The sequence below is a fragment of the Etheostoma spectabile genome, chromosome 11 (assembly GCF_008692095.1).
Source record: "Etheostoma spectabile isolate EspeVRDwgs_2016 chromosome 11, UIUC_Espe_1.0, whole genome shotgun sequence".
In the NCBI taxonomy this organism is placed as follows: domain Eukaryota; kingdom Metazoa; phylum Chordata; class Actinopteri; order Perciformes; family Percidae; genus Etheostoma; species Etheostoma spectabile.
The window spans coordinates 383953-527500 of record NC_045743.1 but is presented as its reverse complement, the minus strand read 5'-3'; the positions used below and the strand labels follow the sequence as shown (position 1 = coordinate 527500).

General features: G+C 40.7%; 4 protein-coding genes and 1 long non-coding RNA gene across 12 annotated transcripts; 3 read left to right on the top strand and 2 right to left on the bottom strand.

The window, feature by feature from the left end:
* Nucleotides 1–30884: 30884 nt before the first annotated feature.
* On the bottom strand, nt 30885–40003 carry LOC116697898 (uncharacterized). Its single transcript, XR_004334074.1, has 5 exons — nt 39797–40003; nt 38629–38668; nt 37576–37686; nt 36127–36157; nt 30885–32102 (listed from the first exon to the last, which is right to left on the bottom strand). It is a non-coding gene; the product is annotated as an uncharacterized LOC116697898 (long non-coding RNA).
* On the top strand, nt 39394–70938 carry rnf17 (ring finger protein 17). The gene is made up of 38 exons (XM_032529461.1): nt 39394–39598; nt 40132–40244; nt 45280–45377; nt 45539–45620; nt 46541–46630; nt 46760–46863; nt 47013–47172; nt 47650–47726; nt 47870–47944; nt 48332–48609; nt 48751–48840; nt 49251–49409; nt 50287–50458; nt 51041–51182; nt 51861–52048; nt 52208–52337; nt 53942–54104; nt 55276–55391; nt 56244–56361; nt 56535–56652; nt 56767–57021; nt 58594–58738; nt 60595–60707; nt 61236–61326; nt 61950–62071; nt 62493–62685; nt 63176–63287; nt 63747–63910; nt 64787–64906; nt 65034–65114; nt 65247–65366; nt 65459–65515; nt 66196–66303; nt 66745–66868; nt 67225–67360; nt 67585–67771; nt 69791–69900; nt 70717–70938. Exons 1-37 carry the CDS (start codon nt 39529–39531, stop codon nt 69884–69886), a joined length of 4767 nt encoding a protein of 1588 aa, XP_032385352.1. The 5' UTR covers nt 39394–39528; the 3' UTR covers nt 69887–69900; nt 70717–70938.
* Nucleotides 70939–71067: 129 nt separating this feature from the next.
* On the bottom strand, nt 71068–88305 carry cpap (centrosome assembly and centriole elongation protein). 3 transcript variants are annotated; one of them, XM_032529010.1, is made up of 19 exons: nt 88141–88305; nt 87212–87599; nt 86095–86221; nt 84850–85056; nt 84577–84715; nt 84312–84417; nt 83309–84091; nt 81735–82542; nt 80077–80209; nt 79744–79909; nt 78637–78768; nt 77820–77957; nt 76878–76968; nt 76290–76456; nt 75966–76055; nt 74560–74700; nt 73601–73685; nt 73118–73238; nt 71068–71769 (listed from the first exon to the last, which is right to left on the bottom strand). In XM_032529010.1, exons 2-19 carry the CDS (start codon nt 87566–87568, stop codon nt 71577–71579), a joined length of 3984 nt encoding a protein of 1327 aa, XP_032384901.1. In that variant the 5' UTR covers nt 87569–87599; nt 88141–88305; the 3' UTR covers nt 71068–71576. The 3 variants fall into 3 exon arrangements, with proteins under 3 accessions (XP_032384901.1, XP_032384903.1, XP_032384904.1); XM_032529012.1 differs by having other exon boundaries at nt 76290–76438; XM_032529013.1 differs by having other exon boundaries at nt 76290–76435.
* A 219-nt stretch (nt 88306–88524) lies between these two features.
* ttf2 (transcription termination factor, RNA polymerase II) lies at nt 88525–103611 on the top strand. Its single transcript, XM_032529014.1, is given in 24 exon segments — nt 88525–88792; nt 89052–89157; nt 89532–89618; nt 89805–89874; nt 90280–91134; nt 91699–91819; nt 92124–92297; nt 92556–92716; nt 92931–92994; nt 92997–93011; nt 93618–93743; nt 93913–94063; nt 94726–94831; nt 95015–95199; nt 96416–96569; nt 96774–96865; nt 97281–97366; nt 97841–97983; nt 98118–98297; nt 99085–99143; nt 99630–99783; nt 100684–100766; nt 101058–101132; nt 102434–103611. Coding segments are annotated over 24 exon segments (3420 nt in total). The 5' UTR covers nt 88525–88764; the 3' UTR covers nt 102579–103611.
* An 808-nt stretch (nt 103612–104419) lies between these two features.
* mphosph8 (M-phase phosphoprotein 8) lies at nt 104420–133738 on the top strand. Of its 6 annotated transcripts, XM_032529009.1 has the most exons (15): nt 104435–104694; nt 108477–108644; nt 109911–110939; nt 111448–111544; nt 111888–112148; nt 112564–112686; nt 112960–113048; nt 126446–126586; nt 126682–126768; nt 127075–127229; nt 127471–127622; nt 127770–127894; nt 129165–129248; nt 131099–131163; nt 131332–133738. In XM_032529009.1, the coding sequence occupies exons 1-14, from the start codon at nt 104590–104592 to the stop codon at nt 131138–131140; spliced, it is 2658 nt and encodes an 885-aa protein (XP_032384900.1). In that variant the 5' UTR covers nt 104435–104589; the 3' UTR covers nt 131141–131163; nt 131332–133738. The 6 variants fall into 6 exon arrangements, with proteins under 6 accessions (XP_032384895.1, XP_032384896.1, XP_032384900.1 ...); XM_032529008.1 differs by having other exon boundaries at nt 131099–133738; XM_032529004.1 differs by lacking the exons at nt 126446–126586; nt 126682–126768; nt 127075–127229; ... (3 more) ...; nt 131099–131163; nt 131332–133738 and adding exons at nt 117738–119910; nt 120362–125413 and having other exon boundaries at nt 104420–104694.
* The last annotated feature ends 9810 nt before the right edge of the window (nt 133739–143548 follow it).

Below are 143548 nucleotides of genomic sequence, written 5' to 3'. Positions count from 1 at the left end.
AGAGTCTCAATTTACTATGGCCATCATCACCCTGCAACTTAACTCTGGTTCTGACTGTGTGAGCATTAGCTAAATCTCTGGTTCACCATTTTCTGCACTGACAGACAGGGTAAATATTGTCTTTCCCAACACTGAGTGCTAACAGCCAAATGCTTAGGGTGCAAAGCTACTGAAAATCAGACATAGAAGAGGAACAGAAGCTGGTTTGTGTATCAAAATTGAGGCAAGCGTTTGATCCAAGCAAGCAAGGTTGGAACTGAAAAGTCAACAGTTTATACGCTTAATGAGTACTCGATTAATTGGAAAGACAATCAGCAGACTAGTCTTTAGTATAAATTTGTATGTTTGACCAGTCATGTTCATAATATTATTAATAATTAGTGTTATTGGGTAGATCTTCACCCCCAGTTTATTATTTTTATGATATTGTGACTGTTATTTTTATCTGTGTTTGCTGCCTTCATGTACAGCACTTTGTTCAGCTACTGCTGATGTGAAAGCGCTTTATAAATAAAGTGATGATGATTATGATGATAATGAGGTGTTATTTTTTCCATTATTTGTATAATTTTTGTAATGTAACTTTATTCTGCAAATTAGGAATTTGAAAATTGTGTTGAGCAGTTGAGCAGTGTTTGTTGAACCATACTGGCCCGCTGTTAGGTGGTGAGACAGACAGCACGCTGTTAGGTTTGAGACAGACAGCACGCTGTTAGGTGTGAGGAGACAGCACGCTGTTAGGGGGTGAAGGACAGCACCCCTGTTTAGGTGGTGAGACGGACAGCACGCTGTTAGTGGTGAGACAAACAGCACGCTGTTAGTGGTGAGACAGACAGCAGGGCGTTAGGTGGTGAGCACGCTGATAGGTGGTGAGACAGACAGCCCGTGTTAGGTTTGGTGAGACAGACAGCACGCGTTATGGTTTGAGACAGACGCACGCTGGTAGGTGGTGAGACAGAGCACGCGGTAGGTGTGAGACGGGACAGCACGCTGTTAGGTGGAGACAGACAGCACGGTTAGGTGAGACAGACAGCACGCTTTAGGTGGTGAGAACAGACGCACGCTGTTAGGTGGTAGACAGACAGCCCCTGTTAGGTGTGAGACAGACAGCACGCTGTTAGGTGAGACAGACCGCCGTGTTAGGGGGTGAGACGCAGCACGCTGTTAGGGTGGGGACAGACAGCACGCGGGTTAGGTGGTGAGACGACAGCACGCGGGTTTAGGTGGTGAGACGACAGCCTGGTAGGGTGAGACAGACAGCCGCTGGTGGGTTTGGAGCAGACGCCGCTGTTAGGTGAGACAGACAGCACGCTGTTAGGTGGTGGGACAGACAGCACGCTGTTAGGTTGGTGAGACAGACAGCGCTGGTTAGGTGGGGGACAGACAGCAGCTGTTAGGTGGTGAGACAGACAGCACGCTGGTAGGTGGTGAGACAGACAGCACGCTGTTAGGTGGTGAGACAGACAGCACGCTGGTAGGTGGTGAGACAGACAGCACGCTGTTAGGTGGGAGACAGACAGCACGCTGTTAGTGGTGAGACAGACAGCCGCTGTTAGGTGGTGGACAGACAGCACGCTGTTAGGTGGTGAGACAGACAGCACGTTTTTTGGGTGGTGAGACAGACAGCACGCTGGTAGGGGGTGAACAGACGCAGCGGGTTGGGTGGTGAGAAGACAGCACGTGTTAGGTTGGTGAGACAGACGCACGCTGTTAGTTGGTGAGGACAGACAGCACCTGATAGGTGTAGACAGACAGCCCGCTGTTAGGTGGTTGAGCCCAGACAGCCACGCTGGAGGTGGTGAGACAGACAGCACGCTGGTGGTGGTGAGACGACAGCACGCTGGTAGGTTGAGACAGACAGCACGTGGTAGGGGTGGGGACAGACAGCACGTGGTTGGTGAGACAGACAGCACGCTGTTAGGTGGTGAGACAGACAGCACGCTGGTATGGGGGTGAGACAGACAGCACGCTGTAGGTGAGACAGACAGCACGCTTTTTAGGTGGGAGACAGACAGCACGCTGTTAGGTGGTGAGACGACAGCACGCTTTTAGGTGGTGAGAACAGAAAAGCACGCTGTTAGGGTGAGGACAGACAGCACCGCTGTTAGGTGTGAGAAGACAGCACGCGGGTTAGGTGGTGAGACAGACAGCACGCTGTAGGTGGGAGACAGACAGCACGCTGGAGGTGTGAGACAGACAGCGTTTGGTAGGTGAGACAGACAGCACGCTTTTAGGGGGTGAGACAAAACAGCACCTTTTAGTGGTGAGACGACAGCACGCTGTTGGGGGTGAGACAGACAGCCACGCTGTTAGGGGGTGAGCAGCACCCACGCGTGGGTGTGAGCAGACAGACGCTGTTAGGTTGTGAGACAGCGCACGCTGGTAGTGTGAGACAGACAGCCCTGGTAGTTGGCAGACAGCTCGCTGTTGGTGAGACAGACAGCACGCTGGTAGGTGTGGCAGACAGCACGCTGGTAGTGGTGAGACAGACAGTACACTGGTAGGTGTGAGACAGACAGCACGCTGTTTGTGTGAGACAGACAGCACGCTGTTAGGTGGTGGACAGACAGCACGCTGTTAGGGTGAGACGGGACAGCACGCTGTTAGGTTTTTAGACAGACAGAACGTGGTAGGTTGGTGAGACAGCCGCCGGGGTAGGTTTGTTGAGACAGACACTCGCTGTTAGGTGGGAGACAGACAGAAACGCTGGTAGGTGGTGAGACAGACAGCACGCTGGTGGGTTTGTGAGACAGACAGCTCGCTGTTAGGTTGAGACAGACAGCACGCTGGTAGGTGTGAGACAGACAGCACGCGGGTAAGGTGGTGAGACAGACAGTACAACTGGTAGGTGTGAGCCCAGACAGCACGCTGTTAGGTTTGAGACAGACAGAAACGCTGTTAGGTGGTGAGACAGACAGCACGCTGGTAGATGGTGAGACAGACAGCACGCTGGTAGGTGTGAGACAGACAGCTCGCTTTAGGTGGTGAGCCCAGACAGCCGCTGTTAGGTGGTGAGACAGGACAGCACGCTGGTAGGTGGTGAGACAGACAGCACGCTGGTAGGTGTGAGACAGACAGCACGCTGGTAGGTGTGAGACAGACAGCACGCTGTTAGGTGAGACAGACAGCACGCTGTTAGGTGGTGAGACAGACAGCACGCTGTTAGGTGGTGAGACAGACAGCCCGCTGTTAGGTGGTGAGACAGACAGCACGCTGGTAGGTGTGAGACAGACAGCACGCTGTTAGGTGAGACAGACAGCACGCTGTTAGGTGGTGAGACAGACAGCACGCTTTAGGTGGTGAGACAGACAGCCCGCTGTTAGGTGGTGAGGACAACAGCACGCTGGTGGGGTGTGAGACGACAGCACGCGTAGGTGAGACAGACAGCACGCTGTTAGGTGGTGAGACAGACAGCACGCTGTTAGGTGGTGAGACAGACAGCACGCTGTTAGGTGGTGAGACGGACAGCACGCTGTTAGGTGGTGAGACAGACAGCACGCTGTTAGGTGGTGAGACAGACAGCACGCTGTTAGGTGGTGAGACAGACAGCACGCTGTTAGGTGGTGAGACAGACAGCATCGGCAGCTTTTATCAGGTATTTCTAGGAAAGTATTCCATTGCTTTAACCTTAACCCTGAGCTGAAGACAAGGAGCAAGACTAAATTAAAACAAAACAATGAAAAAACAAAGTATGTAAAAGATAACAAAATATTTCAGAGTAAATCTCTGTTTAGCAGCTGGGAGGATCCGCAGTTGTTTTTGGCAGCACCGCGATAATCCGCCCGCGTCGGCCATTGATAACCGGCGGGTTTACCATTGAGCCTTGTTGAGTAAAGTGTTGAAGCAAACAAGTCAGAAAATGTTTTTCACTCCATTTCTTATTATTCTGGGTGAATAGGTTTATTAAACCTCTCTGTTGTGATTTTTGATGTCACCTAATCCTGATTCATAAACGAAAATGCAAATGTAAAAATCCACAAGTTAAAAGAAAGAATGATAAATGTCATTTTTTATTTGATCATTCCGCACTCTTGGTGTTGAAAAATGACTGGAAAATAATTATTCTGTGTTGAATTGTATTTTTGAATTTCAAAATAATTTTGATATGCATCGTTTTCCTATAATTAAATGTCTGCTTTGTTGTTAGAATTGTACATTGATCAAGATAAGAAACCATATTTAATGTGGCTCCATCAAGTCAGGCTGATACTCAGCCCTGATACCAATCTAGTGTAGTAGACGGAGCATCTCTAGATAATAAAGAGTAGAACTGGAAATATTTGTCTAATAGTATTGTTACATTTTAGTAAATGTGCTGGCTTCAGCAAAGCACACTCATATTCTCCAAATTACAAGTTCTGGGCATTACTTTGTCTTCTAATTTATCCCACATACAAGACACCTCTTTGAAATGTGTGCTTCTATTCGTGTTTTTCATATTTGCTATATAAGATGTCAACATTTGTTTTTTTAATCTATTCTTTTGTCTAATGCATGTCAAAATAGCAAATGCCACTATTCACCCCCTCCGTCAAATTTTTACATTTCTTTACCTTACATGTTTTTTCTGAATGTGGGCTTTCTCACACACACATATTGGATTCGGTTAATTAGACGGGAAACTAAAACCTTGTGTAAAGCAGTTATCCTGAATCCCACTCAAGCTAAAATGCATGTTTGTTAATAAAAGAAATACCCTGACCATTGCTCTTTACTAAGCTGGAGCTAGTTGATTTTTAGGTGATATGCATTTAAACTTAAGCAAGCACATTTGAATTCTCCTGCAGAAACTTTTGCCTATCTGGTCTCATACATTTTGTCTTCCAGGTCTTCAGAAACACAGAGTACCCTTGGTTTTCCAATTGATGCATTTTTAACAGCGACAGGTGTCCACGCTCTTTATAGTTACTGTAACAGTGATTGTAAGAGTCAACCTGAAGTTGTTGATTAAATGCTGAGTTCATGCTGAGGAGTTGGAATCTGATCTATGTACTGACCTCACACTCCCACACCTGGATCTGAGTTCCTCAGCAAAATGCAGGTTTGTGTGAGTACACACACCACGATACACACAGTTGCAGTGAGACGTGAAGTCGATGACTCAAGTCTGCTGAAACACTGACTGTCAGTGACTATCCTCTTTTCCTTCTTCACCTCCTCCCTTCCCTTCCCTGTGTGTGTGTGTGTGTGTGTGTGTGTGTGTGTGTGTGTGTGTGTGTGTGTGTGTGTGTGTGTGTGTGTGTGTGTGTGTGTGTGTCTCTATTGCGTGTGTGTGTGTGTCTATGCGTTGTGTGTGTGTGTGTGTGTGTGTGTGTGTGTGTCTTGCGGTGTGTGTGTGTGTGTGTGTGTGTGTGGTTATGCGTGTGTGTGTGTGGTATTGTGTGTCGCGTATGTGTGTGAGTGCCACCCTCCTATTCAATAGTATCAATGCACATGAAATCCAGAAAAGTGGCCGTTTTATTGCATTCACTCGCCAATTCACCACAACCTTTCCGCTGCACAATGACTACTTATGTCAGGATAACGCGCTCAGTGTGTGGAACCAGCATCAGAAGATGTGCGTCGAATAAAGTGACAATATTGACATGTAATTCTGTGAAGATGCGCATGCACCAAATATCTCTGTTGACCTACTCTGTAAAGGGTATTATGGGTGATAGGTCAAAGATGCTTGCAGAGTTGCTGATGTGCACAACTCCTAAATCATGACACAATATGCAACCCTGCGAGTCAAACAATATTCAGCTTCCTGTCGGTAGGTTGGTTTGAAACAGTAGGTGGAGAAGCGTGTTTGAGCAGTAGCATCAACCTTTTATAATGTTAACTAAAATGTAAGATATAGACTGTTGCTTATATGTAGGCCATTGCGTTCTATGTCCTCACACATTGAAACCATTTATGTTGCTTTTAAATCTTGCTGACAGCCCACAGCAAATAACACACCCGGTGAAATATGGAAGAAAAATATTTCACCATTAAAGTGATACTTCCCTGAGATTTTATCTTATTAAGTGGCTGATTTAGAACCAATACTGGTGAAAACAGGTGAATTTGCATTGAGTGCAGCATGTGTGGAGGGAGGCCCACACTTGCACAGGGATGAAACTTAACAGATCGAGGTATTAGCTGTTGGACGCCCAACCCAAAAAATGAACATGGGAACTTTTCCACTTCAGAAGAGAAATGATGCAGAGAGCTCCATGGTGTATCGAGTGATGTACTGCATTCTGAAACAGTCATATCCAAAATCAACTTGCCTCAACAATGTACAATATGCTGGGACTGTAGCCTGTAATTAATTTACATTGCGTTCTGTGAAGGAATCCCATGACTCAGACACGCTGAGATGAAACTAATTAGGTATAATTAAAAAAAAAACTTTAAAAAAAACTGTGAAACTTTTGAATGACTGATGAAATGTTTCCAAATGTATCTCCAACCCCAACATGTCAAGCCAAAGCAACATTTGTTTTAGTTTATAATCCGCTTGTAAAATAAATGTAACTCAGTCCACATTTTCCTCAAAAAACATCTGTAAAGAGATGATGCAGCAGGAAGAAATAAGTGGTATGGTTGCAAAGTCGGAGCTGAACATTTCTTGTAGATTTGATTAGAAAAGAAAAATGTCTATAAATACATGCATTTACCCTGCTGAAGTGCTTTTGAGCAAAAACTTTAAATTCCTGCCAGGCGCAGAGTCATTGCTGCTGCTGGTGCTGCTCTGGCTGACCTCTGAATCCTCCAGAGAAGCAGCGGATTTCTCTTCAGGAATCAATACTGTAAGTACAACATTTACATTTGTCCCACATTCCTGACATGCGTTAGCTTTGGTGATCATAAAATGTGGTGTAAAAACTGATAAACACACTGCATTCCTGTGGGGAACTCAGTGGGAGAGCTGTCGAATAACTCCTCACACTAGTGACGAAGACAATGCAGCTGTGGCCAGAGTACTTCATCTGTTTTATTGAAGGAAGAGAAGGAGTTGTGCTAAACCAAATACGGTTATAAACAAATCACCTTGCTCATCTTTCATTATACTGACAGCTTATATGTGTGTCTGTGTTATTTATCCTTATTCTGTACCTTATGACCTGTATAAAAAATGTTCCTTTTTTTAAATACTCCTAAAAGGCTTTTATATAGTACAGAATAATACTGTGTACAGTATCTCGTAAATACATGGACATAGACGGCAGTTTTTACACATCCCCATATACACATGTAAACACATTGACTTGTGCATGCACATCCAGATGCAGTGCTTCAAACAAATGCTTGAAACATAACTGCACACGTACACACTGACTCACACACTCCAGATTAGAGTGGTATTGCTTTACTGTGGCATCCAGAGGCCAAAACTCACACACAGGCAATGAAAAGCAGAAGTCTCAGATGTGGATGGAATTCGGAGGAACGAAGGGCAGTGCTCGCTGGCAGCAGCAGAACCACAGACAATCCTATTGGGCACACAGCTGAGACCCCTCTGTGACTGACTCAAAGCTCCGGTGGCATTGAGCCATCTGCACGTCTACTTTAATGAAACTATCCAAACACAAGTGCTTTATTATCAATCATGCTCGTTGTATCTCATAAAAGTTTTTATATCACTTGATGTTTGCAGTTGCAGTGAATGCCTGTCAACCGAACAACTGAGCCTTACAATTAGAGAGAAATGAAGTAAACCCTCTCATTCCACATATTTTCTATTTTTTATTTAGGAAATATATGGGAAAAGTAAAACATAAAGGACACCAATTTGGAAATGCCAAATTTTGTCCACACATTTGAGATGAGAAACAACACTTACACATTTAGCTGTTAGGAGCTTTGTGAGTTTCGAGGATTAGCACGTCAAATCAGCTTTGCACGTTCCAAAGTGTTCTGACACTTATCTGGCCAGGCTCTGTAGATGCTTTATAGACTTTGTAAATCTAATAGCAGAATCCGCGCCAGTGAGATGTACACCAGATGTGTTTTGTTTAATTTTTTGACCTTTGGATCACTAATACGTTGCATTTTGCGTTGAAATCAGACCATTAATAAAATTGTAAAGTAGAAAATGTACGTAAAAATATATTGTTTTGAGTACTATATTAAATTTGTTTCCACTATTAAAGTTTAATTATATTATACAAACAATTTTAATGTTGATTATGATGAAACATACCAACCCATTCCCTACCAAATGTATCATTTAGGGGGTGTTGCCACTCATCAGCACATGAATACTTGACGTTCGTCATTGTTGGACCAAGCCTAGCATTTTGGTCAAGATAACTGTCTGCTGTTGGGTCATAGAGGAAGAGATACTTTAAAACAGCAAGGAGCAGGCTTTCTTCTGTGTCAATGGTTCAAGTAAAGAACTTCAATGTGTTGTTCCGACGGAGATTGTGTCTAAAAAATGTCTTAAATGGTTGTGCACCCTTAATCACAATCTCAGCAGCCCTGTACGATACCACAATATAATAATGAGCACTGTCTTTTACAGACAAAATGAAGAACAGAATAGGAAAGGCAAAATTTAAATTTTTGTCTTTTGATGGCAACAGAAAGTAGGCAGGAAATACCACAAATCCTCATAAAGTCCTATGTGGTGCATTATCAGTGTAGTTCAGGGAAGAGGAACTAACAGGGACTTTGTCCATGACTCGATTTACACTGAGCTGTAAAGGTGTGTAGGCGCTGTGCTTTACAAGAGACATGTCAGGTTAATATGACATTTATGAGCGATGCGTCCAGTGATGCAGCGCTCCCAGAGAAGTGACTCAGAGGGGAAACATGTGAGCCAGCTGCATCAGGTTTGACCTCTTTCTTAACCCACTCCACTGTAGGTAAACATCATCACATGAGGTCCTGTGCAAATATTAATCCCAATCCTGTCACACTGATTTTATCTTGTGCATGCTGCACAGTTTCAAAACCTCAGGGAGGACTGTTTTTCACCGCGAGCCAGAAAGTCAGAAATCAATTCAACCGTACACAGTTTCCTACCCTGTTAGCATGGAAAAAACACGTGAATCATGAGGGAGTTCTGCAGTTCTCTGTCCAGGAAAAAGAGAAGATGGACTCAAACTAAATGGAGGGGAGGGGCCCCAATTAAAGAAACAATGAATGATCACATAAGTAGCTGGATGGGGATTGCAGACACTGTAAATGAAAGCTGTACTAGTCAAATCCAATTTATATTTTGTAAAATTTTCACTCAATTGCCAGTTCATACAGGTATACCTAACTCAAATGAATGCAACAGTCCTGCAACAGATTCTACCTTTATTAAGATCAAAATGTTCAGTTTTTGTTGAAACTGTTTTAGAAAAGTGTCCAATGGATTGGACTGTGTCATACAGATAGGTGTTACTTTATTATTATTAATTAACATCTGTCAACATGATGCATCAGTTTCAACAAAAACAGAAAATTATGATCATTACAAAGGGAAGATATTCTGCAGGACTGTTGTTAGACTGCATTAGTTTTAGCTAGGTGTATCTAATAAACTGGCAACTAAGTGTACATCCAAAAGTCACAAAGAGCTGTAAACGAGTAGTGCATCAGGCAGAATAGATTCATGTTATTTTCTCACAATGGAATCGAATATCAAAGCTTAATTATATAATTTGCTTGGAAAACAAATAACAAAAAAAAAAGAATAACAAAATATATCACCTCGTCACGAATTCTACTGCAGGTCGTTTTTGCATTCATGTGTTTTTGCAGCGGGGGGGGGGGAGGTTAGGCTTTTATTTATATTGGGCAGCTAAAAGACATGGAGGGGGGGGGGATGACACACAGCAAAGGGCCGCAGGCCGGAGTCAAATCTGCAGCCGCTGCATTGAGGATTAGACCTATATCATGGGCGCCTGCTCTACTGGATGAGCTAACCAGGCACCCAGCGATTGTTACTTTAAACACTCAACTTTGCCAAAATTATCCGAAATTCCATCCATCCATCTTCATCCGCTTATCCGGTATCGGGTTGCGGGGGCAGCAGCTCCAGTAGGGGACCCCAAACTTCCCTTTCCCGAGCCACATCAACTAGCCCCGACTGGGGGATCCCGAGGCGTTCCCAGGCCAGGTTGGAGATATAATCTCTCCACCTAGTCCTGGGTCTTCCCCGAGGTCTCCTCCCAGTTGGACGTGCCTGGAATACCTCCCTAGGGAGGCGCCCAGGAGGCATCCTTACCAGATGCCCGAACCACCTCAACTGGCTCTTTTCAACGCGAAGGAGCAGCGGCTCTACTCCGAGCTCCTCTCGGATGACTGAGCTTCTCACCCTATCTCTAAGGGAGACGCCAGCCACCCTCCTGAGGAAACCCATTTCGGCCGCTTGTACCCTGGAAATTGCAAAGTTATATTTGTTGTTTGTTTGTCATATGTGAATGAACTTTTATCTTACATAAACCAAGAGACAATAATATATGTTCATCCACAACTTTTTCTCTCTTCTCTCTCTGTCTTCCAAAAGCAGTTTCTTCATGGGCCACTAATGAAGCTTTTTTCAGAATTTGAAAAGTGAACACCAGCACCCCTAGAGGATAAAAGATCTTTACAGGTTGACGCTGTAGAGGAACAAATCTCGTACGGTATCATTCAAGCACACAATGGAGTCACTTCTACTTTCAGTTCCCTGTGGATTAAATGGTTTGCAGAAACATATGTGGTGTGTTGGGGACTCTCTCTCTCTCTCTCTCTCTCTCTCTCGCTCTCACGCTGTCTCGCTCTCTGTCTTTCGGTTTTTCTATCTCTGTCTCCCTCTCTACCTCCGCAGCACCACTTTTCCAGAGTGGTCTGTATTTTGGGTGTGTTTCCGAAGTATATATATATAACTGCATACGTCTCCAAGCCACTAATCAACATGACCGCAGTCCCAGACTTCTCCAGGAAGCCCAGCATGTGGTAGCTACACAGAGAGATTGCTGATTGGCTAAAAGAGCATAAAAACAACCCTCAGATTGGTAGAAAACTTTTTCAGTGAGAAAAAGCACCTATCTCATGAGTAACATTATGGGTTCAATTTGGGATTGAGAAACAATTTGAGAAGAATCCAAAGGTTTTAGCCGAGCGGTGGCAGGAAATATAACCCACAGAAGTGTTTCCGTCCTCATATGTAAACCAGAGAACGTGGCGGTTGCGGTTTCATGTTGCGACTTGTTTGTTTTGTATATTGTTAATGAGGAAAAAATGTTTATCAAAAGCATCATCCCACAACAAATCCTTCTGCCACAGTGACAGAGATGGGACCACAGGGGGAGTTAATGAACACTGTAAGATGATTTAAGTGTGACTCATTTGGTATGAATCACTGTTGTCTTGGAGCCTCAGAGATGAGGTCAGCAGCTGCATCATTCAGACAAAACAAGAGAGGATTTGACTTTTGAAGGGGTCTGTATAGGGGGAAGGTTAAGGTTGGGCTTCTCTCTGAGTTCAACTGTGCTATGAGGCTATGCTTGGAACATACTCCCCCATCATTAATTAGCAGCAGATGGGGGAATGGCCTCTCAATAACCCCTCAAAAGCAACACATTCAGAATGTATGCATGCACTCAAGTAACCCTGTTGCATTTCTGCATTAACCTTCTTAAACATGTTACATGTTTTTTTGATTGCTAAACAACAGAGGGCACAACTGAAGCTACATGTGCAAAACTCTAACTACAGTCTGCACTGACAACAGTTCACAGAAAAGAAGAAAAGAGTGTCATTCTTTCACATGATTTATTTTAATTTTAAAACATGACAATTCTTTGAGGTGAATTAAAATGAGCAGTTTTCTTCAATAAATACAGTATATATATTTATTTTGTCTGTAGTAATTTATGGAATTACAGTAATGAGAACCACGGTTCACGACATGGTCTATAAGTGTGGCCCTTTTAATGGGCAGAATTTGAATTGCCCTGTACTTTCACTAACAAATGAGGCCATGATAATGAATTTGTTTCACTGGAGACCAGAGTAGTGGTGTGTGTGTGTGTGTGTGTGTGTGTGTGTGTGTGTGTGTGTGTGTGTGTGTGTGTGTGTGTGTGTGTGTGTGTGTGTGTGTGTGTGTGTGTGAAAAGTCTAAAACAAGACACCTGCTTAGGCTTTCAGCTAAAATTGCAAGTATTTTGCAAGAGTTTGATAGGCTTCAGACTAAGATCTAGTGTGATCTATTGTGTTATCATTTATATATATTGTTACTTTAAAGAACTGATATAGATTTAATGTAATATACCAATTTTCATGTAAGGTAAACAAACAGCAGTTTGCTTCAATATAGTATTTTGTCTTTAGTAATTTATGGAATTACTGGAAAGAAATGTGACATAGAATAGTGTGACTAATCCTGCCTCTCTCCAGCATCATGCAGCAAATATTCTTCATCACATTGGATATCTGCATCATCAGGCCTGGGCAACCGCGTACCCAGATCCTCTCAATAGGAAGGCCAGAGCGGCCAGATATCACCAAGAACTGATAAAGCCTGGATACCATACCACAGGATTTTGGCTGCATCAGGATAGGATGGATGGGCAGAGCCCTCAGCCAGGAAACCATATGCCTCAAGTGCTGATCTTAATTGAAGATAAAAGAAAGAAAAAAAGAGGAATGTGGTAGATTGAATGCGTTGTATAAGTCAGAAAAGGGTGACAAGCCAACCTCGCCAAAAATGTCTTTAGGACAATGAACACCGCTCTGTTTCAGCGTGTGTGTGTTTGTGTGTATGGAGGGCCAACAGAAAGGAATGGATGGCAAACAGCAGGAGCTGTGCTGTTTCCTTTTGTTTAAACTCCAAAGAATTTCAGTCTGTACTGAAGTACATTGCTTCAATCATTTGCAAGTTGGCGTTGCTGCTTTTTTCACAGCTGAGAGTTCCTTTGAACAGTAGATGGATTGTGAGAAACAACAAGACTTTACGTCAGCCCTACAAAGAGATAGACCAATCTTCTCACTAAACTCTGAAACACAGCTTTAAGGAAGCTAGTAGTTCTTCACATGAATGAAATACCTCTAAGGGAACATTTTACACTTACCTCTGACATGATGGCTTCTGCAAGGAGCCAGGACCCTAGCCTGGTCCTACCAGACTCTCGTGCATTTCATTTGTACAGAGAGTCTGGCCACTCTCCATTAACTACCTTGAAGACAGGTACCTGTTGAAGTTTAAATCTACTGGATTGGCCCAGGGCCACTCTGGATCTGCCATAACCAATCCCTAATGTTTGGTTGTGATGTAGGCTTAGCATCGCTAGTGTTCACCTTAGTCAACTCCTTCACCACTAACAGAGCGAACTGGAAAATCAAACTTTTCCTAAACCCCGTGGGCAGGAGTGCCACAACATCATGGCCACCAACAAAACTCAGCAAAGATTGTTCTTGCTCAGCTTTTAACTTTTGGATATTTGGCAGCGTTGCCACAACAGACCAAATGGCTTCGCTTGCATCTTTCTCCAGAACTACAACTCAAACTAGTGCCTCAATGTAATCATTCTCAGCAACTCCCTCTGTTTCCTGATTGGCGGAAGTACATAAGAGGGTGGAGCCAGGCTACCAGGACCCTACCAGTGCATTTACATATTTGAGCCCATTCATTACAAATCAAGTATACCGGGCTTTTGTCACAGCCAAACAAGCAAGCAATCAATGTTACCATGCTTTAGAAATGTGAATGTACCTGAATGCACATTCTTGTAACGTTTCTCGTATTCACTGGTTTTCATCCATACCTGTATGAAATGTATTAGCAGACACTTGAAACTTGTTTTACCCATATATTCCATTATAGTGACGGGTCACAACCAGTCCAATCACAAATTAAACACTGCTGTGCAGAATGTTGGACGGGGACCAGCAGATGTTCCCCATGTATCTCAATGTCCTCTGTCTGTCGCTGTCTCTGCCAGGACTCTCAGCATCCAGCTAAAGATAGACACAGATGGCAGGGTACAGTATCTTCCCATGCCCTCTTTCACGTCCCAGTTACACAAAGCCCGTACCCTCCAAGAAACCCTACCATAGTTGGCTCAACGGTGATCGCCCTCAGACGGACATCCTGCAATTACACAACCGTCCAGCTTGGCAGGGGCAGCCGAGAGAAGCCCTTGGCCAGGCTGAGACATGTCAAGATACTCTTCCTTTCTTCCCTAAATGAAATCTGAAGGCCGGGGCTCAGCAGCTGAGGCTAAGCACCCGGGGGAGAAGAGTCCGTTGAGCTTTCAAACCTCCTCTCATTCCGCATCTCACAGCATCCCCTCAACACCAAAGACTAGACAGACGTCATTACGTGATGTTATCAGATCCCCTTGTATGCATTTATAAGCTTGTGTGGCTAATTTGCTATCAAAAGCTATGACAAAACTATTCACTGAAGACACAAAGTTGGAGGAATCTCAACAACTGAGGAAAGATGAGATCAGGATTACCCGGTTATAGTAAGAGATTTTTAATAACTTTCTGCACCTTAATACAAGTTTATTAAAACTAAAACTTAATCACTGCCACAGGTAATCCTAAAATCAATGTTGTAGGTATTATTTGGTTTAGATATTATTAAAAACTGTATTGAAACCTATAATCACTTTTATATTGACCTTGCTAAGTTAACCCTGTTTGTTGACATTAGTTATTTTTGTAAACACAAAGTTAAGACACAAAAACTTTTTTTTAAACTTTATGTCATATAATTTATACAATTTAAATACAATTTAAAACAGGGCCTTTTCCCCAAAAATGTCCCTTTCTTCATTCAGGATACTTTTCTAAAGACATCTGATTGTTGTGTAATTCAGCACACTGCTTCGTGCTAGTCATTGGTACGTAACTAGAACTAAAATTGAAAATAAATCAGTTGCCGGTAAAGGGACTATTGTTGAAGCCTGTTTTCACAACAGATGAGACATTCTGGATCAAACATGGGATTTCAGGTTCAGCCCAGTGGCTCTAATGTGTTTGTGTTAAAGTTATTTTGAGTGTAGATTGTTGAGTCAGTTGTTGCAATAACATCACCAGTGTTAAGTTTGATTCCCACCAGAGGCGCCCGTATTTAAAAAAGATGTATCCATTCACAGTACTGTAAGGCTCCTTGGATAAAAGGTGCCACAAAATGGCATGTGTTTCCCATGATGTGAAAGGTTATTATAAAAGGCTTGTGGACGGCAAACAAAAGGCATTCTTTGGGTTTACGAAACGAGGGTTTACGAAACCCTGGGGGTGAACTCAAGAGTGGGGTGATTGGTGTTAGACCTACCACAGGTACCGTTCCTGTGATATTGACCTGCTTCATACTTCATTGATTTTCTATGAATGGATGCAGGATAAAGCCTTTTTTATGTATGTCTTTGAGACATAGACAGTAAGTGAACTGGAACCACAAGATCAGAACATTTGGAAAAGGTATAGGTTTAGAGGAACGTTACAATTACTGAAGAGTCAATGTGTTATGATTGGGCTTTCCCAAGGATGCAATGAAATGAGCACAAAGTCTTTGTTTTAGATATCAACCCAAGGGTCAGGGCTCTTCCAAGGGACGGTCAATTAAGGAAGTGTGGACGATGTGAACAAATTAGAAAGTGAAATGCCAACCATGGTCAACCATGGTACGGGTGCCCCTGTAAGAATGTAAGAAAGTACATTTACTCAAGTACTTCTAGTTTGCTTGATTATTTCCATTTTATGCAGCTTTATACTTTTAATCCAAAACATTTCAGAGGCAAATTTTGTACTTTTGACAGCTTTAGTTACTTTTCAGATGAGTTTTAAAGTCCCCTCCTGTCCAGTGAAAACCACACATCTCCAAATGTGTTTGTGATAAACTGAAGGACGAAGTGTTCTTTATGTGCTGAGAAAATTCTCCTACGTCTTAAGCTAACTAAAGTCTGTACATTGACACAACAAAAATAGGATGAACTCATTATGAGACATTGCTGTAGATGAAACTACCCAACATTAAATAGAGGAGTTAAAATTAGCACAACCTTAAACATCTACAGCAATAAAATTATACTTTAAGTAAATATGGCTGATAATACTTACTTTCTTTTACTTACGTTTTACTTGTAGTGGAGTATTTTCACAGTGTGGTAGTACAGTACTTGTGCTTTATAAGTAAGAAAAGTAAAGTATTGGAATATTTCTTCCACCTCTGCAAGCCACAAATGTTGGTTCACTTAGAAAGAGATACTTTTATTAAAATATGTGGGATGGTGAGGCACACATATATTCAAGTCATTCAGGTCAAGAAGAGGCTCAAGCAACACAGACAAGTGTCTCACACTAACCTGCATGAGGCGTGCACAGAAAGAAACAAAAAGTTATTTACAAAGCTTCACCGCCACCAGAGCATGAAGGGTAGTGTGAGATAGTGTTAATTCCTCAGGTGCGACTGAGCGCTGCAGGTTATCTTGACTTGACCTTAAAACATGATGAATGAATGCACAGCCAAATAAGCTCCTAAAATAAACCTTAGGGCAAATGGGACAAACCTAAAATATTGGACTTACAGCAAGGTAGCCATCAGGACAAAGACTCATGGTTGCTACAGTATGTGTATTAGTTGCCATGCCAACGCAATCATAACCAGGTAGTTACTGTTTTAGGCAGTTTGTCTTCTTTTATTCTGTTTTAACGTATTTATTTTTCAATGAGATCTGATGCATCTATGGGACTGTGTTGTAGCTCGCGCTCCCATCAGTGACATGTTGTCCTTCAACCGATCTAAAAAACAAGATAACAGTCTTCACATTGAGGATATTTCCATTGTATTATTTGCTTTTTCATTTTGATGTCTGGCTACCAGCTGTACATGGGAGGCATCATGGAAGAATCCTGAACAGATGCCACCTCAAACTGGCCCCTTCTGGCTGGAAGGGGCAGTGGAACGTTTTACATCATGAATATCAACAATGGCTATTTTTTGCATCAAATCTCGTTGGCTTCTCTGAACTGAAATGAGGATATATTTTTTTAATTGTACTTATAACCAAAAACAATTAACAGATATTTATGGATCCTTTAGCAGACATTTTGACTTGTCGAAGCAGAAAAAGGTGTAATTAATAACAGCTAGCTGCATTTGATTAAGGAGAGCCAGTTGCAGGGCTCCGGTATTATGCATGCTCACTCACTGACATGGCTTACAGGGACACTTAATGGAATGGAGCCATCATGTCATTATTTCCACCTGTGCTTTTCATATTTTGACAAGTCAAAATGTCTGCTGTGAAACTGTTTTACAAAAAAAGTTTGCAAGAAAGATGTGGCAGCAAAGCTCTTTTCTTTGAGCCCAAACACGTGAGTGAACCGATTCACTGGTTGTCCAGTACAGTATGTGTAGTTGAAAGTCTCTTTTTCCGTCTCTCTTCTTTATTCTTTCTGCTGCATCATGGTCAATAAAAAGTTGAGACCGACAGAAAAAGAACTGCAGTTTCCAGTGTGAAAGTTGTACGATTCGTATGCCAATGGACGGGAGTTTAAAATAATCTTGTTGCGCAACAGTTTTTACATTTTAACCAAGGAGATGTTATCACATTAATTGCCTGTTCTCTCTTTATTCTCTTGCTCTCTCACACACACAATCACATCAAAACATTAAAACCTTGTCATCCGTTGCAGTTATACTAATCCATGTTACTACCAATTTTCCATCGCCACACACATAAAAACTAATGTAAATCATCTCATATTTGCACTTACAGTTAGAAAATTGCAGAATGATATACTGAGAGCTGAAAAAGAGGGACGGTCAGAGAGGCAAGTTAGTGTGACCGTTTCTTGCTGCTAGTGTTTGTTAGGTCTTTGACCAGATGGTGGATGTGGCATCTATTTGGGTCAATGATGTTTTGCATTTCCTAAATGCCCTACAGAGGGAAAGTAAAGCCACTACTTTGAGCTCAAAGAAATCAGAAAAATAAACCTGCATATACAGTATGGATGCAAACTCATCCAGTGAATCACTCTGCAAAGTATTATCATTTGCAAAATTAGATGAAGAAATGAGACAGACATCATTCACAGAACTGGTACTGGTGTTTTAATGTGCTAACAAGACATTTTAAGGCTCAGCACAACATGTTAAAAGTTGAAACAATCAACAACAGAAGGATGGTCTTTTGTGTCTTTCCAAAGCATGATGCTGCCACCAGACTGCACTACAGGGCATCATGTCCCTCTGCCATTCAAAGTGCAAAGTTAATGTGTAGTACCACAATAGTTTGTTTCTTTTAAAGCCACTGCGTTTACAAGTGCAATCTATGATTTAAAAGTAAAGAAAGCAATATCTTCCAAAGTCTGTGGGGAAAGCGAAAGAGCAGCACTTGTCCCCCCCTCATTACCACCACTGAGGTGCCCTTGAGCAAGGCCGTTAACCTCAAAACCGCTCCAGTGGAGCTGCTCAGTGGCCAGCAGAACAGACATGAATTTGTGCAAATGTGTGATTGTGATCAGGGCATTCCTGCAAAAGAGAGGCTACCTCTCAGTGAACCTTCCCTGAATAAATAAAGGTTAAACAAAAAAACAAAAAAAACAAAATGACAATAATTGTAACAATACAGTTAAACAGTTCAAAAATTAAGCCCAACTTTAACCCTAACTACTGCAACCACATGCCATAAATGTTGTAGGTTGTGTTCTGTTAGGCAACTTCAGTAACCCGAGTAGCATTCTACTTCAATAAGAGTAAATGGAGATACAATTTAATTGGCCCAGTTCCCATAAACTGTATACTGCATGTTCCGAGTTAACAAGCAGTGAGTTTGACGTATACAGTCTGGGATGTGTTATGTGGAGCTAATCCTAGAAGACATACAGACATGCTGTTGTTTCCCACTTTGTTGTGTTGTTTCTGTTTGTGCTGACCGGTCATCCAGATCCAATGTAGCCTATGACACATACTGTACCCACACAGTGAAACTATAGAAAGAGACCAGCAATTATTGAACAATTAATTGGATGCAAAACGGCGTGTTCTTATTTAGCTCTTTTCTAGTCTTAACGACTACTCAAAGCACTTTTAAATAGAACAGGAATCATCACCGTTCACACACTGGGGCCGTGGCTGCCGTAAAGGTGCCACCTGCTCATCAGATAAACACACACACACATTTACACATCAATGGCGCAGCATCAGGGGCAACTTGGGGTTCAGTGTCTTGCCCAAGGACACTTCAACATGGGACTGCAGGGCCAGGGATTGAACCACCTCGTGATACTGTAGGAAGCCAGAGCCCTCCCGTTCCACCACGAGGCCAGGTTTCCTTATTTAACTAACTTGGCATTCGCCTCAAGACACACCGGAGGAGATAGGGGTCAGGTAAGTCTTGTCCCAAAACAAACAAGCTCTCCTGACACCTCGGACCTCTCATCTCAAACAGTCATGAGATGCTCAGACACCTGCGATGCACTCCCATGACTCTTGCATAACGGCTGTATCATAGATCAACATCAATTTTGTAACAGCCCATCTTTGACTCACGAAGCTGTTATCAACCCTGGAAATGGGGAAGAGGGGGGAAAAGGCAACTTGGTTTCATTAATCAATCAATCAATCAATCAACATTTATTTATAAAGCACTTTACAGCACCAACAGGTGTCCAAAGTGCTTCACATCAACAAGAATAAAACAAACACAACATTCAAAAAACAGACAAAGCATGGAAGCATAGAAAACAGTAAAACAGATAAAGTTACCTACAATCATCTGAAAAAGAGTTGTTGCACCACTGTATTAAAAGCCATTCAAAATAAATAAGTTTTAAGTTTTGATTTAAAATGAACAACATCCGTTATAGTGCGAATGTTTGGTGGGAGCTTGTTCCAGAGTTTTGGGCCCGATCGCCCCACTGCTTGTACCTCGACCTCGGGACTTCTAAAGTCCGTAGATCGGAAGACCGCAACAGACGATTTTGCCCACCCAAAGTTAAAAGCTCGGCCAAATACTCTGGGCCAAGGCCATTTAGGGCTTTAAAAACAAACAATGCAATTTTAAAATCAATTCTAAAACGCACCGGAAGCCAGTGTAGAGTAAAAAGAACGGGAGTAATGTGTGCACTCCAAGAAGTATTAAACTCAGAATTATATGAATATGAAGATTTGTATATATATATATATATATATATATATATATGTATATATATAAATATATATTTTTTTTCAACTCTAAGGAGATTCAATTATGCATCCAGGTAATTGTAGTTTCAACAAAACCTTTGTTTAAAAACACTGAATTAAAAATATTAAATACAAGATCTTTCAGTGAAAACCATTCCCAGGCACTTTCCAGATACACCATCCAGCTCCACCTCTTAAGCAGGGGGAGGGGCAACACAAAAGGACTACATGTTAGCAGTCATGTGACTTTATGCCATGATATCATGTGACTGCCTTGCGTATTAAGACCAGAGTTACTTCCTGTGTACAATAAACAACTGATGAAGGTGTTTGGATGAACACTGACACGTCTTGTATTTTATATTTTTAATCCAGCGTTTTTAAATTTAATTAAGCTTTGTTGAAATATTTGTACTCATTTGCATTAAGCTCTTTCAAAGAGTTCTAAAATTCCTCAACTATTACAATTATGATGTTTACAGTAATTGTTTTGCCCTGCAGAGTGGGCTGTAATGACCTGCAAACATTTTCCAGCAGATTATACTACATAGTATTCACCCTCTTTGCCTCCCTTTCTTTGATTCATTTTTTTCTTCTCACTCTCGTCTGTTTGGCTTGATTAGTTCACAGTAAACAACATCTACACAACCTGATACTTTCCCCTCGAGCCAGAATCTTTTTGTCTCTGACTTTACAGTCACGCCCAACTTCATTGACACGTTTGTCTTTCTTTTGGAAGATGCAGTATGTCAGGTCTGATCAAATTAATAGAGCTTTGTTGTCAGACATCCACATATACTTAAACAGAAACACAAACAGGGCTGCTCTACTGAAAGTGAGATTTACGTGCCTCCACTCACCCCCAGTTTGGTTAGATTTTACACTGGTGGGCGGGAGGTAAAGCCTTTTTGCCTTCATTTAACCAATACATTTGAAGTTAATTACAGGGATATGTTTCATAGTTTGACCTCAATTCTACGGTAAACTGTAAGGCTACATTTCATGTTTTAGCCGAACTTTTGCAGGTAATTATAGGTGTACATTTCACAGTTTAACCCAAATACTGCAGTTACAGTAATAACAGGGATACATTTCATAATTTGCTTTAACAAGAAGAATATCTACTCAGCGGTCCGCAAATGGGCATGCAAGTTACAACCATTACAAGAGAGACAAAATGACACAACTGTTTTACTGTAGAGCCCTGGAGGCAAGCCTTAGCTATACTGGAAGTTAAAGGCTTGACACGTGAGAAAAATGTCAAGGGCTAAAGGAATATTACAACCCTGACAGATTGACAGTGCCTTGTGTCTCAAATTCTAGTCACAACAAATTACTTTTCTACCTCACACAGACTACAATTATTATTGATTGTCAATTTTTCTTGAAACCAGTGCAGTGGTCTCCCTTGTCCAAATAGTGATTGATACAAGATAAGATATTACTTTTGAATTTCCCTTTTTTGCAGAAGTAAAAGTGTGTAACTTCTTTGCAGAATACGTGATGCTTTCTCTAGCTCAGTCAGCATGTGTGACATGTATTATTTTTTTAACAAGAAGTCTTGGACTGTGTGCAGCTGAGCAGCTACTTCCTAACTGTTCCCAATTTACTTTCACTGCATTGATTTCCCCAGCTAGTCAGGGGATTTGAATTGCTCAGAAGGCCGTTTCAGTGACCTCTTGGACTACTATTTCCAAACTAGGACTCACAGGGGCCCCTGAGAGCTTTTCATGGAGGAGAATGATTTCAATTTAACTAATTCATGCAGGAAATTGTCAAACAGTGGCTGTTTTAAGAGGTCTCATTTCTACAGAGACTATCACATTATTCTTTACATTCCCTACATTTTCTCAGATAAGGATTTTAGGGGATCCACCTGACCGACATTTTGACAACAAACGTGTGAATGTGTGCTAATCACATTACTATTTAAGAGTGAAAATGCATGGCAGTTGGAAACCCAGTGGCCCGGTGGCTCAGTGCTCTAGTCACAGATGGACTTCAGTGTGTTAACTGCTCAGCCAGGAGAGCTTTTTGGCTATTATCTCCAATACACTACTGTTGTGTGCTGGCAACCAGGAACCACTGTTGTCCACTAAACAAAACAGAAAATTCAAGCCACCATCTTTGTAAATGTGTCGGAGACATCCCTGTGTTTTTACAACAATCAGTAGAAGGAGACTACACTCTTTAAGAATAAAACACTGTTGCACTCTGGCTTCATTTCCAAGAAGAACTGTGTAAAAAATTCCATCAAATTCAAAAACACCAGAACTTGGTATTAAAGACACATTCACTTTGAATACGATGAATTAACAACTACTCAAAGCACTTTTTACATCTACAGGAAACATTCACCATTCACACACATTCATACACTGTGGCCGAGGCTGCCGTAAAAGGTGCCACCTGCTCATCAGATAAACACTCACACACATTCACACTCCGATGCACAGCACCGGGGGCAACTTGGGGTTCAGTGTCTTGCCCAAGGACACTTCGACATGGGACTGCAGGGCCAGGGATTGAACCTCCAACCTTTCGACTGGCAGGCAACCGCTCTACCACTGAGACACAGCCGCCCACTGTAAGTGTAAGTTTAAATTGATTTTGATACAAGGCCCCTTTACAAAACAGGGCCATCACGCTAGTAATATTGAACTTTATTGCTGCAAATTGTCAAACAGATTGAAATTCAGTCAGATTACAAAAACCTATTGACAGGCAGTGAGCACAGGACATTAAGTGTGTGGTTTGTATTGTCAACAAGTATTTCCAGTCATCCCTCATTTTATTACAAAACCAATTAGAGTGGACTAAAAGCATGCACCAGGATTCTGCTGCATGGACGAACATCCAGCTTGCTTTGTTCAGGAGCACCAGGGTGCAACCCCCCAAGTCTCTGTCCAGGCAAGAAGATGAAAGACGATGTGGAGCTGTGGCACATCCTTTTCCAATGAGCTCATCCAAACACAGACACAACTCATTCAGTAGAGGGGCTTGGAGGACAGAGGGAGAGCGTGCAACAGGAGGAGGAGTATTAAGAGAAAGGGTGTTTTTGGATAACAAGGTTGGAGCGTCCAATGGCAGCAGGGCTTGGACATTCAGCACCTGGTTTTCGTGGCCATGCCGATGTCCAGTGGTGAGCGGTGATTTTTGGTTGTGTAAATGGAATCATGAGACACAGCCAACCACAGCAATGATTAGTCATGAAGAGAAATTACAACCATAATACATTTTAATGGGACATCTTTTAATACATCAATATTTATTAGCTTATTCATATTTTGTAAAACATCTGGATCTGGATTTGGAAAGTAACTAATGTTGTCAAATAAATGTAGGGGAGTAAAAAATGTAATTTTAGCTTCCAAAATGTAGTGAAGTAGAAGTATTAAGTAACATAAAATGGACATTCTCTGGTAAATTACCTCAAAAAGTACAGTATGAATTAATGTCCTTAGTTACATTCTAACACTGGTTCTCAATGTGTTGATAAAAGGATGCCACTAATTATTCAGTACATTCCTAAAACAGCAATGCCAATACATCAGCCATTTCTTAATGAGGAGGGTGCATGAAATCTACTACTACTACTACTACTTTGCTTTTGTATATTTTCAAGAACTGTGCTATCTTGCTCAGAGGCTGATTCAATAGATTTCTTTCTCTGATCTGTTCTTTCCTGCCACAGAGAATGTGTTTTCTTATAAAGGAGGAGCATTTTAGCTGCTGGGTTTGGCCACTTGACTGGGTCAGCAAACTCAGTCCGACAGTCAAGCAGCAAAAAACTGTTTTCTTGATAAAATATTGACTGAAGTTAATTGAACATGTGTTAACATAATTATGTTCAAGTTTTACGTTCAACACACACACACACATAGCTTTGAGCCGGCTGCGATGTAATTACAGAAAGCATTACTCTGTTTCTGGAAAAATAAATATGATCACAGCACGTGTTACACTTTACTCCCATCACTGATAAGAACATAAACGCGTTGTAGAGACATTTTAGAATCTCACACAGAAAGATTATGAGGCAAATTGAATTGAACCGACAACCTTTTTGCTTTGAGGCAACAGTACTAATCACGGAGCTTCTGGCCACCTGGGAAGGAAGACGTGAGTTACTTTCCTTTTTAATCATTTTTACTATGATGTGAAAACAATCCACAACAATCCATCTTCCCTCGAGAGAAATGGAGGCCAAGCTCTGCCAAGGGAAACACATTTTTTTAAGAGTAACAGTTTTGTCGGCCAACTGACTACACCAGGCAGACACCCCCCCCCCCCCCCCCCCCCATTTTTGGCTGTGTTTTTTGTGTACTGATCAGCTACTCTGGCGTTTACTTCTCTTTTTTTACTTTTTTATCAATTCAGCAAAAAATGTCAACTATAAAAATGGGAAGTAATGCATCGGAAAGGGAAGAGAAATTTGGATTTCATACTGTACCGCTGTTTATTTACATATTTTTTGATGTACTGTTTGTTTCAGCCTCGTTATTGAACCTCTATTTTCTCATGATTCTTGACTTTTGAAGTGCTTGTTTTTTACTTTTCTAGTATCATGTTTACTGTTATACCTCTAACTACATAATGTCAAACAATATAGACAATGTCTCACCACATTATTAGGCTTTTAAATCAAAACAGCCATAACAATTCATGTAAAAACACTTAATGTGTCATGTGTAGGGTGGGTACCATGTGAAGTCATTGAAAATAAGCTATTGTTATGTTCTTCACAGAAAATAAGCCAAGTCCAATGAGTTTGATTTAAAAGAAATAATAAATAGCATCATTTTTCTTTTAGCAAACATTGAAAACGGGTCCCGCAGACCTGAACAATAACACACACAAGGGTTAAACAATTATCAACTAGTGTGCCCGCTCCGCTCTATGGGCCTTAGATAAGTATTATATAACGTTGGCTGCTGCAGAGTTAGATAACCATTTAAAAGATTGTGCGAGTGTGTTGGCAGCACACACAGGCCTTCACTGTGTTTATCAGACAAGTAACTCCCCCTTAAAAGGACGTCTGGTCATTGGAGAGTCTACACATTACCTAACTGCAGATGTTTTCAAAAACATTTCCTTGAAACTTTTAAGCTAAATCATTAAAAAACACTACCTTGAATTCATCATTCACGTTTCAAAAGATGTCCTCAAACTTTCTAATGCAGTACATTGATTCATGTGCCCGTACTTACGTTGCCATGGTACCGTAATTATACTGCCTCAGATGAATGATGCAAGGTCCCCTTATGTGTTCTCACATTACAGACAATTTTGGATTTACAGAAAACCTTTTATTTAGGACAAATCATCAGATCAGACTAAAAACCACCTATTATGGTAACATGTTCCAGTTGGAAAATTTCTAAAAGAAATTAATTTGTAAGACAATCATCAGAAAAAGTCTAATACGGTCTGTTGCTCTACTTTTTAATACACGTACATTTAAATGTTAATCTGCATTTAAATGTAACTTTTTAGCCTAGCTTTTGCTTTAAATGTTCAGTGGATAATGATATCTGTCTTTAAAAAAGAACTACAAACAAGTAAAGTGAGGCCATTAAATGTGAAAAATGATGCTGTCAGTTTACTAGTCAAACTTAAATCCACAAAATGACAAAATCACCTTTTTAAACTATGATATTCCAATTTCAGGTAATTTCAATCCGGAGAAACATGTTTGCAGATATGCAAATAAGGTTCATTGTACAGCTCAATAAGATGTTCAAAGTCTTTGGCGATTAGACTCCATGGCTATACGAATATTTTGGATATGTGTATAGGGGTAGAAAACCATCAGACGAAGGAGCCAGAAGACCAGACCGCAGGAGGTTTCAGACCGGTCAGCTGGAGTAGATGATAACTGGAGGTGGAGGGTTGCACACTTTGCCTGCAACGACAGCTGGTAGCAAAGGGAGAAACAGATTTTTAAAGCATTTCAGGTTGAGAGCATTGATTAAGAGTTAGGTCTTCCTGAAAGGATTTACGCTGAGCTACATTTCAATCAGGAGAGACTAGTTGCAGCCATGCGACAGATGTACACAGCTTGATAAAATATGCATTTATTTGGATGACAGCTGAATTGATTTAGGAGTGCATCGATTAAAAGTTAGGTCTTCCTGAAAGAATTTACGCTGAGCTGCATTTGTTGGATCTGCTGTCGCTGTCTTACAGTCTTATGTAAAGCTCTTTGACTTACCCTGCATGAAATGTGCTATACAAATAAAGCTGTCATGCCTTGTTGCACGCTGGGCTTACACACTCAAAGGCTTTTTGAAGTGGATGATGCCAGCAGTCGGAGCAGATGATGCGAGGGTAAGAGAACAGGGACACACTGTGAACTGTCAGGTTTGGTTTAAAATCGGAAGTCATGCACAGCAGCAGTGGCTTGTTTTTCATTGAGTGGGGGATCCGTCTTTTTCTAAGGAAGAGAGAAAGAGGGGCCTGAATATAGGAAAAGAAAAAAGGAGTAGGTGGTAGAAAAGGAACAAAGGAGAAAGGAAAAGTGAAAGATGACACAAGGAAGTCAAGGAAGAAGAGGGGAGGAAGGAAGGTAGTAGAAAACAGGAAAGGAGCAAGCCTGGAAAGAAAAGAGTTGGTTTAATGGCAGGGTTCAAGGGATGGTAGAGGGGGGAGAAAGAGGAACACTTGAAGGAAAAAGGAAGTCCGGTTTTGTTCTGGACGAGACCCGGTGTGATCTCAGGTCGGTTCCAGCCTGCAACAGTCACCCCTGGTTAATCATCATCCGTCTGGACGCCGGCATTCATAAATCTGTGCAAGTCCACTGAGCCGTCCACCCACAACTCCCCATCTTCTCCCCCCTGCCCCTCCCCCCCCCCATAGTCTGGTCAGCAATACCAGCCAAGCCTTCAGGATGTCAGAAATCTTTTTCCACCTCGTCTTGAACTCTACATCCGTCTTACCGTCAACTCAACTCAACATCACAAGGCTCTACTCCTGCTCCGACACGGTGCCATGACACGTGCCATGACCCGGCAGATTCCCCTTTCACACCAATCTATATCTCTCTATAACAGAAGAGTTAAGCATTAAACGCACGCGATGGTCAACTCAGGAATGCCTACTATCTTTCTGTTGATCAGGTGTGTTGTGTCAGACCCAATTCTTGACATTTGTTATCAACAGACCTCATAGTCAAAGTCAACTCCTTTTGTTTGTTAAATTCCTCACTGTGCACCATGCACTAGTCTTGACATCCCATCATTACTGTACAAATTTCTTCCACAATGAAGGGTGAAAGACATAGTCACATACAATATCCTCGTTATTTGAACAGGCATGTAAAATATGCCAGGCATGCATGGGTGAATTACAGTTTGTGGTTTTATTGTCATCTTGAGGTGGAAATAGGGGATTACAGAAACGTGAGGCATCGAGGAATATGGCCAGGCCTGTACCGATGGGGGGCAAAGAGTTTATAGTACACTATGTGAAACTGGTTCTGCTCCTTGCCTGACCTAAATTTAGCGAGACGGTACGTAAAATCGGATGTCATATTATACAGGCAGAATCCTCATGTGGCCCCTCGTTCCACACAGTAAAGCAAAGTAAAGACAAAAACCCACACTTTGCTCAAATATTTACAGTCTCATTCAAACACCCTTAACAGAGTGCTGGGGAGATTTTAATGAAAGCTACCACGCAGTTTTTTTTCCAAAGCTTCCCTTTTTTTGGCTGTCTTTGCTGGGTAAATACACTGCGGTAGTCCAGTGATGTTGTAATGTTCATTCGACAAGAACAAGCCTTAATACGCAACAATACCTCAAGCTCGTTAGGTCCATTTTCCTGGAACGTGCAAGATGATCTCTGCAACCTCTCACGTTTTGACACAAGCTTTTAACAAAAGCACAGTAATAGCAATCAGGCCTACATTTAGGCTGGCCAAGACAAATACAATAACTCTATTTCTAGGTCACGTGCATGTGTGGACACTGATGTCATCCGTTTACTGTGTTTCTCCAAAGCTGTACTTGGCCCATGCGTTACACTTTCTTTTCAGCGATTGGCCACTTATAATCAACTCCTGCTCCTGGTTAAGTCGTGTATGTCTCCCCAACACTACCTGTTGCCTTAGTAACAGTTTGTTTTACAGGATGATGCTGGTGGAGCAATTCAGCAAGCTGTCTTGATGTTTTGGGCATGTAGAATTTATTCCATGTGTGGATGGCTGTGGCGGTGCTGTAGCGAGGGACAAGTCATTAGTGTCAGTGTAAACAGGGAAGGTGTGTGCACAATCTGTCTGGCTCATGCTTATCCTCAGCCTAATAGATAGTGAAGGCTCTGAAAGCAAATAGAGAATTCATAATGGATTAACTAATGCAAGAATCCCATCTGATTCTGCACGCTGGACTCCACAAATCCAAAAGCGCTACTAGCGAGGTTCCCATTGTGTCCAAATTCAACAACTCTATTCATCAAGAAACAAGTGGTATTGAGTAAACAGTGTTTGGTCAAACTATATGACAAACCATGGTGCTCAATGACGGAACAATACAGTCTCTTTTTAAATGTTTATATGGTTTATATATGTGGCATTAGACCCGTGTAATGTGACAGGAATCATTCTGCTGCAACAGAGGTTTTTACACTTCACTGTTTCATTTTTTTTTTACACCATGGTCTTAACTCAATAAAAAAATCCGAAATCTGAAATGCATTAACAGTCTAGTAAACATGAAGGGCTTTTCTTAGAAATAAAAAAGTCTAACAATGCTGTCCTTAATTTAATCCCAGGTAAAATAGGAGCTCAAATGGAATACACCACCAAAAATCAAACTTGTGCATGTGAATGGAATGTACCATTTGTCACTTTCATAGCAAAAACTCTAGCAAAAAGTGTACAAACCAGCAGTAAACTCCCCCTTTGTGCTGGACACAAATATCATGGTATATTATGGATATTTTGATGCAGGTGTTTGATTCTCAAAATATAGAATTTTGGCGGAGTGTCCCATTAAGTGTCACACGTTTTTCCACCTCTTTTCATCTAGCAACATCCTGTTAAGCGACACTATCTAAGCGTGATGTTAATGAGTTAGGAATGCATGTGACCTGACATGAATATTATTAAACAGACATGTCTGTTTCCTTTGCCGAGTGTCCTGGTGTAGATCTTTTCATTATACTGACATCCATCCCTCTGAGTCAAATATACAAGTACACACACGCTTGACTATGTGTGTCTAAATGTATGCATGTGTGCGTCAGTGCTTGTGTTGTGGTCACACAGCAAAGCAATGTGCCTTCTTGTCTGTGTGCTTTAGCATTAATGTAGCAAATGTCAACACAGGAAACAAGTGTAGAGCCTGCAGCTGGCAACCCAAGAATTGCACACTGAAATTAACATGAGGGGATGTCGAGTAGAGTCATGTTAACCATGTTGGCGATTACGCCGTGCCAGTGGGTGAAGAAGGCCCATTTATGGGAACATATGAAATGTGACTGGCAGAGAGCAGCAGCTCTAGGAGAGACAGACAGAGGGGGCATCAAGATCAACTCAGAGCCTGGAGCAATCAGAGGCAAAGGAAAAATATAAAAAAGCAAAGAAAGGAGTCATGTAAAACTAGGAAACAAGAGACAAACTTCCATGAATTCTCTTGCACTTCCATTTAACAATTAAGTCACGTTAAAATTGGGGAGAGAACAGAAAAAGAAGGACAAGCTGTCGTGTGTAGGCTACGTAACTCTGATGAATGATTCAAGCTTGTGGCATCTATACTATTACATATACAGTACACACTGATGCTTTTCATTCCATTGTAACTACTGGGAGCAGATTCTCTGGTGTTACGATACACTGAAAAGTTGATAAATGTTGTGGTAATGTTCATTTTAGCTGCTTTACAACTCTGAGATAAATGGAGATTTGGAGAAAACAAATTGCACAAATGCAAATTGGTTGAGCTTCAAATAAGAAGTGTTACACATAATCATTGTGCAATTCCAACCACAGTATATTGTTGAAGGCTTTTTGAACTAATTCCAAAACCACTGTTTAAGAAACTTTATTGCCCAAAACTATCTGCCCAGACTGTAGCTGCTGTCTTACACAGTCTGGCCCTGGGAGAGGATACAACACCATTTATGATCTAACATTTTAGGAAGACATTCTGTCAACCATTTCCTCCAGCTTCAGATTACAGGGCCGTGAGTGCGCACGCGGCGCCATGACACACTTCACTACCACATTAGCCTTTCTTCACCTCCGAGACATTCACCCAGGTGTTTCTCCGCGGCCACTGTCACGGTTTACTGTGGCTCTGACTGACAAGAGGGCGGACAGGCTCTCTGTAAGGGGTGTAATTATGGCTGTTGGTTTAGCAGAATAAGAGAGAGAGAGACAGAGCGAAAGACGGAGGACAATAACAGACTCACTGCTTGCCAACGTGATAAAGGGAGAGGAGGAAAAACAAAAGGATGTTTGAGATGACAGCGGAGAACCACAGAATTCCAGTCAGGTATTGGAGCAGTGTGTGTGTGCGTGTGTGTGTGTGCGTGTGTGTGTGTGTGTGTGCGTGTGTATGTTTGTGTGTGTTTGTGTGTGTGTGCCAACACTTTTGATTGATTGATTGATATCTTTATTTCGAACATGCAAGAGAAAGTGTATAAAAATAAAAATAATAAAAAGAAATAATAAAACAAAAAAATTGGAGAGAAACATAACAAACAAAGTATCCTTCTTTAACATCCCTCTATTACATGTGCGAAAAGGAGTAGGAAGAAGTAAAACTTAAATCTCTTGATCTCACTTTGTCTTTACTCAATAACACTAAAAACCCAAAATATTCACACTATGCCTCTTATCTCCCCAGAGTCAATGTAAAGTCACATACAAACTTAAAGGTAATTTCTAATTACAGGAACATTTTATTTAATGTGAGGATATTTTAAAAACGTTCTTTTCTTGCATGACCTTTTCAATGTTTCTTCTCTCACAGGTAGCTGTGTTGCTGAAGGCTGTCAGACAAGTAGTTGCTGAGCAGGGACCCTTAGTCACAGTTTCAGAGTCACTGCATTCACCTTCCAGGATACAAGACATCTGCTTTCCCTCTTTACTTTCAAGGGCACTTTATGTCTTTATTTAATAGTCAACAGTGGAAAGATGTCAGGGAATTAGGGGATAGATTTGCCATTAGGGCTATGTCAAACTAAAAGATAAAACAATTTTAAAAGATAGTGTTATTATATCATATAATATATATTATATACTATATCTTGACTTGAAATTTGATAAGATGAGAATTGAATTGGACTGTGCCAAAAAAGACAAAAAAAGTTTTTTTTATGTTATTGATTCCCAATTTAAAAAAAAGGTTTAATCTGCTATCAATGCTGTTAAATGTTGTGGATAAAGGTCTGTGTCACCATGAAGCTACAGAGAATACGTTGTAACGTTATTGTGAAAAAACAATTTTTTAATCTAAGAGTATGAAGGATCCAGAAGCACTTTCACAATTCCCCCTGCACACAATATTTCTCATGCTGCCTGCATGGAAGCCAGAGAAGACATAGCTTTAATATCCCTCTTGAGCCTTTGGACTTGCTGCTCAAATACATCGCCAACTTTCCTTTCATTTGTCTCCTTAGTCCTGGCTGAAACTATCATACTCCTGCTTCTCTGGACCAGGTGTGTGTGTGTCACTGTAAAGTAAGTGTGAGTGTTTACCGTAAATCCCAGGCTAACAGTTGGATGATTAACAAGATATCTGTGCTTGTAGTTCACAGCAAAGCAGATCTTAAGAGACAAATTGTGGTTCTAACTGCCTCTAGTGAAGCTGTCAAGGTTTTGACATTTCCCAGCAGTGCTTTGAAGCAGCTCACCACTTTACAGGGCAAGAAATAGTAACTTCTGATTCCTGCCAACAAGCCCAGGTGTGTGTCTTCTGCTCCAGTTTCCAAGAAAGGCAGGTGATTCAGGATTATGATGCGTGGGTGTTCAGGTGTTGTTTTTTTGGTTCCGGTCCCCATATTTGGATTCCTGTTAACAAAGGCAAACAGTTCAACAAATTGGATGGGGTTGAGCTGCTTCTTCATTTGCTATCTAGCTGTCTCTTAAATTAAATCCAATTGTCACTTCCTTAAATATTTGAAAGAATGTTTGGAGAATTAGTTGAGAGCCACGCTTGAAAATCAGTCTAAAATTTGCAGACTAAACCCAGTCAGTATCTGGTGTTAGTAGTTGATACTAACACCACATACTGACTGGGTTTTGGACCAATATTTGAGAGAAAGCCTTTTGTGTACATAGAAAAAGTCTTAGATCTTTGAGATAAGCTTATGAAAAATGAGGGCAAAAACAATTTTGTTCAGTGTAAAACCAAGTCATGTTTAGACTAAACAACACTGATGCTTAAGCATACTGTATGGTGCACCTGACCCTCATTTTTTCGTTTGCCAAAGTTTTTCTGTTTTAAATTCCAGTTGAGTCACCCGAGCATCTGTTCCTCCATCTGACTCATGCATTAATAATGAAGGTGGAAGAGAGCAGTTCATCAGTGTATGCCAAAGATCGGATGGTGAAATGCGTCCAATGCGCAAATCATGTCTACTGACAGATCCCACCTCTTGACAAACAGAAATCTGTCAGCAGTACGTTTAACCGTCAGTCCTATGACATACAGTAGATAGACATTCAACAGAGATGAGAGGGGAGATTTTTTTCTTTTGTGTCTCAAAGTGAACAATATCATTCCTGCTGCATCCATCGGGAACTTTTTGGCGCTGCTGGTATTACTTGTTGTGTTCTTTTTAAATAATAACATTTGATGTAGTTAACACATTAGTTTTGTATTGCTGGCAGGAAAAGTGCATGTGTTTTGTCATGAGTGCTGCTTTGCAATTGGTATCTTAATACTATCATTAAAACAAAAGCCATGACCAGCAGCTCCAAAAAGTATCTTTTCCCAATGGCAAATGATAGCTTGGTGGATTTAGAGGCTAAACTTTGTCTACACTATGTCATTGCAGACCAGAGGATCCCATGAAATATTTCTGTTGCTCATACTTAAAAGGTCAGTTCACCCAAAATCCTTCCCAAAACATTTTTTCACTCACTTGTGGTAATATATATATATATATATATACTATGCAGTTTGGGTTTTCATGGTCCAAATTTTGTGACATCTAAAATCAAAACCAAAACTATCTGCATGGCTAGACACCACTATGTTTTGGCAAGAATGGAAAAGTTCTTACAGTATGAATGTGTATTTTGTCCTACTTTTAAAAGAATGGATTTGTACTTGTGACAAAGTAAATCAGCCAATATTAACTTTGCCTTCTTTCCAACCTCTTCACCCGTCCTATTGCCCACCCAGGAAGGCCAAGGCTCTCATTGCCTCAGTCCCACCACAGGGCAGCTGACAGGTTAAAAACACACACACAGTCACGCATGTTGTTTCTCACACACGGTGAAAAATATCTCCCTTTTCCACACACTCTCCCACATAGATCCAAACCCTCTGTGCCGACCCCCACCTCGCCCTGAGAAATGTGCCATATCGATGCTGAGAAGCAGGTCAAGCATTCTGCAAGTGCAGCAAAGTGAGATAATTCCAACAGAGACTGCTCTCGGCTTACTATTAAAAGACCCCCAACCCCCCTCGTCGCCCCAAAAGCATCCAGTCTCCGCCCCCCTTTAGACGCAACCCTTCTCAACTCACACAACATACAAAGCAACCTGCTCTTCCAGTGGCACTCTTTACACTCTCTGGTGTTAAAGGCCGGGTGGCAGTGGTGGTGAGCTAATTGTTTTTAGACTGGACAGGTCATTAAATGCTACACGATAAAGTGATAAGTGAGCCTCTAAGAAGCTGCCTGATTGGTCTGATCCCTCGTTCTCTCCCACCCTTTCCCAATCCTTCCCCTTGATGTGGATCCATGGGATGTTCAACGGGTATTAGGTCACGGAGCTGGTCTTAAAAAAATGCAGTGGCTCTGCCACCTCCACCCTCTAACTCAGTGGTTCTTAACCTGGGTTTGATCGAACCCCAGGGGTTCGGTGAGTCAGTCTCAGGGGTTCGGCGGAGGTCAAGACACACACCCGACTCATATGATTCGTGATGACACGCCCCGCTTGGCCATCATCAAAAGGGTTCGGTGAACGCGTATATGAAACTGGTGGGGGTCAGTACCTCCAACAAGGTTAAGAACCACTGCTCTAACTATTCCTTTGAGGGGATAAGGAGTTGAGGGTGCAAGGAAGTGTGACCAAGTGTATGTGTGAATGACTGCACACGACCATGCACACGAGCGTGTATGTGTAGGTATGTGTGGATGTGAAAAAGGAGGGGAGGGAGGAAGGGTGACTAAGGACACAACAGGTTTACAGGCAATATGCCTAACTTTGGGTTGTTTTTAACGAGATTTTGTTGGAGCTCCTATGGCCTGGTGCCCTCTTTTAAGGTGTTATGTATGCCACTGGCACCAGAAAACTTTAATTCAATTTCATTAACTTTAATTTACAAATGATCTCTACTAGAGGGGTGAACGTAACTCTTCCAACAGATATTCCCTCATTTGGACCGCAGAGCCCACACGACACAACGAATGGAGGCATTCATTATGTGTCTCCGCTCATTTACACAGGTTTTTCTTTTAATTTCACCCATCTGGTGATGCAGGGATAAAGTTTGCACCAACCACATCAGAGACCTGGGATTTGATTCCAGTTTGCAGATTCTCTAAACTGGTTTTGTATTCCAATGAACACAACTGGTCATGTTTGTTGATGGGAAGCCAGCGAGGGACCATACTTTTTGCTGCACTAGCAAAACCTACTGGTTGGTCCAAGTGAAGTTTATTACAGATAAAATGATACTGGTGACACCACGTTATGAAAGTTGCGCATATCTCTCAACGCTGTGCAAAGGTTCATTTATGACTGTGTATTAGGGGTCACAGCACACATGTAGTTATGGAGCCTCTACGCACACAATAGTTTCAAATTCAATGAAGAAACAAGGCAGAGCATCCCACTGTCAATCATTTCACAAAATAAATAATACAATTATTAAAATACATTAAAACCTACTGTATCTGTGGTTAGATTCCAGTTAACCCTTTTCATCCACCCTAAATCTGGCTTTAGCAAGGACAAGGACTGCTGTACATGGGTAACTGAGCTATTCAAACTAGGACAAAGAAGAGGAAATAGGTTGGTAGGTAGTATTTATAGCAAGAGTATTGTACTGCATTGCATTACGGCATACAAATCTGCCTATTTTTCTGGTCAATTTGAGGTTCCAGAGCATGAATGGTGGAGACGAATTATATTTTAAAATAAAATGTATTTCTATCTAGAAAAAGAAAGGCAGGAAAAACATAATGTGATGGGGCAGGCTACATGGGGTAAGACAGACCAAGACCAAAACTGCTGCTAATGAAAAGGCCTCGAGCCTGAAGAATCCCTCAAGGCTGTCAATTGGCAATCTGCAACCTATGGCTATAATGGGGCCATTTTGAGTGTATTGTGTACAGTATGAGACATCCCCCATCCCCACTATCAACATCATTGTGCATCATGTGTGTTAAAGTGTTCACTTCATAAAAAGAGCAGTTCTGTGTGTGGTTGTGTTAGCTGACCTGGATCTAATCATAAGCACTATTCTCTGCCAGATATCCGCCAATCAGAAACACAGGTTGACTCCAGAGAGGTAAAACAAAAACGAAAATGTACAAACATGAGAAACAATGTGTGTGAAATTGAATAAATTTGATTGACTTGCCTTACATCTATATGTTACACAGTTTTTTGGGGCTGAAAGCAATTCATTCACTCTTGGAGTATGATTGTTCTTTGTGTAATAGTGAGACTTTCTTTGATCAGACAAAGGGATTGGGGAAGGTACAAAGCGACTGTCATTTGCCATCATCCCTGTTCTCTTAAAGCTGTGTCCTGCAAGGGTGGGGGTTGGGGTGTGTGTGTGTGTGTGTGTGGGGGGGGGGGGGGCAACCACTTAAAGCCAATCCATGAGCCTCCTGGGCTTTGCATTTCTACTGACCTTTTTATTCTTCCAATTGTCAGGACCCAACCTGAAAAGACAGAAGAGGTTATTACCACACTAGGGGTCAGTGGGGCTTGTTTGGAAATTCAAAGGAAGCTAAAAGGTTTCACAAATGAAAAAAAACAAAACATGATGTTTCTATATGTTAGAAATGTTCTGAAGAAACATCAAGGTTTATAAACTCCTTTCCAATGGTCTTGTTAACGTACCATGTGGTTCATCTGAAGGTTCCCAGACTACATTTGACTATTTGCAAGTTGTCATTCGACTTCATTTAATATTATCATAATACTTTGTGACCTTCAGGAGGGAAACAAAGAGGTAGGAGGGTAGTTGTTGTTTTTAATAAGACATTTGAGGTACACACAAATAGACGGCTTCCTAAAGACATCATCCCCTGTCACAAGTGATGACCCACAATAAGTGATTCATGAATAAGCTGGACTGTAACAGTGAAGCGGATGGATGGTTGTACAAGGCCTATGTGAGACATCAGGAGGAAGCTAACGAGACCACACACTTAATTAAAAGCATCATTAATGAGAAAGTGACTTTATAGGGGTGTGCAGCAGGGTTATTGTTTCTACGGAAGCATGAGGGAAATCACCCGAGGATGGGAAGTGACCCACATTTGGGAAGATGGGGGCGACCCCCATTCCCCCAACTGGCACCCCCACATCCCGCCCTGGGCAAGCAGCTGATTGGTTGATTACCCATGGTAAACATGTCTACTATCCCCAACCCTGGTACACACACACGCACACACACACACACACACACACACACACACACACACACACACACACACACACACACACACACACCCTGCCCCCCTTCCAGTTAATCATTCTGACCTGGTAAAGACCAATGGCCAGATTCCTTCAGTGTCCAAATTACATTCAAATGTAACTCCACACTCTCTCCATCTGCTGGAGATTTTTTTCAGACTGGAGGATGGAGAAAATATTCTTTTGTTTGAAAGAAAGAGAAATTATATGAGAGTTATTGGTAACAATAGTCATTTTCTGTGTTGTATATACTTGTGTATTTGTTATTTCCCCAATTAAAAAGAAGGTATCCCAGATACGTTTGAAGTGTCAAACGTCCTTGGGCCATAAGTTAACTGATCTGAGATGTTTTCCTGCCTCCCATTAGCAGACAGGTGTATTTTATACCTGCAGGCATTTTGACACCCCACACAAGGTTGGTCTACTTTCTCTTCCGATTAAAGCCAGGAGCTGTATTCATTTGGACACGTATGCAGAGGTGGGGGTTGTACTGTTAAAACACATGTATTTCAAGTTGTTCTTCGGGGCTGTATCCTGCCAGCTCCAAATGGAAAGACCCCCCTTTGATGCGCTGCACTTTCATTCCTCCCTCCAGGGATTTGGGTGAACGCTCTCTGAAGGTTACAGTTTTGGCTGTGTTGCATACTAGATGATTTACCTTTACCATCTGATACATGCGCCTCTCTCCTCTCCATTAGCTGTCACTTCCAGTTACTTGTGCTTCGCTGGGTGGCTGACCATTGTCCTCAGGCGTCGGTGCTGCTGGCGGCTGTGCTCAGATGGAAAAGAGGAACGACATGCTGGCGTTAGATCTGCAGCCTTGCAATTGGTTCAAAAGGAAACAAAAGAATATTTCACACAATGCAACATACAAGATGAATGTGCATTGTGATACATACAAGAAATGAAAGATAATAAAAAGTAAAGAACATATACAAAAAGTTACAAAAAAAACGGTTAAAACACGGTCAACATGGTGCAAGCTAATACTGTTTAAGCCTATAGCTACTCAGACAGATCAAAAACTAATGAGCTTTTCCTTGCCTTGCATATGTAAGCATCTTTCAAAAAAGAAATCCATTACCACCTGTAACCATAGATCCAAAGACAAAAGGATGTCAAACTGGATATTTCCAACAAGTGGAAATGTTCAGTGGGGTGAAATGTCATGCCGGAGATGCATGGAGAGTGTCTCACAGTATCTATCAAGGATTGAAGTAAATATTTGCACATTTGAAGAGCTTTAAGGTTCAATTTTCCATCTGGCCTTTGTGAACCCATCATCTCACAGACCACTTGTGTCTGCCTTAGTCTTCAGCACCCCCAAGTGCCCACAAAAAAGAATACATAGGCAGGACTCTCAAATTAAATTATGTCGTTGTCCTACATATTATTCATGTAGCCTATAAATTAAAGCTGAACTTTGTACAAACCTCAATTCAATAAATAGAATTCCATCACTGATTAGTACAACGCAGGCTGATCATGGCTGGGCAAAATGAGGGTCAGGTAGGTTATGTTTGTCTACAGATATTTATTTTACAACAATGAACACATTCAATCATGCATACCTTGTTTTTTAGTCATCAATCATATGACAATTTCTGCAGGACTACAAAAGATCTGAGTACACTGCACAATGCATGTCCCTATGGCCCATACTTGTGAAGACATCACTAGCATTTTAATAAAGCTACAAGAGAAATATTACCTGGTACATGGCAAAGCACATCAAGGCCCAAATGACTGAGCTATGAAAGACAGAAAGCCAATGTAATTAGTGTGATAATCAAAACACATTTATTCATCATTACTTACTTACATTAGTTAGTTGGCCAAGGCCCGGGACCCCAATTGACAGACCACTCTACCCACAGTCACTTGTTTTTTGAGTGTGTGTTTTTTTTTTAGATTATTTTTTGGGCATTTTAGGCCTTTAATGACAGGACAGCTCAATAAGTGCAGGGGAAGAGAGGGGGAATGGCATGCAGCAAAGGGCCGCAGGTCGGAGTCGAATCCGGGCTCACTGAGTCGATGAGTAGGCCTAAACCTCTACATATGGGCGCCCGCTCTACCAACTGGGCTATCCGGTCACTTTCATCAGTTGGTATTGCCCACTGCAAACAACCCCTGTACACCCCCTGATTAATACACACAAAAACGTGCAACGTTCTTTTCTTTTCTAAAACAGTCATTGTAGCCTACATATTTTTACAGTTTTTTTTTTTTTTTTTTTTTTACATATTTGTATTGCAATATTTCTAATTATTTGTGTCCTTTACTGTGCCGTTTTCCCCTTTTCGTATGTAAATGCCCCAAAAGACAAGGCCCATGCAAGTGAAAACTTACTTTGGCAATACCTATGATTCTGATTAGTGATTACTTAGTCCACAGACCAATAGACGGCCCCGGAGTTCATGCATTGGCTTTCTTTTCTACCCTGTCTCTCTCTTTAACTGTCTATGGTCTCTCTATCCAAGGGCCCTGAACGCACCTACGTAGTGACGTAGCGACTGCACCACGTTCTAATTGACGTTTGACCTGTTTGAGCGACACCTTTGCATAGACTAGCTACCCTGCTTTATGGGCGTTAGACGCGAATTAAGACGAAATGATGGACAGAGTCGACAACCCCAGCGCTGTAACTTGCACGTTGTGTGGCGAGGCATACACTCTGCCTGGTAGGATACTTACATCCCCTTTCTTACAGTTAAACGCTCCGTTGTGTCGTGTTTTTGATACCTGAAGTTTGCTAAAAGACGTCATTTCGTCTAGCACCTAGCAAGCCGTTGGTAGAAGCTAACAAAAGCTAATGTTGCTAACAGGCAGGTGTTTTGGCAGAGCCTTGGAAGTTTTAAAGTGAACATTAGCTAGCTAACCTCAGTTTTCTTTGGAGCTCTTCAGGTCGTTTTAAGGTAACACCGGTGCGCGGTAACTTGCCGCTTCTCAGTCATTTCAATGGGGAATAAGCGGCATCGGGAAAGCGGTTTTGATCACGGCGGTAAGGGCATGTGAAGGGGTTGCCACGTGAATGCGCACAGACTTTGCTCTGCCACCCAGAGTTCACCATGCTGCATGGATGGAGGTTACCGCCGGAATGCCGAACTTCCGGCGGTAACTTCCGGGTGGCAGGAACCGCTTTAAAATACTGTAAACATGTCACACATGGAATATACTAAAGATAAAAATGTTTTCTTGCTGTTTTCTTTTTCAGAGGAAGATGTTGATGGCAACCTCCCTCGTGTGCTTTTATGTGCCCACATCTACTGCACATCTTGCCTGCTGTCCATTCAGTGTGACGGTGTCATTAGATGTCCAGAGTGTGAGGTAAAACTACCAGCATTTGTACTGTTGAAACTACAGAGTGACAAAACCCAAGTATTGACTTAAGCAAATTTAACAGCTTCCCAACATTAGTTGGTTTAGGGTATTTCCCTGTTTCGCACAACTACAACAGTGCCTGTTCAAAATATGCCTGTTTGGAACGAGCCGATGGCTTGGCCTGATGTATTGCTGCTTGAAGCTTTTTCCAGAACATCGTACCCTAAAATTGCTTACAGAAGGACCCCGAAGCACTTAAAGGTGCTCTAAGCAATGTTGATGTTCAAAGTATTTTCAAACAAAATAGGCTCGTTCGAGATGAGCCAGGTCTGCGCAGAATCGATCACCGGCGATCGGCGCCCGTTGCATGCCGGTTAGATTTGTGTCCGACTTGATCCCGACTTGCTCTGACGTCATGCACACGTGGGCAACGGAAATCTCACGAGAGCAAGGGGGCTGCAGGTCTGAGACCAGGGGCGCAGGTCTGAGACCAGGCGGCGCAGTTGCTTTTCACCGACTGCAAGAGCCAGGCGGACCCAGAGCATGCTGGGAAACGCCGGCTTCTCCGCTGATTTAAAATCTGATTTGGTTTACAACATAATGACGCTTTATATAAACTTTTTTATCGTTTTTGAATTGGAGGGGTTTTAATTGCTTTTCTATGTCTGATTTAAAGATTTATTCTGTACAGAATACATGTTGTGTGGCTAATAGTTACGTTTAGAAGTCCGAGAGACTAAATCTGATCAGATCACGGATCATCTACAGTGTGTTGTTAATTAAAATCAGCAACACATCGCATGTAGAACATCATGACAGCTACGCTGTCATAATTAGAACAACTGGAGACTGTGTACCAGCTGATATGTGGGTCTGATTATATTTTATTAAATCGGAATCGCACCACAGTGTTTTTGTCACTTTCCTGTCCAGTCTGAAGGCGGCTGGAATCGGCTGGAAACTGTCCGACTTTCTGTCCCCGCCCCCGCTGCTGCCGCCTGCTCTCGTCCACTTTACAGGCGAGGCGCAGTTCATCTCCATCCATCCATCCATCTTCATCAGCTTTATCTGGTATCGGGTCTCGGGGGCAGCAGCTCCAGCAGGGGACCCCAAACTACCCTTTCCCGAGCCACATAAACCAGCTCCGACTGGGGAATCCCGAGGCGTTCCCAGACCAGGTTGGAGATATAATCCCTCCACCTAGTCCTGGGTCTTCCCCGAGGCCTCCTCCCAGCTGGACGTGCCTGGACCACCTCCCTAGGGAGGCGCCCAGGAGGCATCCTTACCAGATGCCCGAACCACCTCAACTGGCTCCTTTCGACGCGAAGGAGCAGCGGCTCTACTCCGAGCTCCTCTCGGATGACTGAGCTTCTCACCCGATCTCTAAGGGAGACGCCAGCCCCCCTCCGGAGGAAACCCATTTTGGCCGCTTGTACCCTGTTCATCTCGAACGAGCCTATTGAGACTAGCTTGCCCCTCCTTAATTTCGTCCCCTCCCTTCTGTGCTTCCGTGCACTAATCTCCCACCCCCAAATCCTTCTAGATGGTCATCGGCTGGAACTCTGGAACACTCTTTGTGTATAGTTCGTGGTGCAGGTGGGCACAGTTTATTTATTTTGTTGTTGTTTGTAGACTCTGGGTTATAGCCTATAACACGTGTGACATTGCTTAGAGCAGGGGTTCCCAAAACTTTCAGCCCACGATCCCCAAAGTAACGGCGCAAGTGACTTGCGACCCCCCCCCCCCCCCCACACACACACACACACACACACACACACACACACTATAAACGTGTATAAACATTGCGCGCAACCGCGCATGCACTATAGGCGTGAAAATCAAAAGAGCTGTTCCCTTTTTATTTATTTGCTTGGTTTTATTTTAAATTTAGCCACTAGTTTTATCTTGTGTTAAAATCATGGCTAACGTATGCTATTTTCTAATCATTTTTACATTTTTACTTCTATTTCTGGAAATCAACTTGCGACCCCCCCCTCTCTGGCTATCAACCCCCCTGGGGGTCCCAACCCCCACTTTGGGAATCACTGGCTTAGAGCACCTTTAATATGCAACCCCACTGTATAACCTTCTAACTTGTATACAACATAAACAGAGTTTGACATTCGAGTTAGAGGGGGGAGCAAAAAAAAAAAAGTCCATAACAAGCACATATGGACACAACAAACATGCCAAATAAACACGTTTATTTTTAAAGAAGTTTTAAATTACATTGTAACAATTTATGTTACAATTTGCCCTTATGAAATCTATTGAGATGCCTCTCCAAACTTAGAAACAAAGCGCAATCGCACCATAAAACGTTAAGCCACGTTAGGAAAACAGATCGTTTAAACTAAGTGAAATAAAACGTGTACAAGTCCAACTCTACACAAAATGCGCCATCAATTAGTGAGAGGAGATTTATATAGATGGTATTTAGGGAACCTTTATTGCAACGTTGGCATGGCAAGATGTCCACACTAGTGCAACAGTAACTTTTTGATTTTTTTGCATCTTGCACATGTGTCGACAATGGTCTTAAGGGAGAGCTACTTGTCAAAAAATATTTTTTTTACCAAAGCAGTATACAATAAACTGTAAGATGTGTTACCTACCACCATTTAGTTGTTTTCTATTATTTAAAATATTCATAAAATATCTGGTCATGCCAGATGTAATTATTTCACTAATTTTTGAAACCATGCAACTACCCGTTTTTGTATTGTTTTCAAAACAAACTCCGCATGTCGTAGACAGATTGAAACATGTTGGACTACTACATTCACCTGAATGAAAATGTTGCATATTCAAAATTTACTCACAAAATATCACAATTAAATGTCTTGAGCACAGACATTTGCGTCATGGACTGATGGTGGAGTGCCATATGTCTCCCATGTGGCTCGTTATGACAGCAATCAGCAGATATCTGCATTAATGGACCACCAGAACCGCACCGAGTAGAGAGACGGACTCACAAGGACCACGTAGTCAGCCAGCGTGCGTGCGTGCGTGCGTGTGTGTGGCAATGAAAATAAAGAGTTTGTTTAACTACATTTTAGTGTTTTCTTTTTTGTCAACGATATAGCATGTTGATTTTGCCACTGTCAGCGTTTAATGGGGCGGGGCTGTGTCGTTGTATTTGGTTAACAAATTTAACACTTCAGATGAGTTGTTAATTTCCAAACAGGCTTAGTGACTTGATGGTTAACGTTAAAGTATGGATTTGATTCGCGGGGGTAATTCCCAATGGTAATGTTCTTAGTGTTATAACTAAGCAGCACACTTAAACCTCAGGACCCGGGGTGAGCATTGAGGGTGGTATAGTGAAATCTGAGTAAGAAGGAAGAAGCGGTGAATTTACAGCTCACAGCAATGTAATACGATAGTGTCTGTTAGATCCTGACTGATATATTAGGCATTTCCCGATCTATCGGTATCGGCATTTGTAATTGACGATTTACAAAAACAAAAACAAAAAAAAATCATTCATCAGAATCATTTATAATGACAAATTAGTCTGATAAATGAGTATTTAAAAAATAAAATAACTACAAATAACTAATGTTAGGGAAATCTGTTTGTTTTGTAACACGATTCTGGATTTTTTAAAAATATATATCGGCATATCGGATTTTTAATTAACCAAATATTTGTATTGGTATCAGCCTTAAAAATCTGAATTGGTCGGGCGCTAGTGTCTATACGATCTTGTGTCGGCAAAACTCCATTTATTAAGTTTTCTCTAAGCAAAATTAGAGATGTACCAATATTGTCTAAAACGCTGGTATCGGGAAGTTTATGCACCGATCCAATACCACATAATAAAGCCCTAAAGAAAATCTACATTAAAGTAGTTTATGTTCTTTTTCCATTATCAAAGTGGATGATAAAAGAGAGTTCTATGACGTTCATTGTTTTTGTTCATGTTTCACAAAGAGTTAAACCTGAGCCAGACCAACGACAAAGATACAAATCATATCAAATCCATACAGGGATTGTAGTATACAGTTGTTAAAACATAAAAAAATGACACACTGGTATCAAATATGTACTCAGTATCGGCCAATACGCAAGTTTAGGTATTGGAATCTGTATCGGGGAGCAAAAAAATGGTATCAGACCATCTCTAAGCAAAATGCAGAGAGAGTGAATTTAAGCTGACTCCTCTGAGTCCGATCTCCCACGTGCTGCACTCGGTTTCACTGAGCCTACTAAACCTGACAAAATAAATGGCATTACATCAGCGAGTTCAAACTGCTTATTGTGCGTAATTTGGACTGACACTGATGCACGTTGTTCTGTATCTGGTGCGGCGCTGCCACTATTGGCTTGTTTTTCCACTTCCACATTAGACTTTTTTTTTTTTTTTTATTATTATTTCTGCCATGGTTCAGTGCAATCACTGCATCATTTGCCACTCTGGGCATTTCCCTTTACTGCTTATCTGAGATGGCAAACCTCCAGACAAAACCTTTTTTTCTCGCCTCCACCTCAGCGATCAGCACCTCCAACGTCACAAGAAGTGTTTTTTTTTGTTTGTTTTTTTCGTTTGGTGCGGGATAACCCGTAGTGATTGGACAAAGAGTGACGTCGTGGGCGCATTTAAAGTCATTTCCATATGAATATATGGGAGGAGGCAAGGCAGGGTCGGTGGCTCGTTCACGTTGATTGTGATGTATAAAAGAAAGGTGTTCAGGACCTGGCATTCGCCTAGTTGTATACATGTGAATATTTCTATTTGTAGGTACTTTACAAGATTTGGCTGTACACCATCTTTTCGTATGAAATCTGCGCAATCTTTTATGTGAGGCCCCAGATTCATTGGGTACCCAGGAAACCAAGTGTGAAGTAGATTGTATGAACGGTTCGTGCAAAATTTCAAGGAGACACGCACATATACAGAGGTTCATCTGTTTATTAGAGAAACTCAATTATTGGATTGGCTGTTGAATTTGTGATTTGCAATGCATCAAGTTTAAGGCTGCAAATATTCATGTGGTTGGATGACATTAAAAAAAACAAAGCTCACTCTCTACAGGTTGAGTCAAACCTTCCTGAAGGTGGGGTGTTTGGCCTGCAGGAAGATAGCAGAATCATTGGCCTCATCTACACTTCTAAAATGAACAAGATGAAAAGGTAAAATGCCCTTTTCACTGTTAAGATGAGCCACACTACTGACACTTGTAGTTTAACAAATGTTTGGCCTCATTATTGTTCTCATCAGATTGTATAATGGATCTTCAAAAGGATACGTGTCTTAACTTTGATAATTGCTTTGGTGTTGTAATCTCTTGAAGGTGTGAGAGATTTAAGAATCGCAAAAGGAACAAATTATCACCGTCCACAGACAATAACGCCGATACCAAGCAAGTGGAGCAGGTATGTTTGGGTGAACACAGGAGTTGCTGTTGGGGAATAAATGTTGTCATGTCAGCCATCAACATTAATGGTTAAACTGCCTGTTGGCACATTTTAAACTTCACAGCACTGTGCCATTACTCCTATTCCTTAAGACATGGATTTTTTTCAGTCATGTGAGATGGCATTAAGTCTCACGAGTTTGGGATAAAAACAGTGCTTGCAAGTCTGAGAGGAAAATGGTAAATTGTCCTCAGTGGGTTGGGAGTGAGGTACTGGACAATATACAGTACAAACACAGCCCAAGAGGGAGATGACCAAAATTGATTGGCACAGGGACTACACCAATCAATTTTGCCAGACTGTTTTGATTAATTTACTAGTAGATGTATGTGCAACTTCTCACTTATTGTCAAATGCTTTTAGTTCTGACAGAATAATTACAGATAATGTGGCTAATCATGCCTGGATATAACTTGAGAAAGTCTAATAGAATATTAGATGTTGCCCACTCAGGTGCGTAGAGATTTCTCTTGAGGGACTATCTTTTTAGATATTCTGAATATATCCCTCTGGGTGAGGCACCCATGGGGCAGATCTGATACGCACTGAAATATTATATAACCTGGGAATACCTTGGGTAGCTCGAGAAAAGGTTGCCTGGGATACTCTGTGAATAGATACTGACTGAGGTATATGTGTTACAAAATGCTTCAGATCAGATCTCAAGTTGTTACTTAATCTCATATTATACTTTGAGCATTGGCATTATTATTATTATAATTGACATAAATTTGTCATCTGCCCTTACGTTAAGCTCAGTGAATCGGTCAGGAGGATGCAGTTGTGGTAAAATAAATTATTCAGATATAACATGGTTATTTATGTATGTTCTGTTATATCAGGTTATGTTATGTCATGTTTTGTTATGTTTAATTCAGCCAGCTGATATTAAGGACATTGAGAAGGCGGTGGATGAGGCGTTGGTCCAAGCTGCAGAAAATTATGCCCTTCTGGACCACATCCATGAGGTGAAAGCTGCACTAGATAAAAAAACATCTTGAAGAACTTGATTTTAGACTCTTGTTGTTTTTTTTGTTTCTCTTTTACATTTTCTGTGTGTTGCTGGAGTGTTCCATGCCTGTGTTTCATCTCTGCAGTCTTTGATGACTGGCCTGGCAGAAAAGTTGAAGAGAGAGAGAACGGGGTTGGAGATTGAGATCAAGCAAGCTGCAGACAAGGCTTTACATGCTATTCAAAAGTGGTATGGATATAAACTGTGCTCGACAAGAAGTCTTTAGATTTTTCAATTGTATTGAAAACACAGGATAGTTTCAGGCTAGTTCCAAGGTTTTCTGAAGAAAGTCTGTAAAGCCACATTTGTCTTGATGAATGTCTTTTCTTTGCCAACAGGGGAAATGAGCAGCTGCAAAAACTGGAGGAACAATTCTCCACCAGCCAAGCACAGGTGTGCTGTGTCCAGGAGAGGATGAAGGCCCTGGATATTGCCATGAAAATGGCCAGAGAAGTACGCCGTGTCCCCTTCCTGGAGCAGTACTGTTCTCTGGATAAGGTATGAAATGTTACGTTCATTTACATCCCAACAGATACTTTCAAATAAGCACACAACGCATAATCAGGTACTATAAAACTCTGGCTGTAGCTGTTTATCAGAATCAGAATCGGCTTTATTCGCCAGGTATAACATACAAGTACACATACGAGGAATTTGACTTAGGTTGGAGCAAGCCACCGGGCGGCAGCTATGGAACAGCGCCACCACACGCTTATCTCGACAAGAAAACAATGCAGACAGCAACATGGTACAATACAACATCACAACATAATGCACAAGACAACACACAGTTCATGTGGACACACGAAGGAATTTTTTGAGGTGGCATTGAGAGGGAGCGAGAAACACGAAATCGAGGCAGACAGACGGATATTTTCCAACAATTTCCCCATATAAAACAATAAGTAGGCAAGCAAAATGAATAAAATATAGTGTGTTTGTATTTTTATTATGCTGCTTGTGTGTGGGTTACAGGTTCTGGAGACGTTGCATTCACCTGTGGATAACCAGTCGTTTGATATGAAACGCATTACTATGGATTTTGGAATGAGGTTTGTCATTTTTAGCCTGTTTAGTTGTTTGCAGTATTTTATCTTAGACCTTATGTGTTATTTCACCTCTAGAACAGTATATTCATGACACAAATAAACATCAATAAAAAAGCATGTGTGTTTTTGTGCGTTTCGTGTTCCAGCTGTGTTTTCTTGTCAGAATGTGAGAACCAGAGTCTGTCGTTGTCTCTGAAGATGGAAGTTAGCAACCCAAAGAAGTGAGTCCATGAATATTGAATATTGTTTGGTGTATTAGTTTTTAATGTAAATAAAGTTTTGACAACATCTTAGATCAACTGAGATAATGTTCTGTGGCATCACAATTTTGAAGTACAAGTCACAAGTTTCAAATGTCTTTTGTAATGTATGCAGCTTTTTGTGTTGGGGGATGCTCTTGGGTTTGTGCCCAATCTCTATTATTTAACAATAAAAGTGGTGCCCTCTCCTGTAATTGCCTCAGCTCTTTCAGTTTAGCATCTGCAGCTATAAGCTGTTGAGTTCATTTGCATCATATTTTTAAATTACGTTCTTATTTTGTTATGTGACTCATAACTCATTTGACATCTGCGTTTGTAAACCAAGTCCTCTTGCTGTTCCCTATTTAGCTTGTCAGAGTCTCCACCCATAGATGTCCGGGATGGCTTCAACAGAAAGTCCCCCAGGCAACGGGCAAAGGGCAGCAACAAAAACTGTATCTTACCCAGTTGCAACAAGTTCCCCACCCCACAAACCCAGGACCAGAAGAGCCCGGGAGCTAACACTGTGTCCTCTCCAAGTCCTACACCTCGTTACAGGCCCAACCTTTCTAGCCACAACTCGTCCTCAGATCATGAAACTCCCGATGTTATTGTTGAGGAGCTTGTAATCCACGAACAAGAGAACGGTGTGTATGACTTTGTCATGTGTTCCTGTTTGACTTTGATTTAAATAATGTCAGATTCAATCAGAACATTAAATCGCTTATGATGGAAGCAGAAGAGAAGCCTTAATAATTTTTTATTAAATGCTTTGTTTCTTTCTGTAGCTCTCCCACCCACTAGCCCTGAGCTGGCTAATGACAAATGGAGAGGCCCCAAGAGAATAAAAAACCTGATGTTGAGCAATAAGAGGAATGGTAGGGAGAGTCAACTGAGTTATAATATAGTTATTTATGATATTGATGTTGTACCTCTTTGAATCAATACAATATTTGCCTGAGATGACTCACATTTAAAGACAGCCTCTTCCTTTTGTTTTTGCAGAAAGATTTTTTGATGATGAACCTCTTTGTTCATCCCCTCTCAAGTCCCTTCTCCTGCTTCCATCCTTTCTTTTTTCTTTCTTATTCCTTTGCATCTTCCGTGCATCCTGCTTCTCTCCCTTTTAACTGATGTTCACAAAAAAATGTTGAAGGTACAATTGTAGTAAAATGTAATCCCATCCTCTAAGTTTTTGTATTTCAAAATTCCTTATCTCCTGTCCTCTCCCTATTCCCTTGATAATACATTTCCTCCCCTACTGATTCTCCTTGGTCCTCTCTTCTAGGCACCCAGTGGGTGGTTGTTACCCACATTGTGAATCCAAATCACTTCTACGTCCGCTACTTGGCCGAGAAGAAGGACAGCGAGATCCTATCTAAGAAGATCCAATCCTTATGCAACGAACGCAGTTCTTACTTCACTTCTAGTCACACGGTGGAGACTGGTGCGTGTGTGAATGCGCGTGTTGTTATTATGATGAATTAGTTAGTTGGCCGATGTGCATTAAATTTAAAAATCTGTAGTTAAGTGAATTGGATGGTTTGATTTATAACAACAACAACATTCTCTCCATGATAATGGATGAAGAGATACCACTATTCAACTCATATGAGTTCATTATGTTAGACTTTCCCATCAAATAATATTGAGATTGCAGGGTTGGGTACGGAAAGGCGGTGCCAATAGGGCATCCGTGCCGACGTAAACCTTAGTAATGAGGCTGAATAAGAATGGAAATTTACATTACACTACGACTTTACACTCTACAGCTGGTAACGTTAGCCTACCTTTAGCTAGCAGCTGGATTAAACACGGTTAAAATGCTGACAGCTAACGTTAAACTGTGTAAAGTGTGACTGTATTTAACTTTAGAGGATCCAGCAACAGTCTGCTCTGCAGCAGCTGCCGTTGTCGGAAATAAACAACACAGACGGTGTGTTCACTTAAAACAGGTAGCCTCGTGGTGCATTCAGGGTCATTGTGAAACACCCTTTTCCCATCTGGTGGTTATTTTTGTCGTTTAACAGCAATTTACTGGTGAAATAAGTTATAGTTATTACATTATTATTAAATCTTACCACATGGCCTTAGCCATAAACAAGCCGTATTTTAATGTTGCAGACTGTTTAGTACCCTTCTTTTTTCTTTTTTGCTCATCTTTTTCAACTTTTATTATAAAAGTATTGCTTTGGCATCAGTAGGGGGGAAAAAAAACAAACGATACCCAACCCTATACACCACTCAGTCTCTCAGAGTGGAGTGAAACTTCCTGGGTGCATGATTCAGCCTTTGTTGCTCTGCTCTGCTCTTCTCCTCTCCAGGCTCCATGATCTTTGCAAAGTGTAAAGAGGAACGCTGGTGCCGGGCCAGTGTGGCTGAAGTTTTGAGGAAAGGATGTGTGGAGGCTGTGAAAGCCTGCCCAGCCACCCAGCTGGCCAGTATCCGAGTCTTCTTCCTTGACTATGGATACTGCAAAATCATCACCATACTGAGGTACACAAACAAAATTGACTTCCTATTCATGTTTTCAACAGGTTGAAAATGGAAGCTTGCGGCTCAGGCAGGGACTTAAGCCATTTTCTAGTAAAATGTTCAATATAGTGTTCAAACACAATTGACCCTAATCCTCTTCTGGAGCATCAGATGGTCCACAGAAAGGAAAAAAATCAACCTTCATCCTGTCAGCTATCCACTGCTTCCTTACGTTTCTCCAGAGTTTCCAGCTAAATCAATGACAGCTTTCTAAAGTGTCTCCTTTTTTGTTATTCTCGCACAGCATAGTTTTGTCTGATTAAGACCTACTAAAGAAGTAAAATAAGTGATGCCTGTATTGCAAGTTTAGCAGTTCTTTTGTTACCGTGCAAAAAAGAAAAAAAGAAGATATTTAGACCTTAATAAAAAATGTACATAAAATCTACATAATGTGCATTTTTCCCATATCTGAAAGGTGCACACTGTAGTACACACAGCATAAATGCTTAACTGACATTTTAAATGTCTTGATTGTGAAGCATTTTTATTAGTCACCCAGTAGGTATTCAAGTACATTCTCCAATCCTCTGTCATATTTTCCAGTGAGGAGGGAAACACAGAGTCTACACTGAAGGCTGTGAATAACTGCCTGAGGAAGGTGCATGAATGGGTGAATGTAGAGCTGCAACACTTTGTTCCGCAAGCAATCAGATGTTCACTCAAGGACCTGATCCCCTATGACCTGGTAAGACCACTGAGATTTAAATAAATACACTTTCTGTTTTTGACAAAATAATCACATTTTCCCTTTCTAATAAAGGAAGATAAATAACATATGGGGGCTCTCAAGTTTCAAACTTAGTTTTAAAAAATACAACACCAAACGCAACAACACATGTACAGCTTGTACATGATGTATTTATAAGAGGAAAAATCATTAACAACAACACAACAGAAAATACATAACCACAGACTGAACAGAACCTGGAACCTGGGCCCAAGTTCAAGTTACTGTTTACTGTAAAAGTTTGGTAATAGGCAGAGTGCCTAGCCTTCCCCTGCTGATCCAAGAGGTGGCTTGTTTTTGTGCACAGAAAGGAAAACATGTTAGCCAATTTCCACCTTCCTCTACCTTTAGTATCTGTGGGTGTATAAACAATCAAATGTAACTGTGAGAAAGACAGAAGGTACCTTTACTGGTTTGTGAAGTGTTTTCTCTTATCTTAATTTTGATGTATTTTTTGTTGCAGTGCTGTCTTTTGATTAGGTGTGTGTGTGTGTGTGTGTGTGTGTGTGTGTGTGTGTGTGTGTGTGTGGTGTGTGTGTGTGGTGTGTGTGTGTGTGTGTGTGTGTGTGTGTGTGTGTGTGTGTGTGTGTGTGTGTGTGTGTGTGTGTGTGTGTGTGTGTGTGTGTGTGTGTTCAGACTAAGGGCTGGAGTAATGAGGCGCAGGTTGAATTTCAAAGTGTGGTTGGCTCTGCAGCAGTGGAGATGCGGCCTTTGGGTCAGGACAGAGACTCTTTATTAGTGGACCTGAGGAAGGTCTCCATGGACCAATCAAGTGCTCTGCCCATTTCTGTCAGAGAGTTCCTTGTTTTCATCGAAGTGGCCAGGTACCCATGTGCACATTACCAGGGAAATTGTGATCATCAAATTAGTTTGTATTTGATGTAATTGAATATTTATATATAAATACTTTCTAAATATATTGAGACCCATTACTGAAGTGGCCTAATTTTGCCTGTGCTCTTCCAAAACTACCAATACTGCAGGTTCTATTCTCCAGTGAAGTTGGGCAGGAGGCCGCTGCTGTACTATCCTCGTGACTATCCCAAATTCAACACAGAGCTCAATGCTGTGGTGTCCCACATCAACAACCCTTCTGACTTCTACATCCAGCTGGTACTAAAGACACACACACACATATAATGCTTAAACAAGGCTTAGATACCAGAGATACAGGGCCTTGAGAAAGTATTCGGCCCCCTTGCGTTAATACTTTGTAGAGCCACCTTTTGCTGCAGTTACAGCTGTAAGTCGCTTGGGGTATGTCTCTTTGCACATCGAGAGACTGAAATTTTGCCCATTCCTCCTCACAAAACAGCTGGAGCTCAGTGAGGTTGGATGGAGAGCGTTTGTGAACAGCAGTTTTCATTTCTTTCCACAGATTCTAGACTGGATACAGGTCTGGACTTTGACTTGGCCAGTCTAACACCTGGATATTTTTATTTGTGAACCGGTCCATTGTAGATTTTGCTGTATGTTTGGGATCATTGTCTTGTTGGAAGACAAATCTCAGTCTCAGGTCTTTTGCAGACTCCATCAGGTTTTCATCCAGAATGGTCCTGTATTTGGCTGCATCCATCTTCCCCTCAATTTGAACCATCTTTCCTGTCCCTGCTGAAGAAAAGCAGGCCCAAACCATGATGCTGCCACCACCATGTTTGACAGTGGGGATGGTGTGTTCAGGGTGATGAGCTGTGTTGCTTCTACGCCAAACATAACGTTTTGCATTGTTGCCAAAGTTTGGTTTCATCTGACCAGAGACCTTCTTCCACATGTTTGGTGTGTCTCCCAGGTGGCTTGTGGCAAACTTTAAACAAGACTTTTTATGGATATCTTTTAAGAAATGGCTTTCTTCTTGCCACTCTTCCATGAAGACCAGATTTGTGCAGTGTCCGACTGATTGTTGTCCTATGGACAGACTCTCCCACCTCAGCTGTAGTTCTCTGCAATTCATCCAGAGTGATCAGGCTGCATCTCTGATCAGTCTTCTCCTTGTCTGAGCTGAAAGCTTAGACGGACGGCCGGGTCTTCGTAGATTTGCAGTGGTCTGATACTCCTCCATTTCAACAACATCGCTTGTACAGTGCTCCTTGGGATGTTTAAAGCTTGGGAAATCTTTTTGTGTCCAAATCCAACTTCTCCACAACAGTATCTCTGACCTGCCTGCTGTGTTCCTTGGTCTTCATGAGGCTCTCTGCGCTTTAAACGGACCTCTGAGACTATCACAGAGCAGGTGCATTTATCCAGAGATTTGATTACACACAGGTGGATTCTATTTATCATCATTAGTCATTTAGGACAACATTGGATCATTCAGAGATCCTCGCTGAACTTCTAGAGAGTTTGCTGCACTGAAAGTAAAGGGGCCGAATAATTTTGCCCACCCAATTTTTCAGTTTTTTATTTGTTTTAAATATCAAAGTTCGTTCCACTTCACAATTGTGTCCCACTTGTTGTTGATTCTTCATAAAAAAATACAGTTTTATATCTTTGTTTGAAGCCTGAAATGTGGCAAAAGGTCTAAGTTTAAGGGGCCAAATACTTTCGCAAGGCACTGTATAATTTAGATGAGCTAGAAAGGAAAATATGTGCTTAGAAGAAAAAGATTTGTTTTAACGTTTCAATGTTTTTTACAAATAGAAATGTTTTCCTTTTTATTGTTACTGAAAACAAATCTCTTTTTTCATTCTCCCATCTTTTCACTTTGCCGGTCCTACCAGGTTGATAACATGGAGTCTTTGTTGCTCTCCACCAAGCTCCAAGAGTGTTACAATGCGACAAGAGTGGCTGGAGAAGATGACCTCAACATCTACTGCCCTGTGATCAAACAGGCCTGTGTTGCCCGCTATGGCGACAAGTTGTGGTACAGAGCTCAGGTCATAGGTGAGGGTTTGTGTGTCACAGGTATAAATAGGTCTGTTTTACCAGTGGGTATTGCTTTCTAGTGTAAGGCAAAAGTGACTCAACCTATATCCAGTTCATTACAGTTTCATCAGAATACGGGGCATGGCTAAACCTACTAACTAAAGTCTTTTTTTTTGCCCCAAACAGCTCGTATATTGGCTGGTAGCTTACCAGCAGCAGAAGCACCAAAGTTCTTCAAACTTCTTTTTCTGTTGTTTCATTCTGTACATATTCCACAAAGTCTGGAGTTTACTGATGCCAAAATATCCCTTAGGAAAGTTCCATTAAAAGTTACTTCTTGCTGGGGCGGCAGTTAAAAATCCAACTCGTAGTTGCAACAGATCAGATGAGCTATAGATACAGAATACAGTTATTCTCAGAAGATTTTCACAAGACAACTTGCAAATGCTCTTATTCCAGCCAACACCCTTTTCAATATATTTAGTGTAGACGGCATCATATTTTTCTTTTAAATATACTTCTAAGTACCATACTATGACAATGTTTTAATACCCCCTTTGATGACTAAAGCACAAGGCAAATTATTAAATAGGGTTGTGTGAGCTTGTATTGAGCTGAGTCTGTGACTAAACTCACTCACCAGAAACACAGGTTCTTTCTGTAATTTTGCTCCAATCTCCTTATTCATTTTATCTTTTTATGTTTACGAAGCAGATTAATAAAGCTCAGAGGAATGCACAAATATTTTGCAAGTTGAAATATTAAAATATTTTTTTTTAAGTTGAAATATTTTCAACTTGCACAGTGATACGTCTTTGCGTCAGCCTGGGGGAATTTGAGTCTAATCAAAGATTCAAAATTTGCTCTACATTTTATCTGAACACACAGTAAAAGGCCGATCTTGCCGATCTTTGGTAGGGTCCAGGTTAAACAAGAAAACTATTTAGGTGCAATTGATATTATGTGCAGCTGCATATGTTGTCAGAAAAGTTGTAGGTTTGCAAATCATTTTTTTCACATCTTGAACTGTCTTTTCAGCATCTTTTTTTGAATTTTTTTTTTTTATCAGAATTCATAGCAGTTTCAGAATCCCTATCAGAGATGTGTGTCTGTGTGTGTGTCTGTGTGTGTCTGTGTGTGTCTCTGTGTGTCTGTGTGTGTGTGTGTGTGTGTGTGTGTGTCTGTGTAGGTCATCCAGGGGGCAGAAAAGTGGAGGTGCAGTATGTTGACTTTGGCAATAAAGATATCCTGTCAGTCAGTGACTTAAGGAAGATCAAGGATGAGTTCTTTGCCCTTCCCTCCATGGTGAGAACACGTTTGACATTTTATGTTTATGCCTGTGTGCCGGCGACAGCTGTGTCCGAAGCGTTATGTTTTCAAGATGCCTGTCCCAAAATTTTAAACACAATATCTCAGGAACTCCACGGAGGTGATGCATAATACCAGGTACTATCCGAAATGTTTGTTAAATGAAACTACAAAAAACAAGTCAAGCCGTATGATGTAGTGGAAAAGTCATTTAACGTCTTGGATAAAAATTCAAGGAGAAATCTTTTTTTATAACATCTAGATACGGTATGCTGCAATCGGACTGTTTATTTCATTAAACTTGGCCAAGATTAAATGTAAATGTAAATGTGCTGTATTTATATAGCGCTTTTCCAGTGTTAACAACTGCTCAAAGCGCTTTTACATCTACAGGAAACATTCACCATTCACACACATTCATACACTGTGGCCGGGGCTGCTGTACAAGGTGCCACCTGCTCATCAGATAAACATTCACACACATTCACACTCCGATGCGCAGCACCGGGGGCAACTAGGGGTTCAGTGTCTTGCCCAAGGACACTTCGACAATGACTGCAGAGGTGGGGGATCAAACCACCAACCTTCCAATTGGCAGGCAACCGCTCTACCACTGAGCCACAGCCGCCCACGATTAGTTGTTCCTCTACTAGTTTTTCAATACAATTTTTACTAATTTTACATTTATACACATGCACACTTTGGACATACGCTTTTAAACATTCAAAAGATTCCAAAAGCCCATTATCATTACATTATTTAATTTGATTTAATTAATTACACACGTTAAAATTAACACTCCTGAAGAGTGTGGGGTAAGGTCATGCAAGTATCTCTTCTTTCATCCAGGCAATCCACTGCTCTTTGTCAGATGTGATTCCTTTGGATGGCAAGACATGGAGTGATGCCTGCTGCAACAGATTTGTCAGCCTGGCTCACCAGAAACCGGTCACTGTAGTGGCTATAGGTAATGTGTGTGTGTGTGTGTGAATTAGATTTTTTTGCCTTTTATAAAAAATAAAATACACAGGGTGTGGGTGGGTGGCTAAGCTTGTAATTTTTATATTGCACTCGTCACTAACCCCCATTGTGTCTGTGAGATATAGCACCATTTTTATTTTCTTTGCTGTACCCCTCCAGGAAGAGCCCCCAAGACTGAGCCTCTGCCAGTCAAATTGTTTGAAAGTGGCCTAAATGGGCCGCTAGCCAACATAGCTGGGCTGCTGGTCACAGAGGAGCTGGCTTCCTTCAAAGAAGGGTAAGACAACAACTTGTATATACAAATAATTTGTTGTACAGGATCTCCATTTCACCTCTCTTTCTAATCTCACTGCCCCCAATATCTCCTCCACTTGGTTCTTCCTTCCTGCAGACTTGAGTCCAAGGATAACAGGCTCCCTGGGGATGAGTCTGCCATATGGGACCCTCCACTTGAGCTTGGCAACACATGTGGCGTTGATGACCCGGACCAAAAACAAACTGAAAAGCTGTGTGAGGAACCGCTGGAGGTTCAGTGTTACCTGAAGCTCTCTGATCAACTCAAAGACCTAAAGGTCACAGTCAGCCACGTCAACTCGCCGAGCAGCTTCTACGTCCAGCTAAGCCAGTACAACTCTCAACTCAAAAGGTCAACAGTTAAAGCGCAAAACCACGATTTAAAAATCTTTTGAATAAACCTAATTAACAAATTAAATTGGACTGTTGATTAACTAATTTGAGAAGTTTATCATGCAAAAATGGTGACTTTAGCTGGTTCCAGTTTCTTACATGTGAGTATTTGCTGATACTTTTATTTTTTTTAAATAGTATTGGAAGGGAGGGAGAAGCACTTTTACACACATTTTTTTTTCCTATTCCTGTGGGCTAACGGTTAAGATAAGAACGATCAGACATACATTTACATGCCCTCTGTAAATAGACAGTATTACATGGCTATGCTGCCGTTTGCTGGTAGGGCAGTAAATTACAAGTTGACAATTTGCGTAACAGTACAGTAGAGTGTAGAGTTTCGTTGTAGCGCTTGATGGTTTTTGTGACTGCGCCTGGGGACACATTCGAAGTTTTTGCAATTTTCCGTAATAACTGACCTTCATTTCTTAAAGTAATGATGGACACTCATTTCTCTTTACTTAGCTGATCGGTTCTTGCCATAATATGAATTCTAACAGTTGTACAGTAGTGCTGTCGGCTGTGCATCAACCTGACTTCTGCACAACACAACTAATGGTCCCAACTCATTAATATGGCAAGAAATTCCATTACTTAACCCTGACAAGGGCCACCTGTGAAGTGAAAACTATTTCAGGTGACTACCTCATGAAGCTCACTGAGAGAACACCAAGGGTTTGCAGCACTATCAAAAAAGCAAAGGGGGGTTACTTTGAAGAAACTAGAATATAAGACATGTTTTCAGTTAGTTCACACTTTTTTGTTAAGTACATAATTCCATATGTGTATACTCATAGTTTTGATGCCTTCAGTGATAGTCTACAATGTAAATAGTCATGAAAATAAAGAAAACGCATTGAATGAGAAGGTGTGTCCAAACATTTGGCCTGTACATCCAACATAACATTGTTTCGTACCCACGGGACATCAGATTTACACAGCACGCACACAGTAGTATCCACCAACTGGTGAGGGGAGAAAGTAAAGTGTGATAAGCGGTCCACGTTAACGCCTTTTCTCTCTCACTCGAGACCACTGTGTCCAAACCAGGGCGCAGAGCTTACCGCATGCTGATATGTTAGTCTATGTACGATCCTAGTCCAGTCCAAGTAGAAAGAGCTAGTACTGACAAGGAGCGAGAGAGACTGTAAAGGGGGTGAGCTTCCACTAAAGGAACCCTATCTTGCATCCTGCGCACAAGCGTGTTCGCAGTTGTCAATTTCACATCTAGCACCCTAGGATTAACGTGTGTCTGACAGGGTGGGGGGCGTGCCATCACGATGATGGCTCTCCATCGTGACATCGTCCATTGACACAACCCTATGAGCAAGCACAGATATCTTTGTCTGAAAAATGTGTGAATGCAGTATTGTATCTGCAACACAATGCACAACAATTGGACAGTGGCTTCTTTATGCCACTGGAAGGGGATATTTGTCTACTGTAGTTTTTCTTATAAAATATTCCAATTTTTGCAGACGTAGTTGCAAGCATATAATGTTAGTTCTATGACTATTACAATGTTTTTCAGGATGTGTGAGCTGGTGAAGGAGAGTGCACAAATGGAGCCCCAAGATGTGGTGTGGAAAGCAGACATGTCCTGTGCTGCTCACATTAACGGGGTTTGGGAGAGAGGACGGATCTGCGCTGATGTCACATCCAGCAACATTGTAGAGGTATAAAGAGCAGCACCCCTTGCAAAAACAAACACATTTCCAGTAATTGAGAATGCATCCGACATAGGGTTGGGTACCAAAACAACGTACAGCAACGCAGATTTTGGTGCCACTGAAATGTCCGCTGCCCTCTGATGCTCTGAAACGGGCGTTATAGGCAACAGAAGCATCGCTGCAGGTCTCGACATTAAGCAAATAGAATTTTTTTTTGTAGGGCAAGTGGAAGAGAAATTTACTTGCACCTCTGGACAAGTTCAAACTAAATAAAATGCTATGTTACTTCACGTTACGTGAAGAACACGTAAAGAAAATTTAAAAAAAGGCGTCCGCAAAAGTTTGGGCACGCTGCCCAAACTTTTTTTTTTTTACAAAGTTTGGGCACGCTGCCCAAAAAGTTTCAAGGATGCAACGCCCCCTTTGGAAAGCTGAGACCTGACAGTGTCATGGATTGTTCTCACTCATCATCTGGAAAGACCAGGTCAGTCTTAAGGTTTTAAATGCCCAGACTCATCTGACCTTGCCCCAACAATCAGCTCCATGGGTTCTTCTAAGCAGTTGTCTAGAAAACTGAAAATAGTGGACGCTCACAAAGTAGAAGAAGGTAATAAGAAGGCAACAAATCGTTTTTAGATGCCAATATCCTCTGTTTAGAATGTAATTAAGAAATGGCCGTCATCAGGAATCGTTCAAGTTAAAGCAAGATCTGGAAGACCAAGAAACATATCAGACAGAACAGCTCGCAGGATGATGAGAAAAGCAAGTCCAAACCCACGTTTGACTGCACGATCCATCCAGAAAGACCTGCAGACACAGGAGTTGTGCTACGCCATTCCACTATAAAGAGATACTCGTACAAATCTAGTCTTCATGGAAGGGTCATCAGATAAATCAGCGTTTAAAGTTTGCAAATGAACATATAGACAAGCCTGATGCGTTGTGGAAACAAGTACTGTGGACCGATGAGGTAAAAGTAGAACTTTTTGGCTGGAATCAGCAAAGGTACGTTTGGAGAAGAAAGGATACAGAATGAAATGAAAAGAACCTCTGTCTAACTGTTAAGCATGGGGGGTTGATCAATCATGCTTTGGGGTTGTATTGCAGCCAGTGGCACAGGGAACATTTCCCGAGCAGAAGGAAAAATGGATTCAATAAAATTCCAGCGAATTTTGGACGCTAACTTGATGCCGTCTGTGAAAAAGCTGAAGTTAAAGAAAGCATGGCTTCTACAAATGGATAATGATCCTAAACACACCTCAAACTCCATGGTGGATTACATCAAGAGGCGTAAACTGAGGGTTTTGCCATGGCCTTCACAATCTCCTGACCTCACCATAATTGAAAATCTATGGATAGACCTTAAAAGCGTGACAGACAGCCCAGAAATCTCAAAGAACTGGAAGACTTTTGAAAGGAAGAATGGGCGAAGATACCTCAAACAAGAATTGAAAGACTCTTGGCGGGCTACAAGAAGCGTTTCCAAGCTGGGACACTTGCCAAGGGGGGGGGGGGGGGGGGGCAGTACAAGGTATTATCTCTGCAGGGTGCCCAAACTTTTGCAGATGCCTTTATTTTGTTTTCTGTTATTTTGAAAGTGTAAATGATGGAAATGAAATCTTAACTTTTTGTGACATATTATAAAAATGTCTAATCTGTCATTTGATGCCTTTTGGAGATTTTTCCATCTTTTCTTGGCTTCTTTATGCACATTAATACAAAGTTTTACCTGGGGTGCCCAAAACTTTTGAGCCCCACTGTAGGTTGAAAGCATTAATTACATGTTATTGTGACTTAAAGGTTGTTTAAATTGATAACTGTGACTGACTGTGACTTCCTGTCTCCCTACTTGCTGGTTCCAGGTGATGCGCTGTGATCATGGGAACATGGTAAAGCTCGACGTTAGCTGCCTGCGTCCCCTGCCGTTGTCCTTGAAGGGTTCTCTGGCATTGGAGTGCACTCTCACTGACATCAGGTTAGTCACACACACACTATATTTATTCGCGTATCCATCCAAATCAAAGACACAACGTAGTAGATTCTGACAGTATAAGCTTCAGCACGGGGTACCACGGCTTTATGGTATTGCAATTACAGCTCTGAAACATATTATTTTGAAATGTCTGGGTAAAACACAACTTCTTTTCCTCCATTGAACAAACTGTATTTTATTTTAAACAGCATAGCCTATAGCGGTATAACAGAAAATTTTAATGGTTTGGAAACAGTGACTTTAAGGCAAACCTTAAAACCGGTAACTTGCCCATGACAACAAAAAAGTATGACTGGGTGGGTGGTTGGATCTAAAATGTTAGTCACATTGAACATTGGATAGTAAAAATATACTGTATATAACTACACTCATCATTTTCGAAGACTGATTTAAATGGTGCTGAGATAGTAGTTGAGTGTGTGACAGCTACTTTGGTTTTCACTTTTTTCTTTCAGTCTTTATTGGTTCACTTTCTCTCACTTTTTCTTCACTCTCCTTTCTGTCTTTCAGGCCAGCGGGAGGCAGATCCACCTGGACGGCTACAGCCTGCGACATGTTCTCCAACTACCTGACTGGGGCCTCGGCCGTTATGACCATCAAGGTCTTCCTCTCCTCTCCTTTCCTCGCCTCATGCTCCCTTTTCCTTTTGGTTTGGTTTATTGCTCCCGCTTTGTTTATCTACATACATTAGTTTGTAAAGACAAATAATTTCTCCAAGGTAGTAGTAGTAGTAGTAGTAGTAGTTACCTAACAAATTTTCAAGACTGTACCTGAAAGAATTGTCAGTAAAATTGGATTTGGCTGTTGGACTATTTGCTCTGTTTTGTTTGTGTCAGTTTGCGCATGCGTGGCGTGGCAAGTGCGGCTTGTTAGACGCCTTTACCGCATGTAAATAAAGTCAACAGCCAGATGTGCAGACCGCCGTCTGTTTTCTGCTCTACTAAACCAACTTAGCGTTAGTATAAACACAGCATACAGGACTTTTTTTTTTCATAAAGATGTCAAGAAACTACACTGCACACTCACTAACAAAACAAAAAGCGACTGCTTCACTTGAAGAATCTCAGTCGTCTGAAGGGGTCTCTGAATGACAATTTTCATTTTCAACTCGCAGGAGAGAGCCATACTTTTTTTACTCTTTGCTTTCCACTATGCACTTCTGTTCTTTGTTAATGCACTGCCCTAGTTTCACTTTGTGTCTCCCTCTCCTCTCTTTTTGTACAGGAGTTGACAGATGAGCGTCCAGTACCCGTCACACTGTTCTGCCCCAACAGAATGGGACAGTTGGTCAGCATTGCAGACTTTCTGGCCAGTGAAGGCCTCGCCCTCAAGGAAAGAAAACCAAGGTATGTGCGTGCATGTGTGACACATGCATGGACGTTTGTGTGGTTTTCAGGATTCATAGGTCTAAAATAACTAAAAGCCAAAACCTTAATAGCCATAATAATATTAACTATAGTCTTGTCTCTTCACATATCTTTTTCAGAATTTACCACACATCAGAAGCTCTAAATAAATTCAAAAATACAAATGCAACAGTTTCTTAAATGCTTTACATGTTATATTTACTTTTGACTGTCATTATAATGTTCATTGAGACTACTTTTGCTTACTGCTTCTGCAGACACAAGAGTCAGATTTGTATGCTATGTGTAAGATATGAAAGAATGTTATTACTATATATTTAATATCCAGTACTTTATGCCAATATCCAGTGGCTGATATTCTTTTTCTTTTTTTTAAGTGTATTTTTCTTTTGTCTTGCAGAGATGCTGTAATTCAAAAATCCAAAGAAACTGATCCAAAGTCTGCAGTGAGCGAGACTAAAACTGATTGCTCTGATGGCGAGAACAAAAACACTCCCCCAGCTCCTCTCACTTCTTCACCCTCCTCTTCCTCCCTCAACTTCACTCCCACTGTACCAATACCTACCCCCCGCACCATTATGTCTGCTCAGAAGGTGATTCTCTCTCTCCCCCCCTTCCCTCTTTCCAAATATATAAATATATATATATAAACAAACACATTGGGAACAAACTCACAGACCTGAGGTCCGCTGAAGATTGTAGTTCTTTTAAGTCATAGCTTGAGAATTTTGTACTGTAACTACATAGCTATACAGTCTTACTTTGTTCTGGTTTTTATCTTTTGGATCTTAATTCATCTTTAATCTTTTTATTTTGAATCAGTGAATTTTGAATGTGAGCTTTTATATTTTCTTGGGTATATTTTTATATCTTGTCCTAATGCCTTTGTCTATATAAGCACTTTGAATTGCCTTGTGATGAAATAGACTAAAGTTGTGTGTGTGTGTGTGTGTGTGTGTGTGTGTGTGTGTGTGTGTGTGTGTGTGTGTGTGTGTGTGTGTGTGTGTGTGTGTGTGTGTGTGTGTGTGTGTGTGTGTGTGTGTGTGTGTGTGTGTGTGTGTGTGTGTGTGTGTGTGTGTACAGGTGCAGACTCAGTTGTACCAACCCCCTGAGCTGCCATGCCTCAGTCACATCAAGATAACTGTTACTGCCATCGGAGAGGACGGTGTCATTTACACCAGAACACAGAATGCAGGTGTACATTAGAGCACATCGTCACTGAGATCACCTTTTTTTAATAGTACACACTTGATTCAAAACATAACTGTCCATAGGATGATAAATAATTGCCCTTTATACAGCAGATATAACAGTATGTACTGTATGTGTAAACAAAAAGCAACAACCGGTTGAGGTGTATGGTAATTCCTAGAAAGTGTTTTTGTATTTGATTGAGATGGGACCAAACAGACTTGTATCAACTCTAAAGTTGTCAGTCTTTTTTTATTACTTTACTCTGGTGTTTTAATTTAGAGACAAAAATGTCACATTAAACGTGTGTTGTGGGGTGTGTGTGTGTGTTTTGTGTGTGTGTGTGTGTGTGTGTGTGTGTGTGTGTGTGTGTGTGTGTGTGTGTGTGTGTGTGTGTGTGTGTGTGTGTGTGTGTGTGTGTGTGTGTGTGTGTGTGTGTGGTGTGTGTGTGTGTGTGTGTCAGAGTATCAGCTGGACCTGCTTCAGGAGAGGATTCAGCAGAGTATGAAGACATTGCCTAAGCAGAAGCCATACACCTGGAAGTCGGTCCTTGGCTGTTCCGTCATCGGACCTGATATGCTGTGGTATCGAGGACAGCTGCTGGAGGTGCTGGGAGGACATGTCAAGGTCAGTAAGACACACACACAAAACGTCATTTTCTAGTTATTTTGGAAAGACCTTTCATGGACTATTTAAACTAGATTCATCAACAAGCAAGCCACAGCTTGTCTGGCTAAAATGACATTTTTTATTATACACCCGGCACTGTTATCAAGAACTACATTTCTTTTTTTTGTCTCATTATTTATTTAATCTTTTCTCATTTTAATGCTGTTATCAACCTGCAAAAGTGGATCGGCTTGCTTTGTGCAAATGTTTTTTTATTGAAAACAACATTGGCATAGAGCCTAGTGTAGTGTTCAATTTCACACGCAACTTGGAGAAAATAATCTCTCACACAGTGTAACACTGTCCATCAATAAAAGGGTGAAAAAAATGCATTGACAAGGCGGCGGAGAAATCACATCAGCTGAATGCTTGGCCATCAAGTGGTAACAACAAAACACACAGATCACTTTGGTCTTGTCAATGGAACCATTAGGCAACTTTTAAAAAGTAAACTTTCCATCCAAAATCTTATTGGCATCCATTTTGGCATCTCGCGCTCGCCATCCACTCAAAACGTGACGTAACTACTCTTTGGCCTGCTCGCAAGCCCAAACGAGTGTGTTTGCGGCATGCTTGTTGTTTTGTTTCCGGTCTAGCTAGATCGGGTGTGGTGTTGTAGTTTTTCTAACGTTACTAGTTGTTGCAACAGCATGTGAAAAAAAAAAAACTACAAAGTTTGCTTGGCCAAAAAGAACGTTAATCTTGCGACTAAAAAAATTGACGCCGTTAAAATGGTTTTGCTTTAACGCAGTTATTAATGCGTTCAAGTGACAGCACTAAAAGCTTTTCCTTGCTGGTACTTGCTGGTTTTTGGTAAATGTTTGGTGTTACCAGGTACAATATGTGGACTATGGCCTGGTGGAGAGCATCCCGGTGGTCCATGTGTACCCCAGGCTGTTGTGTGATGACATTCCTCAGCTCTGTATGCCCTGCCAGCTGCACAGCATCAACCCTGTAAGAGTTTGTGTCGGTATATACAAGAGATATATAAAAAAAAAGAAAAAAGAATCATGATACATTTTATTGCATTTATATTTTTAAATCAATAATTATTAGAATGATCTCCTCTTTGGCTGTTCAGGTTGGTGGAAAGTGGCAGCGGGATGCGGTGGCCTTGCTGAGGGAGGTGTTGTTGAACCGCTCTGTGGACATGCAAGTCATGGTAGAATTACGCTCAATACCTTAAGGTGGTCTTGGTAATCAACTACTAATAGAGTAGTTGGTGACTGTGTGTGTGTGTGTGTGTGTGTGTGTGTGTGTGTGTGTGTGTGTGTGTGTGTGTGTGTGGTGTTAGGAGCTGCCGGCTGACCCAAGGGGACCCCTCAAAGTTGAGCTCTTCCTGGACAGGCTGAGCCTCAGCAGGATCCTGTGCCACCACGAACACGCTTCCATTGACCGGACTGTCTCGGCACAGGTTTGTTTGTGTCTGTTGCTTTCTCTTTCCCGAGATAAAGCGGTGCTTGCCCCCAATTCACTCAAGAATATACAGGATGTATTTCTCTGCAGGAACATGCAGCAATGTCTCCTGCCCTCCTCCTGGATGATTGGGACATCAACACTGAGGTATTGTAGTTAGAATATAAAGATTAGCAAAAGAAACGGAGACCTTACTTTAACCATATCTACAGCTATCATTTAAATCTGGTGAGCAACATCTATCCAAAAGTGGTTATGACTTGCATCCCACATACTTGTTTACCCAAATTAAATGATTTAGTTGGGCAAAGAAATTTAACGGTTAAGGAAGTGGAACATCTAGCAGCTTAAGACACATTTATCTCGCAAGCTTAAAGCAGAAATGATCTGTTCATTAGGTGAACAGTAACTCAAAGACTGTACATGAGATGTTCATGTTGCTCTGTGTCTGCTGCATGTCTAAGAAAGCAAGAGTTTTCAACAAGTTGCTTTTTTGTTTTTGAGTCCTCCTGCTCCTAAATGGCATCATACTGGTAGGTAAAAATAAGCAAGCTATGTGCAGTTTTAATTGATTAAGTTTTATAACGGTTGCCTCTTGTCGCCCTTCGGGGCGTCAGTTTAGCTAAAAGAAGATTTAAGCAGCATGAATAAACCAGTGAAGTAAACTATAAAAGTCAGATGATTCACAAAGTCTCATGACTGACATAAGACCTCAGTTTACTTCTGCCGCTACAGTTCATACTATTTTCGTGTTTTGATCCTTGTCTTTACCAGAAATGCACAACGCTGCAGGGTGAGTAATTTTAATGCAGATGCTATGTCTCCAGGGTCTAGAGGACCCAGAGGAGCAGATGCTGGGGCCCTTTATCCAGCCAAATCTGCCACAGGAAGAGCAGTTCCAAGTCAGGGTCAAGCACCTATGGACCCCCAACGAGGTAACTACTAACAAGAGAAAACATTATCTATTTTACAATGTTATGTGCTTACAGTAGTAACAATGAACAAACCAAGTTTCTGATGGTGACAGGAGGCTACTGTTAAAACAATTTTAGGTGATAAAACTGAGTCAGTTGAGTAAAGGATTGATGTGTATTGTAAATGTCACTTAAACATGATTGATAGGTCCAAACACATTGTGCCATATTGTTTACCATTGTAACTGTAGTTCCTTTTGAGCTTCCAGCGTAATTTTGGACACTAGAATTTAATAGTTAAAATCAGATCACTTTGATTAGCTGATTGACAACAAATTGCACATTGCCCTACAACTGCAACTAAAACATATTTTTATTATTTATTATTGTTGACTGTCTATAGTTAGTTATTAACTCTTTATAAATGAAGCTAAACTGAAGTTTAAACTGTCTGTCCTGCAGCTGTTCCTGTGGCCTTTGGAGGGGGAAGCGGACTTGGAGGTGGATGGAGAGACTCTGGAGAAGGCTCTAGACCGAATCAATGCAAAGCGCTACGGTCTGCAACGACTCACCAACTTTTGTCATGGTAACATTTCACTCTGTTCACTGCATACGTTTCCTGGAATGGATGGGGCTTTTTAAAAAAAAACGTTTTAAGACTTAGTCACCATCATATCCGCATTAGCGCTGTCCCAAATTCCATTTTTTGTGTACAACTGGTGACGCCCTAATGTGCATGTAAAGCTGAAAAATCGCATCAGCAAGCAGATTTATTTATTTTTTCTCCCCTATAGTCCCATATTTCATTTTTTCTGTTGTTAAGAGAGACCCTGAGGTTTTGTCTTTTTGCTTTTGCTAGACCACAGCAGACAATCACTGGAGTCGGACATTTGTGTGCCGAGTTCACTTGGATAGACCTGATTTAATGCTTGTGGTTTCCAGGCAGTCCCTGTTTGGCAGAGTACAGTGATGGGAAGTACTATCGGGCCAAGCTGATCAAATTCACCAGCATTGAGCCTCTCCTGCTCCTGGTCCAGCATGTCGACTTTGGCTCTGATGACACTCTGCCCACCAGCAAGTATGAACTTCACCCACTGCAGGAGTAGTTTTATTTAAATATCCATATTTAATTATTTTATATACACTTTACACAACTAAAGGTCCACAGGTCAGTATGCAAACCTGCAAACAACTAAATTAAAAAGTGATTATTGGAGAACTTCCTAGAGGTATTTGTTTTCCCATAACTACACTCGGAAGCTTGAGAATGACAGAATCTGATGTTCTGTCACTTCCTGTCAGGCTGCGTCGGATGCCAGCTGAACTGCTAAGATTTCCATCGCAGGCACTCAAGGTCAAAGTCGCTGGCTTCAAGGCTCCGATTGTGAACAAGCATGAAAAAGTGCTGCCCTACAGCCCCGGGTGGAGCGTGAAAGCAGCAATGGACATGATCGACATGTTACACGGCCACATTACAGCCTCTGTTGTGGTAAGACACACAAATCCTGACTTAGAGCTAAGCTAAGCTGCGCGGTGCAGGGAACAACTCTGACTGGCACATGATCAGACAGTGGTTTACGGAGCGGTAGATTGGCTTTGCAAAAAAAAAACGAATTCTATGAATGACGCACTTAAAAAAATCGCTCGATCGCGCAAATTTGATCGTGGGAAGTCAAAATTGTGATTGTGATTAACATTTGATTAACTGTGCAGCCCTATCATGACTGTTTATAACTAAGGAGCAATTATTATGTTTCACAGATTTTTCATTTGGATTGGACCCAGCGATAGTTATTTAAAGGCACCGTATAGCGTAAACAAATGTTATATTTACTTTCTGTCGACTGTTCATCAATGCTTTTCCTTTCACATCCTCTACAACAGTGGAGCAATGGCGGCACCCAGACCTTGTCCTATACAACACATTAGGGCTTCACAATTAATTATATTTTAATCGCGATCACGATTTGGACTTCCCACGATCAAATTTGCGTGATCGAGCGATTATTTTTTATAAAGCGTCATTTCATAGTACGCGCCGTGTTTTTTTGCATAGCCCATCTCCGCTCCGTAAAGCCGTCTGCTCGTGAGCCAGTCAGAGTAGTTCACTGCACCCCGTGCAGCTAAGTTTCTAGATGTAGACAGTCCCAGAGGACAGAGTAGCGGGAGGACAACTCAACAGATAGCAGTCGGTTATACGTCAGTCTCAAGGTTTACCAGTTTACCAGTAAACGCAACATATTGTCCCATCTGTTGTTTTTCCGACAACAGCAGTGACCAGTGCTAGTCGGTGCTAGTAGCGTCTGTTAGCTGTTAGCTCCTCTAGGACGGACCGGTGCTAATGTCCTCGCATCCGCTGCAATGCTGTTTATATGGATATGGTTTAATTTTGCGTTACATGATCCATTTCGTCAGTAAAGCCGTGCCTGTGTTGGATCTTTCTACGCTCTCTCGTCCTACCCTCTCTACTCCACACAGCTGTATATTGTTAAGTATGAGGGGCAAACCAGTATTTGTACCAGTGTTCCCATGGTAACTCTGCTATTGCGGCCGCTACGGCGAAGAACACAGAAGAAGTTATTGAATGCAACTAACTTCAGTTGGTAGAGACCGGGACCTGGACCTGGGCCAGAGATGTGACCCATGGCCAGAATATCATAGTTCATAAAAATGCAGCGCGGTGAAGATACAGACGTTTCATACACACAACGTGTGTTTCCGCCGTTCGACCCGTGCTGGACCCGTTCATAATGATCAGCCGTCTCTCTGTGAGTAGCGTCCATCACACTCCCTCTCGCAGTTATAAACAGCCTATATGACAATAACATTTGTTTTGGTTAAAATCAACAAATAATCGTGAGAGTAATCGCGATCAAAATTTTGATCAAAATAATCGTGATTATCATTTTGGCCATAATCGTGCAGCCCTACAACACATCCTTCTCCTCTCATCTCTCTCTCTCTCTCCTCTCATCTCTCTCTCTCTCCTCTCTCTCTCTCTCTCCCTCTCTCTCTCTCTCTCTCTCTCTCTCTCGTCTCTCTCTCTCTCTCTCTCTCTCTCTCTCTGTGTGTTGCTGTTGTTGCTGCCCGGGAACCTGCGGGGGGGGGGGGGGGGGGGGGTCTTCCAGTCTGGCGTTTCATTTTCACTCGACATACTGTGACTGAAACTCGCCAATCAAACTCTAGTTGTTGCTTGATTGTCGTTGTCAGGAATTATCTGGGTTTTTTTAAATGGTGGCTGTCTGGCAATTTGTTCTCAGGTCTCTTTTGAAAAAGAGCTTGATCTTAACATTTTGACAATGAAATAAGACTCAACACCACGACAGTCAAGAAGGAGTTTGATATAAAAACATAGTTAAAGAAAGAAGTCAAAGCACCGGCATACTTGGATCTCTATTGCCAACACCCAGTTTATTGTCTTATCTTTGACCTTTCAGACCTTTGTCAGAGTCCGAGACATGACTTTCTTGTGTCTTACTGCCTCCATGTGCCCTGTTTGTCTGTTCAGGCCCGGGACCCAGAACTCAAAGTGCTTTTGTACAATGAGAAACAAGAGTTGGTCCATCTTCCTCTCGTGAGCAGCGGACTGGCTGAGTTGGAGTGAAGAAGAGTGGAGACGTGAGTTTTCAGCTTTATTTCAAAGTGCTTTTTAAAATGTTGATTTATCTGAGGCCTGTACTACGAATCAAGATCAACCTGCCCTGGATTCATTTCAGTTACCCGGCTTCACCTGACAACCGCGATCCTGCATAAGCTGTGTTACCACAGAGGTTAAAAACTAGTTCAATCAATTCAGTTGCGACGGGTGCATTCACATAAAAGAACATATAAAACATAATTCAAACCGATGTGCACATTGGCAACACACGGCTCAATAAGTTGACAAATAGCCCATAGGCCTACGTAATTACCTCCGCTGAAAATCTACACATTTAATAAAAAAATACCCATCAGGGAATGTTAGCAGGCTTGTTGGTCTTTAAATGTGCACAAATTACCATGGCGATTTAACCCGATAACAAGTGTTCCATGATACAAAAATCCCTGGGTTGAACCTTAAATTTACCTTAACGCCAAATCTTGCTTTGTAGTACAGGCCTTTTGATCTTAAATGTTGTTTTTAGGGCTGATTGGTAAAGTTCAGATTTAAAGTTAAATTGTTTAGTTAGTAGAAATAATACTAGAGTAGTAGAAATATGCTCCGAAAGAGCTATTTGTTGACGTCAACTTGGATTCCAGGTTATTGGGATGATGTTTTACACCCTCAACGATCAGTTAATGAAAAATAAGCAAGGTTTGATTCATAATGGAGTTGAGGTCTTTGAGCCAAATTGCATCAGATAGTAAATGTGATAAACAATCATAACCAGCAGAGTCTTAGACAGAAAACATTGTGCTGCTGTTTAGTAAATCCCCCATCTCGTCTTTCTCCAGGTTTACTCGCGGGTGACCTGTTCTGGAAGCTTGTGCTAAGTGACTGCCGTTCTAAGTTTTTCCATATTAGTGTAGTCTTTACATTCAGTTATACCAAAGGGCAGTGGTGTATTTTGTGTTCCAGTGTGCTCTGTTGACTTTGCACGTTTTCTGTTCATTTGACTGAAGTGAGACTGACTTGTGTGTGAAGGTCCAGATTAAAGTCTTCCAATGCTGTCCAACCTTTCTGCAGTGTTTTCTTTAATTAATTAAGACGTCCAGACCTGCAATTAAACCTTGACGACTGTGAAAACAAAGATCCATGATTTTAAAAACATAAATAATTTATTTTACAAAAAAATATACAGTCGGCTAATAAAATAAATATGTATTTAACATTTTTACAAATTAATAATAGTTGTAAGCAAACACTTTAAAACCCAAAAACATCTCTCACACTCACACAGTTCAGCTACACAACTTCTATTACGCCATTTCATATTTCCCAGGCCTTCAATGAAAGTGTGAACAAAGCATTTAAGTTATTGTTCAAATGTTTTGATTCATAACTATGAATGAAGTTAGGCACAAACAAGATAAGACAAAAGATTTTCTTTGCATCACTGAAACATGAGCCATGTGGAGTTTTCTTGCAAACCCAGTTCCTGTTTACAAACTCGTTGACTGTAACTTGAAAAAGGTTCACAACTTGAACTCATTTACTGTATCCGCTGTAGCTGCCTTGGATTTAGCTGCATGTTGAAGAAGGGAGCAACAAAAAAATTATTCAAATCTGATTTGGTGGAGACATTTTGGAATTAGTCTCTGAGAATCCGAGCTGTACTGACTCAGAAAAGTGAGGTTTGCTTTAAGACATATTTCTAGGCCATGTTGTCCAAGATGACGTTGCCGTCTTTGTCTTTGATTCTGAGCCGCCCGGTGGGGTAGTGGGTTTCCTGCCTACCATCGGTGTAGACCGTCTTCACGGTGCCATCTGGATACTCCCTCCTCTTGTAGTCAGCTGTGTGAATCTCCTTCTGGCCCGTGTTGAAATGGATCTCCTTTGTGCCGTCCCTGAGAGGAAGCACACATTCAGTTAGAGTTGGTTTAAGGTGGAAGTTGGTGAAACTTTGAAATGGAAAAGTAGTGTAATCATGGAGAAAATACTTCAACTCCAATCTTTGAAAGAGCTGCATTGATTACTTGATTATCTCATGCACGTATACAGCTAGATACAAGCATCAAATTGGAATTGATTAGTGGCTCAACAGAAAAATAGCTGCTAAGCTATTTTGATTTTTTTTTTTTTTTTAAGCAAAAATACCAAACATTGGCTGGTTACACTTTCTACAGTGGAAACTGGTTATGAAAACTATTGTTAGCTGCATTCCATTTCACTTATTTTAAAAGTACATACAACACTATCAAGTTCATTCACAATCCAAGTAAAAGTACAACAGTATAAGCTAAACGCAGTATTAAAAGAATGTGTATTTATAGGAATCATTTTACTGTTATAACTGGTTGAGGTAGAGCCCGTTTTAACTACTTTATATTTTAGAAGCTTTCCATAACTTAAACTAGTAAATTCATCTGAAGTAGAAGTATAACATACCTCAATATTTAAGTACAGTACTCAAAACTGGATAATTGTTATGATTCTTGCACACCCGATGAAAGTTTTCACCTAGACGTTTAGATGAATTAGAACTTGCATAACGGGTTAGTCTATATCATTGTTTCATTGACAGGATTGTTAGATGCTGCTGGGCCCTCGCCTTTCTCTTTTTTGTGTTGGCATTCTAAACTACGTCGACTTGAGGACTGTTTAACTGCTCCTCAGATCTCTTCTGGGTAAATCTAGACAGCTAACTCGACTATGGGCCTTTGTCAATTCCCAAATTTGTACCTAGTCGATCCTCAGGCTTGTGACCCCAAAATAGAGAGAGAGAGAGAGAGAGAATCAGTGGCTAATCTCACGTCATAGATTGGGCCGGTCGGATCATACAAATTAACATTCTGATTAATACTGGGTGTGTGAAAATATTAACATTCTCTAAAATGTGAGCTGCTGTTGAACAGACGGCTTCATTTGAAAGTGAGAAACACTCGAAACGGCAGCAACTTCATTAGGAAGTAAAAAGTCAAGTTCTGTTTCCTTCGTCAAGTTTAGAGCTAGACTACAGTTTGTTTTACTGTAGTGACATTACTGTGCGTATGGAAACGTTAACAAGCAGACTCTCTAATTATTAAAGTAAATCATTATAGAAAACACTCAGACATTAATGCAATACATCATGTAAAAAGCACCGTAACCTACAGGGATAAAGGGACAGGGAAATGTCCATGCGGGTCTTGACTAAGACTTGTAGCGAGGAGAGGAATCTGGGATGCACATACTGGGAATTGGGAAAGGGCTTACGGGTTGACTTGTATGATGGTCCCGTCTGTCAGCACGCTCTCCTCCCGCCCGTTGGGGAACAGGTTCTTGACCGTCTGATCTGAGAAGGTGATTTCCTTACGGCCGTCTGGGAAATGCTTTTCTGGAGCAGAATAAAATAATATTCATAACCATGCAGGTTTTAATCACTGATGTTTTCCCTTTTTCAGACCATTCTCTGTAAACTCCAGCCCATTAGGCACCAATAACAATGCCATGTTTAAAGTCACGTAAATTACCTTTCTTCCTCGTCTATGTGCCAATATGTGTTGAGTAGCTGGCACGTGATTGACTGATTTAGATTTTGGCGCTATGGAGCAGCTAAACAGGTGTTCCGCAAAGTGGCCGGTGAGTACTTTACATATTACAGAGCTACAGTTGATCCATTAGTTGACTGACTGACTGAAATTGATCTGCACTTATTCTTATAACTGAAAATGTATTTTGCTGATCATCTGCTCTCACCAGTCTGGTTGTTGGGGAAGTGCAGGACCTCCACGCCATCTGGGTAGGTGATGTGTGTAGTCTGGGCGTCAGCGTAGTAGTAGATCTGAGTACAAGGAGCAGCGCCATGATAAGAGTAACCAGTAGATGAATTCAGATGGGTAACTTGGGAACATTCAACTGTGAGCTCTCAAGGTACGACAAGAAAAGTCAAGTTCACATCTCTCTTTGACCTCAACAGATAAAGACATACATTGTTGGAGAAGCTTAAAGGAAGTTGAACTTTCAACATGAACGTCACCCTCCTTACCTTAAGGAAAATTAATAATTCTTTGAAAACCTCAAAATTGCATAGCCTCATTAGAATATGTGAAATACAATTTCTGTAAGACTGTATAATCTACTTTCTGAGCAAAATAGGGTAGTATACACAGTACAAGTACACAAAGACATGAGTATAAAAGTGTTTCCCACGAGGGCCGCACAATATAAGGAAAGATATATCTAATTGCAATTATTTTGACTGGTATTGCAATACCATTCATGACATTGCAGGAAATATTACGTTCGTATCATTCTCATTTTCCTTGACTAATACAGTCTAATATGAACCAGGGCCTTGCAGAATACCTGCTGGTCAAAGATAACCATCAGGGGGGCTGTGGGCATAGGCGTTGATTATGTTTAACTGACACGTAACTGCGATGAGCTTTGTGGGAAATTAAGAATTACTTAAAATCCTTCACAGCACAAATGATGTTTACGACACAAACGAATAGCAGTGTTTGTAATTATTTTTGGATGACGTGGGGTACCAGACTCACGCAGGTTTATACTGTTTAACAAACTCATCAATGCATTGTAGATTATTCACAAGCTTGCAATACTTGGAGTTTGCCCGTTGCGTCTCGTTTTTCTGTGTTGTTTGGTCTAAAGTGTCTGCCACATGAATTTAATGTAACGTAATGCACGTGTCTCACCACTCTCTGGTCACTTGTGACCTCTTTGGTGTCTCCGTTGAAAAAGGTGACTTTGACCATCAGTCCGTCGGCTGAAACCTCCTTCTTGGTCCCGTTGGGGAAAACAACGAGACGCCGGCCACCGGCCAGAACCTTCTCTACCTGGAAGTATCACAGCCATCAGAGCTCCATCAGCAGCTTATAACAACACACTGTTTCACTTTTTCAAATCAACACCATGCATTGTTAAAGTCTTCAATATACCTATTGTTGACTGTGGTAATTTCCACAGATCTGTGTGGTTGTCAGGGCAAACAAAAATACAAAGTACAAAACACTTATTGAATTAACAAAATATGTTTAATATCTATATATCTAAGAATGTAGTAAATATTACTGTTCTATCAGCGCTCCCTCTCCTCACTAGAAACACGCTGTCTCTGAAGGGACCTGTGATTGGCCAACGTCTCCTGGGACAGCTGGGTTTTCTGAAGCCTAAATGCAGAGCCAAGAGGAGGTGCAGGGGTCTAGTTTTCTCTCAGACAACTTAAACAATATGCTGGGAGATTATTACAGGCGCCAAAACAATGCCAAAAATAAAGTGCCGGTAGATATAATTATGAAAATAGCCCCTACAAATACAATGTGTTCCTTTTAGGGTTAGGGTTATTCCTGTTTAATTATAGAAGCTATTAATTTGTAAGCCATATTTAAAGATTTACATTTTCAGTAGAAACACATGGGCTCGGGGCGACAGACAGGCTTGAGAAGCCCAAGTGTTGAGAGATGGACTCAAGTGTTAACGAGCACTTATCCATGCATTGTCCAAGTATTTATGAACAGGCTTCTTTGCAACAAGCAAATAGAATAGTACACGTGTCACGTTGTGTGTGCAGAATACGAGCTGCTGCCATCCGGTAGGAGGTTTAGAGTTCCACGCTGGAGAAAAACATTTATCCCAATGTCTATTCAGCTCCTAAATACCTGCGAGTAAAAAGCAGAACAGGCCTGCATGACGATGGAGATTTGTAATTATTGTTCTTGTGATATCGCTTTCATTTATTTTGAGTAATGTTTAACTAATGCATTGCATGACACCATGTTGGGTTTTATATACCTTCAGGACCTCAGTACGGTCTGTTGGAGGGTATTGTATAGTATCTGTACATGCTGTCTGTGTTTCATTGTTTTACTATGGCTGCAGCTTAAGTGCTTTAAGCAGGGTTAAGCGCCCAAGATAAATTTACCACGATGTGGGACAATAAAGTTTTTACATTACATTGTTTTTGGTCTTTTCATGGGATTCACAGATAAGAAAACGGACAAAGCAGACAAATTCCTGCTATGGAATCTGAATGTTGAAGACAAGAGTTTTCAGGATTTCATGTTCCTTGATGTAAAAATGGCACATCTTTCCACTTTCTCACCTTCCCATCGGGGTGTGTGATAACCTCCTGAGCAGATTCTGGCTCTTCGACCTCACTGCACTCTGACTCTTTTGGCAGAGAATCTCTTTTCTAGAAAGACAAGATGTTTAAAAAAAAAACCACACAAAAAAAAAACATTAAAATCATTACACCATTACCTCTGATAGATGGCAGCATGTCGAGTTAGGCTCCAAACAGACCCACAATCCTGAACAGGATACGAAGGTAAAAAAGAACTGACCAGACTGTCAACTGTCTCTAGACAAGCTGAGGGATTGTTATACCAGAGAGGAGAGAGCAGCACTAATGGCGTACGTTTCTTACCGGAGAGCAGTTGCTCGAGGGTTCTTGGTTTGGCAGTGTGTCCTGGCTCTTGCTGGCAGGTGTTGACCTGTCTTCTGTCTTCCCGCCAGGCAACGAGGAGGAAGACGAGCCTGGCCCTGATGGCCTCCTTAGGCTACTCTTTATCCCTGCTGACATTTGACACAAAACTGAAAGGGAAAAAAAAATCTTGACCATTCTTAACAATTGTTAACAAAAATACAAATCTATACAGTATATATTGTGGAGAAATCTGTCTACTGTTTGGGGCAGAGTTAGTTATGTGATTTTTGCTGAGAACAGCTGCCTGCTGCGACTAAAAACAACACTTTAAAACAGTTTCATGCTGGAAGACCAAAACAATGAGCTGAAAGTTACTGTTAAGCTCTGTAAAACTGAGGGGAGCTGCAGAGTTGGGGGAGACCCTACGCACACCACCTTTTACATACAAGTAGTCATGTGATAGTTTCAAATTATTTATATATATATATATATATATATATATATATATATATATATATATATATATATATATATATATATATATATATATATAATATTATCTTTGTGAATTGAAACGCTTCACAATACCTGTAACAACCTGACTGCTCTCCTTTCTAGTGGCTGCAGCAGTGCTGCTTTGTGGGGGGCTGCTGCTCCTTCCGCTGGAGTCAAGAGGACTCTAAAAACACACAGAAAGAGAGAGAGAGATGAGGAAAAAAGATGAAGGGATAATCACGGATGAGAGATTTGCGGACTATCAAAGAAACCTGGTGCCTTTTTATGTGTTTGTTAATAGTGTTGATAATATTTGAGATCTGTGAAACACTATTTGACTGAAATGTTTTTCAGAAATAATTTATTTTTGAAAGACTAAAATGACGAGACTTTTAGTCTAAAAAAACTTGACTAACATATGTGAATGACTAAAATTAACAAGGACATTTGGCCTAAGACTAAATTTAAAAATAGGTGACAAAATTAACACTAACAGTTGTTTTGTGTAAAGATAAATCATAAATGACATAACTTCTCCCACATTGTCCTGGTCAGACAGATTTCAAATATGTAGTTAAATTGAAGTCTAATAGTTTTTTTTTTGTGAACAATATGTAATGTGTGTTTATTAGTGCAAAACACACTGATCACTTTGGTCTTGTCAATGGAGCCATTTGGCAACTTTTAAAAAGTAAACGTTCCATCCAGAACCTTGTTGCCGTCCATTTCGGCGTCTCACGCTCGCCATCCACTCAAAACGTAACGTCACTACTCTTTGGCCGGCTCGCAAGCCCAAACAAGTGTCTGTGGCGTAGCTGTTGTTTTGTTTCTAGCTAGAAACTAGTTGTTGCAACAGCATGTGAAAAAAACTACTAAGTTTGCTAGGTCAAAAAGAACGTTAATCTCGCGATTAAAAAACTGACGCCAATAAAATGGGTTTGCGTTAACACATTTAACTGACACTACCAGTTATTTAATACTACATTCCAGTGAACATGAATACAATACAACCATAAATAGTTTAAACATGCTTACAGCGAATTTCACTCCTTTGGTCACAGATGGCACATTATTCTCAAACATTTTGGGACCGTCTTTCATTTCTTTGTCCTTCTCTGCGTTGACAGGCTTTTTCTTCCAGGCACTGAGACGAAGCTTTTCCAACATCCGGATCTTAAATTAAAGGAGGAAGTATACTTAAAACGTGTTAAATAAAGAAAAAGAAAAACACAACAAGGCTGCGACTACAACCGAATCATGGCAACAATCAAAAATGCACATATGAGTTTTATTATTTAAAGACTCTAAGATAATAAACTATTACACTCACTTTAGCTACAAACATTCAGCAAAGATAACTTTTTTAAAACAATATTTCATGGACATCTTTCTCTATGATACACAAACACCCAATTTACACTTGGTATTAAAATGGGATCTGGATATGTTATCAGGATGACATCCAATCCATGGGTCCTTGTATTTACGCTTGTTATTCCAGTGTGGTGTTCTTATTTTGATTGTGATCAGATCTCAGTTTGTTAGCGGAGCTGACAGGCAGGCAGAAGACTTTCAGCTGCATATACACTGTGTAGCTTCTGCTGGGCTTGCTCACACTAGACAGAAGAGAAGTAGGGGGACCACTGAACTTGTTAAGAATGTGGCAATGCTGCATGGATTGCATTTACACCTGGTTCACCTGATCGCAATGCCAGCCAGACCCCCTCCAGATGTGCTCTGACATTTCACATTTACATCTGGCTTCAACATGTGTGTTCTCCTTTACCTATAACATATCCAGATGTTTCAATGCCAGTAAATTGGATAAAAGGGTCAAAGGTCAGGTGGGTACCTCATCCCGGAGAGAACTGTTCTCCTGGCTGAGGGAGTCGATCTGTTGCCGCAGCCGGCTGTTTGTGGAGGCCCAGCGACTCTCCCTTCCCTTCAGCTCCTCCTGCAGGGAGCTCAGCTGCTGCTTCAACACCTGGCACGGAGCACAAGGACAGATTACAGCAGAGTTCCACCCAGAATATCTTCTTGTGCTGCTGAACAGGTTAATTTTTATTTGATTATTTAAAAAAGCAAAACCATACATTTTGAATAAGTGAAGAAGTTCAGTTGCCTGTGAATGTGAAACATAGAGCTACAAAACATAGCACTCACTCTTAAATCTGGGATGTGACTTAGGGCTGGGTATTATGGAGAAAATCAGATATCACAACATTCTTGATGTAATACCTTGATATTGAGGCAATACTATAGGGTTGACAATTGGCACTTTCACAAAATATCTTCACACTTCACAGGTTTTAGATAAATAATCAGAAATGTGGACATAATGTCTAAGTGGGGAAAGGCAAATAATAGAACAGCTAGAACTGGTAAGTTCATAAAAGTACTGTACATCACTTTACTGTAATGCAGCCTTTAAAACCAGTGAAAAGACACCACTTATGTCATATCACGATATTACGATATCCAAAATCTAAGACGTCATATAGTCTCACATCACAATATCGATACATCGACATATTGCCCAGCCCTGACGTGACTGCAGTGTAAAATGTGTCAATGAGTAGAAACTTTTATTCGCCTAAAATAATTTTATGTGAAATGTAACCAGGGTCCAACATTAATTTTTTCATCCACCAGCTAAATGCCTAGTGAATGAAATTTTCCCAGCCACTCAATAGATTGCCATTGTTTTTTGGCTGGTAAAAGAAGCAAATCTACCAGCAACTTGCATATTGTACCAGCATTTGGCTAGTAGATGGTGCTGATTTTGGTTCCTGACTGCAACTAAACAATGTTTAATTCTGGTTTATGCCAATACCTGGTAATCATGCTTTATAATATGAACTGCAGACGCAGCAGCAGCAGCATTAGTATTTACTTGAAGTTTGTAATGAATGTGCATGTAAAGTATACAAAAGTCAACTTAACTATCTTGAGTCCTCACCTGGATTTCTTCTCGCTCCTTCTTGTCGGGCACGGCTCTGGCGGCAGACGCATGTTTCTCAAACAGTTTGCGCTCCTTATGCAACTTCCTGTTCTCCTCTTTCTTGTACTCTTCAAACTTGGCCAGCTCCTCTGCTTTTCTCTGTTCAAACTCCAAACGCTCTTTCCTACAGAAACAACAACAAAGTACACATAAATCACACAGACAAGGAGATGGTAGGAAAGAAAGACAATTTATAAAACAGCATGAAGCAAAATACAGAAACACTGAACAGGATATCAAAATAAAGTTTTGGAAAGTAATTTAAAGGGTAAACGTTAGGTGAGGGATCACCTGAGATTTTCCTGTTTTTTCTCGTTCTCTTGTATGAGTTTGGTGACGGCAGCATTCTCCTTTTTAAATCTCTCGATCTCAATCTCCAGCTCAACCAGTCTCTCCCTCAGCTGTCTAGACTGGACCTGCTGGCCTGGAGACAGGGAGACAGGGAGACAGACGTTAATGTACTCTACTCCATTTGTGGAGCAAATCTTTTTGCATGGCAGTGTGAGTCATCCACAGCATTCAAACTATAATTAGTTTTGTTAAGACTGGAACAAAACTTGAAAGGGATTCTGAAAATGCTATGAAATCTGATAAAAAGGTGCTAAAAATACATAGTTCAAGATGTTAAAAAAATGGTTTGCAAACCTACAACTTTGCTGACAACATATGCAACTGCACATACTATCATTTTCATCTAGCAGAGTGCTGGAAGTCATGACCAGTGTGACAGTTACTGAGGCGTTGTATCGCTCTCTTGTCAAGGGCCAACTCCTTTTTTGCCTTCACCTCAGTAACCCCCGGGTCTGCTGTGCCCTCATCTGCCGTACGGTGACAGGAGATAACAGGAGGTGTGACTGTCTAAATCTGTCCCCGCCGGGCTGCAACTCGCGGAGAGCCTCTGACAAAGAGAGACTAGTAGTCACAGAACATGAGACTTTTTTAGTCTGCTAGGTCATCTTCAATGAGTATTCCTCTGGCTGTTTGAGGTACTAAGCCCTAAGTCCGTGCACCTAAAGCACAGGGTAACTAATCTATGTAAAAGGCTGAGCTCAGAACAGAGTCTGTTCAATGAGTATTCCTCTGGCTCTTTAGAGGTACTAAGTCCTAAGTCCTTGGGCCTATAGCACAGGGTCACTAAGCTATCCAAAAGCCTTTATTGACACACACTGCTCCTAGGGTCTCATCTTTGCCAGCTGTATGGCAGTACACTTGACATGAGACTTGGTTGACTCCTGGTCTTTTTTTGCCTCTAATTTAAGGTTAGTTGTTCCTCTAACAAACAAATTGTTTGCATTTTCTGAAGACGAGTAGGTTTGACAGTAAGTACAGTGCATGGACTGATCGTCTGTAAAGTAGGCCATAGGGTTGTGCCGATGGACATATAATATCATCGTCCGCCGTGATGGAGAGCCACCATCATGATGCCTAATCTAAACCTTAACTCTATACCTATGTCACAAAATTACCCTTAAAACTAAGAGTGCTGATCTGTGACAATCTCTATTAAAGATGCAACAATATAGAATTTCAGGGCTGATCCTTTTTTGCACTTGATACCAATATAATGAACAATAACAGTCTACAAATGCAAAAATGTGAAGGACAATAAGATATATTTAGATTGCTAAATTTCTAATGCAACACCAATATTTTATGAGATTTCACTATCCCTAGAATGAAGAATACATTAATTTATTGTAAACTAGTTTGTAATGACCTTTTTATATGAACTGGACACGTTTTCTTTTTTTTTTTGACAAGCATGTGTAGGCTACAAAAGTCATTAGAATAAGTTAACTGTTCCACAGAATAAACACTAAATCCAATAATTGAAAAAATAAGGGATAGGTTGCGACCCTATCACCATGTCAAATGCCAATCAAATTCATGCGTGAACTTGCATCCTGTGTGACTGTAAAGAGTGAGAATACCACCAGTGTCTGTCTCACCTGTGACCTCCTCCAGGTTTTTGGACTCAGGCGCAACAAAAGCAGCAGGGGGAGGAGGGAGAGGTGCATTCTGGACCTTTGGCTTCAACGAGGGGAACAACCTCGTCATGAGCTGGGAGGCAGGAGGAAGAAGAGGATCTGGCTCCTGAACAACTTTGCTCACTGCCACCTTCCTCAACAGAGTCTGCACGGGTGGTGAGATCCCATTAGCTGTTGCTGTGGAAACTGGGCTAACTCCTCTGCGTTCATTGGCTGTGCCGACAGCAGTGTCCTCCAGGTCGTTCCATGTGTCATCGTCGTCAAACACGACTTCACCCTGCTGCCCGTCTTTGTCTTCTATCAGAGTGGACTCGTCAGCATTGCTGAGGACGCTGTCATCATCAACTCCTGTCACATCTGCAGCTGAATCCCTGCAACTGTCCTCGTCCTGATACGACCGCTTGTCGTATGGCGGGTTAGACTGGGCAGGAAAGCAAAGGGTGCTGGGAAACGAAGGTGGTTTGGCTGCTACTTCCTGGTCTTCACATTCGGAGCCACCACTGAATGACACACCAGAGTTTGCGTGCTTGTCTTCTCTCTCACTGTCCAGTTCTTCCTTATCCTCAACGCCTACTTTGTTCACGAGTGCATCGTCTCTCGTCTTTACCACAAATGCATCAGAGTTCATGGAACTGCTTTTACATGCCGAACCACAACTACTACCAACACTATTGCACCTCTGACGTGCACCTCTGGGTGCTGACTTAATGGGGGTGGAGGAGAGCCGTCGCGGGTGGAGGCCCCTGTGTTGCTGGTCCATCTGAAGAACCTGCAGAACAGAGTCGTTGAAATCACACATATTTATAGTCTTCAGGTCAAATATAATCAAAAGAAAATCCACACAATCAAGTCAGTAACTACTGGCTACATTTATTCTTGTGGCTTTCTTTATACTATCCTAGTCCAAGCAGTTGTTTGCTGCAATCGTCATATGGAAAATAAGAAGATGTACTTGTCTTGTACCATCACGTTTGGTTATACAACATATGAACTATTAACTAGGGACTGAAATTATAATTTAGGATATTACAATTTGGATTTTCTCTACAGTGATCATTTCTTTTTCAGAGGGATTTTTAATACCTATGGGACAGCCAACAGTAAGGAGATGACAGAAAATAAGGTGGGAGGAGGGAGAGACATGAGGAATGACGCAAAAAAAGGTCCCCAAACTGGGAGCGTTTTATTAAACTATAATAACAACAGAGATGTAAGTGGGGTTTTATTGCTTTTTAACGAAAAACAGCTGCCTGCTGCGACCTATAACGATGAGTGGTGCGAGTGAAGTAAAGTTGCAGGCTAGAAAACCAAAAACAAGGAGCGGAAACATGGCATTAAGCTCGGTATAAAAATGTTGATCATTATGGTAGAGAAAATGTAATAGCTGGACAAGACATCCAAGACATTTCATGCAATCTTAAAAAAAAAAAAAAGTTTCAAAAGCAGCATCAGGCTACATTTGGAATTAATTATAGTATAAGGGCAGGAATTCACAAGTAAAACAAATGAGATCACTATTGAGTTGAAGAAGGCACCTTCATGACAAAGGAGGAGTTGGACGAGAAGGACAGCTCCTCTGCCGCTTGCTCTAGCAGCTCAAACTCTCCCAGCTCCATGCTCTCCAACTGCCGGTCACAATCCCAGCGCTGGAGCTTCTCCTGGAACGACAACTCAAAGGACTCCTGTGGGACGCCGTCTCCCGCCTCTGCCTCTGTTCTTCCTTCTGCTGTTTCCACCATTAAACCACTACTTGTCTCTCTAGCTGCATCATTTTCAGCTTTCTCTGGCCCTCCCAACATGCCCACCTGTTTGGTTACAGGGTTTGGCTGTGCGTTGTTACCAGGGTTCCTCAGAGCCTGAGCTGACAGACTTACTTTCCTAATATTCTGCTCCTTTACTTTCCCTAATTGAGGTCTTTTGGTTGGTCTACCCTCTGGTTCAGTTTGAATAGACTCTGGTCCTTCTGTGTTCACTCTCTGATGACTACCCAAAAGCCTCCTACCAGCTACCTTACTCTCAACTCTCATGTCCCGCGGTGGCAAACTGAGACCTCGTACTCGGTTTTCCTTGTTGAGTGTGGCGGTTTTACGTTGGACAGGAAGCCGTTGGGTGCCATTTGTGCCACCTTTCTGAATAGCTACGGGATCGGAGTTTCTGCGGGAGATTTCTCTGGCCTGGAGTTGTGGTTTGGGGTCCTTCTTCTCCTCCAACTTTGGTAACGGGGCTTTGTGTTTGCTGGTAAATCTTGAGAGGCCCTCACCTCGCCTTAGAAAGGCTTTTTTGGGAGGGGCTTGTACAACTTCAGCTCCATCTTGGCTCTGTTGAGGTGAGGAGACACAATGTGAATTTGAATGTTTGTTGCAAACAAACATGGTATTGTAGCAACTCTAAAGTAATGTATAGCTCTTAATTAAATGATCTGAAGGACTTTGCTTACAAAACTTTCCTGCGTTTCGGAAGAATGTCCACTCTGTTTTAGTACTGACTGAGGATTTACTTTTTCCTATTGGTAAAGAGATTCTTGTTATATAATCTGACCTTCTGTTGCCGGAAAGACTTCAGCCTCTGTTCCTCCAGCATTAGCTGCTCCTCCAACAACTCCTCAAACGTCTTCTTCTGACCCCCGATACTCAGCTTAATAGGTCTGAAGAGGGGCGCACGCACAAAAGGCAAAGTAGGCATACAGAAACATAGAAAACATAGAAAACAGTAAACAAAACAGTTTCTGCTGTATGACTGCCTTGGCTTATCTCTGCGTGATAGTGTAATTTCAATACAATATATATTGGAATATAGGTTTTGCCTGTCATGGCCGACATTATCTTCTTCTCTGTTGTGTTCTTCAGTCGAAGCCACACCATTACTTGGCCTTAATGTGTCATCATGCTCATGAAAATGGCTAGTATCGACACTTAGCTCATCTTCTCTGGAGTTCCATGTGCCTATAGAAAACACACACTGTTAGAATTTAATGCATAAGTGATTTATCTCTACAATCATATGAAAGTAAGGGTAGCTGGCTGCTATACTCAAAATGGAGATACAACTTTAAGCTTAAAAAAAAACGTTTCCTCACTGTTTTCCTTATCATCCACCTCCTGAAAATCTTGACCTCTTGGTAGCCGCTCCTGACTCTGTGCAGGTGAAGGCTCTTGTTCCTGTCTGAGGCCACAGGTGGAGCCCTGTGGGTCCTCACGGCCGTTTATGATGGGGCTGTGACAGGCTCCCTGGAGTGAGTAGTCCCTCCTTTCTGCTTCGGACAACACTGAACTTTCTGTGTCATCTGCATGATAAATTATAGTCACTTAGGGGCGGCAGTAGCTCAGTTAGGGGGACTTGGCTTGGGTCCCTCACAGACAGAATAAGTAGCATGGACTGGTAGATGAAGAGGTAAGACACAGAACCCCTAGTCTTGATCAACAAAAGTGCGTTTTCAAGAGAATAGCCTGACATCTGAGTTTTACTGAGCTGGGGAAGAAAGCCTTCTCTTACTTTGCTCCATGGTCTTGGAATAATTTGCAAAACTTGCTCCATCTAAATGATCTGGTCCCACTAAATGAGTTTAAGGCCATGTTAAAATGTCATGTAATTCAAAAATGTAACTGCCACATGTGTCCTGTCCTTTCCTCTATGTATGATTTTGTTTATGCTGTATTTTTGTTTGTATTGTAACTGGTGTGCCGTCTTGGCCAGGTCTCCCTCGAAAGAGAGATTTCAATCTCAAGGGACTTCCTGGTTAAATAAAAGTAAAATAAATAAAATAAAAATCCAGAATGTGGCTCACGCCAAATGTCTGCCCTGTTTGGTTCTTTCGGTGAATGATTCTAAATATTAAATATTCATAAGAATATGTTTACAGCATTTACTGTATCTAACTGTAACGTTGGGGATGATTGGAGAGGATCGTTGTGGATGAAGTAAACACGGTGACACGCTGATAAGAGCAAATTACGTTTAACCATGTATCCAGCTAATTTAAATAGCTCACCTCATTGTTTTGTGTGAAATGTTAACTTCATTTAGCGTAATATTTTATGTGGGAGGAAACCAAAATAAGTTCCTTCCCAAGATTATTTTTCAAAAATCACTGTTTCCGCGTCATGAACTAAGCACAGCCCTATTGTGATTGGTTTAACGAGATATAAACAACCCAGAGCATTCTTTACCCCTATCCTAGAATGTCTGTGTGGTGTAGTCAGACCTTACGTCACACATAAAAAGCTATGACTAAGTGGGGGGGAAAGCAGGGAAAATACATACACTCTCTCCAACTTACATATTTTATATCATAAGTGAATTCTGGTCATTTTGTCTTTTTTACCTCCTGCGCACTGCTGAGGGCGATTCATCATTCCCAGCAGCCTCTGCTGCTCCTGCTGGAGGCAAAGCAGCTCCTCCAGCTGATTGGCTTTCAGCTGCTCCTGCATGTGCTGCTGCCATTTCCTCAACTACACAAACGCACAATATTATAACTTAATTAGCCATGCTGCTAAGATACTCTTATCCACATGGACACATGGATTTCAACTAAACATTTGGCTTTATGTTCTCTCACTGGTCTCAAAAGTGTGTATTGAACCTGTGATCTGGCACACACTGACACTAATCCCCCTACAGTAAGTGCTTTACAAGAATGCATTTGTTGCTGTTTGTTTGTGTGTGTGTGTGTGTGTGTGTGTGTGTGTGTGTGTGTGTGTGTGTGTGTGTGGTGTGTGTGTGTGTGTGTGTGTGTGTGTGTGTGTGTGCAGTATGTATACTGATAAGTTAACATAACAAAAGTACTGACTGGCTCGCTTGCTTGCTTCCATGCACACACTCCTGTCACTAAGATCTTCTTCCTGACATGAATAGCTTTCGAAGAAAAATACTAATTATAGCACAGAGAGTCAAAGAGTGTGTCTGGTCTGTGTGTGATGGAGGTGGGGTGATATGCACAGGAAAGAGGGATATAATAATCATTTAAGTCCACACAAAATTCAGGCCCAACATTATTAGCGTATAGGTTGCAGCAGGCCTATTTCCATTTGGTTTAATTTTACAAGCTGTTAAAACTGTGTAAATCAAAATAAGGTGTTCATTCAGCCTTACTATCAAAAGAATATATCACAATATAAGTATGGAAAATCAGCACTTAAATTGTTAAGAGATGTCCAGCTCATCAGATTGCATGGTAGCGTGAAGGGCTTTAAATTTTGGCTGCCATTGTCAGATGTTTCAGATATTATTCTGGTAGAAATCTGATTCAGAAAATTCTTTGTAATGTTATTTTTTTGTTAATGTAATTTTTGACAAGCAGGTCGTGCATCCTGATTAAGAATATCAAACACTCATATGAATCAGTGGCAGACAATTATATATATATGTGTTGTTTTCCAGCCTTAAACAGAAACGATATCAACTGTATGAGACACCAGATTCTGAAAATACAATGTCCTTACCTGTTCTAGCTTCATCCTTAGGGGCAGATCCTGGGACTTGCTTGCCATTTCATCCAAACTGTCCAACTCTCCATTTGAATTTCCGTTCACTGGCCTGTCACTCCCATCTCTTTCAGCTCCAGGTGCAATCCCGTCCGCACCGAGGCAGCTGCTGTCTGCTGAGGCGGACAGAGGGGCGAAACCGGAGGTAAATGAGTCGTCTGGCTTCAGGGGAGGAGATCCCACGGCGGACATGTGCCGTAAGGACCCAACCAGATCCGGACAGGGGCTCAGGATCACCCCGGCTCTGGTGCTACTTGGCATCCATCGGGCCAAGAAATCCGTCTGGGAGTACTGCAGCCCGGCTGGAGATGACATGATGATAGCCCGGTGTCTCAGGCAGGGCTCTCTAATCGGGGATTTGAACGACAGATTATGGTGACAGGTTAAGTGTTAATCACACCGCGAATAAACACCGTACAACACGCTTTAGATGATGCACAGATCCAATAAACTATTTATAAAAGGTAGTAACCGGTTTACGTTTAAACCACATTAGCTATTTAATAAGTATCTAGCTTCCGGTTTAACGTTACACCGTAACGTTAGCTAGCATATCAAGACAGCACAGTGTCCGTTGTAACGTTGCTAGCTAAAGTAAAATGACTGTTTGTTTGGTTAGCAACGGCGAACTAAACCACAGCTGTTTATGAAAACAAAGCGGCTAGCTAAATCATTGACAAAGTGACAACGTTTCATGGCCTGCGTCACTTAATTTAGCTCATAGTTTAATTGTGCTTTTTTTTAACGTTTTAATCAATTTTCGGTGCATTTAAAAAGTTGTTAGCAGGCTACATTTTACTTGAGATTTAAACGTGTTTTACAGACATTAGCTACACCATAGTGGCGAGGCAGAGAAGACGTAACATGATAAAAGTCAAAACATTTACCTGTAACGTAGGAGAAACGCGCTGTGAAAGCGTACGTCAAAGAAACATAATAGACAGAAGTTTGAACATAGACCGTAAAATTAAGAGTTTGAAGCCTGCCGCCATATCAAAACAAAGCCCGCGAGAGTGAAAAAACGACGACAAAGTTGTTGTTGTATTATGGGTAATGTAGTTTAACTGTATATTTTAATCGCTGTAAGCATTTTTTTTATATGTGTTTTGGTTTCATATATACGTCCTAAGTTAGTTAAACTTTGTATCAACTACACGTTTTAAAACTATATACATTTTAACATTTTTTGAAAAACCCGCTTTGAATTATATCCGGTTTACCCGAGCTTCGCAAAAATATTTCACAATAAATGTTTTGGAGAGAACAAAGTCTGGCGTACCGTTGATTTTCGTTTTTTTATACTGACGTGTTTAGATATTTGACGTTATGTTGTGTTTAAATCTCTTTACTTTTATTTTTAAAAAAAGTGATTAGGATGAACTATTTTGCACTTCAACGTTTATACTGAAATCCACACACCGGATGTGTTTTCTGACTGCTGCGATTGGTCGATACGAAAATACTGACACACTCAGAGAAGCAACTGAAACTGAGCTGAATGTGTCAGGACAATGGAGAAGACTTTATGTAATGTTCACGGTAAGTCTTAATAAGTTGATGATAGTTCATTGTGTGTTGTTATACAATATAAAGTTAAACATTGTGTTAAGTTTCCAGAAGTCATATTTACACTGTTTGTAATGTGGATGACAAGGCAGATTCTGTTGATGAGCCGTGTAACTTTTGAATTAACGTCAATCAAACCATGTTTTCCCCACGCATTTCGTTGCTTAATTGCAGTGACGAGAGTTTAGCGATATGATTTGGTAAATCACTTGTTCTTAAAACCCCCATACAGGCAGCGTGTGTATGTTAAAAACGGGCGTTAAAGATGGACCAAATAAAGGCAAAAGCTTCTACGTCTGCGTTGACAAGCAAGGCTGCGATTTCACTCAAGTGGCCAGGTAACGTTATTCGCGTTATTCACATCTCCGTGGGGCAGACGTGTTCTCACTGATCCCCAATGTCCAACACTGTGAAACAATGATAAAGAGGATGTGGGAAGGCAAGGTTGGATCCAAGTACCCACCACAGCATGATTATGAATTCTCATTATTGTGAAGAAAATCTGCAGGTTCCTCAATAAAGAGAATACTGTAGTCGGACCCAGAAGTCTCCATAAAGCTAGTACCTCAAAGTAGAGATGCATGAGACCACTCTTCTCTATCTAACCATCAGTTATACACAGTTTGCTAGCTTAGTCTTAACTGTCTCTTAGTTACACACTAATGATGGATGACAGATATCTATATTTGTTTTTTTATCATTTATCATTTAGCATCTCACCATCCCACTGCCTCCAACATGAAGATTCGATGGTGGAACTCCAAGCTCTCACCTACAGTCTGCAACAGCAGAGCCACAGGTGGGTGTGCAGGTGGATTGTTTTATGGTCCAAAACAGAAAGTAACTAAACCAGTAACGGAAAGTCCTTGCTGGTGCATCTTTACATTTAAATTAGGCACTTGAACAAGATGCCTGGCTTTAGGTGACTGCACATTTGGTTGGTTGGATTGTACCTTTTGAGTTTAAGTGCACTCTCCTTTTCCAGGTTGTTCTACAGGTGTGTTGTGGGCAAAAAAGTAGGCCAAAGATGGTGTGGAACCGTGCCTTGGACTGCAGTAAGGCAGCACAGCTTACACCATACACACCCTACTTATATACTTCAAAGATTATTGTCACTAAAAGTGTCCGGGACTCATTAGCTGTAGACAACACTTTTATCTCTTCAACCCTCGATCATTACAAACTCATGTTTAGAACTTTATGTTGAATTTTTGTTATAATTTTAATGTTTTCAAAGAGACCACATATAATATATGAATGTCAGGCTAAGATTTGTGAAATTACTATAGAGATATAACTGGACATACTGAAAACTAACATTTTTGTTTAAGTCACTGAGCTGGCAATCACAACATCCATAGTTTGAGTCCACCCAGGAATCTTTGTTGCATGTCTTCTTCCATTTCATTTAGCTTTGTCTGTCCACTACCCATTTAAAAAATATCTGTTCATCATTGCAGCCAGAGAAAGAAAAGAGAACCCCTCTTTCTGACACACAGCTACAGCCCTCTTGCCTGCCGCCTGTCCTAAACCCCTTTAAAGTCTCCAGCAAGACGGACAAGGACTCTGAGTGGACCAGAGTGCAACAAGGTGGAGGTGATAAGAAAAGAACCGATTTCAAAGACAGCGAGGCAAGTCACAAGGCTGAATCAAGAGAGGGGTGTCAGAAAGAAAATGTGCAGAGCGTAAATGCAGGAGTGGAAGAAGAGGAGGCAGGGAAGCTAAATACAGCGGATTCTTACAGAGGTAAACAACTTCCACCGGGGATGACGTTAAAGAAGAGAGTTACAGATGAGGAGAGAAACAGTTGCAAAGCTAAGAATGTGGAAAAAACGACAGATACGTTGCAAGACATGACTAAAGAGAACCAGAAAGCAGAAAATAAGATTTCTAACTCCAGTGTCAAGGCTGTTCACCCAGAGAAAATAAATCAGACCTTACAGAGTTCTCACAAAGACTCGCCCCACCAAGCAACTAATGGTAAAACCTGTCCGGTGGAACAAACTGACCCTGCTGTAAAAAAGAGTATCTCTAAATGTGCACCCGGTTCCAGAGGCTCTGATACCACCAGGGACCTTGCATCTACCAAAACGGCACAATTAGAGTCCAGTCAAACCAAAATCCACCAAGATGATGATGACGATGTAGTGGTGGTGTCAGTGAAACCTGCTACTCAGAAAACTCCTCCTGTTACTGCTGTTCAAAAGACACTGACCAACTTCGCTGGATTTCAGCCAAGTTCTAAGATGAAAGTTCAGCATGAAGCTCCCAAAGGGCTGCACAGCCTGCTCACTGCTCAACTCCAACAGAAAAAGGTGAGTAAGTGACTTGGAAACAAATGATTGGCTGTTTGGGCAGACTTTGGGAGTTACAGATTAGAGATTTTAGATTTAGATACGTTTTCATGGTACAGATTACAGATGGACAAATACTGTATTATTGAGGCTAATACCAATATTGTACTGTGTGACATTATGCTCAATATACAGTACGTCATGATGTTTTTCTGCCATGGATCATTTTCCTTGACTCTGTAGACAAGGAGACAGTCTCAGTCAATCAATCACGTATAAAAAAGTAGACAAAGAAATACTTATTTATTATGGAACATTTTCAGTACTCCTCAGTTTTTAGTACTACAGACCACAACAGCAAAAAAAAGAGTTTGTGAACTTGATTCTTTGACTTTTAAATTAATGAAACGGGTTATTAGGGTTATGTTTTCTATGTATCCATTTTTGGGGGCATTTAGGTCTTTGTAAGAAGAGACAACTGAAGGCAGGAAAGGGAGGGGAGAGGGCAAGGACTGAGCTTCTGCCTCTGTATCCATTTTTATCTGTCTGCTCCCCCCCCACCCCCCCCTTTGTCCTCCTGTCAAGGCGACTCTGTCCGTGGTGAACGTGGCAGCTCTGCCAGATAAAGGGGAAAGGTTGAGGACTCAGGTGAAAGAGTTGGAGGACGCGCTGGAGTCTCTGAGCCTCACTGCTGCTTCTCAGCCTGGTAACTCACCCACTGTACAGTAGGAATAATCTTTTTTTGTTTTTTGACAGCGCCACTCCCTTCTTCTGCTGTTTAGATTAAATGTGTGAATTGTAATTACACATCTTAAGTTTCCAAGTGGCTTTCAGTTCTTTTACTGTGCTTTGGGTGCAATGAAATTATAAATAATAGTTAAAAGCACAAGAAGATCAAAATGCAAGAGAAAACGAAAAGCTCTATATTATCACAAAGATGATGGAGCAGTTGAACTTACATTAATGTCAGTTCCTGACCAATTCAACTGAAATCTACGAATCACTTTCAGAGTCCCAGAGTGAACGTAACAGCGGTGATGCTAGTCTAGGTAGCAGCCAGGTAAACCCATTCAGCCGGCAGGGCGGCGCCATCCTGCTTCCTGCCCCCGGTCCCTCCCAGCACCAGGCCTCTGGCAGCTCCCTGGGGCTTCAGCTGAGCCAGGGATACACCCAGATGTGTGGAGGTAGGCTGAACAGATGGAAGATATTTCTGCTATTTTTTAGGATTGCTGTCAGGCCATATTCTTTTTATTTGAAGCATTACAATTTAGCTAGCTAGCTTGTGTCAAGAGGTGGATATAAGTCTTCTTCAACATTTGAAGTGATTTGCATTTATCATGTCACCTATTTACCAACTATTTTTCTCTGGATTACATATTTTCTTTCACTGCTTTAATTCATCACTCAGACAAACACACTCACTCTGTCCTCTATGATTCCAGCAAACCCACAGGTGGCAGGTGGTCTTTATGGTGGGAGGATGACTCACGACCGTCTGCTGGCGGTGAAAAATGCCACCTGCGAGGCCATTGACCATCTCCACAAATCCCTGGAGTCCTGCCCCGACGCTGAGGCCGAGGTTCCCGACCCAAAGGGCATCAAGGTTACACACTGCTTCAGTTTTTCCATCACATAATCAGACACATGGATCCCATGATAGTGAATTTGCTATTTTTAGAAAGAAGTTCTTAAAAAAAAAACTATTGATTAAAACCTACTTGGCAATTTGCTACTATAACAGAGCCTCTATGTCCTGTTTGGATTGGTCCATTACGTTACTTTAATAAAACATTTTCCTTTTGTGATTGGTTGGTCAGGTGTCGCTCCTGGCCCATCAGAGGAGAGCTTTGGCCTGGCTGCTCTGGAGAGAAACCCAGAATCCCTTGGAGGAATTCTGGGTAATATATTATTATATTTGTGATCATATTGTATTTTGTTGTTTTTTATACATTTAAAAATTACAAACAGTTACAAGATCGTGTGTGTGTGGTGTGTGTGTGTGTGTGTGTGTGTGTGTGTGTGTGTGTGTGGTGTGTGTGTGTGTGTGTGTGTGTGGTGTGTGTGTGTGTGTGTGTGTGTGTGTGTGTTGTGTGTGTGTTGTGTGTGTGTGTTGTGTGTGTGTGTGTGGTGTGTGTGTGTGTGTGTGTGTGTGTGTACTAACAAAGTGTGGACACAGAGTGGGAATTGTAATTTCCCCATTGGGGATCAATAAACAGATTTAAAAAAAACAGTACACTGAGTCTGGGGATGCGTCCCAGGACCAAAAAACATAGAAAGGATAGACAGGAGGAAGGGAAGACAAAACAGCAGAAACAGACACGTTCACAGACAGACACAAGACAAGGGACCAAACACTTGCACAAGTTAATGCAAAGGCTGTAGCACAAGGCTAATTTCCACTGTAAATGCATATCGGTCTCATCATGAAAAAACGGTATCAGTCTATGTCTAGTTTTGTCTTCATCATTTCTTCTTCTTGTTCTTCCTGCTCTCTTTGGGTTCAGCGGATGACATGGGTCTGGGGAAAACCCTGACCATGATTGCTCTCATACTGGCCAAGAAGATCAAAGCAAAAGGGGAAGTTGAGAAGAAGGAAGAGAAGAAGCCAGTGAGCTGGTTCTCCAAAACTGGTAACTAAAACCTTTTCTTACTCTTTTCAGGAGGTATGATAAAATACAGCCATGCAATTCATTTTTAAATGAGATAATACTTTCTTTTTTTTGTCTGAATCCGGAGGGTGAAATCTTAGGTTTTAGTATTAAGACTATGCTAGTGTTGATTAGTTTGTTAATTATCCAGACTCCAGCCTGGTGGTTTCTAAGGGCACTCTGATCATCTGTCCCGCCTCGCTGGTCCACCACTGGAAGAGGGAGATTGACAGACATGTCAAGACAGGCAAGCTGACTGTGTACCTGTACCACGGCCCCAACCGCGAGAAAAGTGCCAAATTGTGAGGAAACCATGCCCAAATCCACATGTACACACCACTGTCTGTTTTCTGTCTCTGTCACTAAGGTGCAGTCCCACCTGGTTTTCTTTTTTCTTAGCTAGGAACAGATGAAAGTTTCTTTTGTTGTAGTTTTGTATTGGCTTCATTTCTCTTTTATGCTTACAAGTATAAATTTAAAGGGTCGCTGTAAAGAGGCCTGAAAAAGACACATCAAGAACACAATTAGATTACACACCGGTACATTGTTGACAGAGACCATTTTTCGGTTTGAATTCTTTTTACTCAACACTTAATACTTCAAAAACAAATTTTGTGTCATCTTTTCTTGATTTTTGTCTGGGTGGGTGGTGAGGACGGACGGGCGGGGATTTGTTCATGTTGCCAGTTGTGAGTTTTGTTGAAATATAAAATTGTAAAACTGTTAATCACAACAACAACAAAAAATGGGGAGTTTTAACTTATATTCGCTTGGAATCATTATTAAATGAATTACAGAAATATGCATGATCATATTGAACTTTTACCCAGCCCTAAACTCAAACTTAACTCGGTTCAACTCAACTCAGAGGAAAGGAAAACGATATGTAAAAGGCGTCAACACTTAGACATCAACTTTGGAGCACACAGTCAAACTGAATTAAGTGTTGTCTGTGCTCTCTCAGGCTGGCAGATTATGATGTGGTGGTGACCACATACAGTTTGGTCTCTAAGGAGATCCCAGTCCAGAAAGAGGATGGCGAGAGACCCAGCAAAGATGCTGATGATGTGGTGAGTAGAATATATTTATGACGTAAAGCAACAGTTCTGACTTTAACATTTATCCGCTTTAATGCTGTGAGATGTAAATTCAGACCTTGTTTCTTTAAAGACGCTGGCAGCTGACATTTGATTCGATAATCTTTGGCACCAAAACCTAACAAAGACGCACACTCTGTGTCATGTTTTCCTCAGTCTTTACGCTCTGCTCCTCTTCTGCGAGTGACCTGGGCCCGGGTGGTTCTGGACGAAGCCCACAACATCAAAAACCCAAAAGTGCAGACCTCCATGGCTGTCTGTCAGCTGGGGGCTCGTGCCCGCTGGGCTGTCACTGGTACACCCATCCAGAACAACCTGCTGGACATGTACTCACTGCTCAAGTAAGACAAAACACAGTGAATACTAGAGTTTTAAAAATCCTACCCGTTAGAAATATTTTTTTCTTTTGTCTACCTCATGATGTGGGGTTTTCAACGGAAGGCGCTATTTCCAGAATTTAGCAGTGTAAACGCTTTTTTAATTTACCTTTTTCAAAGTATGTTGAAGGTTTAAATATGTACAGGAAGTTTTTGTGACCACTGTTTATAATATATAGGAACATGTGTTCATGTAAAATGCACTGTATATCAATGTAGACTGGCAAAAATGAAAACAGAAAATGAAGTATGAACTATAAACTATGCAAGCATGTTAAAGCTACACTAAATGAAGCAAATAATAAATGTCATGATTTATTTTTCATAAGGAAAAATATATGTTTTCTCACAGTTCAGGAGTTCTGGATGAAAAGTGCTGTAGAAGTGGCCACAAGGTGGCGCTATAGGTTTACCTCAAATTCCATAGAAATTAGAGATGGTCCAATGCCATTTTTTCTTCCCGATTCCGATACTTGAACTTGCGTATTGACCAACACCGAGTACTGATCCGATACCAGTGTGTCATATATTTTATTTTGTTTTAACAACCGTATACTACAATCCCTTTATGGATGTGATATGATTTCTATCTTTTGTTGTTGGTCTGGCTCAGGTTAAACTCGTTGTGAAACATGAACAAACAAAAAAACAATTAACACCGTATTATCCAGTTAGGCAGTCAGTCATAACATAAAAAAAAACATAAATGAACAACTTTAACGTAGATTTTCTTTAGGACTTTCTTACATGGTATCAGATTGGTGTATGAACTCCAGTACTTCCCAATACCAATACCAGCGTTTTAGGCAGTATCGGAGGCCATATCGATACTGGTATCGGTATCAGAACATCTCTAATAGAAATCTCAGTCGCACAATACATATACAGGAACAAAAGCCTCAACTTGGTGGAGGTGACACAATTATCACTTTAAGAAAGAATAGGCTCAACTTGAAAGATATGTATTAATTAACCAGCACTATGAGCAGCCTTCGTCAACATGTTCTCGCATTGCACAACAAAACATTGATGAGTGAAATGATGCTTTCCACTAATATTGCACTGAAACTGAAGTGTTTTTGAAACTGCTAACATAAATTCATCTTCATTGCAGTCCAATATGGTGGATTGGAAAAAAAAGCTTTTGTTTATTCTCTTTATGTCTTTGTCTGGCTTTCAGGTTTCTGCGTTGTTCTCCGTTTGATGAGTACAAACTCTGGAAAGCTCAGGTGGACAACGGCTCTAACCGAGGCAGAGAGAGACTCAACATCCTGACGAGGACTCTGCTGCTCCGACGAACCAAAGACCAGAAGGACTCCACAGGGAGACCACTGGTAAGGACAGACGCACGCCTTGGACTTCTTTTCTTCTGGCAACAGTACATTGTGGACACTCTCATTATGAAGGCCACAACCTTTAGCATTTGTTTTGTTCAGACAACCAAATAAGACTCTCTGGGAGCTACAACTGAGGTGGTGATGGATTAAAACATCAGCACACTCTTGATCGTGGCTGAAGCGAAATGTTAAATGTTTCAGGTGTCTCTTCCTGGTCGGAGCTGCGAGGTGCATCAACTCAAACTGTCCCAGGATGAACAGGCTGTGTATGATGTGGTCTTTGCCCAGTCAAGGTAACAAAACAACTTATTTCTTATGCCTTTTATAGTTTTTAATTTAACTAAATATTTATTAAAAAACTTCCTCCATATTCATTTTTTTGTCTTTTACATTGAATTCACTCCTTCTTTTGCAGAAGAACATGATAGGAAGAAAAGAGGCTTTTATCATCCACCAGTTCCTTGTTTAATTAATATTGTAGCGATAACTTGCAATTTGGGGGTTAATTGTGTGTCCAGTAATAAAATGGGGACTAGTCGTTGTTCCCCTTAAATTACTCTCTGACTACCATCAATGAGTTATGAAGTTAATGTGTAACTGCATAGAAAAGAGATGGGATGCTGCTAAGTCTGCCTGGATGTTGTAGATATATCAATTAAAAAAAAGCATAAATTGACACTAGAATAATGATTTGCCCTTTATTTGCAGATCGACTCTGCAGAACTACCTGAAGAGACATGAAGGAAATGATGTGAAAAATGGAAATGCTTCCAGTTCCAATCCCTTTGACAAAGGTGAGATATCAGATGCTTGTTTTGTTTATCGAGTGGCTTGGGTTCAATCCCAGGGTCCCTGAGCAAGGCACCCCAAGTTGCTCCCTTGATGCTGTGTATATAAGCTGTCCACTGCTCCTTATGACATTACATGAGTTAAACTACAGAAATAATAATAATAGTCAGTAGATTATGAGAGCGAGGTTATACTTATTGAAGTGTTGCTTTGTGAAAACGGCGGCGTACATACATTTTACCCAAAAATATGCACTCGGGGAAAAAAAATGTATACAAGAGTTTTGTCATGTATTGGTGTTTTTAGAAAGCATGTGTCAATTGTTGAAGAAAAAAATATTAGATTTATTATTAGATTAATCATTATTAAAATTGAATAGAGGGTGAATTAAATTATAGGGTGAATTAAACTGGGTTAGAAATCCGTGTTGCTATTACAAATGCTGGTGTATCAAAAGTGTGTGTGTCTTCCCTCTCCAGTGGCCCAAGAGTTTGGTTTGTCCCAGGCCGACCCTGCTGTGTCGAGTTCCCAGCAGCTCCAACCGGCATCCAGCACCGTCAACATCCTGTCGCTGCTGCTGCGCCTCCGACAGTGCTGCTGTCACCTGTCACTTCTTAAGAAGGTGCCAAGGCGTACCAGTTTTGCATCAAAATCAAAAAGCGTACAAACATAAACACACATACAAAACAACTGCATAGTATTCACAGGCATTTGTTTCCTTCCTTCTCTCACCCCACCCCCTCTCTCTCTGCTCAGACTCTTGACACGTCGGAGCTGCAGGGCGATGGCATCGTCTTGTCTCTGGAGGAGCAGCTCAATGCCCTGTCACTCACCTCCAGCCCCTCCGCACCGGGCACTCCCACCAACGACACCGTGGCCCTTAATGGCACACGCTTCTCCTCACAGCTCTTTGAGGACACCAGTGAGAGCACCAAGGTGGGCAATTGTTGTGCTCAGGATCCTAGTTTTTTTTAGTTTTTTTTTTTTTTTAGTTCATGTTTATTGTCCCTATAGGGAAATTAGGTTGCGGTAAAAGATCACATCACATGGTATTCAAACATTAACACAGATTAGGCAAGGAGGAAGAAAAAAACACAACATATGTACATCACCACTCATACCATAAACCAAAGTAATATGAAGGGGGGGGGGGGATAGAGTTCCAGACCAGCTGGGAGAAAGAAGAAAATAAAATAGATACACAAAATATATCTATCATCGGACGGGACCTTCATTATTAAGGAGTTTCAAATGTACCCCCCAAATGTGAGATTGCGTCCTGCAGGGGGCTTGATATCTGCTGTAATAAGACCGACTGCTCGCTCTGTTAAGAATACGACCATTGTTTTGTAAAGTATGGCAGAAGACTTTATTGTGCCAGCATTTTTTTTAGTGGTCTCCGTGGAGTGAAAGGTCACAGATTATTTCAGTTTTAGCCCTTTTCTTTCCCCACTACACAGTTTTGAAAAGTCTAGAGTAACTGCAAGCACAAACTTCGGCTGTTATTGTCGATGGAGATATGATTGACTTCTTCGATGGCTTCAATTATAAGTCATCTTTTTTTAAAAGCCCAGGGAAAATGTGAGAAAACTTTGTTGTATCACACCCTGTCCTATCAAACATGGAAAAACAGTCCATGTTTGTTAGTACCACAAAACAAATTTTCCTGTATCACTTGTGTTGTTTTATCAAATAAACTAATTCTGCTATCTTGATTTCCCAGATTGCTGCTATTGTCTCTGAGCTAAAGGCAATCAGACAGAAGAGTAGTGATCAGAAAAGGTAAATCATTGAAGTCTCACAATCACCTCAGACACAGTTTCGCATCCAGATATATTCTAAATCTGCTTCAGTTTGAGTTGTTATTTTATTCTTTCAGCAAAAATTCAACAAACACTTTTGGAAAGCCAGAATAACATAATTGGCAAGTCAAATCGCAAGATCCATTTAGAAGCTATTCTGGAGCTTTTGACTGTGTCACACAATCTTGTATACATGATCTTGTCTATTGTTTGCCTGTCTTTCTTGTGTTTACTTGTTTATTTGTTTTTTTGCTGTTATTGTTGAGAATGCTACTGTAACTAAGGAATTTCCCCGCTGTGGGATGAATAAAGTATTATCTTATCTTGTCTTATCTTTGAAAGGACTAGTCATAAAACTGACCTGTAAACTGCTAACATCCGTTAACATGTCCCCTGAGAACCATTAAATGTCACAGTCATACAGTATGTGTAGTAAACATTGTGTCTCCTTTCTGGTCGTTTTTAGCGTGATCGTGTCCCAGTGGACCAGCATGCTCAAAATCGTAGCAGTTCATGTGCAGAGGATGGGCCTGAGTCACGCGGTTATCGACGGGACCGTCAACCCCAAACGCCGCATGGACCTGGTGGAAGAATTTAACACCAACCCTCACGGACCACAGGTAAATCTAAAACCCTGTTCACACATACCTGGTCATTTTGATAAACGGAGACATTTCCCTTTTGCTTGTACCCTTCGTTTACACGCAGACAGGGAATTCGCCTCTGAAAACGAGTCTTTCTAGAAAACAAATCCGGGAGTGGAAATTTTGGAAATCTTTGTTTGCATGTAAACTGAGACAAACGGAGGTTTTGGCAGCCGAGGAAGTGAGGAGAAGAAGAGTGAGGAAGTGATTTGTTGCTGTTGTTTTTATTTTTGGGAATCTGATTAGCTAAGGTGGGTTTGAGCTTGTCGTTACACTGCCACCTACAGGTTTGACATGCTCTTGACGGCATTTATAAACAGGTACGTGTAACTGAACACTTTTCTAAAAACTGACTGTGCTGTGCACGTGTTATTTTTTTTTAAACCGGAGAAGTTGAAATGTCTGTTTATAAAAAATAGCCGGCCACGTGTAGTCTAAAACCTGACCTGAACCTGTAACTACTTTTACATAAATCCAAAATATTTTCACACAGGTATGAATGCTAGAAAACAATTAAAACTTTGACAAAATTCACATTTTCTGTTGCTGTTCAAGGTTTGTATCCAGTGGGAATGTTCATTAACACGAGTGTAACACGCCTGTATTTTCAATAATGATCAGTTGACACTTGTGCACTTTAACACCTGTGGTTTTTGTTTTGTTTTTCAAGTGTATATTGTCAGAAAATTGAAGAAATGGGCCTTTTAAGCCCGATGTTTTATCACAAATCTTATAAATGCATAGTAGAAGATGGTTTCCACACAGTACTGCTCAGAATCAATTTTCAGAACTGGACTTCGACCACTGTAACATTTAACATATTGTGAGTAAATGCAAATAAATGTCTGGATTTATATTTCTGTTTTTCTGCCAAAGGTGATGCTGGTGTCTCTTTGTGCTGGAGGGGTTGGACTCAATCTCATCGGGGGCAATCACCTCTTTCTTATTGACATGCACTGGTGAGACACACACTGAGACATATGAAACCAGTGCAACCAGCTGTACATTTCCTTTTGTTTAAATTACAACATTTTTACAGTGTAAGTAAAGTAAGCACATGTTTATTTTAATTTTCTTATATATTTTTCTTATAAATTTATTTAAATACATTGGTCTTGTTAATGTTATATTATTTAACATGGTAAAATACACTTCATCACAAACATGAATGTGTAATGCTCGTAATAAAGTGCAAAAACCTTTGACAGTACAAGAATGGTTGAGTTTTTAAACCTGAATCCTCTTGACAGGAACCCAGCCTTGGAGGATCAGGCCTGTGACCGAATTTACAGAGTTGGACAAAGTAAAGATGTCACCATCCACAGGTAACGAATCAGCACGACATTCAATATGTGCGTGGATATTAATGTTTACTATTATATCATACTGCAAAATGGCAGTGTCATCTAAAGGCCCGGACACACCAACCCAATAAACGTCCGTCGGACAGTCTGGCGAGGTCGGTGACCTGAGCCTGTTTGGTGTGTTCCGGGCCGTCGGCCTTTATTTGGGCCGACCTGACTTGCTTGGTCGGAAGGCGGGCACTGCTGGCAGTTGGACTCGAATGACCAATCTGATTGGTGGAGTGCTAACCCTGAAATGACAAGCAGGTTGAGCGTGATTAGAGTCTCTCAAAATCTAACGGGAATCTTTTAAACTGACCTTTGTCGATCTAAAATGAAGACCGATTCAGCAACTGTATTCTGAAGGAGCCACCATGACAGTCTTTGAATCTCCAGAGAAGGCAGACCCACGTGACACATTCGTCCAATCAGCTGCCGGTTTAGATGTTTTGGGGCGGTCAGTCCGACTGCCTTTTCTGCCAACGGTCGGCCGTCGGGTTGGTGTGTCAGAGCCTTTAGGCAAGCTCTAACGTGACAGAGTACAACTCCAAAATACAGTTAATGTTGCATGTCATGTAGGCAAGAGCGAAAACAACAAACACAAAGATGGAAATAAAAATGTTGTTAATTTATTCTGAGTGAAATGGTTCATAGACGGCTACTAATTGAATCTTTTTAATTGTTATTACATTTTACTGAAGGCTGTCGTGTGCCTTTGTTTGTCATTAGTGTATTTAAATTTGGTGTATCTGTCTTAATAGACTGGTTCAAGTCCCCGTATGGACCAAAAAGTAGGGAGTGTGGATTGGTGGCTGGAGAGATGCCAATTCACTCCTGGGCACTGCCAGGTGCCCTTGAGCAAGGCACCGTACCCCCCCAACCGCTCAGGCGCTGGTTCGGCTGGCAGCCCACTCACTCTGACATCTCTCCATTAGTGCATGTACAGATCGTGTGTTGTGTGTGTGTGGTGTGTGTGTGTGTGTGTGTGTGTGTGTGTGGTGTGTGTGTGTGTGTGTGTGTGTGTGTGGTGTGTTGTGTGTGTGTGGGGTGTTGTGTGTGTGTGTGTGTGTGTGTGTGTGTGGTGTGTGTGTGTGTGTGTGTGTGTGTGTGTGTGTGTGTGTGGGGTGTGTGTGTGTGTGTGTGTGTGTGTGTGTGAGAGAGTGAGAGTGAGATAGCTAACAAAGTGTGGACACAGAGTGTAAATTGTAATTTCTCCATTGGGGATCAATAAACAGATTAAAATGTAATTTAAATGTATAAATAGTTATGTGTTTTGTCTCTAGGTTTGTGTGTGATGGCACAGTGGAGGACAAGATCTCCACACTGCAGGCGAAGAAGAAGGAGCTCGCCCAGAATGTGCTGTCAGGAACGGGAAGCACCTTCTCCAAACTCTCCTTGGCTGATCTCCGAATCATTTTTGGTGTCTGAGATGGGAGAGGACAGAGGATGTTGTGCCACACTTTCAACCTTATAGCCACACCAACAGACAACTGTTCATACATATATTTAAAGTTCAGGGCATAAATCTGAAAAATCTTGAAATAACCTAATAAGACGTTCCATCATCTCTTAGCTTAATCCATAACAGTGTTTTAAAATACATCCGAACTGCTTTACAAAATATTAGACTTAATTTGCCTCAACATTTTATTTCAAGGTTTCCTTAACTGTTCGTCCCTAATTTCAGAACAGCTCTTGACATCTCCCTACTCATAACATCTCCTTACATGTTGCTTTAATGGATTTTTGTAAGCATTTCAGTTGGTATTGAATTAGACGTTGCGTTCATTCTGGACGCTGCTTTTGCCCCAATTTGTTGCTTCAGTGCAAAACTAGTTAATTGATGACCATCACGTTCTCTTATTGTATTCATTTTAAGAGGTCCATGAAGCTGTAGAAGAGAAGAGGAAGTCCTGAATATGTTAATTATTTTTTTCTTTTGCTATTTATCAGTTGCCGATGCCTCTTTGTCCAAACAGCCACTGCTGTGGAGGTAACACTAAACAGCAGATTTGAGCTTTCAATTGAACCTTTTTAAGATTAATTAACCAAGTAAGTTTTCTGAGACTACAACTACAACTGCAGATACTGTAACATACAAGCTGACAACTTGAAACATATTTATACACACAAAATCATCATGCAACACATGTACACAGCTACAAATGTATGTATTGCAAAAGCCATAGCTGACATACAGGTGAGGAGCTCTTGCTCTTTTGGTCCAGTGTGATGCTTTACAGCACTTTTTTTGTTTATGGCATATGCTACAGTAGGTGTAGCAAAAAAATTAAGTAATATTTTACTTTTTATTTGTGTCACCTGTTGGATTTTATTTCTTCTAAAGCTGTTTTCAAATTGCTTTTTTAAAGTATTTTATGTTTGTTATGTTAAATGCAGGTGCTTTGACTTATGGAAGACAAAGTGACTCCTTACTGAATAAAGTCCTTTGCATAATTAACTGAAATTATTCATCAATAAAAATGTTGCTCATACTGTACTTTTTAAGATATGTGAGAGATGTTTTAAAATGTGCATTTCTTGATATTTTTGATTTGAAAATTATTTTGGGCACTGAGGAATGGTAGTATATAATTATATTTGCTCTGAGGATATAATCTATACAGAATACATACTGGCCACATAATGTAATTGTTTAATAATGTGAGCAAAACTCTGCTCATTTTGAGTTTGATGTTTTTAGACAACAGAATGTGGGAGTTAACATACATCCAACTTTTTTAAATTATAATTATGTACTCGTGTGTTGTATCAGATGTGTCGCTTGACTTCTCGCTTTGACGGTCATGGCCTTCTGCAGTCCACCATGTTTGTATTGCTTATTATGCTTTCTACATTTAAACCCCGTGGGTAGCTTCATGTCCATGCTGCCTTTAGGAACATCGGCATTTTGGACTTCAACGTCTGAAATAACGACACAGTGCGACGTTAATGAAATCCACATGTCGGAAAACGTTATTTATTCTAAAGCCATTGTAGTCCGATAATCCGTGTATACAAGACATCCATTTAGGAGCGAATTTAAACCCACGAGAGACAAGTGTGGTTAAAACAAATCGATCGGTTTCTTTAAATGATTAGAATCGCGTATTTCTCTTTGGTATTTCAGCAAATTTTTTTGTGACACGATTAATGCGGTGTACTGCAAAGCGCAAGTTTGTTTTGAGTTCACAAGCTCAGACAGAAACTTAAAATTGTAATAGTTATAGTAAGAAATGCTAGATGGGGTCGGTTGGGCGCAGCATATTGAACGCAGCGTTGTAAGAGCGGGCGGTAGCTGGTCTGCGCCCGGAGCTGCAGAGCTAGTGCAGGAAGTAACCACGGCCAGGTACGCTAGCGTCCGGCCTCTGTGAACGGGCACCGCGGCCTTTACGAGTGCTGGATTAAAAGCAGATACATCGTTATCAAACCCGCGGCCATGGCGGCTGAGACTGCGAGGGTAGAGCCCGCGGAGAGCGAACAAGAAGAGGAAGTCGAAGATGTGTACGAAGTGGAGCGGATAATAGACATGCGGGTGGAAGAGGTAAACCTAACGTTAACGAGCTAGCCTGCTACCTAGCCGCTCGCTAAACATGGCTGGCATCGCTTTCACTCCACTCTCACGACGCATAGCCCTCCTTAAAACGGTGCCCCGGCACTTTCCGTTGCATACATGCCTGTGTACAATGTTTTCCAGTGTATTTTGATGCATTAAACTGTTCTTGTGTCACTTAGTCAAACGCGATACTCCTTTGTCACAGTTTGTCCATAGATAGCATCATTTTTTTTTTTTGCACAACTTCTCCTGTGGGGACGTTCTAAAACGCTTAACGTGAAAAAGCTTAACGTGGTTTAATGTACCTAAACAACGATCAATCATCACCATATTTACCATGGCCATATCTTGTCATAAACACTTAAACCTGTCAAAAAAACTAAACTGAAATCCAACGATTATAGAAGTTATCTCACGGTAACGTTTTCTTCTTGATTGGTGTCTATGGCGAGGAAAAGGCTTAACGTGGCTTAATGTACCTAAACATCGATCAATTATCACCGTATTTCTCTCACATATTGCTCCTCATAACCAGTACAAACTGTCAAAAAATCGGACCAAATCGTTCGATTTCAGTTTAGTTTTTTTGACAGGTTTAAGTGTTTATGACAAGATATGGCCATGGTAAATATGGTGATAATTGATCGTTGTTTAGGTACATTAAACCACGTTAAGCTTTTTCACGTTAAGCGTTTTAGAACGTCCCCTCCTGTGATGTCCGCTCGCCTCTCTGCTGCCGGGGCCAAGGACGGACGCCTTGCAAGCTTGCGGTTATTTTCATTACGGGTTGCTCTTGCCCAGCAGCATTGGTAGATTAAACCAAAACCTGGGAACGGTGCTAGTGTCATTGTGCATAACACAGATTACATGGTGAGAATGTCAGTTAGCTATCGTATTTCCCAACGGCTGCTAACGGTACGTTTCCATCGTGGCAGTTGACACGGCAACAACAGACCGACCAACGGGTTTTAACAGAGAAACGCCTCACTGAATAATAATTAACAACAATTTATTAATTTAGACTAACGGACTGATCTGCTACGTGAAGTGATATCAAGTTGACATCGCATATCAAGTAGCCAGTGGTGGAAGAGGTAGTCAGATCTTTTACTAAGCTAAGTAAGTAAACGCATCAATGCCACAGTTTAGAAATACTCTGTTACAATCAAAAGGAATTTTTTGTTATCCTCGCTGCATAATTTTGTCCAAAGAAAAGCAGCATCACTTAAGTTAAACGTGACAATTTTCTTTGTACAAAATATGAATTTTAAACCATTAATAGTTATTGTATTCCGGACCAATAGGGCTCTTCAACGATATACTGCGAGAAAGTGAATCAAGAACTTAAAAGTTTGTTAAGCGTGCTATGCTTTACATTTCCACCACGTCACAAGAGCCTTAAACTTAAAGTTTAGGCACATTAAATAGTAATAATGGTTTCAGAAGTCTCTGCTTTGTAGGGAGACTTGAGGCTAGGGCCGGGCAATACAGAGAAAATCAAATATCACGATATTCTTGACCAAGTACTTCAGTGTCAATATTGCCACGATATCGTATGGTTGACTATTGGTGCTTTAACAAAATGTTATTTACACAATGAGATTTTTGATAAATATTCTCTAGAAATGACTCAATGACTTAGTGGGTAAAAGTAAATAATAGAACAGCTAGAACAGTCTGGTAAGTTTTAAAATTACATCACTTTACTGTAATGCAGCCTGTAAAACCAGGTAAAGACAACACTTACCAAATCCAAAAATCTAAGCCAATATCTAGTTTCATAGTGCAATATCGATACATTGATATATTGCCCGGACCTGCTTGACGGGTCGATATAAAGTGCAAGATGAGGGTTACGAGAAGGTTATCGAGCTAATACAAACCGTAGTGAGTTATTACCACACTCGGCTTTGCTGCTGTTCTCAGATGTAAGTAGTCTCCTATAGGCTGCCAGGGTTTGTGCTACCTGTTTAGAAACAGCTGTACAGGAAGATTCAGTCATTAAAACAGACTGATTATATATTGGTGCAATGATGCAAAACATATATGAGCACTGGTCCAATCTAATGGACCAGTGCTCATATATTTTATCAAAATATAAAGGTTATATACGGTATATTTCTACTCTGATATTTATACCATTTGTGCAACTGCAACTCATAATTTCCCTTTGGGGATGAGATTAGATTAGATTAAACTTTATTCATCCCACAACGGGGACATTTTGTTGTTACAGCAGCAGCATTTTTTCAATAACAGCCAAAAAAACAAAAACACCCAAACAAGTAAGCACACAAGAAATACAGGCAAACAACAGACAATCATTATATGGTAGACTGAGTAAGCAAAATGGCGTCAAATAAAAGTATTTTAAAGTGCGGTTACCATGATACAAGAAACAATATTGCAGTGTAACTGACGTTAAAATTAAATTGAATGTGTAATTAGAGTAATGAAGCAAGAGTCGGTAGTGTAATTTAAATTAAAAAGTGTTTCTGATTTTGATTCTAATCACAATGTGTCAATCAGGATACTAAAAAAGCATAAGGTGCACCAAACCTACCGAATCTATCTGAAGCAAGGGGCAGCGGGAGCTTATGTAAACGCATGTTGTATTAATGAATGGAACAGTTTATCTAAAGTTAGGAGATTTAATTTAATCATTATGATAACTGCACTAATGTGCTGTATCATACAAAGATTTGTTCTGTAGCTGTGCGTTGTCCTGTTTTCATTGCTGCAAACTTTAAGACACATTTTACTGTGAGAAAATGAGGGTTTCCTGTTCGTTTGTGTAAAGCGACACTCATCTTCAACGCCATGAAAGGGGAGAAACATTGTTTGACTTAATTACCTTAATTTTAGGTCACTTTTGCACCCAAGCATCAGGAATCTTTTTGCAGTTTTTCAACTAACTTTTTCCCTTGTGTGAAAATAATCCAGACTAAAACAGACAGACAGACATATTTAGACCAAGTATTGTCATTTGTGAAAAGTCACAGTGGAATGACCAGTCTCAGTGACTGGTCATTTCACAATATACGTACTGTTGCATCTCTGCTTTTTAGACTTGAAAAAGCTTGTAGTGTTTTTCTCGCTCTCTTGTACAATATATCAACTATTAACCCTCCTGTTGTCCTCGGGGTCAAATTGACCCGTTTACAAAAGAATTATTTTGGGCCTTTCCACCTTGATTTTATCAGAACTGTGACCAAAAAATGTTGTAAAAAGCTTCAAAAATGCAGGAAAAATTCAACAAAAACATTTTTCTTTTTTTTTTAACGCTGAAAAAAGTGACCAAACAAAATCCGAAAAATCGCCAAAGGTGACAAAAACTTGTTAAAAGGAAGTGATAAAAAAAAAACTTGGTAAATGTGAGAAAAAAAACTTGTTAAAACAAACTACAAAAACATAATAAAAGTGACAAAAAAATTGGGGGGAAAAAATCTACAAAAGCATTGACAAATGTGTAGGAATTGTGTCAAATTGTCAAAATTTCGGCCCAGAAAAACACAAAGTTGCAGGTCGATGGGAAGACAACACAAGGGTTAAGAAACAACAAATGAATGAAGAAAAGAATAACGTCTCTCTTCCAAATACTATAATACATTTTTTTATATCTAGTCTTTCAGCCATGTGTGCATGCAGCTAGTCATCATCCGGTCCTGTTGGCTGGTGAAACAGTCAGCCGTTACAGTCTGACTACCAGGCGACGTGTCGGGTCGGTGTGGAGGTAATGCTCGAGTTTCATATCTTCTCTCTGTTTTCAGGGTGACGTGCTCTACAGAGTCCGTTGGAAGAATTACTGCTCGGATGATGACACTTGGGAGCCAGAGGCCCATTTAGAGGACTGTCGCGAGGTCCTCTTAGCTTTTAAAAAGTCCATGGCTGAGGTCAAGGCCAAGAAAGAGGCAGAAGCCAAGAAGATTGTGGTGAGTGTAAGTGCCAGACAGGTATACAGAATACCAGGGCTGCAGCTGTTGGTTCTCTTACTAATCGAGTATTCTGCGATTATTCCATCGATTAATCGGATAAGAAATACTTAGTAAGAAAATAACTTGTAAACAGCGATAGTAAATATATTTATTATTGCTGTTTTAGTAAAAAAAAAAAAAAGGAAAATACATATATATATTATGTATATTCTATTAGATATAATATATATATTATATATATATATATATATATATTATATATATATATATATATATATATATATATATATTATATATATATAAGACAGGTTTTCTTTTTTTTCAAGCAACATTTTTATAACCAAATTCCAAGACCTTTAAAAAAAATTGGTGGCCCAAATGTTAATATTCTTCACCCCCTTCCCCTTCTTGCCTCTGGCTATTTGCAGTGCATATGCAAAAGAGCTGCTCACTAAGCAGAGGGTAAATGTGATGGTTCAAAGCTTTCAGGAGTACCATTAAACTACGCTGTTCAGGGGGCCGCGATTTCAGAAGCCTAATGCTGAGTGAGGAAACACAATATGAAATATAGACATCACCAGCATGGTCCGGTGACGTCATTCACGTGCATGTTAAGCAGCCATGCTGGGGGGCTGGTTTGTCTCCGGCAGCAGCTAAGTTTCCAAAGATTAGTAGCAAACCAATAAACAGTTAGACTACAAACCGACAGCTTTTGTTTTACATTGTTTGTAAAACATCATTATTTGCAGAGTAGCATGCTGTAGTTGTGTAAAACAGCGCAGTGGACGAGAGCAGCAGACGTTCATGTTACCGTGTCTCATGGTAGAGTACGCTGCCTGTTTTCTACTGAGATGATGTAGTAGCAAGTTTGCAGTTTAAAATGATCCCAAACTAGTCTTCTCTCGCCTGTCTCTTCTCTTAGACCCTCACAATTTTCGCTGTCTTCCTTCATTTGTAATCTGCGGCATCAATCTTTGCGCTAGTAATAATCCTCCGTGCGGAGGTTAGTTACATTGATTTAGCAAAGCTTTGAGGCAAAGAATTTTTTTGTAATCAAATTATTCGAGGAATCGTTTCAGCCCTACAGAATACTACTGATACTGTATGGACCAAAATAATAATACTGATGTAGGTACCACATTTTGACTCTTACTTAAAAGAACTTGTTGGCATGATTAACCTGTATTTTGGTTGGTTGCAAAACTCACAGCTGAATTTTCTTGACATCTATAATCTAAAAATGTGACATTGTTTGTTCCGTTCTATTAGAAACCGCTGCCTACAAAGAGTGACGTTTTTGATGCCGACTCTGAGAGTGAAAGTGAGGGCAAAGACCATCCAACTGAGGAGGCCATCAAGAAAAAGAAAAAGACAAAAGTCCGGGAAAAAGAGGAGGAACCAACTCCAAAAAAGAAGAAGAAGAAAGACAGACGGAAGGAGGAGTTCAGGCCTCTACCGGCACCCGAGACAGATGATGAAGACGAAGAAGAAGAGGAGAGAGCCTCTACTCCACCCTCTCCTCTCAAGGAGAAAAAGACTGATTCAAAAAAACGTTTGGTTGACTCTGAAGAAGAGGACGATGAGCATGTTCCCTCCAAAAAACACAAGAAGGAAAAGGGGAAAGACGGAGGAAAGCATAAGAAAGAAAAGGGAGAGGAGGGGAAGAAAAAGAAAGGGAAGAAGGAAAGGAAGACGGAGACCTCTGAAGACGAGGCCGCCGCACCTCTAGAAGACGACCTGAGCTTGTCGGAGTCCCCAATGGACGATACTGCATCAACGGATGCTGCGGTAAAGTCAGCCGAAAAAGCCCGTCTGGACGACAAAGGCAAACCAAAGAAAGGGAAGTGGGAAGTAAAGCTGCAGGGCATTAAGGATCTCATCCATGACAAAAAGAGCAAGAAGCCAGATGCCACCCAGAAGGAAAGCAGCCTCCAGAAACTAAAGAACCTCACCTCTAAAGTCAAAGAGGATGCTGCTCTCCACTCAGACTCCAGTGATAGCTCCACCCTATACAAGAAGGCCAAGAGCAAAGGGCAGGAGAGCACGTCAGCACCACCCAAAGTCCCGTCTTCCTCCACATCCTCCTCGTCCTCCTCGTCCTCTGTCACCGCAGCTAGCAGCACCAAGCTGAAGGAGGATGAAGTGGCTAAAGAGGAGGTATTGGGACAGAAAGATGCCACGGGCTCCACTAATCTGTTTGAAAAGTTCTTGTTAACCTGCGAGGCCAAGGACAGGGCCCCCCGCAGGCCGCCAGTGCATCAGCCCGCCACAGAGAAGATCAGCAGCAAACCCACAAAGGTCCAGTATTAATGCTATGTTCATTTGTCCATCATATGATGTAAAATGTTGGAAATGAAAACAGGACACATGTTGATTTAACTTGAGAAAAATGCAGAAATCCTGTCTGTGGTTTGCCTGGTTGGAGCCTATTTTGTCTTCTAGGCACAGCTAGCTAATGCATTCATGTTTCAAGATTTGTGTAAGGTAACGTGAGACTACACATACAACTTTTTAACTTTAAGTGAAGATGTTCATACACAAACGTGTTGCTTTTTTTGCATTATACAAAATTGTATCTATACTGTCAATTTAAAAAAGGAAAAACTGTAGTTTTTGAGTGTCAAAAGTATTCACTCATTGACGACTTGCTATTTTTTTCGGATAAGCAAGACTTGTGTCAAATGTTGAACCTCTCATTTTCCTTAGCCACTATTAATGTTTGCCCTGTTTGATGGACCCTGCTGCTCAATGTTTTACAGTGAATACTACAAGATGTTAACGTTGTAATTTCCTATTCCAACATTAGCTAATAGGGAAGATTGAGAAGATCTCCAAGACGACCAAAGAGTCTCCAGCTCAAAAACCAGAACCTGAGAAGATGGAGAAGACCAAGCAATCAGATGGTATGCATGACACACAAGCACAGACAAATCGCATTAAAAAAATAATTAAAGTTTAGTTATTGATGTTCTTAGTTTGAACATTTACACAGTAACATCAACCTAAACTGACTCCACATAAAAGACCAACCTAACACCAGGTAAAAACGGAGTCTAGGTGCGATTGACTCTTTATTATAGCAACAAGAAAATTATATTTTTACCCTGAATATGTGAATATTGAAGTTCATGACTGCTCACTCATAAGGAGATGACCATAGAAGATTTTATTGTCAACAATATTTTGTTAAAGACTGTCTTTTTGACTCCCAAGAAATATGACCACTTTATCTGGTCCTCCCTTTAGTCTCCAGACCCGGCCAGAGTTACGGCTTCAGCCTGGACAGTGACGAGAGGGAGGCAGAAGAGTCTACAGCGATGCAGAAACCGGGAGAGGATTCCCGGGAGAGGAAGGAGAGGCCAGAGGAGGCCCAGCGGCCCGGCAGGGAGAAGAAGACCCCAACAGAGGACAGGAGAAAGAGGAGAGAGGACAGTGAGCCCAGACTCTTCATGGCATGTGATGACAGTCAGGACCCACAGGAACCACCAGAGGGCGCTGACAAATCTGGTATGTTTCTGATTGACACCTGAGCAAATGCTGAGCTATCATGCTTCCAAATATCAAGCTGTTTAACCTAAAATTTTACATTTTTACTGGGGCACCTAGATAGCTCATATGTTAGAGCGTGCGCCCCACGTACAAAGACTCAGTCCTTGTGGCAGCTGCTGCATGTTCAACTCTGATCTATGCATGTCATTCCCTTTATCTCATCTCACATCTACAGCTGTCCTGCATAATAAAGGCCTAAAAATTCCCCAAAAAATAATCCTTAAAAATAAATAACTACAACTACTACTGTTTTACTTCAACAAACACTGACTGAGGTTCAAAACACGTATGAGCAACATCTTTGAGTTGCTGTATGCAAGGTTTCAGCCTGCCAACTAATAAAGCATCTTTCTCTGCATTCTGTGTTTTACAGACAAAGGCCAAGCCACTTTGAATCTAGGAATGGATCTTAACCTGGACTGGATGACTCTGGATGACTTCCAGAAACATTTGAACGGGGAAGATGAGATCCTGTCAGGTCCACCGTTGTCACCCAGTGAGTATTTTTATTCCAGTGTGTGTGTGTGTGTGTGTGTGCTGTAGAATACCGAAACAACACGTTTGGCTTCTTTTAAAAAATGATGTAGGCTCTGCTACGCTATTAAGCGACTGGTCTGACCAAAGGAAACTTTTCAAACACCAGCTCTGTTTCACTGCAGAGCAGGTAACACATGATGATAAATGGCTCATTTCAATATTTTGTCTAGTATGTGTTTGTTGGGAAATCTACATGGTATACTCTCTTTTAACTATACCTTGTGTCTGTCAGGTGAGTTGCGGGATGCTGTGAAAAGTGGAGATTACATGGCTGTAAAATTGGCACTCAATTCCAAAGAGGACTACAATCTGGACCAAGAGGTGTGTACATTTTATATAACCATTCACCCAAACCATTATTATTTTTATCTGCGGACTAGCTTGTGCCTAATTTTATTTTGTTCCACAACATTTTTGATTAACACACAGTATAGCTCAAGTCTTCTTGATTCAAAATCCTTTATTAATCCCACAATGGGGAAATTCCCACTATTGCAGCAGCAAGGAATAAGAGGAAAAGTTGAAGACACAGATACCCACACAATCATTAAAGAGAGTAAATATTAAAATAGAGCCCTCAATTCAAGACGAAATCACATCTTACAAATTTTAGATCTTGCACCTTGGTTGCCCTGTGTGTGCGTGTGTGTGCGTGTGTGTGCGTGTGTGTGTGTGTGCGCGTGTGTGTGGGTGCGTGTCACTAATGGCGTTAAATACATGCCCGGCCAGGTCCTATACTTTACAAATTCATGAACTGACATTAAAATGTCTCAATACACAGCTCTGTTGAATACTCGATTCTCGTGGCCAGTAAGGTGGGTGGGAGACGGCCGCGGAAGGACTTTACTTCACATGAACAGGCAGTCGGGCACAGGCTAGCACAGGCTCTTGGCCAAGTGATTAACTTGTGTGTAGTAGTCAGCTCAGCTCAGACTAGCTTAGGTTAAGTGGTTCACCACGGTCATTCGGTTTGAATCCAAAGTGCTCCCAAACTGCTGCTGTCGCGTTGAAACCAATTCCATCTTCTTTTCTTTTTCTTTTTATTCTTACAACTCTCAACTAGCGTTTTCTCCTTACTCAGCTTTTTTGCTGCACTCTGTAGTAGGCAATGGCAGGAGTTCTGCCTCCTCACACATACAGTCCCTGACAAAAGTCTTGCCGCATGTGTGCAAATTGACCTGAAGTGCCACTGAAATATATTTCTAATCAAGATTTATTTACAAAAAAGGGCTCATTTTAATCCCAACAGCTTTTGTAATAATGTTTCAGTGCAAAACGAAACTGTCAAAAAGTATTCTAATATTCACAGCTTGGTAAAGCCCATTGAGTACATTTTTACAAAGACATAAGTGTTGTCGCCTTGTCATATGAGCTTCACCTGGGACTAATAATGGATCAATCAGGTCTCAGGTGTGTATAAAAACCACCCCAGTACACTAGACATCTGCAAACATGCCTAAGATTCACCCTGAGACTAAAGTTTTGATTATTAAGAAGCTGAAGACCAGATCCACTGCTGATGTGGCAGACACTGGAGACGTTTTTGACAAGCCCAGGTCAGGCAGACCCCGCAAGACAACTGCTCGAGAGGACCGTTTGTTGGCTTGAAAATCCAAGGCCAGCCCATTTTCCACTTCAGCAGAGCTCCACGAGACCTGGTCCCCTGAAGTCCCTGTGTCAACCAGAACAGTTTGTCGGATTCTGTCTCGAAATGGCCTCCATGGTCGAATCAGTGCCCAGAAGCCGGCACTAAACAAAAGACAATTGAAAAACCGTGTGGCATGTGCCAAGGCCCACAGCCTGCTAAAAGGATGGACGCTGGAAAAGTGGAAGAAAGTGGATTTTTCAGATGAATCTTCTGTTGAATTAGGTTGCCAGGGTGGAAGGCAACATCAATAGTCTCAAATACCAAGACATCTTAGCTACCTCTTATATTCCCAACCATAAAAGAGGCCAAATTCTGCAGCAGGATGGTGCTCCATCGCATACTTCCATCTCCACTACAAAGTTCCTCAAGGCGAAGAAGATCCAGATGGTCCAGGATTGGCCGGCCCAGTCACCAGACATGAACATCATGGAGCATATGTGGGGTAGGATGAAAGAGGAAGCATGGAAGACCAAACCAAAGAATGTTGATGAACTCTGGGAGGCAGCAGGACTGCTTTCCTAGCTATTCCTGATGACTTCATCAACACATGGTCTGGATCCTTGCCAAACCGCATGGGTCCAGTCCTTCAAGCTCATGGAAGTCATACAAGATATTACATTTGGATCTCACAGCACCACTATTTAATTTGCTGACATATTTTATTATTTGCAGTATATTTGTTAAATTTCTGTTTAGGCGACAAAACTTTTGTCTTGCCAAAATTTGACCTTTCTGTCTTGTTTAAATTATAAATCTTTTTTCAGTGAAACTAATTTATTTCAGTGCATTGAACATCATTGCAACATGCATTGGAGGGTTTTAGCTTTTCATATGAGCTATTTCTTACACCAATTGATTAATTAAAAGTCAGGTTAATAGCAGGTGTTTCTACAAAATAGATAAGCGACAAGACTTTTGTCAGGGACTGTAGACCATGACGCTGTCAATTGACTGACACGAGGGTTTACTCCTTGTTATGCTGAATCGCGGCCGGAGAAATTAATCAAGCTTGTTTTTATCTATCATGCGATTAATTCATTTATTGCATATCGCGACAGGCCTAGAAGAGATTAATGCTGAGCACCCGATCACACGTTTTTAGTAAATATCAACCATTAATGATCGATGTTTGATCAATTGGGTCATCCCTAATAAACGCTACATAAAAAATCAAAGGAAAAATGTCAGTTTTAGAAACATTTAAAAGTTTTATATATAGTTACTTTTAAATCAATAAATCACTTTTAAATAATGTATATGTCAAATTATTGATTTCTTTAGTAAGTAGCCGTGTAATAAGTGGGATAATGTTGAGCTTTGCGTCAAGGTCCTGCATTACCCTGTTGGAGGTTTAATTTGCGATAATGACCCGCTCGCTCTATATTGTCTTATTCTTTATTTTGTGGAAGGAGAAGCAACATTGTGAAGTATATTTGAGAAGCACTTTACATAAACAACGGTTGTCCAGCAATTGTTTTATTCCCATGTATAATGTCTCTCTTTTTTTTTTTTTTTTTTTTTTAGCTGTTTTGAGCACAAACTTTAAACATGGTTCATGGAATTCGGGTATTTGTTATAACACATAACAGATGCATGTAGACATTTTGTCTGTCTTATATACAATCATCTGCGATTTTAATGCATTTAATTTAGACTTATTGAACCTTTTATGTCGGGGAAACCCTGTATCATTAGTAATGGAAGATACTGAACCATAAACATGTCTGACTAAAGCTACATGATCTGGCATAGATCATTTCATTCCATGACATTGAAAGGATTTTTAATCATTGACCGATACAGCGCTGTTAGATGAAATTTATTCTTCCAAAAACTGCATCAAGGAATCTGTCTCAAGTTCTACATCCACAGACTTAACTGTTTCACATCTACTAATAATTCAACCCCTCAAGATGTTTTTCACAACTCCAAAGCACCTTTGCTTCTGAAACAAACCCAGGTAAGAGTGTGGCCTCAATTACTTTCATTTTTCTTAGAAATTAGTATATGATACATGTTAAGCAATGTTGTAATAGTGTAATTATTTTTGTTAATGTAGTGATTTAGTTTGATAGCAACTTTTGTTTGTATTTTATGAAGCAAGAACAATTGTGTGGTAATTGGCAGGTTTTTAAAGTTATACCTATAATGTATTGAAAGTTAAAGGGCCACGTTGCTAACTTTCAACCTGAACTGTATTGTTTTAGAATATGTAAAAAGCTAACAAAAATCTCCACTGACATGAAATGCGCTTTGCTCTAATAACTTGCTGCTGTTAAGAGCTAAAGTTAAGCTAGTTTATCATATTAACAATAACATGGTTTAAAATTGCTCTTCAATATATGAACTATAATCATTTGGACCTGATATTATTAATTCATCATTATATATTCATCATAATGTGTGCACATTAGAGACTGTGGTGTTATCTTCCCTTGCAGTGAACACACCAGTGGAAGAAGAACACATTAATAAATGGGACAAGATGAACCCTTTGAAGCAGGTACATACTGCATATGCTCTCAGAACATGTTTCATCATCATGATCATAGCACAACATGTGCAGGCGGCATGCACTAGTTAATAATATGTATTCAAGACTTTTTGTCTTATCAATTAATCATTTACAGAATACATGAGATCTAAATAATATTCCTTAGATATAATTATTTGAATGGTTGAACACCATGTTCCCATGTTTGGCATTTTTACCTTTTCACAAGTTTTATAGATTTTACTGGGAAAACACAGCTATGCTAAGCCAAAACATTTTGTCTATGACATCAAAAGTTTAAATAATAAATTGTTTTGATTGCAATCCATGAATGCAGGTGTAGTATTAGTGCATATTTTGTTTTTTTCCATGTAGCATTTCATCCTACACCCCATGACTACATATATTTGCTTAGACATTTACAATGTCAAAACGCTGCTTGATCCAATAAAGCCATTAACTGTTCTCGAATGGGTCACATGTGGTTTTTGTACTGGAAACATGAGAGGTGTCAGGGTTTTTTTTTTTTATACCAATGTTGGGCTAAAAAGTGATGTGTGGCCATCACATTGACTTCTGTTTGAATGAGCTTGGATCTTGGTGGGGCATTGCCAAGGTGCTAATCCGTTTAAAAAGCAATAAAAAAATGTGCAAAGGATTTTGAAAAAGGCGGTACGAAAAAAAAAGTCTTGAGACTTATCACCACCACTTAACCAAAATGCAAACCAAAATTTAGCTTTATTTTGTTTTCTTTCCCCTACATTTTTATTAGAATGGGTCTGTATTTTAAGTTAAACTCAATCAAATAATTCAGTCAGTAATGAGTCTGATTTGGCAATGAGTCTTACATATGCTTGTTCTTTTACAGGCTTGTACTATTGGTGAGACGGGGTCAATTGAAGGAGAGAGGCGCTTGATTGAAGAGAGAAGTTCGAGCAATGCTCTTAGGTTGACTTCTAACCTTGACAGTACAAGAAATGACGAGGGTACTCCAAGAGTAAAAGACAACATCCAACAAGATATGGATTGTCCAAAAGACGGTGAAAAAATGCCATGCGGCCTTTTCGGTATTAACACTGAGCAAGTGACACTGAGGAAAAATGAAAAAGACGATGATAAAACGGAACAAAAGGGTGTAGCTAACGCGCAAAGGTCCCTTGGGGAAGCTAATGACTTAAGTGATGAGGCAGAGCAAATGATGGCAGGTCAGTCAGATGGTACAGATCAAGTTCTGTCTGAGTCGGGCACAAAGGAGATTCCTGAGAGGCACTCACGGCGCGGCAAGAAAACTGTAGAGAACAAACAGCCAACACGATGCAGTTCAAGGACCTGTAAGAAAGTGTTTGAAATAATACCTAGCACAGTGGATGATGAGAGAAAAGAGACAGGAAAAAAGCACTTCTGTTTATATTGCAAAATGGCTTTTACCCAACTTGCAAAGCACTTGGAAAAGAAACATTCAGAGGAAATAGACGTTGCCCATGCAATACACTTTCCTAAAGGTTCCAAAGTTAGACAGTCTTTGCTTGACCAAATTCGCAATAAAGGAGATTATGAACATAATTGCCAAGTTCTCAAAAGTGGCGAAGGGGAAATTGTGACCAAGAAACAGGTTAAAAATCCCGGCATATCAGTTCGTGACTTCCTCCCTTGCCAGCACTGTTTTGCTTTTTATCGCAAAACTGATTTATGGAGACATGAGCGGTCGTGTAAGGCCAAAAAAGGAGATCAGAAACCGTCTGATGGGACGAAAAGAAGCAGAGTCCACAGTGCTGCGTCCCGGCTGCTTCCAATGTCAGAGTTCTTAACAGGAGGCTGTGAGGAAATTATTCACATCATGCATCAAGATGACATCTCAAGGCACATCAGAAATGACCCACTTATTTGTAAATTTGGCAATGCCTTGTCTGCTAAGTATGACCATGACAAGTCACAGTTTGCTTATATTGCCCAAAAGATGAGGGAACTGGGTAGATTCGTGGTGGCTGTAAATGAGCTTGACAAGAGCGTGAAGTACTTGCATGAAATATGTCTACCATCCAAATTTGAATTAGCCGTTGAAGGGGCCAAAAAAGCTAGTGGTTTTGACCCCTGTTCCAGTAAGTTTAAAACCGTTTCCCTTGTTACGAAGATCGGCTACTCTTTGAAACGAGCTGCGGAAATAGCTTTTGGGGAAAGTCGCATGACAGAGGACAGTGAAACTGAAAGTGAAGTGAAAAAGTTCATACAACTTCTTGATACAAAATGGAGTGAGTGTTTTTCTCGCAGATCTCTTGCATTATCTCTAAAGCAAGAAGTCAAGAAAGTGGAAGTAGACAAATCAACTGTGACAGAAGATTTGATAAAACTCCACAAGTTTATCTCAGGGGAAGAAGAGGAAGCTAGGAAGGATTTGAAAGAGAGTCCTAATTTGTCAACATGGAAAAAGCTCAGCGAGGCCACTCTGGCAGATGTGTGTCTGTTTAACAGAGGAAAGGTAGGAAATATCGGCAGAATGCTCTTGCAAACTTACACTTGCAAAAAGAGTAGGGGAACATTTGTGCCCACAGCAGATCAAATAAGGAAAAGCACAAAATTGGAGCTTGACCTTGGTAGCAGTTTCACCAGGTTAGAACTAGAGGGTCAGTACGGGAGGAACATGCTGGTTATGCTAACGGAAAGGATGGTTTTGTCAATTGACTTACTCATTGAAAGTCGAGAACAGGCTGGTGTGTCAAAAACAAACCCATACCTGTTTGCACGGACTGAAGGTCCATCCTTCATCAGAGGATTGGATTGTTTCCGAAGGTCTGCAATGGAATGTGGAGTTAAAAACCCAGAAGCACTCTTGTCCTCATCATTAAGAGAGCAAATTGCCAGCTGCTGGCAGCTAATGAGCCTCAGTGAAGGTGAAGTAGATCAAGTGGCCAAGCTGTTAGGAAAGAGCAGCGAGGAGTGTTATAGCCTCTCAAAAAATGCATCACAGCTGGAGGAAGTGAGCAAACAACTTCTCAAGATGGATCGAACACTGCCTTCAGATTCACCCAGCACTGCAAGTGATGGTGAGTACCTTTTTTTGCTCCTTTAGATCATTGTGCATGAATGTGTTCTTTGATTACAAAGTGCTTTCAATATGTAGCTAACGTTTGACAGAAATCTCCACTCTAAGATCACGTACTTGCTCTGGAACTTTGAACTCTATTACCCATCTTCATCGGGAGATTACGTTTTCCCAGTTGTCATGGACTAGTAGATGTTCAAACTTCAATTTTTCTAATTCCTTTTCAGGACTTGATAAAACAGTCTCCACTCAAGGTCTTAGTTGTTTGTTCTGGAGCTTTAGACAATATCAAACTTTCTTGGAAACAGCAGCTGATGAAACAAATCTTGCTTTTTCCAAGATCAGGAATGAACTGTCAAGCTCTGGAGTTAACAGTATTAAAATTTTAATTTGAGAGAATACGGCATTCTTATTTCTCTTATATAACCATGATACACTCTTTATCTTTTTAGGAACTGCGCAGAAGGTCGCTTTAAAGAGAAGACCATGGAATGAGAGGGAGCAGGCTGCAGTGAAGCATTACTTGAGTGAATTTTTCACAGGGTTGAAGGTTCCAGGCAAAAAGGAGTGCAATGCTTGCATAGCTGCTGAACCAGATCTTGGTGGAAGATCTTGGACAGATGTCAAAAACTATGTACACAACACTCTACAGACAATAAGAAGGAGAAATAACCAGCATAAGACTGAAGGAAATGTAAATGTGAGTCCATTGCATCCAAAAGATGGAGTGCAAACCACAGAGAAAGATATAGAAGACTCAAACATTGTCTGTAGTCTGACAACAGTGCATCCAGATCACCTGAGAGAAAGTTCACATTGTTGTATGACAATGGCTCCAACCAACTTCCCCCAAGAGATGACTTCAACATATGCATCCTTGTGTTCTACTGGTGCAAACATGATCCATGCAGGTCAACCGTTGATTTCTACTTTCACACCATTGAATGCTACGGATACACAAGTGGTTCCTACATTTACTCCACATAACACTACAAATGCACTAATGCCTCCTTCTTACACATCAGAGAACAGCATAATTATGCCATTGTCTCCTTCTTATACACAGAATGCCACAATTATGCCACCATCTTCTGTGTATATACCCCAGGACACAACAGGATCAACAATGATTCCTAATTTTGCCACCTTTACTTCTCCAAGCACCTCAATGATTCCTACATTCACGCCATTGACTACAAGTGCACCAATGGTCCCTGAATTCTCAACACTAAATGACAGAAGTAGGCCTATCATTTCTTCGTTCACACCTCTGAACCATTCAGGTGCACCAGCTTACCCCACAGGCTCTTCCCCATGTAGGGCCCCTACAACTGCACAGGTTGTCCCAACAATCCATAGACCTAGTGCTCTTGACAGAACACCTCTTGTACAGGAAACCGTGTCTGCTGCCGGAAAAGGAGTTACTCCAGCTGTCAAGCCTCAAAAGAGAAACAAGAGGTTGTGGAGTAAGGAGGAACAGGCTGCGGTGAGGCGTCAGTTTGGAGACTTGTGTAAACTGGTCAAAGTGCCAGGCAAAAAGGATTGTGATGCATGTTTAGCTGCTGAACCTGCTTTGAACACCAGAACATGGAGGGAAGTCAAATATTTTGTACATAACGCAATTCAGTCAATGAAAAGAAGAGGGCATGTTGTTGCCACCAAACAAAGTGGAGGTCAGGAACCAGAGACTCATAATAATCCAAACACAGATTGGGATGGTCCTGTTTATCTGTCCCTGTAAATATTTGTAACGGACTTCCAAAAAATAAGTATTAAAATAGGTGATCTGGGAGATTTTAGAGATGTGAGAGGGCTGTGCTTTTAACCTCACATTATATGGGGCTTAAGAATTCTGTGGCTGTGAATTGTTGTAAAATGTACTGTCAGTGAACCATGGTCTCAGTAGCCATGCGGATCTTGACAATTACAGACTGCCTTGCCATTCATTTTATCACACTTTTTGAAAAGGTCTTGAAGTATCCGGAATCAAGTCCACCGGACCAAGCTATTGGCGCACTGTTGCATGAATATACATGAAATGGGTAAAACAAAGGACATTTGTATTGTAGCTTTGGCTCAGAAAAGGCTATCAATGTTTGTATATGGTTCAATTGCATATACACATGTTTCACAGTCAAATACAGTATGTACATCTAAAGTACTCTAATTTAGATGTGATAATTTAGTATATGTGAACCTCATTTAGCTAGGATTTGCAACTTCCCACCAGTCATTGGCTGTGGCAAATAGCCACTGTGGCACCCTTTTACAGTTGTTGTTTTTTAAGCAATGGCTGGGTTGTTTGGGACTCCCCAGCCAATGTGTGACCAGGGGTCTCATTTATAAACGTGCCGTACGCACAAAACGGGACGGAAAATGTGCGTAAGACACTTCACAAGCAAAGGTTGTGATTTATCAAAAACAAACTTGACGGGAGAATTTGCTGTCCTCCGCGCAAACACTAACCCACGCGTACGCACATTTCGTAGACAATGGGAATTGGCGACGCAGACGGTGAGGTGGTGAACTGATGTCAGACTGCAGAAAGTAAACGTGGGAATAATGATTTCTCTTAATATTTTCAAGTATTGATGTCTCACACACGTTTTTTTTCTCTCCATATCATCCACAATTATTGTGAAGATAAATCCAGTAGTGTCATTTGTGCTTGTACTGAGTTATATTTGTTCCGTAAACACCTTGTAAAATCCAACTAAAATCTTAAATCAAAATTCTTAAGTAATCGCCTCTGTCTCATCGCCACGTTGTCCGTTACAGAGCGCAGGAGGATGAAATGGCCCAACTCCGTGGAATACATGATAGCATACCCTACCATTAGATAACAGCAGAACACACTGTAAATAACTAAATGACTGCCTTTTAATACTGTGCATATATAATCAAATGTCAAAGTCTGAAAATACAGCTGTTAATATGAGTTCTCGCGCAGCCGTTACACTTAATGTCCTCACTATCGGTCCGAACTTTAATACTGTTGGTGACAAAACCTGCATGAAGAAAAGTGGGTTTCCTATTAGACTTTCATCTTCAAATTGCATCTGGGTGGGGGATATAGTTGCTTTTGGCAAGATGTTAACAATCACAAATTGTTGCTAATAAAAGTACTGCTGGGGTCCATTAACACAGTGATTCCCAAAGTGGGGGTCGGGACCCACAGGGGGGTCGCGAGCCAGAGAGAGGGGGGTTGCAAGTTGATTTCCAGAAATAAAATACAAATTTAAAAACGATTAAAAATAGCATATTTTAGCCATGATTTTAACACAAGATAAACTGTTGTGTTATTTTGTGTTGTCAATATGCTCATTTTGGATACGCCTATAGTGCGTGCGCGGTTGTGCGCAATGTTTATATACGTTTATAGTGGGGGGGTCGCAAGTCACTTGCACCGTTACTTTGGGGGTCGTGGGCTGAAAGTTTTGGGAACCCCTGCATTGACATACTAATCTGCATTCACAAGGTGCTTTGCATTGCCTATTTATTGTTAAAAATGGGCGTGTACAGGGCGGAATAAGAGGCTGATTCAAGTACGCACACTTGTAAGTAATCTAAGATTCATAAAGGGAACGTTGCTTACAGATGTGCGTGCGCACGGTTTTATAAATCTGAATTGCTTTTGGAGTACGCCATTTTTGGCTTTTGGGAGTACGTACGCTTTTAGTAAGGATCCTACGCACAGTTTTATAAATGAGACCCCTGGACGTTTCCCATTAGCACTGAGCAAATGCAGCCTCAGTCACTGTACATTTCCAAAAGGATTTTTCCTTTTTATTTCTTAAAAACCTACTGAGACACCTATCTATCTTTCTGCCTCTACTGTTTTCAGTAGCATTTTTATGATATTAATGGTGATGATCATGATCAAAAACCTTCCAACAAATCTTTGCATCTAGTCCCGCCAACATGATACTGTAGATGTGCATAGACGTGCTTTACATGATTCCCAAATGCCTGGTCCAAGTGTACTGTATTCTTGCTTTAGCCAGCCGCCTATACTGTAGATGGTGCCTGATAGCCTGCAGCAGTGATGGCATTCCTCCCTTGCTGATGTTAGACAGTTAGGAGCTCCGTTTGTATACCTCCTTAATTATGAAAAATATTTTTTCTTTGAGAATTATGTTGATAAGTGTTCATTATCTTCATTTAAGTTTTTTTCCATGTGTGTCAACTAGCTGCCAAAAGATATGGTTGTATTTTTGTATCACTATACAGCAACTCTGTATATCCTGTAAGTACTTTATCATATTTGATATGCTTTAATTTGAGGTAAATACACTACATTGCAGAATGCTTTTTAAGATGTGGTTGTTTGTGACATTAATACCCAGTTGCCAAGGTCAGATTGCCTTCTTTTGATTATTTGCTTGATTGTATTTTTTTCCTATGGATGTGATCACATCTAACACACAGCATAGTAAGCAGTTTTTGTTTTTAAGAAGTAAAGCGTTATTACAAAAGTTAATACATTTAAATATTGAGAAATGGGTATAGAGTGGGGAAATCTTGTGTACCAGACCTTAAACAGTAAATAAAGTTTCATTCATTGTGGATGAGATGATCAAGATTTAACTTAATTCAGAATGTCCCTAGCATTGTCTCCTTTAACTGAAAACGCAGTTTAGAAATTGCAAAAGAAATGGCACACTTCATTTTAAGCAAACCCTGAAAATGAACTAAAGTTATGATTAAGAGTTCCAGATAGCACTGCTGTTTGTTAACGATTTTGTGTTGTCACCCTTTCATATCAAATCCATTAGTGTCAGACATCAGAAAACCCATTTTAAGGCCGCATTCAGAAAGCCTTTGTCAGCCGTCCGACTGTCCAGCAACAAACAGGTCTTTCCATTTACTTTTAATGGAGGTTGTTGGGTGTTGCCACAGGGGAGAAAAAACGCAGCGGACCTGTGACAAAAAGTTGAGACCGACTCAACTTTTGAAGAAACCCAACATCACGCTGCAGTAGCCAATCATGTAAGCGGAAATCAGATTGTCTGTGTGTGAAGAGCTGTGGTTTGAGGCAGTGTGAGAATCCCGTACAGTTAACAGGAACAATCACGGCCCTTATAGCTGCCAAAAGAAAGTTTTCAAACAATGAGAGTAAAAAAAAAAACTAAACTCAAGCACTGAAATGCCCGGGAATTAGGGTTAATAGTGTAATGGCTCAATGTTTCCTTCAACAACAAGCACTCGCTGTCTCGTTTGTCTGTTCTCTCTCTCCCTCTTGAAGGGGTTATATCTGTGTTCAGTTTACATTTTGTTTGGCAAATAAATCTCTTCAAGGTCTAGAGTTCACACACTATCTTCGCGGTTGGATGTTGCAAAGTAATGTTTCCTTTTCTCTGTGGATAACTTTCTTACATTGCTATTGTATAAGCAGACAGTGCGTGTTACTCTTTATCCTGTTGTAATTATGTTCTTATCAAGTATTGTAAGTAACTTATAACTTCAGCTTGTACAATAAAATGCTTATTGTATTCAAATGTGAAGATTTTGGTGTAATGAAAAATACTTTGTTTTACAGGGTTTAATGTTAACGTTTTTACCTCTTTTTTTTCTTTTCTTTTTTTTATCTGCTTCGTCAGACTTTGAGGTATATGAAGTGCCGAAGGACACTCTTTAGTAGATTTCAATATGCAATTGTAGTTTTGATTTTTAGGCCACATTCAACTAAAATATTAGCTACAGTAAAAAAAGCAGTAAGTACTCTAACATTTTTGACAAAAAAACTACAGCACTGTCCCCTCACAGTTGCCTGTAGACATAAATATGTGTCTGAATGGTTGATTGTCTATATAAGTGTCTGCCGTGATAGACTGATGTGTCCAGGGTGTTAGAGGCCTCTGGCCCAATGTCATATGAGATTGTCTCCTGCCCCCCCCCCCCCCCCCCAACACTGCAAAGGCTAGGCAAGTTTAGAAAAGGGGATTAATGGGAGAACAATATTTTATTTGGATATTTGATATCTATGTAAAACTGCATGAGGATCTTTCTGCTGAGGGACTTATGGAAAAATATTTAAATACAGACAGAATTTTAAGGATTTTCGGAGTCCATAAATCTTGTACAGAAGCTGATTGGCATAAACGCTAAGTCTTCCTCAGATACGATTGTAAACTATGAGGTCTTCAAACAGTGAAGTGAGTTATAACTTCACTGCATTGTGCATGTTGGCATGGTAATTTTAACATCTGCAAGTGCTGAACTAAAGTCATGCTTAATAGCTTAAGACAAAAATGTACATTTTGCATCTTTTAAAAAGTGTTAACATTGTTGATGTATACAAAATAATATGTCTTGCTTGCATGTTGTCTGCCACTGTTGAATTGTATGAGGAATGTCCTATCGCAATAATTCAAAAACCCTTGAGATTTGTTAGGTGTAAGATTTAGTGCTTCTCCGTTTTCAGCATACAATACAAACTGCAAATTAACAATCCAGAGTCGATCAGTTCAGAAGCTGCTCATTCTACTCCCTTCGTCTGTGACATTGTAGCTTTGTATCTGTCTGCCTGTCCGCAGGACGTCAGCGGTATGTCCCTGAGCATGCTGGCTGCAGCGGGGGGACAGGACGACATTCTCAGGTTGCTGATAAAGAAGGGAGTGAGGGTGAATGGACGACAGAAGAACGGCACCACAGCGCTGATGCATGCTGCTGAAAAGGTAACAGCCTCTCCCCCAAGATGAGGATTTGACTGTGATGTTGTCCACTGTATTTCATATCTTCTCACACCTTTTACTTTTATTTTCATCCTCAGAATTTCTTGACAACTGTTGCTATCCTGCTGGAGGCGGGCTCCTACGTCAACGCTCAGACGCTAAATGGGGAGACAGCACTGATGAGGGTAATGCTGCACTTCAAACACAAACCTCCGAAGCAGATGGTTAAATTAGCATTTAGGGAAATATGCTTATTTGCTTTCTTGCTGACAGTTAGATGAGAAGATCAGTGACACTCCCAGAGTAGTATAGAGAGTAGTATCAATCTTATCTAACTCTTTTCAAGAAAGCGAGTAGTATTTCCTAAAATGTTTAACAATTCTTTTACTCTAGTAACATTAAATAATCCTTCAGGCTTCTTATCCCGAGTGTGGTAGGATTGATACATGGGACACACGTGTTAGTAAACGTTTTCCTGTTCTTCACGTCAGGCATGCAAAAGAGGGAACGCTGACGTAGTGCGCCTCCTGCTGGAGTATGGAGCTGACTGCAACATTGTGTCCAAAAACAAGACCGCAGCCATGTACTTTGCCAAGCTCGGTAACAACCTGATGGTGTGCGACCTTATCAAGGACCACATCAGCATGTGAGTGCTAACCACAGCTCCCTCAACACTGACTACTACTGGGGAAGGGATGGAGTCTACAGATGGATTTGAGAGACAAATACTTTATTGATGCCACACAGCACGTTATTGCAAATACAGACCATTAACAATAGAAGCATTTGGTTAAACAGCAGTTTAAAATGGACTTTAAGTGTGTGTTTGTGTTCTATCCATCCTGTATTCTCATGCATCTTACCCATTTTTTTTTCCTGTCCCTCAGACTGTCCAGTGTGGCGGAGGACTGCATTCGGGCATACTTTGAGTCTCGTCTGGTGCTGCTGGAGCCCGTCTTCCCTCTTGCCTGCCACAGGCTTTGTGAGGGACCAGACTTCTCCCTGGAGTTTGGCTTCAAGTCACAGCCACAACCAGAGGGTAAACCAAAATCTTTCAATTTGGAGGTCATCCACTCTGTTACCAGCTGGTTGCATTTCAAAATACACAACCTAATCAGACTCTCTCCACCTATTTTAACCTTCCCTTCCTTTACCACAATACCTCTGTCCCTCCCTCCTATTCCAGGCTCGGGCATCCTTCTCTTCATTTTTCACGCCAACTTCCTGAATGAAATCACAGCCAGACTCTGCGGACCCTGCAGCGTTCACGCCGTAGTGCTCAACGACAAGTTCCAGCTGCCCATCTTCCTGGTTTGTTCCCAACAAAAACAGCCATTTGATTACACAGCACTTAGCTAAAAGCAATATATACCAAGTGGTTTATCGAAACCCCCCAAAAAAACTAGGCTGGTAACATAGATAGATAGATAGATAGATGTTTATTGATCCCAAGAAAAATGGGAAATTCCTGTGTTACAGCAGCAAAAACAGTCACAAAGCACAAATATAAATATAAATGAAATACTAGGAAAAATATACATACATACAATATACATGAAAAATAATACGAATAAAGTAAAATACAAATTGGTAAAGTAAAAGCAGCCAATCAAAAGTCGGAAACATTAAAAAAAAAAAAAAAAAAAAGTTCTTCAATCCATAAGATTTTCTTTACATCAAACCCCATATTGATACCACTCACAGTGGTTATTTTTTCTCCAATAGCTATTTACCTTCGTTAATTACATCTCTTTTTATGGTATCTTCCCTTTTTACTGAAGGAGTTTGTCTTCCCAACACAGGATTGAAATTATTTAAACCTGCACAAGGATTTCAAAGACAACCAGTGTTGTATTAAATATCGGTCTCGAGACCACATTTTGAAGATCTCGTCTCCGAATCGTCTGTATTTTTACTCATTCTTATCTCGTTCTCTGACGAAGAGGACTTGGAATTTTATTTCAAGACCCCAACTGCGGAGAAATCACTAACTTACCTGTGCCTTGTCTGTTTTTTTAATATCTTTACCGGGATTGGATTTAAAACTCCCCGCTTTATATGCAACAAATACCTTGATTCATTGTAATGTGTCACCCATCCCAGAACCCCTTTCACACGCACTCCGAGAAAGGAACACGTGAGAAAAGAGAGCAGGCTATGGCTGCCTGGGAGGGGATGTCAGCCAAATCTTTGGCAATAAAATGTGGCCGCCTGAACCATAAAGAGTTCACATGCAAAACCACGTCCACAACAAAACAATGCACGGCTGACGGAGACAGATATATAAGGCTTGTTAGTTCAAAAACAACAGAAAAAAGATAATATAATAAAAACTGTAACTATTATTTTTAAGAAAAGTGAAGACTTCAGCATTGAATAATTGTTTGATACGTTCTGTTTTGTTCCACATTTTACCGTAAGTGTGTCGTGCAGTGTGGTCTCAACACACTCTGGTCTTGCTCGTGATGTGGTCTTGTCTACAACACTGCAGGAAACTGTGTGTGCATGTACGTCAGAGTTACTATAAGTTTTTGCTTATTTTTCCTCATTTGTTTTTCATTTTTTTTCTTCAAACATTCAGGATAGTCACTTCATCTACTCCTTCAGCCCGGTTCCAGGCATCAACAGACTCTTCATACGTCTGGCAGAGGCCCCAACAGCCAAGGTGACACAAGTGCAGTAATATAACAGACCGTTTTAAACATGAAAGCCTCTGCTGCCAGTCAGGCCATCATGCAGACTAAAGGTGGTTTTCGGGATTGAGCATTATAGCGTTTAGCCCTTTTTAAAGAAAGAATGAATAATCCATTAGCCAACAGGTGTGTGGTAATAGTAATGTCAAGATATTAATGTACCCAGTGTCCTTTGACAACTGTCCAAATGAGATAGCTACGACAGAGTACCACTCTTGATCATAGAGAGGCCAGAAGACGTGCCTGTAGAGGAACTGACGACGGAGAAAGAAGCTGTATGTGTAGCCGATTTAGTAAAAACACTGTGTGTACTGTGATGTATTTAAGTGGGTTTGATGTTTTTTTTTCAGTTTTCTCTTTGAAATGTAACATCAATGTGACATCAATCCAAGCTACAAGCAACATCTTCATAAAGGCCCTGTTAAGACTGACAATAGCGCTTTGTCAATAAAAAACAGCCTCCTCTTTCACTTCAATAAGACTGCTGCATTTTGCAAAACACTATGCAATTCAAGAATACAGCGCATTGGCCAGAAAAGTGCGTTCATTTCCTGGTAGATTTGTTCCATTCACTTTGTAACATATACTTTTTACTGTTGTTATCTTGCCATTGTGGAGAGAGGATTTATTTTTTCTGCTGTGGTAACTTTACGGAATTGTATAATCCTGTTTCACAGTATTATGAACGGTGGATTACTCAAAGAAGACTTTCTGGATTTAATTTCATCTTCTTTAACTGTACCTGTAGCAGAACGCCAACACAGCACCCTGCAAACTTTCAACCCTGCAGGTTTTTAGAGTCTCAAACTAGTTTCATCAGTGTTTGGCTGGAGCATCACTTTGAACGTTACATAGCTACCACAAACATGTGTATGCCCTCTGAGTTCATGCTGCGTCTCAGACATTGTTCAGGTGTCAGTTTTACAGCAACCTTCCAGTGATAAGAGATGTCCTGAAAGAGAAACTGCTGAGGAAACGTCATTGTTCCAGTCTGGAATGAACTGTACTCAAAGCCTATGTGGGCTTAAACCGTTCAGTGATGATGGCATGATGTTAAAGCATGTAGCTGGTTTAATTTCGTTTCTTTCTTTCAAAAAATCCCATAAAAAGACCAAAAACAGCATTGTGTTAGTCCGTCACTCGCTGTTTTCCAACATCTCTATTCTGTCTTTGGCACCTAGAAGACATCCATCTTTAAAAAGAGGAAAAAAAGTTTTTTTAGAATTTAGCTTGATGCTGTGTTTTTTAGCTGATGATGAGGATGATGATGATGATGATGATGATGATGATGATGAGGACTTGTACACAATGAGTATTTCCAGCAGCAGAACGGTGTACAGCATGTGCATGTGGGATTGACTCAAAATAAACAGTGTGTGATGGTAATAATTTAAAGGAACATGTCACCCAGTCCTAAGACCTCATCACGTATGTGTCACCATAATGTTTTTTTCATAGGTTTTGGACAACAATGGAGTTCTGTGGCACAGAGGAATGGGATACACCAGGCTTTACATACCCACACAATACTTGTTTGCGGGATCATTTTAATCTTGGTTTTGGTCTTTTCATGGGATTTGTTTACAATGAAGAATATAACCAGCTTCACTATTTAGCTCTCCAGTTGATTCCCAGTAGAAAATGTAACACAAGACAAAAACATTTTTTGGGTCCTGCCAATGTAAAATCTTCAAAAACAGATTTCCCATTTTGTTGCCTCAGTCGGTAAAAGAGGCTAATAAGGTCTACTATTATTGTAATGAAGCAGTTGTGAATCCTTTGACAGTGTGCTAATTGGTTCTTTTTGTTCATTTGTCCTCAGGTCAAGCTCCTAATCTGCGCATACAGAGTCCAGCTGCAATGATCACGTCAAAGGTCATGCCAAGCCTGGCCAACACGGCAAAACACACAAAAAACAAACCCCCACACACATACACATACCGATCAGCAGATGAAACGATCTGCCGAACTCATTGTCTTCTAAGAGAGGAAGAGCTTGATGGGTCCTCGTCACCGGGAAGTGAAATTAAAAGCTGGCTTCCTCTGACGTCAGTGCAAATTCTCAAATGGATGACATCCGAGTCCTGTCCACACTACTGCTCTGCTTCGACGTACATGTGGAGCGCAAATCGAAGGATCTGGACCTCGTTGATTAAACCTCGAGCAGCCCGTTACCACATTCGCCGGTTAAACCATCACTACGCAGCTTCCAGGTGTAAGGAGTCAGTCAGAAAACTCCCTCCTCTTTCTCTGGAGTAACTTCCAAAACTGAAACCCTCCTGGGTTGTGCCTTTCTCCAAGTTCCACCTTCTGTCAGCGTGGACATGATAGACGCGTGTGTGTCGTCTGTAGACCTAGCTAGGTTGTACGTGTGTGTAGTTTGACAAGGTTTTTGGGTGCATTCAAAGAACACAGAGTGGATTTTCCATCACTTTTATTTCTATGTTTAGCATTTTTCTTGGACCAAGCTAATGCTCTTGTTCTTTTATCACCTATTTCAGTGTATTAACCTGTGCACCAGAGAATTTTATTCTTGTCATGGTGTCAGTCAAAACCTGTGAACTCTATGATGTGTTTTGGATGTTAAATCTGGCTCGGCTCCTGAGGTTTAAATTATTTGTCATATTTGCTTGCCAACCTAGATTGTAACATCTTTCTGTTTCACAAAATCGGCAACCAGTTTGCTGACATACAGACATACACACCCCCCTCTGCTGGCCCAGTGTCTTGTTTACAACCTGTCTTCACGAGTTAATACACCAGAATGAGGGTGATGTTGCTCATTTTAATGAATTGCTTGCACTGAGTTGCTGTTTATATTTTCTGGACTGCACATATTCGGTTTTAAAGTCATCTGATGACTGATATTGTTTTTGTTTCTTTTTTGGAGTGGGTTAAGTTATTTAGTGTATACAGTAAAAAGCGCTGATGTTTTAAGGGCTAAAACCTTAGATCAACCGCCTTGCTAAAAAAAAAAGGTTAGGGGTTTTTAAATTGAAAAGCTTGTTATTGATGGCTGCCGAATTCAGACTTTTTTTTTGCACAGATACTACCGAGCCTGTCGATCCCGGCTGCCAATCAAAACTGAATCAACGCTTCTCCTCACTCTCTGACAATCTTTTGCCTTGATTTTAACTCGACTCAACTCAGGACAGCAACAGGTCTTCAAACAATTCTGTCGAAATGTTTCTCCATCGTCTGTCCGCAGTGTTGAATGAACTGCCGTTTCTGTCGAACTCTAAATGGATGAGGCCTCTTCATGCTGCCTCAATATCCACAGTTTTCATGGACTGTTTTTTTGTTGTCAAAATTAAAAGTGAAGGAGAAATAAAGTTTTTTTTTAAAGAAGTTATTTTTTAGAAAAGGAGAGAAGAAGGGGAAGACCTGAAGCAAAGGGCCATTGGCTGGACTTGATCCTGGACCACTAGGGTAAGGACTCATGATGCCATGATGGTACATGCTCATCCCAGTAAGCTACTAAACCACCCCCAGTTTTCCTTTTTTCTCCGTTAAGATTATGACCAACAGCTCAACAGGACACATCTAAATCTGTTTTGTGATTGGGGAGAACATACAAAATGTTTGATGAACGAGCTTAATGAGGTCGTAGCCTTGCATGAAAAGGCAATGCAGATAAAGAAAAGGTGTTTGTTTGTTTACATTACAGTGCAAAAGCCTATTCAGATTATCGTAGAATAATCAACAGCATGTTCACCCCGCTGGCTTAAGTTCAACTCTCTCAACCCTCCCTTTAAGAAAGCTTTGTCTTTCTTTACTGCCTCCTGTTTTTACGTCACTTTCTGAGCATATTCTTTTCTGCCATTTTTCTGTGGAGCTGCTTGTGTCTTAACTATTGATGTTTGAGCTCAATTTAGTTTTAACAGCTTTATGGATGCCCTAAAAATCTAACCAAACCATACCTTCCATCATACTGACACTCCGTAACGTGGCATGCATGCATGTTAAGTGGCACGGGAACTTCAGTCATGCAGCCAGGGCGACATCAGAAGGGACTTGTTTTTTAGAAATGTTTTTATTCATTACCATTGCAAATACAATTTTCATCTTTAATCCTATATGTCTCGTCACAGACCGAGGGATCAGAAAGTGGGAAAGGTGATTTATTTTGGTGTAAGTTTTTGGAGACCAGCAGGATCTAGGTAGCGCTGTAGTTAAGTGACCACTGGGGTTGTGATCTGAATCAGTCAGTGTGATTGGAAACTATGGGAATATTAGGGATGGCAGTGTTAGAGTTTAAACAACAAAGATGTGAAACTGCTCTTGCATTTGTGAGGACTGTGGATTGAAAACACAAAGATGACTCCAGTGCATGTTTTAGCCCTTTTTTTTTTTACATATTTTACAATTACAACTAATTATTTTGCAAATCACTCTGATGTGTTTCATAGATTTTTATGTATTTTTCCTACTTTCCAGGCAGCAATTCTTTTTCCAGGTTTTGCCAAATGGGACAAAAATCAACCACAGACTCTTGGAACTTGTGTGAGATGTACACACCATCACAGTGAGCATTACATCCGCCATTCAGTTTTTTTATTGTCATAGCAGACTTTTCAAATCAATCTGGACTTTAAACTGTTTAGGCTGCCTCCATAACAATGCCTAAACAAAAGCAACTATTATACCACAACAATAAGAACTTTAAGCTCCATTATTGAACGTAATGTTCTGGTAATTGATTTTACCAATGCGTGGAAATGAATAGAAATAGGAAGGAATTAGGAAACACGGGACGTAATGGTACATTGTCCATCGTGCTAATGGACGACAGTATGCACATGAGGTTTGCCTTGATGTCAAGAGTGGCGTTAGAGCTGTATCTCAGATGTGGGAAGATGTAAATTTCGGGAAACATCATTAGAAAAATTGATAAAGAAATCTGGAACTTCTAAGCATTCGTTCAAAAGTCGTCAGTAGTAAGGAACAACATGTAGGGTTTGTAGTTGAGACAAAGCTTGTAAAACAGTGGTATGGTCCTTGTGAACAAGCTGGTTTATGACGTATGAAGAAGAAGAGACCATATCCCCTCCCCGCCCCCCCCCTAAAGATTTTTCTATCTCGCCTCCAGAATACTCACCTTTTACTTATACAAATATTTGGCTCTGAATGTCCCTGCAGGTAGACGTGTACCTATGGTATGTGTCTCAATGTTATTTGTATAAACTGCTGCTGCCAGCCACTGCATTACCCTGAGGCTGGGACTTTGTCCTCAATAAAAATGTGTACATGTATATATTTCCACGCTGGTTTCTCTGCCTGTATTCTTTTTTCATGTGGGAAATCTTTTAATCCATGTGCTCAAAACATGTAGAAAAAGAAGTGTGCCTCTAACAGAGGACAGTGTTCATCATCACAGATGGATGTCACAACATACCATAACAGGTGCATCACTTTAAACATGGTAAAAGAAAATAAAAGATATAAAACAAGCACTGCAATAGTAAGGAAACATAGATAAAATAAAAAAAAAGATTTGCAATGAAAAGGATGAAATGGTTCGATTATATCTGCTTTTAAAATGAGTTGAACCGCTTTGTGCAGGAATGTACAAAAGTTGAAAAATCATGGAATTTAGGTGTAGTCCCAACTTTACAGAAAGACAGAAAATGTGTCTTTTCATTCTTATTTAATTCTTACTTTTTACTATTTTTGTTTTCTTGACCATGAACTTATCTCTTGATCACAAGTAAACCTTCTGTGATCCTGGTAAAAGCTGTCACAACAACTTTTACAGCCAAGTCCTAATTATTTCACAATAACAATAAAAACAGCTTGGCACATCAGATATAAAAAAAAGAAATCCAACATAAATGAGAACATGCATCGTTATCCCTGCCCGTCATTATTTTATTATCCTCTTTACCTATCCGGACGATTTTTGACGATTGTTAATATTTCATTTCATTTTCCCAAATCCTTTATTTAATGTATATATTTCAGCTTTTGTTTTAATCCCGACAGTATTTTAGTGAGCACTACGTGAACCAACGCCAGTGAGCTGAAGAGTCCAGACATCAGTCCAGTCTAGAGTTTGAGACAGGACATTGGTAACTGCAGTACTCTACTACTATTGATCCACTAACCTTTTTTTCTTTTGATTAATCTTGGGAAACTCTCGATCACGTCCTCCGTTCGTTAAACTGATGAATGACATCGAATGGATGGAGGACAGACAGACAGACGGTCGGGAGGCCCTCTGATCTGATGCATAAAGTGTGTAATTGATGTACTAAATGCACGGATGTGTCATGAGACAAGATGCCCCTGGACACAGACATGGACTGTAAGACTCCCCATCCTATCTATGTTAAAACCCAAACTCAAAAAGTCTATTTTTAGCCATTTTGCGTCTTTTTTTTCTTCATCTCTTTGCGTGTCTGTCTATTTTTGGGTGTCTGTGGTAATTTTGCATCATTGAATTGTGTCTCGTTGTAGTCATTTTGCATCATTTGCAGTCATTTTCTTGTATGTTTGTGGTCATTTAGTATCTCTTTGTGATTTGGTTTTCTTTTTATTCAGCAAGATTTGTGTCAGAGCCCCTGACCCCCCCGGGCCGGGGCCTGCTAGGCTCGTTCAGTAATCCATCCAAGGTGTGTGTGTGTGTGTGTGTGTGTTGAGATGTTTGCCATTGTTCTTAACAGAGTGAATAGCTTTGTGGCTAATTTGCACAGTTGTTTTATCTGAAGCTAATGTTTCTTATTTAACATGTATTATTGTGATGTTTGGTTTTGATGCAACAAGTCCATTAACCCAAAATCTATTTCATTCCCATGGGAGATAATAAACATATCTTAACCTTAATCCACTACACACCATGTTGTAAAAGACGTCATGTTGCCTTACAGTAGTATGGGTTCAAGACTGCCGCCCCTTCTACACTCAACTCATCATTTTCAGTGTTTTGTTATGTCAAAACAATCTTATAAATGCATTCAGTGGCTGTTCTGGTGCTTTTGTTGTATCACTTGATCGCTGCATTGCGTTGGATCAGTTACTTAACGGACCTTGCAGTGATAGTTAGTTATTTAACTGTTGTTTTGAGGGTCGAGAATGAAGCAAGGCTTTCAAAATCAACATGGAGGAGAAGTCCTCAAAGTGATTCAAATTTCATATTTTAACATCTGCAATTCCATGACAACTGGGATACGATAGAAACGATAGAACTTCCTAAATGGAGATTTGTTTTGTCAACTAGTTTAGTTGCACACTAGACTGCTACTGAAAAAAAAAAAGAAGAAGAATACAAACTGTGGTTGAGGTCATAAAAACCCTCAAGAGGCTTTTGTACACATGTCATCTCCTCAGAAAACTGAAAACAGACGACATCTGAACACAGGCAAACATGCCGCAAAAACCAAATGAATCGTTATGCAAGCAGAAAGGCACCTGTCAGTGTTGAATCTGTACATATTGAGATTATTGGTCACTATTATAGATGCGTTAACATGTATGCAGCATTAATGATAGCTGGTTAGGGTGCAGCTAATTTCATGTTTAATCCATAACAATGCATTATGTATTAACAGATCATATGGTGTATGCAAACTAATAAAGGGACACTCCACATTGTAAAGATTTTGGAGACTAAATATTGTATTTTATTTGAAAGCCTATTCTTACGAAAGACATGAGAATTTACCAGCCTCTAACAAAAATACATTATTGCGTGGAATTATTGGAAATGTATGATCCAGTCTTTTGGGATCTTCACCCACACTGGGACCCAAAAGTGAAAATACCTCCATCTCTCCTACTGCGATTTTGAGCTCACAACATGAGTACCCCAGCTTTATGAAAGTGCTCCACTAAATCGCTGGAATACCCTTTTAAGTAAAATCGAGAAGGTGATTAAATGTACTTAGTTACTTTCCCCCACTGCAAAAGTGTAGTAGCCTATTTATTATGAGACAAGAATTTTTAAAGTTACTGTGCAGCAGTTGCAGTACAAAGTAGAAAATTGTGAAAATAAAAAACAATAACGATTATCAATGAAGTGCAATTTCAAAATATAGCCTACGCAATATCAAAAACCACATGTCACATAGCCTACATTGGGAATAAATGTATAAAGGTACAATAAAGAGGCTGCCATTATGATTGAAATTTAACAGCCTATTGACTGTTTTACACATCACGACCCTGGAATGGAAACATATTGAAGTCAGTAAACACCTCACACACACACACACACACACACACACACACACACACACACACACACACACACACACACACACACACACACACACACACAGTAGTTTCATAAGGGCTCGGGTATAGCCTACTGGTGGTTATGTAAAGGATCAGTCTGCATCTGGATCCACGCTCGCAGTTTTAATATGTTTCTGCAGAATTTGCGTGTCCCTGAACCATAGACTGTAAAAAACGAGGGCTGATGTGGAAGTCTCCGAAATGGAAATTTCCGACATCTTGCAGAAGATCTGGCAACCCGACAGTTCGCTTTATCGGACTGTTTTAGAAATAATCGTGTAACCTGATGCGTTTGGAAATACGTGTGTGGTGTCCAGATAGAAATAAACCCTGAAGGGAATCCGATCTGCACGTTTCAGTGATGTTGGTCACTGACTTGAACGCACCTGATCCGCCATATTAAAAAACGTGACCATGACTTCATTCGACTTTTGCCTCCCTGTAACAAAAATCCCCAGATCAGGCCTATAGCCCATCATAGTTTTTCTAATGACAGTTCATTGGTCTGTTGGCTCGGGTTATGATCTGATCCCTTGATCTTGCAAGTAGGCCATTTCATTCTGACGTCCTCTTATCATACTGGGACCTGTATGTGGCTTTTCTCACACTATTATGGGTGTGATAGTTGTTTACTGGGCTGTTTGGGATTTCCTTGCACGTTCGCATGAAATTACGTGAGGAAACCCGATGTTGCACCGGCAGAACGTGAACTCTCTCAACCCGGATCCTGCCTCCTGATTGGACCCGAGCTGTGTACTTCAGTGTAGCTTGTTTTAAAAGCCTTTCACTATCAAAGTCGCTTATTTCATTCGCCAGCTGATCTGGAGTCAGTTCACCCGGGAGACCTGATATGTATCGATAAGGTTCAATCAGCTCAATGGAGCAATTACACTGCTAACCGTGCAAACCCCCTGATTGCTGCTCGCGCGCCTGCGCGACGAAAAAACAACTAAGAAATACGAATGGATGCCGTCAGAGAGCATAATAACTGAGTGAGGTCTCACTCTGCCTCTACTTCAGATTACAATAAACTGATAGACTACACATGCATGTATTCAAGAAGACTTAAAGGACCGGACCAGTGTTTTTGGCAAGGGGGTAAGCCTGCCTCCACAGAGCGTGGCTACTACGGCGCCATTTTGATGCTACCTAGCACTCACCTGCCGTTGGCGTTCCATTGACCGCCATTCATTTTGACGTCACTTTGACAGTGAATACCTTTACATCTGAAGCGTTTAAAGACTCTGTTTGTCCGTTGTTTATTTCTAAAGAATCACAACAATGTACAAAGGTCGTTCATCCCGGCCGCTGTCTGACTCTCCAACACCTGCACTACCTGATAATGGTTGTAGTTCCTGTTCCTGTTTTTCATTGAATCCACACACTCTGTATAACTTTATCTGTATTTTTATTTTTCCATTACAAGTACTTACTTTTTCAATATTATTTATGGTCACAGGTGAATATAACTGATATTATGGTTATGTATCACTTTAGTTAAATACTCAATTTAATTTTAGCGTCACAACACTGCGATGTTGTTTTCTTGTACTATGGCAACTGCACTTTACGTTACAATACCTCATGTGACGCCACTTTTACTTTACCGTACCTTACTTGACTTTACTTCAGTCTACCTTTCTGCACATTGTCTATTGTTTGCCTGTTTTTTCTTGCTTGTTTGTTGTTGCTTTCATTGTAGAGAATTGCTGCTGTGACAAAGGAATTTCCCCGCTGTGGGATGAAGAAAGTATCATCTAATCTAATCTAATCCAAAAGACTCCATTACCTTGTATCTCACGTTACAGCAGACGTTTTTCTAAAAATAGGCTAACAATTGTGTCATAACCAAGCGACTTACTGTTGCACAATAGAGAAATTACCAAACACTACAGGATTACTTTACATAAAAGCATAAAAGTAACAGCAATAAAATACACTTTAAGTACCCAAAGTAAATGTATGTATTTTGTAGAATTGCTAATTTCAGTATTTCATGGTCATGTTTCAAGCTGTCTGTTTTGTGTGATCTGATAAAATAGTAAAAAAAAAAAAAAATGTTAATCAATAAAAACAAAATAAAAAAAAATCTGGCATTTGATTTTAACATTTAAAAATTTTAACATTTGGAAAATGCATCACAAAAGCTGAGTCACTGCAGCACACTTTACCCTCCTGTTGTCCTCGGGTCAATTTGACCCATTTACAAAGACTTTCTATATCAGAACTGTGACACAAGAACGTTAAAAAAAGTGTCAAATGTCGGGGGAAAAAATACAAAAACACAGGAAAAGAAATCAACTAAAACATTCTTTTTTTAAATGCTGAAAAAATGACAAAAAAATCATTGAAAAAATGACAAAAAAATCATTGAAAAAATGACCACAAAAAAAACATTGAAAAAAAAACGGCAAAAAAAATGTTGAAAAATTGACTAAAAACGTAACTTTAAAAAATGCCCAAAAAGTGACAAAAAAAATTGGAATCAAATTGACAAAAATGACGGGAAAAGTGTAGAAAAAGAACATAATGAAATTGTTGACTTTATCACTTTATCACTTTATCACTTTAACACTTTAACACTTTAACACTTTATCACTTTAACACTTTATCACTTTATCACTTTAACACTTTATCACTTTAACACTTTATCACTAACACTTTAACACTTTATCACTTTAACACTTTATCACTTTATCACTTTAACACTTTATCACTAACACTTTAACACTTTATCACTTTAACACTTTAACACTTTAACACTTTATCACTAACACTTTATCACTTTATCACTTTATCACTTTATCACTTTAACACTTTATCACTTTATCACTTTAACACTTTATCACTTTATCACTTTAACACTTTATCACTTTATCACTTTATCACTTTATCACTTTAACACTTTATCACTTTATTACTTTATCACTTTAACACTTTATCACTTATCATCACTTTATCACTTTAACACTTTAACACTTTATCACTTTATCACTTTATCACTTTATCACTTTAACACTTTACACTTTATCACTTTAACACTTTAACACTTTATCCTATACTTTATCTAACTTTATCACTTTACACTTTATCACTTTATCACTTTAACACTTTATCACTTTATAACTTTAACACTTTATCACTAACACTTTACACTTTATCACTTTAACACTTTATCACTTTATCACTTTATCACTTTATCACTTTAAACACTTTAACACTTTATCACTTTAACACTTTAACTACTTTATCACTTTATCACTTTTTCACTTTTCACTTTAACACTTTTTCACTTTATCACTTTATCACTTTATCACTTTACACTTTAACACTTTATCACTTTATCACTATCACTTTATCACTTTACATACACTTAACACTTTAATCACTTTATCACTTTCATTTCACTTAACACTTTATCACTTTATCACTTTATCACTTTATCACTACACTTTATCACTTAAACACTTTATCACTTTATCACTTTAACACTTTATCACTTTATCACTTTATCACTTTATCACTTTAAACACTTTATCACTTTATCACTTATCACTTTAACACTTTATCACTTTATCACTTTATCACTTTATCACTTTATCACTTTATCACTTTATCATCATCTTTATCACTTTATCACTTTAACACTTTATCACTTTATCACTTTAACACTTTATCACTTTAACACTTTCACTTAACACTTTAACACTTATCATTATCACTTTAACACTTTAACACTGGATCAACACTGTACACTTTAATAATAAGTTCTAGGTCTTTTCTTTGTATATTTGACAACTAGTATCTATTGTTGTTATTACTTATTTGCTAATTTGTTGTCTTTATATTGTCTTTATTTTAGTCTAGTTTTTAGTCTTTTTTTCCTCGCTAAACACTTCGCTGGATGTCATTTCTCGCGGGAGTCGTCCCAAAAAGATCAATAAAGCGAAGTCTACGTCTAAGTCTAAGTCTAAGTCTCAGTCTACGTCTAAGTCTACGTCTAAGTCTCAGTCTACGTCTAAGTCTACGTCTAAGTCTAAGTCTAAGTCTACGTCTAAGTCTACGTCTAAGTCTCAATCTACGTCTAAGTCTAAGTCTAAGTCTCAGTCTACGTCTAAGTCTACAGTCTAAGTCTACGTCTACGTCTAAGTCTACGTCTAAGTCTCAGTCTACGTCTAAGTCTACGTCTACGTCTAAGTCTCAGTCTAAGTCTAAGTCTACGTCTAAGTCTAAGTCTGCGTCTAAGTCTCAGTCTACGTCTAAGTCTACGTCTACGTCTACGTCTACGTCTAAGTCTCAGTCTAAGTCTACGTCTACGTCTAAGTCTACGTCTAAGTCTACGTCTAAGTCTCAGTCTACGTCTAAGTCTACGTCTACGTCTAAGTCTCAGTCTAAGTCTACGTCTACGTCTACGTCTAAGTCTATTCTAGTCTAAGTCTACGTCTAAGTCTACGTAGTCAAGTCTCGTCTAAGTCTATCAGTCCTCTACGTCTAAGTCTACGTCTAAGTCTGCGTCTAAGTCTCAGTTCTACGTCTAAGTCTACGTCTAAGTCTACGTCTAAGTCTAAGTCTAACTGTCTACGTCTACGTCTACGTCTAGTAGTCTAAGTCTACGTCTACGTCTAAGTATCTACGTCTAACGTCTACGTCTCAGTCTAAGTCTAGTCTACGTCTAAGTCGTACGTCTAAGTCTACGTCTAAGTCTATAGTCTCAGTCTACGTCTAAGTCTACGTCTACGTCTAGTCTAGTCTACGTCTAAGTCTCAGTCTATATCACGTCTAAGTCTACGTCTACGTCTAAGTCTACGTCTGCAGTCTACGTTCTACGTCCTCTAAGTCTAGTCTACGTCTCTAGTCTACGTCTACGTCTACGTCTAAGTCTCAGTCTACGTCTACGTCTACGTCTAAGTCTACGTCTAAGTCTAAGTCTACGTCTCAGTCTACGTCTACGTCTACGTCTACGTCTCAGTCTACGTCTACGTCTACGTCTACGTCTACGTTTAAGTCTCAGTCTACGTCTAAGTCTAAGTCTCAGTCTACGTCTACGTCTACGTCTACGTCTACGTCTAAGTCTCAGTCTACGTCTAAGTCTAAGTCTCAGTCTACGTCTACGTCTACGTCTACGTCTACGTCTAGTCTCAGTCTACGTCTAAGTCTAAGTCTCAGTCTACGTCTAAGTCTAAGTCTAAGTCTCAGTCTACGTCTACGTCTACGTCTACGTCTACGTCTAAGTCTCAGTCCACGTCTAAGTCTACGTCTACGTCTACGTCTACGTCTAAGTCTACGTCTAAGTCTAAGTCTAAGTCTACGTCTACGTCTACGTCTCAGTCTCAGTCTCAGTCTACGTCTACGTCTACGTCTCAGTCTCAGTCTCAGTCTCAGTCTACGTCTAAGTCTTAGTCTAAGTCTACCCAAACATGCGTCGGCTATAGCCACATCACATTCACGACAAGCACAAAATATATCTAATCTCATGGGAGCACGGCATATAAAAGGGTTTATCATTTTACATAACATAAAGGCCTACATGCATAGCTATGGCCCATTACTGCAGTAGTCTAGTTCCTCATTTATTTTTTTGCCATAAAATGTCAACTTTTACTCTCTCTCTCTGGTTGCATGCTGGCAGCTGTGATCAGCACAACCACGGAGGGATTTTTCATGCTTTCTTAAAACTATTTCTAGAGTCCGAAATATAAATGGCCCACAATAAAAACAAGAGTCAGTCTGAAAATACAGCCTAGCTTAACTTTAGCTAACAGAAATAGATACCCCTCCGTTTTCTCCTCGAATCATCTTGCCAACTCTTAAAGATTTATCGAGGAACCCCTCAGGGATGAATAAAGTATAATCTAATAATCTAATAAAGTGGTTATCTTGGCCTACTGTTTATTATAGTTAGTAAGTAGCCTAGTTTAGAAACCTAGATAACAAACTTTCCCTGCTAGATTAAAAGAAAACTGTTCCCATCTAAATGTTCAAAATGGCTGCCGTGCACAAAAAGGTCAGTTGAGCTCAAGGATGTATTAAGAGAACGGTT

Excerpts from the sequence above, each read along its gene's own strand:
- rnf17 (XM_032529461.1), top strand. The coding sequence starts at position 39,529 with ATGATGGACAGAGTCGACAACCCCAGCGCTGTAACTTGCACGTTGTGT. Across the intron at positions 45,378-45,538 it reads AAAATGAACAAGATGAAAAG|GTGTGAGAGATTTAAGAATC; the intron begins GTAAAATGCCCT and ends AATCTCTTGAAG. Across the intron at positions 62,686-63,175 it reads CCATTATGTCTGCTCAGAAG|GTGCAGACTCAGTTGTACCA; the intron begins GTGATTCTCTCT and ends GTGTGTGTACAG.
- cpap (XM_032529010.1), bottom strand. The coding sequence starts at position 87,568 with ATGTCATCTCCAGCCGGGCTGCAGTACTCCCAGACGGATTTCTTGGCC. Across the intron at positions 84,716-84,849 it reads GGTGGATGATAAGGAAAACA|GCACATGGAACTCCAGAGAA; the intron begins GTGAGGAAACGT and ends TGTTTTCTATAG. Across the intron at positions 82,543-83,308 it reads ACTCCTCCTTTGTCATGAAG|GTTCTTCAGATGGACCAGCA; the intron begins GTGCCTTCTTCA and ends TCTGTTCTGCAG.
- mphosph8 (XM_032529004.1), top strand. The coding sequence starts at position 104,590 with ATGGCGGCTGAGACTGCGAGGGTAGAGCCCGCGGAGAGCGAACAAGAA. Across the intron at positions 111,545-111,887 it reads GAAGACCAAGCAATCAGATG|TCTCCAGACCCGGCCAGAGT; the intron begins GTATGCATGACA and ends TCCTCCCTTTAG. Across the intron at positions 112,149-112,563 it reads AGAGGGCGCTGACAAATCTG|ACAAAGGCCAAGCCACTTTG; the intron begins GTATGTTTCTGA and ends TGTGTTTTACAG.